Consider the following 144,179-nt stretch of genomic DNA (forward strand, 5'->3'; position numbering starts at 1 on the left):
AGAGTAAACACTTGATCACTGTCAAAGTGGGCATATATCGACCATTGTAGAAGATGGCATAGCACTGCAAACGTTTATGGCGAGAAGACGGGGAAAAAGAAAAGAGTTTCCTTTGTAAAATGAGTCAAAACTCAACGCAAACTGCAAGCCAAAAAACTATAGATAACTGCCAGAGTGGGAGTAAACTCCACCACTAAACCATTAGAGAGTAAATTGCAAATACGCATACACCAAACTGAGCAAAAACTCAAAAAAGCTCACCAAATCGCATAAAGATAGACACCCAGTGTATCAGTAAACAGATCCACAAAATGGTCTACATACACTGAAAAGCTTGGCAAAACAGCTCATTCCTGACTGAGTGGTTCTATGGACGCACTTGTAAGCCTGCGAACTTGCTACCTGCAAGCTATGCCGAGCTCAAGCTGTATCCACAAATGCGTACATAGCATGAAACTGCAGAAAACCATGCCAAAAAGCTCTATGGAATGCTCCACACAATCGTACATGAGCACTACATGTGCCGCATCAGCTTTGCTGGAAAGACTGTGCAATCTATGAGCATAACTGATGGGAATCTAGCACACACTACCTCATCAGTCTATAAACTTGTCGATTGAAAACATTGTCTAAGAGCTGAGCGTGCTCGAGGGGAAAACCGCTCCGAAATGGGCCGTCGAAGTCGTATGTGTCGTTGTGTGCCGTCGAAGCCGAAAACTAGAGAATTGTCAAAGCCAAAATGTCGTGGAGAGTACGTCAAAGTCTGGCCCCTCCAGACGGGGGCTAGAGGAGAGCCAATGCCGCTCTTGCTCTTCAGTCTCCTGCAATGTCGAGGTCAGGAAGTCGGGATGTCGTCAAAGCCGAAACCGCTCCGAAATGAGCGCATGGGAGGGAGACCGATGGCAAGGCTACGTCGGAGGAGAGCCAAACCACTCTCGCTCGCTCTCGCTAACTCGAAGCCACGGAAAACGCTCAATGTCGCCTTCCGCCGGTCGGACGGAAGCGCCGATGCCGTAGCCGCTTGTGGTCGAGGCCAAAGCCGAGAAGAAATCACTAATGCGAAGCCAAGAAGAGTGCCGAAAATGCTGAGGTCAAAGTTGTATATGAGGCTGAGCTATTGTAGGGAGTCGGTTCGATGCTGGTGTAGACTCGGGATTACTCGCCCATGAGCTAGCCAAAAATGCTATCGTGTCGCTCTCTACGATCAAGAGAGGTTGCAAACTCTCTCTGTTTCTCAAGCTTTCTCAATGCCTCTCAAATCGAGGAGGTCGAGGGGTATGGTGGGACCAGGGGGCCAAGTTGTCGAGTACTCGAGCCAATGGCTCTTGTGGGAGTGGCCCCTTGCACACACTAAAGGAATTTTTTTATTAAAAAAATTTCATTCTTTGCAAGACTGTCGAACTGCCTACAGACATACTATCGTCTGATGCTGTCGGGAGGGGGGGGGGGGGGGGGGGGGGGGGGGGAGTGTAGATGACATATGCATCCTTCCTTGATCCTTCTTCCCTTTTGGCAAGCCTTGGAACGCACTCACTCAAACTCTTGCTCGGGTTCGATTCATTGCTCCCTACTCGAGTTCTCAAACTCAATTGCTTGCTTTTGAGTTGAGGAGTGCGCTGCAAAATGTCCCCAAGGTCTGCACTACTCTCTCACGGGCTGTTTTCCCCTTATTACTCCCAGCGCTGACCAATTTGCCAGCGTGTCTATGTGTGTGTGCACACACCACACCACACTTTTGCTAAGTGTTCACAGTCGACTCACTGTCCGTGTTGGCTGCCCAATTTGCCTCGATTTTGCACTGCTTATGGTAAGCCTTGCGAATTTCCCCGATACACAGGTCTTCAAGGTCTTGGTGATGACTGCAAGCTTTGTCGTTGATGCCTCTACCCTCGATTCCTCCAATCTACACTGAGCTGTTGATTGACTCTCTTGCAAGCCCCCAATTTTCCAAGCTCACAAGCTCAACCTGCTTTGCTTTCATTAAGCTCACGACTCTTGCTCTATTAATTCTTTGTTGCAATCAACTGAGCTCTCCAACACTCTCAAGCTTGCATTTGCTCTCGATTCCGGCTCTGCACACTCGACTCTTTTGTAGATGCTTGGTTCAAGCTCAAACTTGAGCCTTAGCCCGATTCTGTTTGTTGGCGAGCTCCCACACACCCTGCTACTCTATTTCATGAGCTCCTACTTGCAATCAATTACCTTTGGACTCCTGCTCTCCAATTCTCTACACTCAGTGCCTAGAAGCTCCCATGCTATGTTTTTTGCAAAGATCCATAATTCTCTCAAAGATTCCTCGCATGCTCGAGAGGGGCTCCACGCACCAGTGTGCCAAGATCTACCCGATCTCCTCTGAGTGCAGCCAAAGCTCACCAAATTCGTGCCGATTCGATGCTGTCAAGCAAGTTCCGTCTGAGCTCTGTCGTGATTGAGGGATCGCCGCCACCGCCAAGTCGTAGCTCTGATACCACTTGTGAGGGCGCGTGTGCGTGGATGAGTGCGTGTGTGGTGCGTGCGGGAAAGGGGAGGAGCACGAGAGTGTGGGTGGAGCAACCTCATGAAGTGTTATGAGTGAGGAGCTCCTTATTCATATGTATATAATAAATAAGGATACGTACACAATGTGGGTGGGCGGGTAGGACACTGGACGTCCGGCCCCGAGCAAAGGCGCATAGGTCTATTGCTCTCAACTAAAGCATCGGTGCCCTATTACTATGATGTCAATAGCTTACAAATTTGACTCACTATATTCCTTGTATGTCTCTTCTTGTGAAAGATAACTCTATTTATGTAGCCGAGGTGCCTTCTGCTAAGATGTGACATAGCTGGCTTGGTTATATGAGTCAAAAAGGAATAAAATACTTACAACATTTTGGCTATATCCGTGTGTTAAACTACTCTGATTTTAGTTTGTGTGAGCATTGCATATACGGGAAATAGATTACGCTTACCATTTTGCCATTGGATCGAAAATTAGGAAATCCTCTAGATATGGTTCATAGTGATCTATGTGGGCCTACTGTATAAGTCTCAGGGGGGGCAATATATTTCCTAACTTTCATAGATAACTTTACTCGAAAGGTGTGGCTCTACCTCTTGAAGGGGAAAGACAAATTCTTTAGTGCCTTCTAGAAGTTCCTAGCTATGGTTGAGAACCACTCAGGCAAGAAGTTGAAAGCTTTGCGAGCTGATAATGGGGGAGAGTATGTCTCCATTGAGTTTAAGGACTTCCATAGAAAATGAGGCATTAGGAGGCAGTTCACTATGCCATACACACCTGCTCAAAATGGAGTTGCTGAGCACATGAATAGACATATTTAGGAGAGAGTCACTTCCATGCTATATATGAAAAATTTACCTCAAGAGTTTTGGGGAGAGGCTATTATGACAACAATTCATATAATCAATAAGTCGCCTAGTACACCGTTGAACTACAAGCTTCCGTAGGAGATGTAGACTCACAAAAAGCCCAAATATGATAGATTACATGCATTTGGGTGTGAGGCATTCTCACGTGTGCCTAAAAATCTTAGAAAGAACCTGGACCCCAAGTCACATACATGCATCTTCATTGGCTATGGTGCAAATGGAGAGATGGGTTATCTTCTGTGGCACTCAAAATCTTGGAGAGTTATTTGCAGCTCACAAGTGATCTTTAATGAATTAAGACAGCCCATGAAAGAGTTTGAATATTGCAAAGTGAGATACAAAGATATAGCCTCAACTCCAGTTGCACAAATAACTCGGACTACTAGCGATGTACATACCACTAGCAGTGCTCCAAAGAGAGCTAGTGATGCTCTTGAGAGAGCAGAGTCTAGCAATCAGGAATTGAGGAGATCTACACGTGTTTCTCGTGCCCCTGAGCGTTTTTATCCAGGGTTAGATTATTTGTTGGCCATTGACTACAAAGAGCCGACCTACTACCAAGAGGCTATTGAGATGGAAGATAGTGTGAAATGGGAGCAGGCAATACAGTCTGAGTATAACTTGATTATGGCAAATGAAACTTGGGAATTGACAGAGTTGCCAGAGGGAAAACAAGCCTTGCCTTGCAAATGGGTGTATAAGAAGTAGTACATGGAAGAAAATCTTGAGCCTAAGTACAAGGCTAAATTGGTTGCTAAGGTTTTTTTTTAAAAAAAAGGCATGGATTTTGATGAGATTTTCTCTCCAATAGTCAAGATGACTACATTGCATCTTTTGCTTAGACTAGCAACCACTAAGGACATGGAACTTGTCCCAATAGGAGTGAAGACTTTCTTGATGAGATTTTCTCTCCAATAGTCAAGATGACTACATTGCATCTTTTGCTTAGACTAGCAACCACTAAGGACATGGAACTTGTCCCAATAGGAGTGAAGACTTTCTTTCACCGGGATCTTGATGAGGATGTCTACATGAAGCAGTCAAAGGGTTTTGAAGTCAAACCTGAGAAGCCTACGAGGGTAGAGCTAGTGTGCATATTGCATAAGGCATTGTATGGCCTAAAACAAGGCTCAAGGTAGTGGTACATGAAGTTTGACAAGTACATGCAATCACAAGATTATGAAAGGAGCCAGGAAGATCAATACTTGCATACCAAGAAGTTGAACAATGGTTGATTTATCATCTTGATACTCTATGTTGATTATATGCTCATTGTTGGGAAGCCTAAAGATGAAATTGCCATCTTGAAGAGTCACTCAGTACGTAATTTTTAATGAAGGATTTGGGAGATGCAAGCCACTTTCTTGTGTATCAAGAGCGATAGAAAACGTAAAATATTGGAGTTATCATAGGAAACATATATCTAAAAGGTCTTGCAACGTTTCAATATGGGGGGGGGTAAGGCTACATTGAATACCCCAATGTAGGCATATGAAAAACTTAGTAAGATTGATGCTTCTAAAATTGATGTTGAGAAAGCAAAAATGGCCAAGGTGCCATATTCTTTAGTAGTTGGCGGCCTTATGTATCTCATGGTAGCCAGGAGACTAGACCTTGCTTTTGCACTGGGACTCGCAAACAAATTATGGCAAATCCTTGTAGAAAGAATTGGGAAGTGGTGAAGCACATTTTGAGATACCTAAAGGGTACAATAGACAAGTGCTTGCACTTTGGGAACAATGATGCATCCATTATCGATTACATTGATGCAAATTATGGGGGTTGTGTAGATAGTCAGAGCTCCACATCTAGCTATGTTTTTTTGTTTGCTGGAGTAGCTATGTCATGGATATCATGTTTCTAAAGCTGTATGGTTAGCTTTCCTAGTGGGGGATCTTGGCATTACTCAGACTCCAATGTTGCATTGTGATAGTCAGAGTGCAATTGCGTTAACAAAGAACCCCATGTTTCACTCCAAGTCATAACACATAGAAGTCCATTATCATGTGATATGTGACATATTGTCTAACAGTGCATTGAGCTAGTCAAGGTTCATACATATGACAACCCTGCAGATGCTCTCCCCTGCAGATGCTCTCACAGAAGGCCTACCCTCCGAGCGGTTTGCACATTGCATGGAGATAATGGGTGTAGGGTGAAGCCACTTGGATGCTTCACCATTGTATAGATGTACATACATAGGCCGCTTGGGGCGGCCATGTTGGCCTCAAGTGGGAGAATGTAAGGGTTTAGGCCAACTGGCCGGACATCCATCACACTGACTGTACTAACCTTATCTATTCTTTTGATCATATAGAACATTTTAACACCCTTCTATTTTAAGATTCCACAATTCCAAAATAAACATCACATTGGGAGTATTACTAGAAGGTTACTTTTCTAGACCACACCAGCAAGCTGTATCCATAATTGACCTTCGCTTCAGCATGGTAACCCATATTTATGTGGTACATTCACGCAATAAACATGCATTGAACTATAAGCTAGCATACTATCACCATAAGCCTAGATACCTAGAAATCATATGAATGCTATAGCCCACATCAAGATGTTGGCAAGTCATATGGAAAAAATGTGCAACAACCTAAAACTCGCCTATCATATTCCTTATGTTATATTTGCCCATTTAAATATTTTCTTTGTATGTATGCCTTCAATTTTTTTTGTTGATATTGTGTTAAACCAAGAAAGGGTTCCAAATACCGTATTGTATCCAAGACTAGGTTTTTTATTAAATTCAACCATTGCAACATAATTGAAACAACTTTCATATATGAAAATTGACAAAAATAAGTTAGCAAGTAAATACTTCATGAATCTCTAAAGTGCCAATGTTGTGCCATCACATGTCAAGGAGAATCAAAGAGGTTGTAAGGACACTAACATAAGCTTTGGCAACTTAATGACTGTACAATGATGCTCGAACTTAAGAATGCTAGTACAATTCAAAATGAAATAAGTAGACGTCTAGGCTAATAAGCAAAAAATTTATAGCAAAATGATTTGATAGATAACTTGAAAGCCAAGAATAGCTAACCTCATCATCATGCATAGCTAGAGGCATTTGCAAGACAGAAGTTTTCCACATAGTTGTGGTTTGACCATTCACCGATGCTACGATGTACTCATTGTACACTTAGTCTTTGGCAACTTTATTTTTTTGGCCAACAAGTAGCTTAAAATTTGTGGGCTACCATATCGTCAACAAAATTGTGACTCTACAGCCACAACCAGGGCCATATAGAAAATTTCGCTCATGTGTTCCCACCCCATATAGATTGTATTCCTACGTAGGGATGCAACTTATCCAAATGATCAAGAGTTACCTCAATAAACTTTGCAAAACAAAGAGGCAAGCACTTGATTGTGTGCTTTGGCAAGGGGATTTCCCTTCTACTTTGCATTTCTAGGCCCATTACCATCTATTAACATTCACTCAGCCTTAGTGTACCCAATTTTGTTGCAACTAAAGGTGCAATTTTTCTTTTGCATTTTTTAATTGCTTTTAGGTCTTCACCTTACTTTTCTCTCTTGGTGGTTGCGGTTTTTGTAATAAACACACACCTTACCTCAAGACCTCCCATGATCTTCTTCTTTCTACGTTGTTTTTTAGGACCAGAATTCTTCTTAGGGGAGGACATATGTCTCAAGCCGTTCAAGCTCCAAGGTCACTTCGGGCCCGTAGCTGCAACAATGGACTATCTTACTCCTTGAGCACATGATTTAGTCACTTGAAGGATTGTCGGATAGAAAATGCTTTCTTTGAAGTGCATGGTGACTAGAATAGGCATAGCAATTGGAAATTGTGCAACAAAGGAAGGGGCTGGAGGATATGAGGGTTAAGCTTGTCCAACCAATTGAAGGTGAGAAACTACCAATAGTTACCCCTGATAGATATGTGACTCTCTTTTCAAGAACTTGATTGAGTGTGTCGAATTCCCCCCCCCCCCCCCCCCCCCCCCCCCAATACTCAAAACATATTCTTCACTCTTCATCAATACCTTAGGCACCCTCTTTCTTTTTGAATGGGATTGTGAATGATGCATTTGACCAGTCCTATTGGTCAATACTTTCCTTCAAAGGATGTTAATAATCTCTCTCTCTTTCTCTCTCTACGTCTCTCTCTCTCTCTCATCATGGCATGATACCCAAATTGGATTGTAAATGATGTACCTAACCTATCCTATAGGTCAAAAGTGGCCTTCAAAGGACTTTAATAAATTTTCTCTCTCATTATCTCTCACAAACTCTTTTATCTCTCTATAAAGGTCTTCATGTTCTATCTTGTACTCTTAAAATAAGCTCAAATTGGCATCAAAAGAGATTAATTGCATAAAGAAAAATGAGCGGAAAGCTTCAATGAATCAAATAGTATGCAGAAAATTCCTCCTTTTAAATCTGTGGCGAGAGAAACTGCTACAAATTTACTTGTTTCGGACAATCTTAGGCATTTATGATTTGTTATACCACATATATAAATTCATTCGATTCTCGCAAACGATTGAAATAGCGTAATTATGTGAAAGTGCAAATAGCAACTACTATCGTTTTACTCACTCATGAATGCTTCATTTGCTTTATCCACCCTAACCTTGTCTCATGAGCCTCTAAAATCCTTGTCAACACCTATGCTTATAATTATACATATCCATTGGTTTTTCTCCTCAACTTTGTATTCCCTAGAGATGAGGGAGTTTTGCACCTTTGGTTGGATCTTGTTATGTTGCTTTAAAGTCGTACCTTGTATGATTGGTAAAGTTTCCATCTCTTTTGTAACATTTTTGTAATACCAAAGAGCACGAGAGAGAGAGAGAGAGAGAGAGAGAGAGAGAGAGAGAGAGAGAGAGAGAGAGAGAGAGAGGTGCCCGCATGTCAATTCACTTGACAAGTAACAACAACATACACACACTACTGGAAAGTCTGTGCCCACAAATGCTCTACAAGATTGCCTTTTGTGAGCAACAATAAAGTTGTAGTGAGATTTGTGTGTTGGTACAATGGAGGGAGAGATCTCTTTGAAGTGCGATTCCCAAACTACTAGCCCAAGCAGACTGTTCCTTAATGAAAAATGGAATCTTCTTCTAGGCAAAAAACAACATGCTTTAAAATTCAAGGCTAGCTTGGGTACTAATATACACCCTCAAAAGTCCTTATAAAACCTTACAGTAAGGCGTGTGGACAATTGCTAAAGCTTTTGCAATAGCGCTCAAGTCTGGCTTAGGCTTATGTAAGAGATGTCAATCTAGAACAAAAGATGTCATTCACTATTGAACCCACTCACGACAACCAAATGGATTCACATGTGGTCAAAGCCATGGCTCATGTCAAAATGCGTGGCCTCTATTGGATGTATGTGGAATATATGATTAAGTTGTAATGCATTAATTTTTATCCCTTAGCGCCAATCGATAAACAATGAGCTCACAATATAAGAACAAAAGCATTTGCGAAGGAAGACACCTCTCTTATGACGCTTATATTGACCCTGTAGAGCGTTGGAAAGTATGAGGAGGTCGAGTTGCAATGGATGGCGTCGGTATTCCATCAAAGGATTATGCCATTGAAAATTAATTGCAACTACATATTTTGTTTTGTGATTATTTTTTGCTGATCATAGACTTACGCGATCGATACCCTAGAATTCTTCGTTCACAGCTGAGTGTAAAATAAGATTCGAACCCGCGTAGAGCGCGATTTTCCAAGAAACCAAGCTCCTGTTGTCAGGGCTTGCATCCCTAATCAGAGAGAGAGAGAGAGAGAGAGAGAGAGAGGAGGCGTGCCGCTGCCATCAACACACAAGGGTTATAGCAGAGCTGCGCTTTGCCGGACTTGGGCTGCTTTCCCTGGTACGAACACTGATTTGTGTATTCGCAATGATTTCTAGCAAAATTCATGGGTTGAGGGTAAACCGTGTCTGCTGAATGAGGTACAAACACAGGATTATGAATGTATTTGTAGGCCAGTAGGCATTTGCCTCTGAATTTCTGCTTGAACATCGTGCCGTGTTTGCTTGACTTGTTTTGAAATTCACTTTTTTTGAAGAGTGTTTCATTTTTTCTGTTTATTTCACCATGCCTTTTGTCGTCTGGGCTATGCGATCCTTTGTTGGAGCAGTCGGTGTTGAAGCAATTCTATCCGGTACAGTGGAGAGTAGACCCATCTTTTGTAACTTTGCATCACTAATAGTTTTTCCTCTATGGTTTGTAATCATTGAATATTGCAAGGGTTTTTTCACCATCATATTCGTTATGCTTGTATGCCTATGGGCTCGTAATTTTGAAGGGTACCAAGCCCCACTTCTTTTGAGAGAGAGAGAGAGAGAGAGAGAGAGAGAGAGAGAGAGAGAGAGAGAGAGAGAAATGAAATGATATATTAACGTCTCCAAAAGGCCAAAATGACCTATGAGACCAACTGATTACAATGATGAGTCTAGTACCAAGTCTGGGTACAAACAAAGAAAACTTCAAACAAGGAAACTGATAGGAGTGCTACCGACTCCTATGGGTGGTTGGTAGGCTGATCAATGGTATCATGCCATAAAGGTACAAAGTGGGGATAACAATATAACAGTAGCATGAAGCCTATCCTGATGGACACTCTGGGTGTCGTGCTAGAATCCTGTGGATCCTCTGCCGCAATCTCCGTCGGTGCTGCGTGGCTCCCCTCCTCATCAGTCGTGGTCGTCTCGATCTCCCTAACTCTATAGCTCGATCATTTCATTTCATTCTTTTGAGTTTGAGAGAGAGAGAGAGAGAGAGAGAGAGAGAGAGAGAGAGAGAGAGAGAGAGAGAGAGAGAGAGAGAGAGAGAGAGAGAGAGAGAGAGATGAATGAAATGAAATGATATATTAACGTCTCCAAAATGACCTTTGAGACCAACAAGTTACAAACTGTTGAATTCGATACAAAGTCTGTGTGCTGAAGACTACATTCATCCTTGCGCGCTCGCTACTGCTGTGCCCCCCTCTCGCCATCGCTCACCGGCCCCCTTCGCGCTGCCCCATGCCGACGCCCCCCCCCCCCCCCCCCCCCCCCCCCCCACCCTCCAGCACGCAGCCCCCCCCCCCCCCCCCCCCCCCTTCCCGTTTATTCTTCTCGTAGCCCCTCCCTCTCTTTCGCACTAACGTCCCCCCCCCCGAATGGCCTGGGTTTCTGCTGACGCCTCGACTTTGATGGCTTGACCTTCACCGTCGAAGCTTTCTCGGAAACCGTCGTCGTCTGGTCCTCTTCATCCGCAACATCCACAGCAGTAGACACAGATAGAGGCTCATGCTCCGTCCCAGAGGGACTCTCCAGAAGCCCCCTCGCCCAACCTTGTAGAGCCCACCATCCGACTCTCTTCCGTCGACAGAGCAAGCGAGCCTACCCGCAAAGGTGGAGCGCCTCTAAGCGACCTCTCATCTGCAAGATCATTGGCCCTTGACCTAGCACAGGAGAGGTGCGTGATCTCCTCTAGGCTCGCCTTAGCAGAGGTGGGCAAGAACCTCGATGTTCAGCTTCTCAGGCGTGGCTACTACTAGATAGAGTTTGAGACCCCCAAGATGGCGTCCAAGGTCATTGCGATGAGCTACCTGGCCATCCTAGTAGTTCGAGCTCATTTTCGACAGTGGAGCCATAGTTTCGGCCCAGCTACCGACGTTCTTGTCGAGGAGGCAGTGTCACGAGGACGTGGCAACTGCTAACCTTAGTTGTTGGTTTCTTCTCCAATGATTTTTGTTTAATTTTTGAGACCCTCTTTTTGAAGTTTCAAATGGTCGTCGGACATTGTATGGCAAATGTGAACGGTAGTTTCACCCGCAGACGGGAAGTTGGTCGGCACTGGAACTCGTAAAGTAAAAGGATGTCTAGGCTCAATTCAAGATCATGTAGGTACCCCTGTCGCACTTAGCAAGTTGGTGGATACTAGGAAGAGAACTCAATAAAGGCACAATGTCTAGGTGGGGTCACCAAAGGAAAGTATTCGATAGTTGGGCCACATTGCACTTTTGGATGCGGTCCCAATGAGGATAGATGGTCAGAAGACCAGTGGGAGCCCAACGAAAGCATCTCCTAAAAATTAGGGAATTGCTATGTTGAACCGTGAAATCTGTTCATGTCATTAGCTTCAGAATGACAAGGGGAACATTTTATTACTCTGTTGCATTGCAAAGTCAACTGATGCACCTGTTGAGAGATTTTTAAGCGGAAAGCCCAATGCGGGGAAATTGCATGTATGAGCGGCAAGTGACACTTTTTGGTCAATTTACAAGTCTGGGAGAGCAGAATGCGTAACTGACCTTTTGGAGCAGTTTTGGAGGCTGATAATTCTGATTTTCAGCCATTTCTCTGCATTTTTGAGCTTCCCATGACTTTACCTAGGTCCAAGGAGCTCATTTTCAGCATTGGAAGGCATCATATGCATGTTTACAGGGCTGTTTTGCTGCGTTTTCAGCGATACTCAGGTTTTGGCAGCCATGGAAATCTTCCTCTTTTGCATTTGTTTGTTCACAAATGCATTACAGGTCAAGGGCAGAAGAGGGGACGCTTGATTTATGCTGGGGGGATGCTTCATTGAGAACCTATCACAGGTTTAGAGCTATGGAGTACTTGCTTTCCTCTCTTTGTACAGTGTGGTGCTAGGAGTGATGACCTGCACACTACACACTGCTCTCTCTCTCGTGCAGTTATGTGATGCCCCACAAGAGGGCTCTTCATTTGATTGATGTACAGCTGTGGTTTCATGCTTTTGTGCCGAAGCAAGAGTCTCCTTGAGCAAGAACAAGAGTAGCTAATTGCTACTCCAAAGCAGGCACCGATGAGGGTCATAACCTCACCAAGCAGGTTGTTTTCAGCGCTGTGTACGCGCTGTTTTTGGACCGTATTGCAGGCGCCATGATGCCAGAATCATTGGGAACCAGTGCCCCACTGTTAGACGACAGTTCGAGGGCTGTTTAGGGCTGAAAACAGATGAAAAACCAGTAAATACAGCGTGCTGAATTTACTGTTTTTGGGCAGGAATCAGAGGGTTTATGCCAGTGGAAGTGAATTCTAGTAGGGGAATTGGTTTCGCGCAAGTTTTGGGGTTGTTATGTTGTCGAAATTTGGCCAAAATTGGTGGTATCTAGTTGGATACAGGTAAAGAATTCCCAGGACTCTACTTTGTAATTTACCCTCTCAAAGAATAAAGAAATACCGAAAGGGGCGCCAATTTTGGGGCCTACAGGTTGTCGGCGTCTGTTCGGAGCATTTTAGCTTCCGAGCTGTGTGTGTGCATAAGTGTTAATTCCCATCGCAAGTTACCTTTGCAAAGTGCTCTGTGTGTGTTTAAAGTAAAGAATTTTGGGTGAAAGCCAAAGTCCACCGCCCCGCGGACGGTTTCAGCCATACCTTCCTATCTCAGTCTGCTTCCCCGGCGTGAGGAGGGAGTACCCTCCACTCTTGTCCAGGATAGGCTCACCATCCTGGAGACACCTCGCACGGCATCCTTTGTAGCTGCCAAGGCAATTGGCATTCCAATTTTCCACATACGTGTTTTGGTATGCGACAACCACACCCTCTCGAAGGTCATTCTACTACCTCGGGTGAGTGGTGGTTGGCTTCGCTAGAGCGTGGAGTATTCAGGCCTTCCGTATCAAAGCTTCATTTGTCGACAAACGGGCCATCTTGCAAAGGCCTGTTCACGGACGAGGCTCCGACCTTCACCTCAGGCTTAGCCCCAGCCTCCTAGGGCTGGCCAATAGCAGCAGACAGAGTCACAGGGTACTTCGACAGACTCATCCTCCGAGCCTGTGGCTCAGGCAGAGGAGGGTTGGTAGCAGGTTTGCGGTCGGCGTCAACAGGTGTCACAAGGTTGGCGCCACGAGCCAATAGAAAAGAGCAGACTGAACAAACTTTTAGCACTTCAATAACAACTGAATTGAAAGAGAGAAACGACATGCGACCCGGAGTGGCGAGATTCCACCCCAGAGAGTATTGGCCCCAAACCTTGGCGCCCCTTTCGGTATTTCTTTATATTGCATCATCAAAGTACAAGCTGGTACTCCAGACTCTGCACCTTCTCCAGGAAGCATGCCAAAGAATGAGCCCTAGCCTCATATTTAAAGGCCCTTGGCCTGAAAAGCAGTTACAGTAAAAAGCCTTTAAAACTCAAAAGCTTCTCGTTCAAAAGCAAAGCCAAAAAGTTGCCAGCGTAAATCACGGAAATACGTACAGCTTGCCACGTCATCAACCAACGCAAAACGCGAAAATCTCCTTGCTGCCCTTAGGGTTAGGGTTAGGGTTTCTGTAGTTTTAGGGTCTCTAGCAGCAGAATTAGAGTTTGCAGGTTTTAGGGTTAGGGTTTCCAGAATTAGGGTTTCAGTAGTTAGGGTTTTTGGCAAAAATTAGGGTTAGGGTTTCTGCTCTCGGCAGCCATGTTATCAGTTTGTGACAGTTTAGGCTCCTCGGCCACATCTGTAAGTTGGCTCCATTCTTTAGGCTTTGACACGTCAGTAGTTTGTTACATCTCCCCTTCTTGAAAGAGAGGAATCGTCCGTGATTACAACATATCTGCAAAACAACTCAAGTTAGCTCAAAAATTTCTGAGGGACATTCCGAGGGACAATCAGTTTGCTCTTTTTATTAAGGAGTTAGCTTCTCCTTTTTGCTCTTTTGATCAAGGAGTTAGCTTCTCCTTTCGGCTGTTTTGATCAAGGAATTAGCTTCTCCTTTCATCCAGATCGGAACTCTTGATATTCCGGCGTAGTTAAATTAGCCATCACACCCAGACCGTACTGATCTTCCACGGGTGTCTTGATGCACTAAAAAATTACATACCCAGGCAATCTCATCCTATTAGGAATATTCAGTGGTTGGCACATCACAATGCAACACAAATGCTCACATATGTATGTTACAAGACATAGAAACATAAAGTCGCCGATGAACACTCCCCCCGCAAATAACCAGCCAGGTCTGGACCATGAGCAGTACGATGACTCCCTCATTACTCCTCCTGCAAATAACCTAAAAGGTCCGGGCCATGAGATATAGAGGCCTTTTACAACCAAACGCCCCCCCAGACCGCAGCCTACGTCGTTTGGAGTTGCTGAGAGTAACCACTGCTCAGACTTCTTAATACTCCTCCCGCATAACCATCCAGGTCCGGGCCATGAGTAACAACAACAATACTCCCCCCGTAAATAACCACAAGGATCCGGGCCATGAGTAAAAAAAACAACACTTTTCAATCATTCAATACTCCCCCCGCAAATAACCACAAGGGTCCGGGCCATGAGTAAAAATAGCACTTTTCAATCATTCAATACTCCCCCCGCAAATAACCACAAGGGTCTGGGCCATGAGTATGAACAAGCATTCTCAAACATCATTTCTCACTTCTCCACCCAGGAATAAAATCACCGATCATTGAAACCAGCATCAAATTAGAGTCAAACAATTCAAATCGGCACCAAAACAGGTTCAAAACAGATACCATCCATTTCAAACAAATTCAAAACAGGACCACCAAACAAGATCAAACAGAACTCAAACTTAAAAGCAATCTCGACATTAGTCGAGCTCGAAAAGTCGACTGACTTTCCATCTTGAAACCTGCACCAAAAATTAGGGTTAGGTTTCTTCCATGAGGTCGTAGCCGAGCACATCATGGTTCATTAGCTCTTGGACAGACAATGTTTCTTTGGCGGCGATGGTAGTCCCAAGAGATAGCAATCACACCGAACCTCCAAGGTCATCTGCTCGTGAAGAGACATCTACTAAGAGATGTCAAGAAATTTCAAGTTATAATCTGCTAGGGTTTCTATGGCAAGCATTTCAGGATACCCCACTCTGCCAGAAGTTGCACTCCGAAGGAAGATGTCAGAAACCATATAACTTCGGGCAAAATTTTTCTTGAAAGCTTGCCAAGTACTTGGAGTATGCTGCTTGGTAGCTGTAGACATCAACATCTGCATGGCACTGCTTCTGAGAAAAAAACAGTGACTTGAAAGAAATATGGAACTGATCTGGTGAGCGCCTTACCCACTAGTGGGGGGGCCGCTAGCTCTGCTCGGATAATAGCACGTGGTACTGAAGCCTTGGCTCTAATGAGCCGCGAGATCATAGAGACGAGAGGTTTCTCCATGTCCCCCCCATCCATCAGTGCGACCCGACCTCCCGTGATGATCCAATGAAGGTCCCCATATCTCAGCTCTATGAGCAATGGAGAAGCCACCAAAGTGTCAAAGAGCCAGAGCTTCGTCCGAGGCTCCTGAAACTAAACCTGCGAACACATCTTCTTCAATCTACCCAATGCTGCATGGGGCCTAGTCAATCTGGTCTCTGTCACAAGACGGGCACCACGTGCCAATAGAAATGAACAGACTGAACAACTTTAAGCACTTCAAATAACAACTGAACTGAAAGAGAGAGACCACACGCGACACGGAGTGGCGGAAATCCACCCCAGAGAGTATTGGCCCCAAACCTTGGCGTACAAGCCGGAACTCGAGACTCTGCACCTTCTCCAAGAAGCATGCCACAGAATGAGTCCTTAGCACATATTTAAAGGCCCTTGGCCTATGAAAAGCAGTGTACATGAAAAGCCTTCAAACTCAAAAGCTTCTGGTCCAGCGTAATTTTATGGAAATCCGTACAGCTGTCACGTCAATAATCAACGCAAAACGCGGAATTCCGTACAACCTACCACGTCATCAGTCAGTGGAAAATCAAGGTTTTCCGTACACCTGCCACGTGATCCTAGATTGGTCGATGTGAACTAGGCAAAAAACTAAGCAAAAATGGGCGGCTTGTTGGGATAGCTAAATCACAAGAGATCTAGCATTGGTCGTTGGCGAATCTCATCAATTTCCTCCATGGTTAGTAGTCTGACCGGGCGTCATGCATGCCTGGCCAGCGTGCTCCGAATCTTCTGACGTAGTCTCCGTCGATGCTGTGTAGTCCTCCGCAGTCTTGGGCACCTGGATTTCCCCAATTCAATCGCTCGGTCGATCAATGTGCCTCTGGTGTGAGACGAGGGGGAGCTCTGTTGTAAGAGTGGCTCTTGCGGCTGTCCCGTGTCTGCTCTGAAGAAGTTTGTGATCCGTCTTTGGGACTGGCTAGCCTCGCCATTCATCAGGCTATCTCTATGTCTTCGCAGCTTGAGCAAGAACAAGCCCAGGCATCTCTGATCTTCGTATCCCATGACTCTTGAGAGTGGTCCAAAACCCTCTCTGAACAAGCAATGGAAGCGGCCTCGTATCTCGTAGTAGACGGGGCAGCGGCATGTATAATGGAGCTCTGTCTCAGGTTCCATTTCACACAAGGGGCATGTCCTGGCCTCTGCTAGTACTGCGCTGTATCTCCCAGTCTCAATCCGCAGCTGGTGAGAAGATGTGCGTAACTGGCCAATAGCACATCGTATCCCATGAGACAAGTGGGTATCCATGTATCTGTGTCTCGTCACAAAACCATCTTCCGTAAGCTGGAGAAGGTGGTCTCTGTAGAAAGCCATCTTCGTGCCCAATTCCTATGCTGGTTGTATCCATGTCCTCCTGGTGTCTACCTGGGTCAGGTCTTGGTGGATGAGCTTGGTGATCTCTGACTGTGTAAGAGTGAGAGATGGTGCATCCAATGAGTACTGGAATGGTGGCAGCCTGTCTATGTTGAACCCATGCGCCTGAAACCATGATGTCATCACCCCATACCAACATGTTGTATCTCCTTGTATGGCTAACTGTCGAGAGGACTCAAGTGCTATGTGAGCATATTTGTCTCTAGGAAGTTCCCATGTGCGGTTTATGAAGGAGACTGATTTGGTGAGCACCTCCACCTCAAGTGGGGGGGCCGCTAGCTCTACTCGGATAATGGCCCGTGGTACTGATGCCTTGGCTCTAATGAGCCGCGAGATCATAGAGACGAGAGGTTTCTCCATGTTTCCCCATCCGTCTGTGCGACCCGGCCTCCTGCGGTGATCCAATGAAGGTCCCCATATCTCAGCTCCATAGAGCAATGCTGAAGCCACCAAAGTGTCAAAGAGCCAAAGCTTCATCCGGGGCTCCTGAAACTGAACCTGCGAACACATCTTCTCCAATCTACCCAATGCTGCGTGGACTCTAGTCAATCTGGTCTCTGCTGCTCTTCTGAGTGAGAATGCATGTCCGCTAAAAACCACTCCTAGGTAAGTGTAAGCGTCTGTGTATTCCACAGTCTCCTGGCCGTATGTGAATGTAGGTGCCGACCTCTTGATCCACTGTGGGGTGGTATTAAACACCATAACCTTGGTTTTACCAAGGTTGACAGACAAACCACTTTCATGGACAAACTATGCAAAGCATCCAATTGACGTTGCATTCCCTCTGGGGATTTGGAGATCAACACTATATTATCAGCATATAACAAAAGTGGAATCCATGTCCGTGCCAACTGAGCACCTTTATCCCCATCGCTTGCAATGTAGTCAGAAACCTCATCCACATACATACCGAAAAGAGTAGGAGAGAGCGGGCAGCCCTGCTTCACCCCAATAGTGGAGTGAACCGGTGTAGAAAGTCCCTCCGGGGTGTGTACATGCCCTACTACTGATCTGTACAATGCCATGATCCCCCAAATGAGCTGTGTGGGTACTCCCATTTCCTGTAATCTGCGCATCAATCTATGTCACAAGGCGGGCACCACGTGCCAATAGAAAAGAACAGATTGAACAACTTTAAGCATTTCAAATAACAACTGAACTGAAATGGAGAGAGACAACACGCCACACGGAGTGGCGGAATTCCACCCCAGAGAGTATTGGCCCCAAACCTTGGCGCCCCTTTCGGTATTTCTTTATATTGCATTAACAGAGTACAAGCCGGTACTCCAGACTCTGCACCTTCGTACTGAAGCATGCCAGAGAATGAGCCCTAGCCTCATATTTAAAGGCCCTTGGCCTGAAAAGCAGTTATAGTAAAAAGCCTTTAAAACTCAAAAGCTTCTGGTTCAAAAACAAAGCTGCCAGCGTAATTTACGGACATCTGTACAGCCTGCCACGTCATCAGCCAGCGCAAAATGCGGAAATCCGTACAGCCTGCCACGTCATCATGTCAGCGCAATTTTCGGAATTTGTCTGCTGCCTTAGGGTTAGGGTTTCTGGCAGAAATTAGGGTTTGCAGGTTTTAGGGTTAGGGTTTTCAGAATTAGGGTTTGCAGGTTTCAGGGTTAGGGTTTCCAGCAGTAGGGTTTCAACAGTTAGGGTTTCTTGCAGACATTAGGGTTTAGGCCCCTCGGCCACATCTGTACGTTGACTCCATTCTTTAGGCTTTGATACGTCAGCAGTTTGTTACAATCTAGCTCTGGGTACTGTGTCAAAAGCTTTGCGGAAGTTCACAAAGCTACCATAGATCTGTCTCCCATGAGATCTGCCTTCCTCGATGATGGCCTGAGTGTCAAGATATGGTCAAGAGTAGAGAAGCCTCTCGTGAACCCTGGCTGCCCAGTTGCACGCATTCCTTCCCTCTTTGCCCATCTACTCAGCTGTTGCTCAAGAATGGATGCATACAACCGTGCCAGTGTGTGCCCAATCATAATAGTGCGATAGTTCCCAGGCTCCATGGGGTCTCCTGACTTGAAGATGGGTACGATCGTAGATAGGCTCCAAGTGTCCGGTAGGCCCTCACACATGGCATGGTTAAACATAACTGCTAGAAGCTCTGCTAGTAGGTCTTTGGCATGCATGAAATGCTCAGCGACTAAGCCATCATGATCATATGCTCTCCCAGTCCTCATCATGTCAATAGCTTTCTTCACCATCTGAGCGGTGAAAAAAACACGTGTGTGGGCATGGATATGGGGGGTTGGGGAGGGGCAGCTGTCCAGGTACTGTGTACAAAGATGATGCGTACTAATCCCAGGTCTCTGTGGAGGAAATAGCAGGGGGGGGGGGGGGGATTGCTCATGAAAGAGCCGCCACTCCTCACGCGAGTCCTGACTCAAGAATAGTTGATATAGATGTCGAGCCAAAAAAGCCCTCTTCTTCCGCCGCACCAGGCGTTGGAAGTCAATCTGTGACTGTCTGTGAGTGACGTCCCCCAAAAGCACCTCCCTTTGAAGTCTGGCTCTAGTCAGAGAGAGAGAGAGAGAGAGAGAGAGAGAGAGAGAGAGAGAGAGAGAGAGAGAGAGAGAGAGAGAGAGAGAGAGAGATGAAATGAAATGTTATATTAACGTCTTCAAAAGGCCATAATGACCTATGAGACCCGAAAGTTACAAAGTGGTGGATCTGATACAAAGTCAGAGTAACAAAATAACCTAACAACAGTACAAAACAAAGATATATACTATGGGGTCCTAAGTTGGTCGATGTGAGCCAAGCAAAAAACTAAGCAAACAAGAGATCTAGCATCGGTCGTTGGCGAATCTCATCAATTTCCTCCATGGTTAGTAGTCTGACCGGGCGTCGTGCATGCCTGGCCAGCGTGCTCCGAATTTTTTGTCGTAGCCTCCGTCGATGTTGTGTAGTTCTTCGCAGTCGCGGGCGCTTGGATTTCCCCAGTTCAATTGCTCGGTCAATCAGTGTGCCTCTGGTGTGAGACGAGGGGGAGCTCTGCTGTGGGAGTGGCTCTTGCGGCTGTCCCGTGTCTGCTCTGAAGAAGTCTGTGATCCGTCTTTGAGACTGGCTAGCCTCGCCATTCATCAGGCTATCTCTGTGTCTGCGCAGCTCGAGCAAGAACAAACCCAGACATCTCTGATCTTTGTATCCCATGACTCTTGAGAGTGGTCCAAAACCCTCTCCGAACAAGCAATGGAAGCGGCCTCGTATCTCGTAGTAGACGGGGCAGCGACATGTATAGTGTAGCTCTGTCTCAGGTTCCATGTTACACAAGGGGCATGTCTTGTCCTCTGCTGGTACTCCGCTGTATCTTCCAGTCTCAATCCGCAACTGGTGAGAAGATGTGCGTAATTGGCCAATAGCACATCGTATCCCATGAGACAAGTGGGTATCCATGTATCTGGGTCTCGCCACAAAACCATCTTCCGTAAGCTGGAGGAGGTGGTCTCTGTAGAAAGCCATCTTCGTGCCCAATTCCTGAGCTGGTTGTATCCATGTTCTCCTGGTGTCCAGCTGGGTCAAGTCTTGGCGGATGAGCTTGGTGATCTCTAACTGTGTAAGAGTGAGAGATGGTGCATCCAATGAGTAATGGAATGGTGGGTGCCGGTCTATGCTGAACCCATGTGCTTGAATCCATGATGTCATCTCCCCATACCAGCATTTTGTATCTCCTTGTATGGCTAACTGTCGAGAGGATTCAAGTGCTATGTGAGCATATCTGTCTCTAGGAAGTGCCCATGTGCGGTTTATGAAGGAGACTGATCTGGTGAGCGCCTCCACCACAAGTGGCGGGGCCGCTAGCTTTGCTCGGATAATGGCCCGTGGTACTGATGCCTTGGCTCTAATGAGCCGCGAGATCATCGAGACGAGAGGTTTCTCCATGTTCCCCCATCCGTCTGAGCGACCCGGCCTCCGGTGGTGATCCAGTGAAGGTCCCCATATCTCGGTTCCATAGAGCAATGCTGGAGCCACCAAGGTGTCAAAGAGCCACAACTTCGTCCGGGGCTTCTGAAACTGAACCTGCGAACACATCCTCTCCAATCTACCCAATGCTGCGTGGGCTCTAGTAAGTCTGGTCTCTGCTGCTCTTATGAGTGAGAATGTAGGTCCGCTAAAAACCACTCCAAGGTAAGTGTAAGCGTCTGTGTACTCCACAGTCTCCTGGCCGTATGTGAATGTAGGTGCTGACCTCCTGATCCACTGTGGGGTGGTATTAAACACCATAACCTTGGTTTTACCCATGTTGACAGACAAACCACTTTCGTGGGCAAACGTATGCAAAGCACCCAATTGACGTTGCATTCCCTTTGGGGATTCGGAGATCAACACTATGTCATCAACACTATGTCTCGATGATGGCCTTGAGTGTTAGGATATGGTCAAGAGTAGAGAAGCCTCTCTTGAATCCTGCCTGCCCAGTTGCACGTATTGCTTCCCTCTCTGCCCATCTACTCAGCTGTTGCTCCAGAATGGATGCATACAACCGTGCCAGTGTGTGCCCAATCATAATAGTGTGATAATTCCCAGGCTCCATGGGGTCTCCTGATTTGAAGATAGGCACGATCGTAGATAGGCTCCAAGTGTCCGGTAGGCCCTCACACATGGCACGGTTAAACATAACTGCTAGAAGCTTTGCTAGTAGGTCTTTGGCATGCATGAAATGCTCAGCGACTAGGCCCTCATGATCATATGCTCTCCCAGTCTTTAGCCTGTCAATAGCTTTCTTCACCATCTCAGCGGTGAAAAAGACACGTGTGTGGGCATGGGTCGGGGGGGTTGGGAAGGGGCGGCTGTCCAGGTACTGTGTACAAAGATGATGCGTACTGACCCCAGGTCTCTGTGGAGGAAATAGCGAGGGGGAGAGGGACTGCTCATGAAAGAGCCGCCACGCCTCACGCGAGTCCTGACTCAAGAATAGCTGATATAGATCCTGCTCGAGTCGAGCCAAACAAGCCCTCTTCTTCCGCCGCACCAGGCGTCGGAAGTCCATTGGTGACTGTCTGTGAGTGACGTCCCCCAACAGCACCTCCCTCTGAAGTCTGGCTCTAGTCTGGCGGCACTCCTCATCGTACCAGCTGTTCTGAGGCATGCTCCCAGATTGGCGGCTCTGCTCAGGCTGGGTGTGTGGGTATGCTTCTGCTGCTGCCTCATGTAATGTCTGTGTCAGTATAGTAGTTAGCTCCTCCAGTGGTTGCCCCGGGTCCTCAGTGCATAGGGGTCTGTAGATTCCGTCCATGTATACAGAGTCCGTCTCCTGTGTGAATGTGTAGCGAGTAGGGGCTGCTACTTGTGGCCTGTGTGCTACACTGAACTGGAAGGAGATGGTCATTGACACCAGAGCATGATCCACTGCCACCCCGACCGGTCTGGGCCCAACTGTGAGATCCTGGATACCGGAGATGAGATTCGGCTGTGCCATGATATAGTCCACTGTGCTGGCTCCATGTCTGTGTGGGAAGCATGTAAAACCTCCTGCAGTAGGAAATCTCTGTAGGCCGTTCAAGATGGCCAATCCATGTGCACTGCCCATGTCTATCATGTGTCGCCCATACTCAGTGTATTCCACATCGTGTGATAGTCTGGAAAGGCCGTCTCTACAACATCTAGCTCTCTTAGCATCTCCTCTGAAGTATCATAAAACACTGCCTGGTGATGGGCAGTCCTAGCATTGAAGTCCCCTAGAATGATAATGTCACCGTCCCTAGAGAACTCCCATATGTCATCATCCAAAATGGAGAAAGGGGACTGTCCTCTGGGTGATGCATAAACTGATGTACTCGGGGGAAAGTAGCAAATAGCTAGATAGAGGTATCTGCCTGTCTCTGCTTTCAGTCTCACCCACATGTACCTAGCCTGCTCGTCCCTGCGGGCTATATGTATCAGTGGCTGCAGATCCTCTCTAAATAATAGTGCCACTCCCCCCGAGCCCTTCCCTCTGTGCTCTGAGCGTGTCTCCTGTCTGTAGGTTGTCTCCCACCTGTATCCACTGATGTGGGGCATGGATTGCCCAGGGGCCTGGTGTGTCTCAGAGTAAAAGATTTAAAGATGATGTCCCTTCCAGTAAAGCTATCCTCAAAAGCACCCACATCAAGACGCATAGATCCATTGCAGTTCCAGACAGCTACTTTGAGTGTGGTCCCATAAGTCTCGCACCGTCATGTGGAGCGTCGCTCTAGTATTACCACTTTTCCGTCTTGGTAAAAAGCGATCTTGTCTTTTCCCCTTGCCGCTCTAATCTCCGGCATTACTTCCTGCATATGAGCGATCTGCGAGAGGGTGAGATCATCCCTGAGAAAGATGCCAGTCTCTTTAAGAGTTGGTCTTTTCTTCAAGAATGACTTCTTTGCTTCCATGGAGGGAGAACGGAGGACGAGTGCTCTTTCTTTTGAGGTTTCTCCACTGCTTCCATTTTTCTTTTTGTTGCCCACTCTCCATGCCCTTGTGTGCGTAGGCTCATGAATCCCCATCAAGGCTGTGAGTTCTTTTACTTCTTCGTCCACATTGCCTTTATCTTTAAGACGGCAAATTCTCACATGTAAAGCGCGCACCCTTCTCCTCTGCTCCTCCTCTAGTGTCTGATTAATGATGTTGGGTGTGGACGTGGGCGTTATCTCCTTGCCTTTTGCTTTCTTGGCCACCTTGATCCATTTTTCGGCTTCGTCCGCCTTCTGTTGAGTTTTGGTAAGAACATCCACCCAAGAAGTCGTCATTTCTTTGTGCTGCTCTTCTCCCTCTTTGATGGCCCGTACTTGCTCCTTGATCGTGTTGATTTCTTCGATTATTGAGGGTTGCAGTTCGCCCTCTTCCAGTGTGTTTCTTGATCGTGCTTCGGCGAGATCTTTCTTGAGTGACGCGATCTCTTCCTCTTGGGTCGTCACTCGGTCTTCCAGCGTACTTATCTTGCTCTCTTGGATCAGCACGCATCCTTTGAGCATGTTTATTGTGGGACGGTATTGCAAGGGAGGGGGAGTGATAAAGACGAGGGGGGGGGGGGGGAGGTGCTGTGGGGGGACGTCACTCACAGACAGTCACAGATGGACTTTCGACGCCTGGTGCGGCGGAAGAAGAGGGCTTTTTTGGCTCGACTCGAGCAGGATCTATATCAGCTATTCTTGAGTCAGGACTCGCGTGAGGCGTGGTGGCTCTTTCATGAGCAGTCCCCCCCCCTTCCCTTGCTATTTCCTCCACAGAGACCTGGGGTCATTATGCACAGAGAGAGAGAGAGAGAGAGAGAGAGAGAGAGAGAGAGAGAGAGAGAGAGAGAGAGAGAGAGAGAGAGAGAGAGAATTCGATAACATTCTTACTAACATTTAATTTTAAACAATGGTACCCCTTCTTATATTGGCGATTCTATCTTATGTGGGCTTCATGTTACAGTTTGGATTGCTCTAAAATTTATTATATGCTAGGCAGAACTTATCTTGTAAGCTTATATCTTGTTTTGGCAGCCAGCATGGGCGATTACTACCATGGTTTTGAAAATCGTGATATGGCACCTTCCTACAACAGTGCACATTCGTACAACACTGCGCCATTGTACAACGGTGCACCATCATACAACAGTGCGCCGCATGCACCTTCATATAGCGGTGCCCCTTCGTACGGCAATGCTCCTTCATACAGCAATGCTCCTTCCTACAGCAATACAGATTTGTACAGGAATACAGATTTGTACAGCAATACACAAATTTATGGAAATGCACCCATATTTGAAGACAGTGGGCTCAAACGAAAAGCATATGACTATCAGCAAAGTACCTTACCTGATTATTCGAACAACACATTGGAGTCAGAACCTTTGTCGGAGCCTGACTTGAAGCGGGCTAAGGTCTACGAGGAAGATGTTGCAGCAGAAATATCTGAGTCAGAAGAGGAAGAGGATATTCCAAACCCTTATGCACTTGCAAATTTCCGCATCTCAGAGGCTCTGGTGAGGCAGCTGAAAGCTAAGGGGATTGAGTCGTTGTTTCCCATACAAGCTTTAACCTTTGATGCCATATATGAGGGAAATGATCTTGTTGGAAGAGCAAAAACAGGCCAAGTAAGGACTTTCTTAATTATTTAGCAAAGGATCAGGCATTTTTGTGTGTAGGAGTCGGTAGAGTATGATTCTTATTCTTATTTATGTGGAACTATTGTGTATGTAACACTTTTCATTGTACATACTGTTGTTTCTTACATGGCTTTTCCCTTGTATCAATGTGACTGGGTAACTGTTTTGATTCCATCAAGAAGTCACCTAGTGTTGATTGAAATGAGAGTCTTTATAAAAAGAAAAGTTTGTGGTTTTTTGTTTCTGCATGCTAATTTTTTGTTCAGTTTTTGGGTCTAATTAATTGCTAAAGTGGTTTTGGTGACAATTGGTAATGAATGGGGCCTTTGAAAACTCTTACATGTGTTTACTGCGGCAGGGAAAAACTTTGGCATTTGTTCTACCGATTCTAGAATCTCTTCTAAAATCAGAGACCTTCAAGAATCAAAGACGCCTACTTGGGAAGGCGCCAAGTGTTCTGGTTCTGGCACCCACTAGAGAGCTTGCCAAACAGGTCAGAAACAGGAACATTGTCTTGTATTTCTTATTAGCAAGTTTGCTTTTGGTGACGCAATTAGTGGATGCCAATAAATAATACAGGTGCATGAAGATTTTGCGCTCTACGGGAGCGCTGTGGGTCTTAGCACTGTTTGTGTCTATGGAGGAGCTCCATATGGCCCTCAAGAGGGTGCTCTTAGAAAAGGGGTTGATGTAGTGGTTGGCACACCTGGTCGCATCAAGGTGCGTAGCAGTTCTGTAGCTAAGTGCTGTGCTTGTTAACGACCCTTCAGTTTTTTCACCGTCTTTTGTTGACAGGACCATCTTGAGAGAGGGACATTAAATCTGAAGACTCTAAGGTTCCGTGTTTTGGACGAGGCTGATGAGATGCTGAACATGGGATTTGTGGATGATGTTGAAAAAATTCTTGGTGAGATCTTGTTTTGATTGGTGTTTCATATTCTTTAACCTGCGATTTTGAAAGTAATATTTTCAATTTTATTTTGTTTAATCAGGGCATGTTGAAGATGTCGCAGCTGTCCAGACCTTATTATTCAGTGCTACAATGCCTGATTGGGTGAAGCAGGCAAGTGACCCCCCTACAAGTCGTGAAGCTTTTTGATTTATTATTTTGTGCTTTGTTTTTCAGTACTACGACTACAGTTTGTTGTCTACCTCCCAGTTTAGACATCAAGCATTGTACTTTCACTGTATTTCGACTTTGTTTCTTGAGTTAGAAATCTTACGTTGAGTAATCTATCAGTTTCCTCTGATAGATTTTGTTGGTTTGTGAATTTTCCTGTATTGCATTCTTTTAGGCTTGTTTTCTCATAGATAAGCTGTTGAGCCCAGAATGTATAGCAAACAAGACATTTTGTCTCATTGCAAATAGTGTTCATCGACTGAATATTTTATGCTTGTATACATGAATATATGTGTCTTACCTTTTGTTTGTTCCTTGATGTTCTAGATTGCCTCCAAATTTCTCAAATCTACAAAAGAAATTGTCGATCTTGTGGGTGACGAGAAGATGAAAGCATGTGCAACAGTGCGACATCTGCTTTTGCCTTGTGTCCGGTCAGCTCGACCGCAGCTTATTTCAGATGTGATCAGTTGCTACAGCAGGCATGATGTCTTTTGCTTGCTGTCTTTCATTGTCTTCATGAGTAGCAGCATCATAGCGCCCTGTTAAATGCAATGGTTTTTGATCTTTGCAGTGGTGGGCGGACCATTGTTTTTACGGAAACAAAAAATGAGGCTTCTGATTTAGCCAGTACTTTACCTGGCACAGCTCGAGCATTGCATGGGGACATTCCACAGGGACAACGTGAAGTGAGAGAATCTCAGTTTTGCTAACAGTTTTCGGTGGGTTTTTGTTTACTAACATGAGCTCGATTTTTCAAAACTGGCTTTTTGGTCACTGTATATACAGGTCACTCTTGGAGGATTTCGATCTGGAAAGTTTTCTGTCTTAGTGGCAACTGATGTGGCTGCTCGAGGGCTGGATATTACTGATGTTCAGCTCATTATTCAGGTAAAACAATTATTTAGTTTCAGTGTTCTGGCCTTGAGTTTTGCGTACTGAAAACTCTTGAGCTGAATCTTCATAAACAGTGCGAGCCACCCAGGGATGCAGAAACTTATATACATCGGTCTGGACGCACTGGTCGAGCTGGTAAATCTTGAAGCTGTCACATTTTGTGATGTCCATGTGATTCTTATTTGATTAAGTGTTCTCCTTGTTCAGGTAAAACTGGCGTATCAGTAATGTTTTATGATAGGAAGAAAGAGCGGCTGGTACCTGTCATAGAAAAGAGGTCAGGTTTCAAATTTGAGAGAATTGCTGCCCCCCAACCAGCTGATATAGCAAGAGCATCTGCAGCGAGTGCAGCAGAGAGTATAATTTGCGTGTCCGACAGGTCTGAAGGTTCTATCCAATGCTCCCTCATGCACAATGATGTGCGGATGGCTTTTATTGTGCTTTCGATGTAGATGTATTTAGGAAGCTATAGTCATGGCATTGACGTTCTCTAGGCAAAAGACGTGTGAATTATGCTTATGGAATTAGGATCATTTTAAAGGGAGTGGCAGATCATGTGTGATGCGTAGCTGATGCAACCAGAGAGTCCCATTTGCCCACGAAGTGAAATGCAATGGTCATATTGAATTCTACTGTGCATTACTCTTGAAGGTGAAGAAACTCAACAATCATGGAGTATGGTATGATGATAGACTTCATCTTGAGCGGATGTTTGGAGATAATACTCTTATCACTTGTGGTTCAGGTTGCTTGCGCCTTTGGTTGTTGATAAATTCATAGTTGAATTGTTGCAATGTTGAAGCTTTGCAATTTCAATGATCTTCTATGAGTTGCATCAATTAGAACACTTTTGTCATGTGATGTACTTGCAGACTTAAGGTGCAGAGTGCAGCAATATGAACACGTCTTGGCTATGCCAGTTGACATGGTGATGAGCATGTAAAAGGTCTCTATGGCTGTTGACAGGGATGGGTGTGATCATGCCTTTTCAAGGCTGTGTAGATTGGCTTGCGAGGTTTATCACAAGTGTCGCAATTCAGTACAGGAGCACAAAAAGCTTGCTATGGTGTGACCTTTGCTGAGTACTGTGGCAGGTAAGCAAGCTGGAAGTCTTGATTTTAGAAATAGCCGGTTAATGGAGTTTTAGGTTAGTAAAACAACGCGAATTGGTAATATTCTTTTGGAGGATTCACTTTTGTCTATTAGAAGCTCTTCTAGAAACAAGGGTTTCTGCCCGTGCATGTCAGCAATGTGTTAGCTGACTCGTGCTCTCTTTGCCAAACTTATTGTTGTCTTTGATGACTTATCAGCTCTCTTTTCTCTCTTTCGTGTTCTTGTGCTTGCTCCTGAGGAAGAGAGGGGGAGAGTGATTCAGCCTGAGCCTGACCATGATGCAGTTTGTTAAATGCGGAATCCGGGGGATAGGTGTTGTTATGCAGGTCATAATACAGTTTCTTCTCTCTTAATGATTCCGTTAGATAGCTGGAGATAGGCTCATTAGGCATGTTTTATAGGTCATTTGACTTGTTTTGTAGGTCAGTATAAAATTTCTCTCTATAGCCATTTACTTTGCAATTTGTCACGTCCAGCCCTAAGTTTTGAAGCTTGTGTGAATAGAGGGGTCTTTTACTGTCTAGTACAGTGTTGTCAGGCACAACGGACTCCGGAGGATAAAAGTGACAGAGACTCAGATATCACAAAACTCCAATTCTTTCTCGGTTGTTCTGATACTTAGTTTCTTTGGTTCTTTGTGAAGAATGTTCCTTGACCCTTACGATGAGACGGACGAAGTCATAGAGAAAGATGAAGGTTTTTAGAGAGAGAGAGAGAGAGAGAGAGAGAGAGAGAGAGAGAGAGAGAGAGAGAGAGAGAGAGAGAGAGAGAGAGAGAGAGAGAGAGAGAGAGAGAGAGAGAGAGAGAGAGAGAGAGAGAGATGATGAAATGAAATGTTATATTAACGTCTTCAAAAGGCCCAAATGACCTATGAGACCAAAAAGTTACAATTGGTGAATCTGATACCATGTCTGAGTACGGAAATTACAGAGTTACAAAGAACTAAATTTAAATCTAAATCTAAAACACTAAGGAGAAAGGAAATAAGGGGGGGAGTTTGTGGGTTCAGATGAAATCTCTCATCGGTCGTTGTCGGATCTCATCGACCTCGTCCATGGTCAGTACTCTGGTTGTGCGTCTTGCATGTCGAGCTAGAGTGATCTGTATCTTTTGTTGCAGCCTTCGTCGGTAGCGGGAGAACCCCCGAGGTCGTGGACGTCTGGATCGGCCAAGCTCCGTGGCTCGATCAAGCAGTGTACCTCTAGTATGAGTAGGCTCTGAGATCTGCTGTAATGACTGCTCTGTTGGCTCTTCTCTGGCTGGTGTAGAGAAATCTGTGATTCGTCTCTGAGACTGTCTTTCCTCTGATGTCCTCAGCAAGCTCTCCCTAAGTCTGTGCAGCTCTAGTAGGAACAATCCGAGACACCTTTGATCCTTGTATCTCATGACTCTAGAAAAAGGTCCGAACCCTTCTCTGAACAGGCAGTGGAAGCGGCCGTGTATCTCATAGTATGCCGGGCAGTGACATGTGTAGTGCAATTCTGCCTCTGGCTCTAAGTTACATAGGTGACATATCCTAGCTCCTGCCGGCACCCCTCGAAATCGGCCAGTCTCGATTTGGAGCTGATGTGAGGATGTGCGTATCTATCCAATAGCGCATCTTATCCCATGAGATAAGTGTGTGTCCATGTATGCAGGCCTAGTCACAAAGCCGTCCTCCGTGAGTTGGAGAAGATGCTCTCTGTAGAAGGCCATCTTCGTGCCTAGCTCCTGTGTTGGCTGTATCCATGAGAGAGAGAGAGAGAGAGAGAGAGAGAGAGAGAGAGAGAGAGAGAGAGAGAGAGAGAGAGAGAGAGAGAGAGAGAGAGAGAGAGAGAGAGAGAGAGAGAGAGAGAGAGAGAGAGATTATTAAATGAAATGAAATGTTATATTAACGTCTTCAAAAGGCCAAAGTGACCTATGAGACCAGAAAGTTAAAATGTGGTGGATCTGATACAAAGTCAGAGTAACAAGAATAACGACAATAACTATATAACAAAACAAAATAAAAATACTATGGAAAGTTGAAACTTAAGCCGCTCGATGTGAACCAAGCAGTTGGCTGGGATAGCTAAATAGCTAAATCACAGGAGATCGAGCATCAGTTGCTGGCGGATCTCATCAATCTCCTCCATGGTCAGTAGTTTGACCGAGCGTCGTGCATCCCTAGCCAAAGTGATCCGAATCTTTTGATGCAACCTCCATCGATGTTGTGTAGTCCTCCGCAGTCGTGGGCGTCTGGATCTGCCCAGCTCAAACGCTCGGTCGATCAGCGTGCCTCTGGTGTGAGACAAATGTGAGCTCAGTCGTGGTAGTAACTCCTCCGGCTGGCCAGTGTCTATTCTAAAGAAATCTGTGATCCGTCTCTGAGACTGGCTAGCCTGTCCTCTCATCAGGCTCTCCCTGTGTCTGCGCAGCTCGAGCAAAAACAAACCGAGGAATCTCTGATCCTCGTACCCCATGACTCTGGAGAGTGGTCCAACAAGCAATGGAAGCGGCCTCGTATCTCGTGATAGACGGGGCAGTGGCATGTGTAGTGCAACTTTGTCTCAGGCTCCATATCACACAAGGGGCATGTTCTGGCCTCTGCTAGTACTCCGTTGTATCTCCCGGTGTCAATTTGCAGTTGTGTGAAGATGCGCGTATCTGGCCAATAGCACATCGTATCCCATGAGACAGGTGGGTGTCCATGTATCTGGGTCTTGTCACAAAACTGTTCTTCGTAAGCTGGAGAAGATGCTCTCTGTAGAAAGCCATCTTTGTGCCTAGCTCATGTGCCGGTTGTATCCATGTCCTCCTGGTGTCTAGCTGAGTCAAGTCTTGGCGGGTGAGCCCGGTGATCTCGGACTGTGTAAGAGTGAGAGATGGTGCATCTAGTGAGTACTGGAAGGGTGGCAATCTGTCTATGCTGAACCCATGCATTTGAAACCATGATGCCATCTCCCCATACCAGCATGCTGTATCTCCGTGCATGGCTAACTGTCGAGAGGACTCAAGCGCAAGGCGGGCATATCTGCCTCTAGGAAGTTCCCATATGCGGTGTATGAAGGAGATTGATCTGGTGAGCGCCTCAACCATAAGTCGAGGGGGCAGCTTGCTCTGCTCGGATAATGGCACGTGGTACTGAAGCCTTGGCTCTAATGAGCCACGAGATCATAGAGACCAGAGGTTTCTCTATGTCTCCCCATCCATTAGTGCGACCCAACCTCCTTGATGATCCAAAGAAAGTCCCCATATCTCAGCTCCATAAAGCAACGCAGAAGCCACCAAAGTTTCAAAGAGCCAGAGCTTCGTCCAAGGCTCCTGAAACTGAACCTGGGAACACATCCTCTCCAATCTACCCAATGCTGCATGGGCTCTAGTCAATCCGGTCTCTGTTGCCCTCCTTAATGAAAGTGCTGGTCCGCTAAAAACCACTCCAAGGTAAGTGTAAGCATTGTATACTCCACTGTCTCCTGGCCGTATGTGAATGTAGGTGCTGACCTCTTGATCCACTGTGGGGTGGTATTAAACACCATAACTGTCACAAACTGCTGACGTGTCAAAGCCCTGAAGAATGGAGCCAACTTATAGATGCTGGTCGAGGGGCCTAAACCCTAAGAAGAACACGTAACAGAAGAAGAAGTCCTACCAACTTATGGGGACCTCGTCCGAGGGGGTCCCAATGACATAAAGGAATTAAAGTAAAGCAGGATCCATGCAAAAGTTGTTGACGTGGCAGCTATACGGACGCTCCGGATTTTCCTTTGACATGATGACGTGGCACTGTACGGATTTCCGCGGTTTGCACTGACTGTTGACGTGGCAGTTGTATGGAATTCTTTGATTTACGCTGGCAGCTTTTTGACATTTTGCTTTTGGACCAAAAGCTTTTGAGTTTTGAAGGCTTTTCACTGTAACGGCTTTTCAGGCCAAGGGCCTTTAAATATGAGGTTTGTCACGTGATACATCCAACGCTATGTGTTAGTGGACAAGCTACAGCACGATCAGGGTTCAGTTCAGTCAAGTTAGTCTAGAATAGGAAGTGATTTGGCACTTTTGTGAGTCTGTTCGCAGACCGTGCATGACCAGTCACTTAGTGTAGATGCATATCCTCTGGTTGCACACAGCATGATCATAAGCATTCCCATCAGAATCCATCAGAATCCTTCAGGGGAACTTTCCAGTGTATTTAGCCTATTTTCCCTATTATTGACATTTTTCACTTATTATTTCTAAGTGACGTTTGTTGGAAAGTAGGTAGGGCAATTTTGCTAAGTTGCTAGCACTTTCTGGCAGAAGAGGCAGTAGGAGCACTCGCTCAACAGGCAACTTCTCAGAATCCAAGAGGCCTAGCGTTTTTGCTCCACAGCGTAGACCTAGCGTTTTTGGACCAGATCAGCCGGCGTTTTTGCTCTTGCAGATCCTTGGCAACAAGAGACCTAGCGTTTTGTAGTTGCAGGCCATCCGGCGACAGCAGAGCCATTTTCAGCCCTAGCGTTTTTGATTTGCAGATCAGCCCCAGTGTTTTGCAGATTTACCGCGATGGAACATCAAGAACCACCAACGTTTTCAGTTTTCAGCCCATACACACTGCAGATCAAGTCCCGAACCTCGCAGATCTCACGTTCCCGCAGCAGTTCCTCGCTGCACGGTCAGTTTCCGCAAGGTTTACAGTTTCAGCCCGGAAAACGCAGATTTCAGCATCTGCGTTTTCAGCGCGTCGTCGTCGCATCGTCGTCATCGACATAGAGTCAGAATTCAGCAGATAAAGATTTGCAGATTTCAGCCATTAGCAGTCTTAGATTTCAGCTCGTGTCTTCGTCGTCCTCATGTCGTCGACTTCGTCGGCACGTCCAAGCATTGTAGAGATTTGTGCAATCATAAGTAGACCGCTCTCGCCATAGAGAGTGGGGCCTTCGGAGGAGGGTTTTACAACGTCTCTGGTGTCGTATTTCTCTTCTCTCTCTATCTCTCAGTCTCATACACTTGCACACATAGTGTCCACTCACTTTGTTCGTGATCATTGCACTCTCTCATTAAGAACGGAAGGCTCTACCTTCCATAAGAACGAAAAGGAACCTTGAGCACAGTTCGGAGCACTCATCTTGAGCAAAGCGCAAACATTCATATCCGCTGCACCTTACAGGTTAGGGCTCATTCTCTGGCATGCTTCTTGGAGAAGGTGCAGAGTCTGGAGTACTGTTTTGATGCAATATAAAGAAATACCAAAAGGGGCGCCAAGGTTTGGGGCCAATACTCTTTGGGGTGGAATTTCGCCACTCCATGTTGCGCGTCGTCTCTATCTCTCAGTTCAACTGTTATTGAAGTGCTAAAAGTGTGTTCAGTCTGTTCGTTTCTAGTGGTATCAGAGAATCAGATGTGTGCTTTTCTGAAAGCATACCGGTCCTACCAAGGAGCAAACAGAGCAAGATTGCACTTTCAAAAGTTCATTGTAAATTTTAGCTTCGTGCGTCGACCCCGGACTTACTAGCCACTCCCACCCTTACTTCATCGCGCATCAGGCGCGCTCCCGCCTTCACCGATCATGTCTTACAGGGCATAAGCCATTAAGATCACTTGCAAGTGAAGGATCCAAGGTTTGTTTCGAGCTGTTGTTTTTCTCAAAGGCAATGTCATGCAGATGTTGATGTCTATAGCTACCAAGCTGCACACTTCGAAAGACTTGGCAAGCTTTCAAGAAATTTTTTGCTCGAAGCTATATGGTTTCTGACATCTTGCTTCGGAGTGCAACTTCTGGCAGAGTGGGGTATGGTGAAATGCTTGCCATGGAAACCCTAGCAGATTATAACTTGAAATTTCTCGACATCTCTCAGTAGATGTCTCTTCACGAGTAGATGACCTTGGAGGTCCGGTGCGATTGCTATCTTGGGACTACCATCGCCGCCAAAGAAACGCTGTTTGTCCAAGAGTTGATGGACCATGCTGTGCTCGGCTACGACCTTATCGAATGAGCCTAACCCTAATTTTTTTTGGTGCAGGTTTTAGGATGGAAAGTCGATCGACTTTTCGAGCTCGACTGATGTCGAGATTGCTTTTTAAGTTTGAGTTCTGTTTGAGAGCTTGTTTGGTGATCCTGTTTGGAATTTGTTTGAAATGGATGGTATCTGTTTTGAACCTATCTTGGTGTTGATTTGAATTGTTTGACTCCGGTTTTAATACTGGTTTCAATGATTGGTGATTTTACTCCCGGGTGGAGTAGTAAGAAATGATGTTGGAGAATGCTTGTTCATACTCATGGCCCGGACCCTTGTGGTTATTTGCGGGGGAAGTATTGAATGATTGAAAATTGTTGTTTTTACTCATGGCCCGGACGTGCATGGTTATTTACGGGGGGAGTATTAAGAAGTTTGAGCAGTGGTTACTCTCAGCACCTCCAAACGACGTAGGCTGTGGTCTGGGGGCCGTTTGGTTGTAGAAGGCCTCTATATCTCATGGCATGCACCTCTTTAGGTTTGCAGGCCTCTTTAGGTTATTGGCGGAAGGAGTGATGAGGGAGTCGTTGAACAGCTCATGGCTCGGACGTGGATGGTTATTTGTGAGGGGAGTGTTCATCAGCGGCTTTATGTTTCTATGTCTTGTAACATGCATATGTGAGCACTTGTGTTGCATTGTGATGTGCCAACCACTGAATATTCCTAATTGGATGAGATTGCCTGGGTATGTATATTTAGTGCATCAAGACACCCGTGGAAGATCAGTGTGGTCTGGGTGTGATGGCTAATTTTACTACGCTAGAATATCAAGAGTTCCGATCTGGACGAAAGGAGACGCCAACTCCTTGATCAAAAGAGCCGAAAGGAGAGGCTAACTCCTTCACAAAACGAGCAAACTGATTTTCCCTCAGAATGTCCCTCGGAATGACCCTCGGAAATTTTTGAGCTAACTTGAGTTGTTTTGCAGGTATGCTGTAATCGCAAACGATCACTCTCTTTCAAGAAGGGATGTCACAAACTGCTGACGTGTCAAAAGGCTTGAAGAATGGCGCCAACTTACAGATGCTGGTCGAGGGGCCTAAACCCTAAGAAGAACAAGTAACAGAAGAAGAAGAAGTCCTACCAACTTATGGGGATACCAACTTATGGGGACCCCGTACGATGGGGCCCCAGTGACAAAGGAATTAAAATAAAGTAGGATCCATGCAAAAGCTGATGACGTGGCAACCGTATGGCTCCGAATTTTCCGCTGACATGATGACGTGGCACTGTACGGATTTTTGTGTTTTGCGTTGATTGTTGATGTGGCAGTTTTACAGAATTCCGCGATTTACGTTGACAGCTTTTTGGCATGGCTTTTGGACCAGAAGCTTTTGAGTTTTGAAGGCTTTTCACTATAATTGCTTTTCAAGCCAAGGGCTTTTAAATATGAAATTAGGGCTCATTCTCTGGCATGCTTCCTAGAGAAGGTGCAGAGTGTGGAGTACCGGCTTATACTATGTTAATGCAACATAAAGAAATACCGAAAGGGGCGCCAAGGTTTGGGGCCAATACTCTCTAGGGTGGAATTCCGCCACACCGTGTCGCTCGTTGTCTCTCTCTCTTTCTCTCTCTCTCTCTCTCTCAGTTCAGTTGTTATTGAAGTGGTAAAAGTCTGTTCAGTCTGTTCTTTTCTATTGGCACGTGGTGCCCGTTTTGTGACAATAACCTTGGTTTTACCAAGGTTGACAGACAAACCACTTTCGTGGGCAAACCTATGCAAAGCATCCAAGTGACGTTGCATCCCCTCCGGGGAGTCAGAGATCAACACAATATCATCAGCATATAGCAATAGTGGAATCCATGTCCTTGCCAGCTGTGCACGTATCACCATCGCTCTCAATGTAGTCAACAACCTCATCCACATACATACCAAATAGAGTAGGAGAGAGCGGGCAACCCTGCTTCACCCCAATAGTGGAGTGAACCGGTGTAGATAGACCCTTTGAGGTGCGTACATGCTCGACTACTGACCTGTATAATGCCATGATCCCCCAAATGAGCTCTGTGGGTACTCCCATCTCCTGTAGTTTGCGTATCAATCTAGGTCTGGGTACTTGTGTCAAATGCTTTAGGGAAGTCCACAAAGCCACAATAGATCCTTCTCCCGTGTGATCTGCCCTCCTCAATGATGGTTCTGAGTGTCAAGATATGGTCAAAAGTAGAAGAGCCTCTTTTGAACCCTGCCTGCCCGGCTGTGCGTACCCTCTCCCTCTTTGCCCATCTATTGAGGTGCTGCTCAAGAATGGATGGGTACAACTGTGCCAATGTGTGTCCAATCATGATAGTGTGGTAATTCCCGGGCTCCATAGGGTCTCCTGACTTGAAGATAGGTACAATAGTAGATAGGCTCCAAGTATTAGGCAAGCCTTCACACATGGATCGATTAAACATAACTGCCAGAAGCTCTGCTAGTAGATCTCTAGCATGCATGAAATGCTCAACCACTAAGCCATCATGGTCATATGCTCTCCCAGTCCTCATCCTGTCAATTGCCTTCTTCACCATCTCAGCGGTGAAAAAAGCACATGCTTGTGGGCATGGATCGGGAGGGTTGGGAAGGGGCGGCTGTCCACGAACTGTGTACAAAGATGAAGCGTACTAACTTGAGGCCTTTGTAGATGTAATGGCAGAGAGAGGGGGGGGGGGGGGGGGAGAGTGCTCATGAAAGAGCCGCCATGGCTCTCGTGAGTTCCGACTCACGAATAGCTGGTATAGATTGCTCTAGTTGAGCCAAAAAAGCCCTCTTTCTCCGCCGCACTACGCATCTGAAGTCAGTCTGTGACTGTCTGTGAGTGATGTCTCCCAAAAGCACCTCCCTCTGAAGGCTGGCTCTACTCTCGTGGCATTCCGCATCATACCAACTGTTCTGCGGCATGCTCCCAGAATGGGGTCTCTGCTCAGGCTGAGTGTGTGGATATGCCTCTGTTGCTGCCTCATATAATGTATGTGTCAGTACAGTAGTAAGCTCCTCCAGAGGTTGCCTTGGCTCCTCAGTGCACAGCCGTCTGTAGATCTGTCACAAAGTGATGACGTGGTGGACAACAAAAACCCTAATTTTTGCCAAAAACCCTAAAATTCCTGCCAAAAACCCTAATTTCCGGAAATCGCGGAGGTTGTTTTTTTTTTTTTTTTGAATGATGAGCGACGTGAATTTTGTTTTTTTTTATAAAAAAAGAGAAAAAGACTTTCTAAGATAGAGAGAACTGATGCTTTTTATTTTAAAAGCTTTTGGGGCTCTGCTTTTGAGCATCCCTTGTAATCTTTAAATTAGTGGTGAGGGCCTCACTTCTCAGAGCATCTGGACGTAGAGTCTGAGAGTGAAACCCTAGCCACACTCTTGTACTTTGATCTGATTAATATAAAAAGAAATACCGAAAGGGGCGCCAGTCTTTGGGGCCAATATCTCTAGGCACGGAACGCCGCCGGGCCAGTGCAAATCTATTGTGATCTGTGAATTGTTTTGAAGTGGTTATTTGGTGCTGTCGTGGTTGATTCTTGACTTGGAGTGTCCAAGTCTGTTACAATGGTATCAGAGCACGGTCGATTTCTCTTCTACGGGAAATCCGATCCCCAATTTTTTTTTCCGTGGTACCTATGGCTTCAGGCAATGATCAGTCGACTCCCTCTGCATCTGGAGATGCGGGTTGGGATCACAACGAAGATTCAGACAGAGAGTATGGCCCGCCTTGGCCTACTCAAGCGGAGCAAAGAGAGATGGAGCGTCGTCAATTGATTGGCGATGCAACAAAGATGAAGCTCAATTTTGCCAAGGACCCGAAGATGGCAAAATATATGAACCAGACCTCTTTGGAAGAGGTACAGATGGAGTGGGAAAGAACCACAACACTACTCCCGAAACCCTCTCTCAAGAAACCTTCTGCCTCCAAGAAATATACGGAGAAGGAATTGGAGAACGTGGTTGATGCACGGATTGTTCAGCTTTTCGACGTGCAAAAGAAAGACAAAAAGCACGGAAAAAAGCAGAAGAAAGGCACTGTCTTCCCGGGATATTTGGGTCGTCGGTCGACATTTGACAAGGCAAAGAAATTGAAGAAGCGCGTCAAGTTTGAAGACCTACCCAGTTCTTCTTCTTCTTCTTCTTCTGACAGTTCTTCTAGCTCTTCAGACTCGAGCGAGGAAGACAGGAAAAGCAAAAAGCGATGCAAGAAACAAAGCTTCGGAAAGGGCAAGAAAAAGGCAAAGAAGGCTACATCTCGCCTAGAGATTGACAGTTCTATTGAGGACTCGTCTATAGACAACGATCATTCCGATGAGGGAAACTTTTATGCGAACAAGAAGAATTTTTACAAAGCCAACCAGTATGACTTTCTCGAAGATAAAAGCAAGAAAGTCCGAGAGTTTAAGGAAGGTGGCCACTTGATCAAGTTTGATACTTTCTCAGGATACTCAGATGCTTCGAAGGCTTTGTCTTTTATACAGCAATTTGACATCGCTTTCGCGGGGGGACGCTATTCAGAGCACTCCAAGATTCGGAGAGTTGTCTCTTATTTTAAGGGGAATGCTCGCACTTGGTGGTCCACGCTTCTATTAAGCAAGACTGTGCCAGTTACATCGCTGAAATTCAAGAGGCTTTTTATTTCTTCTTGGTTGACTCAAAAGTTTGATCGAGATATACGAGCTGCTTGGAACCATCTCCGGATGACCAAGAGCGATACAGTGAGTTCTTACTGTGAAAGATTCTGGAACTCTTTTCTACCTGCCTCTTCATTCAAGAAGATCTCATTCAGAGAACAGATTGAGCGGTTTACATTGGGTCTACCTACAGAGATCCGAGACCAGTGCTTGGAACAGAAGTCAGCTTCTATTCAGGAGTTGATGAGTCATGCGAAGTGGGGCTTTGCAATTCACTCTGGCAGTCTGACCTACCCCACAGATGAGGTCACGACACAACGAACCGGACAGACTTCTGGGAATGAAAGTAGAAAAAGAAAGAGCAACCCAGAGAAAAAGGATGCACGACCCAGACTTACTCCTCAGGAGTGGACTCGCTACATCAGGGAGGAGAAGTGCTTTGGATGCGAGGAAATTGGACATATCTCCGTGAAGTGCCCTAAAAAGGCACAGAAAGAACAGAATGACAAGGACGACGAAAGGCCTGAGAGTTCGAGAGCAGCTGAGGACCGTGTACGAAAAGGCAAGATGAAAACAGGACTGGTTCCAGATTGTGTGGGTACTGATCCCGACACCATGGATGAGAGTACAGACCTTTGTCGAGCTTGGGGCAAAGTGAAAGATCAAGAGGCCTTGATTTTCTTTGATGGAGGAGCCAAGGCCAACTTCATTTCACCGGAATTGGCGGCGCGGCTCGAGATTACTCCAGATCGGATGGGACCACTTGCAAAGGCAGTTCTAGCGGCACCTGGCAGGGACGTAGCCATTACACCTATCATTGGCAAACTTCGGTTGCATTGTCAGGGGTATTTGGGGCATGAGGACTTCTTCATAATGCCTTTGGAGGGTTGTGATGTTCTCTTAGGGATTCCCTGGTACCACAAGAACAACGCCGTGGTCGATTATCGGGCGAGAAAAGCGACTTTGACTACAGAAAAGGGCAGAACAATTGTACTTGATATTAAACTAAAGGGCGAGTTTGTCCCGATTGTATCGGCTTCGGCCATTTCAAAATTAATGAAATCCAGTCTGTTTGTTTACTCGATCTTTATGAAAGAGTTAAGTGATGATGATAGGACAAATATGTCTAAACTTGATAAAGAACGCCAAGATTTTCTACACTCTCACGCCAATTGCTTCTTAGAAGGCCTGTCGGGAGAGTTACCACCTGCTCGTCTTGAAGATCATACCATTGATCTGATACTTGGTAGTATACCACCGAACCGGCCACCCTACCGTGTGAGCCGAGCACAGAATGAAGAGATTATGAACCAAGTGAAAGACCTCTTGGAAAAGGGTCTTGTCCAGCCTAGTACTTCATCGTATTGCTCTCTAGTGTTGTTGGTTTTGAAGAAAGACGGATCTTGGAGAATGTGCATCGATTATAGCACTCTCAACGAAATCACCATTAAGAACAGATTTCCAATTCTTAGGATCGATGATATACTCGACAGGTTACAGGGATCCTCGTGCTTTCGCAGGATTGACTTGAAGAGTGGATATCATCAGATCAGGATAGCGCCAGGAGATGTCTACAAGACTGCTTTTCGGACGACTTTTGGGTTATTTGAGTTTTTGGTGATGCCTTTTGGCTTAACCAATGCTCCTGCGACATTTAACCGGATGATGGACAGGATTTTCTGAGAGTACAGGCTATTTGTTGGCACTTTCTTTGACGACATCTTTGTTTTCTCCAAGAATGAGGCAGAACATAGAGATCATCTGCTTCAAGTCTTTCAAGCATTACGAGATCACAAGTTAGTGATTAATGCAAAGAAAAGTGAATTTTTCCTACCAGAGATACACTTTTTGGGACACAGTGTGTCAGCACAGCAGGAGTGCAAATGGACCCGGCCAAGATAGAGACTATCCGTGATTGGCCCGATTTGAGGAATGTCCATGAAGTTAGAAGCTTCTTGGGATTGTGTGCGTACTACAGGCGGTTCATACGAAAGTTTGCAGAGGTTGCTTCCCCTTTGCATATCTTGACACAGAATGGAGTACCTTTCTCGTGGGGACCCCCAGAGGTGACTACCTTTTAGACATTGAAAGAGAAATTGACTACAGGACCAGATTTGACTTTGTCGGACTTGCAGAAGTCATTTGAAGTATTTTGTGATGCTTGTGGTCGTAGTTTGGGTGCGCAAGAAGGCCATGTCATTGCTTACGAGAGCCGATTGTTCTCTAGGCCGGAGATGACAGCACAGATATATGAGAAGGAACTTTTGGCAGTGATCCATGCTCTTACTCAGTGGCGGCATTACCTACTCGGAGCGGATTTTACTGTTTTTACAGACCATCAGAGTTTGCGCTACTTCTTGTCACAGAAGCAGCTTTCGGAACAGCAGATGCGGTGGGCGAACCATCTTGTCACAGTTTCACTTCCAAATTGTCCATGTTATCGGACAGAAGAATGTGGTGGTAGATGCTTTGTCTCGGAAGCCGTTGGTTCTGGCTATTTCTGCGATACATCATAGGAGCTTCGAGAATATGGTCGACCAGTATGCCACAGATACAGATTTTGCATATATTTTCACACGGATACGGGATGGGGAGACGGTAGCGGGATACTCCATTCGGGAGGGCTACTTGATGAAAAAGACTATGTTGTGCGTTACACAGCCGTTGAGGGAAAAGGTTATGACTGAATGCCATTGTCCACCTTTTACTGGTCACCGAGGCATTGCTACCACCATGAAAGGGGTAGAGAGATACTTCTTTTGGCCGTGACTCAAAAAGGACGTGGAAGAGTTGTGCGCAGTTGCTTGGTATGCCAGAAGGTCAAGTTTGACAGGAATAAGGCACAGGGATTGTTACAGCCTTTACCCTTACCCACCCACCCCTGGGAAAGTATTGAAATGGATTTCATTTTTTTGATCTCCCGAGAACACAGAATGATCACGATGATTTTATGATTACATGGCACGTCTGAGACGATTGTCTCCGATAGAGACCCCAGATTTATGAGTTTGTTTTGGAAGGCAATTTCGGAGAACATTGGCACGCGGTTGCAGTTCTCGTCATCGTTCCACTTGCAGACTGACGGGCAATTTGAGATTGCCAATTCAGTGATTTTAGATTTATTGAAGTCTTGTATCTCGGATCAGAAGACTCAATGAGAAAAGAACTTACCTTTGGTGGAATTTGCCTACAATAACACGATACACTCTTCGACGGGGAAGACGCCATGTGAGATTGTTGAAAGTGCTGCGAAGGTTCCATCCTTCCTGAGCACGAAAGATCAGATATTTGAAGCGGATGAATATTCGCGAGATTTGGATACGGCTTTTGCCAAGGTTCGCGAGACTTTGCAGGAGTCTCAAGAACGACATAAAAAGGCAGCGGATCGCCATCGTCGCGACTTGAAATTGAAGGAGGATGATTGGGTGCTCTTACTTTTGAGAAGGCACGCCTACGAAAGAAAGAGGGAAAGGAGAGGCTTTTTCCAAAGCTTAGTATGCGATACTACGGACCTTTCCAGATCACTGACAAGATAAATGATGTCTCCTTTCGATTGAAACTGCCAGATACTTGGAGGATTCATAATGCATTGCATGTGAGTGTCTTGAACCCTGTTAAGGGTGATGTGCTTGATGATGGGGAACCTGATAAGCAACCCGAAGTGGAAGAAAACGAGGAGATCCTTGTTCCTGAACAGATTTTGGCACATAACGATACGAAGAAAGGTAAAGTCCGAAGGCGGTTCTTGGTTTAGTTCAAGAACTTTTCTGCATTTGATGCGAAGTGGATGGAGGAGGAGGACCTAGCAAATACTCCTCGGATTGTGAAACTTTACCTCGATGTTTTGGTTTAGCATAGTCTACTCCAAACGGAACCCAGAAACTGAGCTTGGCCGAAGATCCGGTGCAGTGGGATACACAAGAGGGGAGTTACTCCGCTCCTTTGTCAACAGATGCCTCGATTTTGGTACTAATGTCACTGATGTCTCTTTGAGCTTTAGGGATACTGAGAGCTGACAGTATTCTGCTGGATAACTTTTTGAAATGGAATTCCTGATAATGATACTGATTTGTTCTTGACTTCTTGTGAGTGCAGCAACTGATAGACGAAATGACTGCAGCATTTTGGTCTACTTGATCTCGAATAGACATGGTTGCAATAGGGTTTAGTCAATCGGACATCGATGAGGTTTCGATTGGACCTAGATGTGATTGCTAGCTACATTGCCGATAAATCATGGTCTAAGATCCGAATGAATGTTAAATGTCATATGATGTCTTGTGATGTCGTGTGATGTGACTGTCGATTTTGTACATGTGCTAGATGTGTGTTCCTAGTACGTAGGTACTAACAGTCAGTGTCTGCTAAGACGGTTTATGGCTTTTGTAGGTTTTGCAGGCCTAATCGCGGTCGTTTGCGATGCTTTCAAGAGGGAGGTATGTCACAAAGTGATGACGTGGCGGACAACAGAAACCCTAATTTCTGCCAAAAACCCTAATTTCCGGAAATCGCTGAGGTTGATTTTTTTTTTTTTGAATGATGAGCGACGCGAATTTTGCTTTTTTTTAAAGAAAAAAAGAGAAAAAGACTCTCTAAGAGAGAGAGAGAACCGATGCTTTTTATTTTAAAAGCTTTTGGGGCTCTGCTTTTGAGCATCCCTTGTAATCTTTAAATTAGTGGTGAGGGCTTCACTTCTCAGAGCATCTGGATGCAGAGTCTATGTCACGAGGACGTGGCAGTTATTAACCATGTCACAGAGATGTGGCAACTGCTAACCTTGGTTGTTGGTTTCTTTCCAATGGGGTTTATTTTATTTGTTTTGAGACCCTCTTTTTGAAGTAGCAAACGGTCGGACATTGTATGGCCAATGTGAACGGTAGATTCACCCGCAGACGGGAAGTGGTCGGCACTGGAATTCGTATGATAAGAGGATGTCTAGACTCAGAGCAAGATCATATAGGTCCCCCCGTCGCACTTAGCAAGTTGGTGGATACTAGGAAGTGAACTCAATTAAGGCGTAAAGTCAAGGTGGGACTACCAACCAAAAGTATCCGACAGTTGGGCCACATTGCATTTTTGGATGCGGTCCCAATGAGGATAGATGGTCAGAAGACCAGTGGGAGCCCAACGGAAGCATCTCCTAAAATTTAGGGAACTGCTATTTTGGGCCACGAAATGTGTTCGCGTCATTACCTTCGGTATGACTAGGGGAACACTTTACAACTCTGCCGCGAAGTCAACTGACGCACCAGTTGAGATATTTTTAGCAGGGAAAGCCCAAACTCGGAAACTGGGCGACGTGTCAGCTTGTGAGCGATTCTGCCACTCTGGGAGGCAAAAACGAGCTGCATATCATCAAAGGGGGCGCCATTTTCAGCCACAGGCGGATTGCAACAGGTACAAAAGCTATGGAATGCTTACCTTGCCCTCTATGCACAGTATGGTGACGGGAGTGATGCCCCGCACGCTACATACTGCTCTCTTTCTCCCCTACGTGCAGTTATGTGATGCCCCACAAGAGGGCTACTCATTTGACTGATGTACAGTTGTGTGGGTTCATGCTTTTGTGCTGAGGCAAGAGCCTCCTTGAGCAGGAACAGGGGTAGCTAACTGTTGCTCCAAAGCAGGCACTGGTGAGGGTCATAACCTCACCGTACAGGTGCAAATTCAGCGCTGTGTATGCGCTGTAATTTGACTGTTTTTCAGCCATACGGACGCCAGGATCATTGGGAATCGTGCCCCACTGGCAAAGGACAGTTAGGGGACTGTTTGGGGCTGAAAACAGGGCAAAAACCAGTAAATACAGCGTGCTGAATTTACTGTATTTGGACAGGAATCAGAGGGTATACGACAGTGCAAGCGAGTTCCAGCAGGGGAATGGGTTTCGCGCAAGTTTTGGGGCTGTTATGCTGCCGAAATTTGGCCAAATCAAATGGTATCTAGGTGGATACACGTGAAGGATTCCCAGGACCTTACCTTGTAATTTACCCTCCTAAAGAATAAAGAAATACCGAAAGGGGCGCCAATTTTGGGGCCTACAGGTTGTCGGCGTCTGCTCGGAGCATTCTAGCTTCCGAGCCGTGTGTGCGATTAAGTGTTAATTCCCATTACAGGTTCTCTTTGCAAAGTGCTCTGTGTGTGTGTATAAAGTAAAGAATTTCGGGTGAAAGCCAACGCCTACCGCCCTACGGGCCGGTTTCATGGTTCCATTGCCGGGACATCAATCACTTTTTGCTCAAAGAGTGAGCCTGGATTGTTCAGGGTAAAGACACACAGTTCAAGAACGCGGGGATTACACTATGGCCGACAAGGGGAAGGGAATTATGGAAGAGGGTTCCTCTCCAAAGGACAGGCAGGAGATTCCTATGGTTTTTGAGATTGGCGAGAGCTCACGGCCACGTCAGTCTGTACCTCCTGTCAACGTGAATGTCCCTCCAGTAGTACAGGGCTTTATGACAGGGCAACTCGAGGATGATGTGTTTAAGACTCAGTTAGTTGCCGCGGTGAATGTCTTTTCGCAGCTGGTGCAGAATCCGAGGTTTATGGAATTCTTGCAAGCGCCACCAGTGCAACATCAAAATAGGCAACCTACTCCGCGTACGGAGCTTGTTGAAGCTCAAGCCCAGGTACTTCATGAGGCGCAGGAGGAAAGGGAACACTCGCATGTTGCGGAGTCGGGGGCTCCAAAGCAAGTTCCTCCCGTGCTTGAACAGGTGGCTAGAACGCCTATTCCACAGGTTATGCCAGTTCAGCCCGCCACCTGTCAGAGCCAGCATGCTGTCTTGAATGGACAGGGAGCTGGATACCAGGCTATGCACTCAGTTTTTCCACCACCCACGGTACATCCTGGGTATTTCGGGGATGGATCAGTGTTCCAAAGTATGGCTGGTTATGCGTCTGGAAGTCAGCCGTACATGCCAGGAATAGTGTTCGGGGGTATGCAAGGCATCATGCCAAACCCCATGTATGGTACTATCGGCATGCAGCAAGGTTTCCACGGCAACCAGGGCCAGTTTGGGGTGCCACAGGGTCATTTTGGCATGGCTGGTTTTTCTGGACAGCAGCCAGATATCGCACCTCTGACGCAAAATGTGAATGGCCAACACGTGCCAATCATGCCTAGTACAGTGCCCATGTTGCAGACCATTCCGTATGACAATTTGGGGGCACTAGAGAAGCCGAAGGCTTACAAAGAAGGTGGTGCAGCAGTAAAGTTCAGTACTTTTAGTGGTTTCGAGGACAAGACAAAGGCACTCACTTTCCTCCAGCAGTTTGATACAGCTTATGCGGGAGGGAATTTTACAGAGGCCTCGAAGGTTAGGAAAGCTGCCACTTTCTTAAAGGACAATGCGCTGACATGGTGGACGACATTGTTAATGCAAGGACAGGCACCCGCCACTTGGGTTTACTTCAAGCAAATGTTTGCATCTGCTTGGCTATCAAATGAATTTGAAGCCGATGTCTTGACAGATTGGCACCAGCTTACGGCAGCTTCGTGCAAGAGCTTGCTGGAGTACAATAGGAGGTTTTGTAAAGCATTACTCTCAGTGACCTCCTACAGATTTGTGCCACTGACAGAGCAGATAGAGAAGTATTGTTGTGGGTTGCCTAAAGGGCTTCGCGATTACTGTACAAAGAATAGAGTGGCTACCCTTACTCAGCTTATGGAAGTTGCGAACACTGGTCTTGCCCTGTTGAAAGGAGAGGACAATGGATTTCCGAGCAATGATAAAGGAGGGCAGCAAAAGAAAAATTCAGCGAAGAAGCCCTTTGTGAAAACGGCTCCTGATGCGTCACAGGGGTCAGAACAGGCCACCAAAGACAAGGATTCAGCTGGGACTTCTGGAGCGCAGGCAAAGAAACAGAAAAGGAAGCCTTTTGTGCGCAAGTCGCTCGAGGAAAAGAAGGTCCTAATGGCTGAGAACAAATGCTTTATATGCGAGCAGCCTGGTCACTTTTCTATCAATTGTCCACAAAGGAAAAGGCCAGCTGACTCAGAGGATAAAGAAGACCAGAAAGGCAAGAAGCCTAAACCCACGGCAGGTTTAGTGCCAGACATGGTGGGTGACAGGCCCAGCACAGATGCCAGTGAGTCATGCAGGGCATGGGGTAAAGTTAGAGATCAGACGGCACTCATCTTCTTTGATCCAGGTGCCAAAGCCAACTTTATCTCACCAGAGTTAGCTATGAAGCTCGGCATCAAAGCTGAAGAGATGGGGTACACAGCAGAGGCAGGGTTGGCATGTCCTGGCCACTCAGAGTGTGTTACTCCCATCATTGGAAAACTGCGTCTGCATATTCAGTCGTATGTGGACACTGAAGAGTTTTACATCATGCCGCTGGAAGGTTGTGACGCCTTGTTGGGGATCCCGTGGATGTTCCGAGTGCATGGAGTCTTGGATGCCTACAACAAAAAGATCACTGTACAGCATAGGGGCAAAACTCACATCTTGGATGTAAAGCTTAAAGGAGAGTCAGTCCCTATTGTATCTGCTTCTGCTATCACTTCTGTAATAAAGAATCATCTTTCTGTGTACTTGATTTTTGCACGTGATGTCTCAGATAGTGATCAGTCAAATTTATCTGTGTTAGATAAAGAAAGGTCAGCATTTTTGCAAAAGTTTAGTGACTGTTTTTCTGATTCATTACCGTCGCAATTGCCGCCAGAGAGACCTGAGGACCATCGGATAGATTTGGTGCCAGGGTGTAGCCCACCAAATAGACCTCCCTACAGGGTTAGTGCGGCACAGCAGAAAGAGATTATGGGCCAGGTTGAGGAGTTATTAGAGAAGGGGCTGATTCAGCCTAGTTCTTCACCCTTTTGCTCCCCAGTGCTCCTAGTGCAGAAGAAGGATGGCTCATGGCGCATGTGTATTGATTACCGTGCGTTGAATAAGAATACCATCAAGAATAGGTTTCCTATTCCTCGCATTGATGATATTCTCGATCGTTTAGAGGGTGCTGCAATTTTCAGCGGGATAGACCTGAAGAGTGGGTACCATCAGATTCGTATAAGCCCAGAGGATGTGCACAAGACTGCGTTTAGAACGACATTTGGTCTTTATGAGTTTCTAGTGATGCCGTTTGGGCTAACAAATGCTCCAGCCACGTTCAACAGAATGATGGACCGGATTTTCCGCTCGCATCAACAGTTTGTTGGAACATTCTTCGATGACATGATTGTGTATTCGAAGAATGAAGAGGAGCATAGGCGTCACTTGACCATTGTGTTCGAAGAGCTGCGCAGTCACAGGTTACTTGTCAATCCTAAGAAAAGTGAATTCTTCCTGGAAGAGATCCACTTTCTGGGCCACATAGTCTCAAAGGATGGTGTTAGAATGGATCCCGCAAAGGTCGAAGCTATCAAGACATGGCCAGGCTTGAAGACTGTGCACGATGTCAGAAGCTTCTTGGGATTGTGTTCCTACTATAGAAGGTTTATCAGAAATTTTGCCGAGATAGCATCGCCTCTTCACGCATTGCAAAAGAAAGAGGTCACTTTCAGATGGACCCAAAAAGAGATTTCAGCTTTTAGTCTCTTAAAGGAAATGTTGACTTCAGATCCAGTTATTGTTTTGCCAGATCTCAGGAAGTCATTTGTGGTCCAATGTGACGCGTGTGGCAGTAGCATCGGAGCAGTGCTAATGCAAGATGGACGGGTAGTAGCCTATGAAAGCCGAATTTTGCAAGGGCCAGAGAGGACTATGCAAGTCTATGAGAAAGAGCTCTTGGCCGTGATTCATGCGCTTTCTAGCTGGAAGCACTACCTCTTAGGTGCTGATTTTGTTGTCCAAACAGATCACCAGACCTTGCGATACTTCTTGACACAGTCAAAGTTATCCGAAAAGCATATGCAATGGGCAAACATTCTTTCCATGTTCCACTTCGAGATTATGCATGTGGAAGGCAAGAAGAATGTTGTGGCTGATGCGTTATCAAGAAAGCCACAAATTTCAGCTGTGTCAATTCCTTATCATCATGAGATAGATGACATGGAGGAACAGTATACTGCTGATGAAGATTTTGCAAGGATCTTTGAACAGTTACAAGAGGGGCAACATCACGAGCACTACCTCCTCAGAGATGGTTTTATGATGATGCATGGCAGACTTTGTGTCACTAGGCCACTGCGACATAAGGTCATGGAAGAGAGTCATGTCCCACCGTATGCAGGGCATTGTGGCATTGATGCAACAGTTAAAGCGGTAGAGACGTTCTTCTATTGGCCTACCTTGAGGAGAGATGTTGATGCCTTTGTGCGAGCATGCATAGTTTGCCAAAAGGTCAAGTTTGACAGGCAAAAGGCACCAGGGTTGTTACAACCACTGCCGATTCCGGATAAGCCATGGGAAAGCATTGCTATGGACTTTATCTTTGATCTTCCAAGGACGCCAACAGGGAATGATGGTATATGGACCATTATCTGCAGGTTCAGCAAGCAGGCCCATTTTATCCCTGTCAGGAAGAAGATAAAATCTGATCAGATGGCACGCTTGTTCATGTACAATGTGTTTCAGTACCATGGTATGCCACAATCGATTATCAGTGATCGTGATCCTCGCATGACCAGTTTGTTCTGGAGAGGATTGTTTGAGAACATGGGTACTACGTTCAAGTTCTCGTCTTCGTTTCATCCACAAACTGATGGACAGTTAGAAGAGGCCAATTCTACTGTCTTAGATCTGCTGAAATGCTATGTGTCAGATAATAAGGGCAAGTGGGAACAGTATTTGCCTATGCTTGAGTATGCGTACAATAATACGGTGCATTCGTCTACTGGCAAAGCACCTTTTGAGATTGTTGAAGGCGGCAAAAAGGTTCCTCCCATTTTGCACACCAAGGACAGGATCTTTGAGGCAGATCGATATGTTGAGAACATGGATGAGATGTATAAGAAGATTAAAGTTGCCTTGGAGAAGACTCAGGCCAAACAGAAAAAGGCTGCTGATCGTCACCGTCATGAATTGCTACTATCACCTGGTGATTGGGTTCTCTTAAGGTTCGAAAAGGCAAGGTTAAAGAAGATGAAGGGCAAGGAACGACTGTTTCCTAAGCTCAACATGCGTTACTATGGGCCTTTTCAAGTGCTTGACAAGATCAGCGATGTGGCTTACAGGCTGAAATTGCTTGATGCATGGAAGATTCATAATGCGTTTCATGTGAGTCTTCTAAGACCTTTCGTGGGTGATGTGCCAGAAGATATGCCAGTTGAGGATCAGCCAGAAGTTGAAGAACTTGATGAGATCTTGGTACCTGAGCAAGTTTTGGCACATAAGGACAGAAAAGTTAAAGGACAAGTTGCAAGACGCTATTTGGTGAAGTTCAAGAACTATCCGCCTATGGATGCAAAGTGGATGGAAGAGCATGAACTGTCAGAGTCACCAAATGTATTGCAGCTTTACCTTGAAGCCTTTGGGTTACAGCCTACTTATGTCCCAACCCAACGTGTGCAAAGGAGGGGTAATGATAGAGCTAGTACATCAAATGTACATATGAATTCAGTGCCATAGATGGAAATGGCAAAAGTATGAAGGCCTCATTAAGTCATTTGTATCTATGTCTGTTACGACCTTTCTTGCGGATACATGCGATGATAAAAGAGTGTTAATAGCACAAGATCATCAGTGGCGTGTATTTATGGTATGCAATCGAGGACGTTTGCGATTTCAAGAGGGGGGTATGTCACGAGGACGTGGCAGTTATTAACCATGTCACAGAGATGTGGCAACTGCTAACCTTGGTTGTTGGTTTCTTTCCAATGGGGTTTATTTTATTTGTTTTGAGACCCTCTTTTTGAAGTAGCAAACGGTCGGACATTGTATGGCCAATGTGAACGGTAGATTCACCCGCAGACGGGAAGTGGTCGGCACTGGAATTCGTATGATAAGAGGATGTCTAGGCTCAGAGCAAGATCATATAGGTCCCCCCGTCGCACTTAGCAAGTTGGTGGATACTAGGAAGTGAACTCAATTAAGGCGTAAAGTCAAGGTGGGACTACCAACCAAAAGTATCCGACAGTTGGGCCACATTGCATTTTTGGATGCGGTCCCAATGAGGATAGATGGTCAGAAGACCAGTGGGAGCCCAACGGAAGCATCTCCTAAAATTTAGGGAACTGCTATTTTGGGCCACGAAATGTGTTCGCGTCATTACCTTCGGTATGACTAGGGGAACACTTTACAACTCTGCCGCGAAGTCAACTGACGCACCAGTTGAGATATTTTTAGCAGGGAAAGCCCAAACTCGGAAACTGGGCGACGTGTCAGCTTGTGAGCGATTCTGCCAGTCTGGGAGGCAAAAACGAGCTGCATATCATCAAAGGGGGCGCCATTTTCAGCCACATGCGGATTGCAACAGGTACAGAAGCTATGGAATGCTTACCTTGCCCTCTATGCACAGTATGGTGACGGGAGTGATGCCCCGCACGCTACATACTGCTCTCTTTCTCCCCTACGTGCAGTTATGTGATGCCCCACAAGAGGGCTACTCATTTGACTGATGTACAGTTGTGTGGGTTCATGCTTTTGTGCTGAGGCAAGAGCCTCCTTGAGCAGGAACAGGGGTAGCTAACTGCTGCTCCAAAGCAAGCACTGGTGAGGGTCATAACCTCACCGTACAGGTGCAAAATCAGCGCTGTGTATGCGCTGTAATTTGACTGTTTTTCAGCCATACGGACGCCAGGATCATTGGGAATCGTGCCCCACTGGCAAAGGACAGTTAGGGGACTGTTTGGGGCTGAAAACAGGGCAAAAACCAGTAAATACAGCGTGCTGAATTTACTGTATTTGGACAGGAATCAGAGGGTATACGACAGTGCAAGCGAGTTCCAGCAGGGGAATGGGTTTCGCGCAAGTTTTGGGGCTGTTATGCTGCCGAAATTTGGCCAAATCAAATGGTATCTGGGTGGATACACGTGAAGGATTCCCAGGACCTTACCTTGTAATTTACCCTCCTAAAGAATAAAGAAATACCGAAAGGGGCGCCAATTTTGGGGCCTACAGGTTGTCGGCGTCTGCTCGGAGCATTCTAGCTTCCGAGCCGTGTGTGCGATTAAGTGTTAATTCCCATTACAGGTTCTCTTTGCAAAGTGCTCTGTGTGTGTGTATAAAGTAAAGAATTTCGGGTGAAAGCCAACGCCTACCGCCCTACGGGCCGGTTTCAGTCTGAGAGTGAAACTCTAGCCACACTCTTGTACTTTGATCTGATTAATATAAAAAGAAATACCGAAAGGGGCGCCAGTCTTTGGGGCCAATATCTCTAGGCACGGAACTCCGCCGGGCCAGTGCAAATCTATTGTGATCTGTGAATTGTTTTGAAGTGGTTATTTGGTGCTGTCGCGGTTGATTCTTGACTTGGAGTGTCCAAGTCTGTTACAAGATCCCATCTATATATACAGAGTCCTTGTCCCGCGTGAAGGTGTAGCGAGTAGGTGATGTTCCCCGTGGACTGTGTGCTACATTAAACTGAACAGAGATGGTCATCGTCAGAAGGGCATGATCCACCGCTACCCCAACAGGTCTGGTCCAACCGTGAGATCTTGGATACTAGAGATGATGCTCGGCTATGCCATGAAATAATCCACTGTGCTGGCTCTATGTCTGTGTGGAAAGCATGTAAAACCTCGCGGAGCGGGAAATTTCTGTAGTCCATTCAAGATGGCCAGTCGATGTGCAGCTCCCATGTCTATCCCATGTCTGTGATAGTCTGGACAGGCCCGTCTCTACAGCATCCAGCTCTCTCAGCATCTCCTTTGAAGTATCATAGAAGACTGTCTGGTGATGGGCAGTCCTAGCATTGAAGTCCCCTAGAATGATAATGTCACCATCTCTAGAGAACTCCCATATGTCATCATCCAAAATAGAAAAGGGGGACTGCCTTTGGGTGATGCATAGACTGACGTACTCGAGGGAAAGTAGAAATTAGCGATGTAAAGATATCTGCCTGTCTCCACTCTCTTGATGGGAGAAACCATAATACAAAGCCTTTTGGAGGGGGGACCGGCTCCATGCAAATCTCAATCTCACCCACATGTACCTAGCCTGCTCATCCGTGCGGGCTATATGTATCAATGGCTGCAACTACTCTCTGATTAACACTGCCACTCCTCGTGAGCCCCGCCCTCTGTGCTCTGATCCCTTCTCCTATCTCCCATCTGTATCCACTGATGTGAGGCATATATTGCCCAAGGACTTGATGTGTCTCTGAGTAGAAGATGTCTCTGCTAGTAAAACTATCCTTAAAAGCACCCACATCAAGGCGCATAGATCCATTACAATTCCAGGCGGCAACTTTGAGTGTGGTCCCATAGGTCTCGCACTGTCATGTGGCGCGTCGCTCCAGTATTACCACTCTTCCATCTCAGTAAAAGGCAATCTTGCCTTTTTCCCTTGCCGCTTTAATCTCCGGCATTACCTTCTGCATATGAGCGATCTGCGAGAGGGTAAGATCATCCCCGAGAAAGATGCCCGTCTTCTTAAGAGTTGGCCTTTTCTTCAAAAAGTCGTCCTTCGCTTCCACGGAGGGAAAACGAAGAATGAGTGCCCTTTCTTTCGAGGTTTCCCCATTGCTTCCATTTTTCTTGTTGCCCACTCTCCAAGCTGTTGTGTGCATCGGTTCATGAACCCCCATCAAGGCTATGAGTTCTTTTACCTCTTCGTCCACATTATCTTTGTCTTTAAGGCCGCAAATTCTCACATGTGAAGCATGCACACGTCTTCTTTGCTCCTCCTCTAGTGTCAGATTAATAATAGTGGGTGTGGACGTGGACGTGGACGCTATTTTCTTGCCTTTTTCTTTCTTGGCAACCTCGATCCGTTTCTCGTATTCATTCTCCTTTAGTTGAGCCTTTGTAATAACATCCACCCAAGAAGTCGTCATTTCTTTGTGCTACTGTTCTCCCTCTTTGATGGCCCGTACTTGCTCCTTGATTGTGTTTAGTTCTTGTATTACTGAGGGTTGCAATTCTCCCTCTTCAAGTGTGTTTCTTGATCGTGCTTTAGCGAGCTCCTTCTTGAGTGACGCAATTTCTTTATCTTGAGCCGTCACACGATCTTCCAGTGCATTTATCTTGCTTTCTTGGATCAACACGCGTCCTTTGAGCATTTTTATTATGCCCAATTGGCTGCGGTTCATCTTGCTAATGGTTTTCGTCATTTCTTCTTTGCAGTTTTGAATGGCATCCTAACGGGTCGGCCTTATCATTCTCCTTCCTCATGCTTAATCGCCGCCAGTAGGAGCCACACTATGCCACACTATGCGCACATATGTTTCCACATTATGCACATTTGGTTTTTTTTTTCCTTCCCTCTCTCTCTACGCGCGCAAGTTTTCATCTCTCTACTCAGGCATAATTTCTCTCTCTACGCGTTCCCTCCCTGCACTTTCTCTCTCTACGCTTTTTAACTCTCTCTCTCTCTCTCTCTCCGCTTAAATTTCCTCCCACTTCTCTCTCTATGTACGGGCCCTCTCTCTCTTTACGCTTAATTTCCCTTCCAAATCTCTCTCTACGCACGAGGCAGCAGGGGGACGAGGGGTTGGGGTTGCTGGGGGTGCAAAGAGAGCGCGAGAGGGGCGGGGTTGCCGGGGGGGGGGAGAGCGAGAGAGCGCCGGGGGGGGGGGGGCAAGAGCAGAGGCGGGGTGAGCGCGAGGGGGGCTGGGGATGCAGAGGGAGCGCGAGGGGAGCGGGGGCAGCAGAAGGGGGAGAGCGTGTCACCAGCGTGTGACTACTATCTATCCTTTTTGTTGATTTCTTTCTTATTATCTATTTACTTTCACTTTTTGGAAACACCCCTCGGGAAATCTAACTACCCTGCATTGCATAGCTAGTGTGGAACTGTCCAGAGGGAGTCCAGGCCTGAGGGCAAGAGAGCACTAAGGTTGGACAAGGACTATGGTTAGCCAAAGTGGGGTCATTGACTAGCCAAAGCGGAATCCTTTGCTACAGAGGCTACATTTCAATTCTGGGTGTGGCTGTAGTGTACAAAGAGGGTCGGATGACCTAGAAAGATACAATGGCAGCATCTCCTAAAATTTAGGGAATTGCTATTTTGGGACCTGAAAATATGTTTGCGTCATTACCTCCGGAATGACAAGGAGAACATTTTCTTACTCTGTCGTGAAGTCAACTAGGCAACCGGTTGGGAGATTTTTAGGCGGCAACCCCGAAACGGGAAAATGCTTGTAAATGTGCCAAGTGGCACATTTTGGTGCACTTTCCTCATGCAAGAGAAGGTGGCGCTGAATTTTAAGCTGGGAGAGGCTCATTTTCAGATTTTGTCACAGGTTAAGAGCTATATGGAGTGCTTGCTTTCCCTCCTATGTACAATGCGGTGCCAAGAGTGATGCCTTGCACGCTACGCACTGCCCTCTCTCTCCTCTATGGCAGTATGTTATGCCCCTCTAGTGGGCTTTTCAATTGACCAATGTACACTTGTGTGGGTTCATGCGCGATTGCCGAGGCAAGAGCCTCTTGCACAGGTACTGGATTAGCTAGCGGCTAATCCCCCGCAGGTACAGGTGAATTCGGAGAGGTTTCACGCCAGAAATCTCGTCCGATTCAAAGGGCAAGTAGCCCTACAGGTGCGGGAGCTCGAGGACTTGCTACGGATGCGACCGGCACGCGAAACGGAGCCCGAAACAGTAAATTACAGCCTGCTGTGTATTTTGTAGGTTTAGGGTTTTGGCCCTAAACGGTCCCTAATACCCCCAGGAGGTTCGGGGACGCGAGGGGACCGTTGTACAGGTGATTTGGTGCATTTTCGGGGCTGAAAACAGAGAATTCAACGTGCTGCAGATTCTCGCCAGGTCATGCAAAGTGCCCGTATGCATCGGGAAAGTCATTCCATGCGTGGGAATACTGATTGTGAAGGGTCCTAGTACAGTTATGCTACCGAAATCGGGCTGGAACAGTTGAAATTCAGCCAAGCTTGTGCGGGGCAGCTTGTAGGGAACCACAACGTTTATTCCCTCTTGTTAACAATAAAGAAATACCAAAAGGGGCGCCTAAGTTAGGGGCCAATCTGGTGTCGGTCTACTCATACAAGTGCAATCTAGCAGCCTGTATCCCTCTCCCCTTTGTTGTGTCTTGAAAGTACAGGTAGAATAGACGACTAATAATGGGTGAAAGCTAAATCAAGGTTGAAGTAAAGTCTACCGCCCTTTTTGGATTGTACAGGCCGGTTTCAGAGCGAGGGGGGCAGGGACAACATGCAAGCGAGTAGAGAGAGAGAGAGAGAGAGAGAGAGAGAGAGAGAGAGAGAGAGAGAGAGAGAGAGAGAGAGAGAGAGAGAGAGAGAGAGAGAGAGAGAAGAAGAAGAAGAAGAAGAAGAAGAAGAAGAAGAAGAAGAAGAGTATTTTAATGTCGTAGGAAACTATAACAAGAGACCTTAAAAATCTATCCGACAAGGAGAGTTGAACTTAAAGGTCTGTGATGAGAGAGAGAGAGAGAGAGAGAGAGAGAGAGAGAGAGAGAGAGAGAGAGAGAGAGAGAGAGAGAGAGAGAGAGAGAGAAGAAGAAGAAGAGTATTTTAACGTCGTAGGAAACTATAACAAGAGACCTTAAAAATCTATCCGACAAGGAGAGTTGAACTCAAAGGTCCGTGATGAGAGAGAGAGAGAGAGAGAGAGAGAGAGAGAGAGAGAGAGAGAGAGAGAGAGAGAGAGAGAGAGAGAGAGAGAGAGAGAGAGAGAGAGAGATTAACGTCTTCAAAAGGCCAAGGTGACCTATGAGACCAGAATGTTACAATGTGGTGAATGTGATACAAAGTCAGAGTAACAAAATTACAAAATAAAAATACTATGGAATCCTAAACTGGTAGGTGTGAACTAAGCAGTTAGCTGGGATAGCTAAATCACAAGAGATCCAGCATCGGTCGCTGGCGGATCTCATCAATCTCCTCCATGGTCAGCAATCTGATCGGGCGTTGTGCATGTCGGGCCAAAGTGATCCGAATCCTCTGATGTAGCCTCCGTCGTTGCTCTCTGCAGTCGTGGACGTATGGATCTCCCCAGCTTAGTCTCTCGGTCGATCAGTGTGCCTCTGGTGTGAGGCAACAAGCTCTGCTATGGTAGTAGGTCCTCCGGGTGTCCAATGTTTTCTATAAAGAAGTCTGTGATTTGTCTCAGAGACCGGCTAGCCTCTCCTCTCATCAGGCTCTCTCTATGTTTGCGCAGCTCGAGCAGAAACAAACCCAGGCATCTGTGATCCTCGTACCTCATGACTTTGGAGAGTGGTCCAAAGCCCTCTTTGAACAAGCAGTGGAAGCGGCCTTGTATCTCGTAGTAGACGGGGTAGTGGCATGTGTAGTGCAACTCTGTCTCAGGCTCCATGTCACACAGGTTCTCCATTGTATCTCCCAGTCTCGATCTGCAGCTGTTGTAAAGATGTGCGTATCTGGCCAATAGCACATTGTATCCCATGAGACAGGTGGGTGTCCATGTATCTGGGCCTCGTCACAAAACCGTTCTCCGTGAGCTGGAGAAGCTGAGTCAGGTCATGGCGATTGAGCTCGGTGACCTCAGACTGTGTAAGAGTCAGAGAGGGTGCATCCAGTGAGTACTGGAAGGGGGGCAATCTGTCTATGCTGAACCCATGCGTTTGAAACCATGATGCCATCTCCTCATACCCGCATGCTGTATCTCCGTGCATGGCTAACTGTCGAGAGGACTCAAGTGCAAGGCGGGCATATCTGTCTCTAGGAAGTTCCCATATGTGGTGTATGAAGGAGAGAGATCTGGTGAGCGCCTCAACCACAAGTGGGGGGGGGGGGGGGGGGGGGGGGGGACAGCTGGCTCTGCACGGATAATGGCACGTGGTACTGAAGCCTTGGCTGTGATGATCCGCGAGATCATAGAGGCTAGAGGCTTCTCCATGTCCCCCATCCATCAGTGCGACCTGTCCTCCCGTGATGATCCAATGCAGGCCCCCATATCTCAACTCCATAGAGCAATGCAGAAGCCACCAGAGTGTCAAAGAGCCAGAGCCAAAGCGTCGTCCGAGGCTCCTGAAACTGAACCTGCGGACACATCCTCTCCAGTCTACCCAATGTTGCATGGGCTCCAGTCAATCTGGTCTCTGCTGCCCTGCTTAATGAAAATGGTGGTCCACTAAAAACCACTCCAAGGTAAGTGTAAGCATCTGTATACTCCACTATCTCCTAGCCGTATGTGAATGCAAACGTTGACCTCGTGATCCATTGTGGGGTGGTATTAAATACCATGACCTTGGTTTTACCAAGGTTGACAGACAAACCACTTTCATGGGCAAACCTATACAAAGCATCCAAGCGATGTTGCATCCCCTCCGGAGAGTCGCAGATCAACACAATATCATCAGCATATAACAATAGCGGAATCCATGTCCCTGCCAGCGGTGCACCTCTATCACCATCTCTCTCAATGTAGTTAGAAACCTCATCCACATACATACCAAATAGAGTAGGAGAGAGCGGGCAGCCTTGCTTCACCCCAATAGTGGAGTGAACCAGTGTAGATAGACCCTCTGAGGTGCGTACATTCCCTACTACTGATCTGTACAATGCCATGATCCCCCAAATGAGCTCTGTGGGTACTCCCATCTCTTGTAATCTGCACATCAATCTAGCTCTGGGTACTGTGTCAAATGCTTTGGGGAAGTCCACAAAGCTACAATAGATCCGTCTCCCATGGGATCTGCCCTCCTCAATGATGGCCCTGAGTGTCAAGATATGGTCAAGAGTAGAAAAACCTCTCCTGAACCCTGCCTGCCCAGTTGCATGCACTCCCTCCCTCTCTGCCCATCTACTCAACTGTTGCTCACGAATGGATGCGTACAACCGTGCCAATGTGTGTCCAATCATGATAGTGCGATGATTCCCACGCTCCATAGGGTCTCCCGACTTGAAGATAGGTACAATCGTAGATAGGCTCGAAGTATGAGGCAAGCCCTCACAAAATGGCACGGTTAAACATAACTGCTAGAAACTCTGCTAGTAGATCTCTGGCATGCATGAAATGCTCAGCCACTAAGCCGTCATGATCATATGCTCTCGCAGTCCTCATCCTGTCAATGGCCTTCTTCACCATCTCAGCGGTGAAAAAAGCACATGTGTGTGGGCATGGATCGGGGGGGTCGAGAAGGGATGGCTGTCCAGGAACTGTGTACAAACATGATGCGTACTGAGCCCAGGTCTCTGTAGAGGTAATGGCGGGGGGGGGGTTGCTCATGAAAGAGCCGCCATGCGTCACGCGAGTCCTGACTCAAGAGTAGCTGGTATAGATCCTGCTGTAGTCGAGCCAAAAATGCCCTCTTCTTCTGCCGCACTAGGCGTCGAAAGTGAATCTTTGACTGTCTGTGAGTGATGTCCCCCAAAAGCACCCCCCTCTGAAGTCTAGCTCTAGTCTGGCGGCATTCCTCATCATACCAGGTGTTGGGGAGAGAGAGAGAGAGAGCGAAATGAAATGAAATGAAATGTTATATTAACGTCTTCGAAGGCCAAAATGACCTATGAGACCAAAAGGTAACATCTATGTGTGACTCTAGTACAATGACAGGGGAACATAAAATAAATCAGGGTACCTAGGGTGGGTAGGTATGTAAGTCTAACCTACATCCTCATCATCATCAATGTTCCGATCACATAATACATCAACTCAAAACCTATGGGGAGGGGTTTTGTTGTATCACCCATCTTTTGTAACTTTGCATCACTGGTAGTTTTTTCCCTATGGTTTGTAATCATTGAATATCTCAGAGGTTTTTTCACTATCGGATCTGTTATGGGTGTATGCCTACGTGTTGATGTTATTGGAAATAGGGTTGCAAGGAAACGCACACAGCTTGGAGAAGACAAAGGAAGCTCAAGGCACACACTTAGCTCAAGAAATCTCCTAGTGAGGGAAAAAATTCCTTGACGATCCTAAGTGTGTTCACCTACATCACTACTACATGTATATGGTAACAAATCCCCGTGGGGAGTGATGCGGTGAACGAGAACTGGCACATAGAGTATAGGGAAATGCCATGCCCTGAGGACATGATCAGTCCACAAAGGGGAGTAAGCCCAAAGCTTTGCAGAAAGCTTCAAACTTCTCCATGCCTTTTTGAAAAGATCTGCGAGGTTGTCCTGTGTTGGCACATAAGCCAAGCTGATCTCTCCTGCTGAGAGTCTCTCCCTGACATAATGATAATGCACCTCAATGTGCTTTGTGTGAGCATGAAGAACTGGGTTCCTCGCAACTGCCAATGCGCTCTGACTGTCAGTGTAGATGATATTGGCAATTTCCTGTCCAACACCCAAATCAGCCATAAGGCGTCTGAGCCATACACACTCAACCGTAGTTGTGAAGACTGCCATGCACTTAGCCTCACAATTAGAAATGGCCACAGTAGGTTGCTTCTTGCTCAACCATGATATGCATCAAGTGCCGAGCATGAAACAAAAACCAGTCGTGGACACTCGTGTCATAACAACCAGCCCAATTTGAGTCCGAAAAAGCATGTAAATCTGGCGGCAATGCCCCTCTTGGGATAAAACAACCCAAGATGTAAAGTGCCAATCAAGTAGCGAAAAATCCGCTTGGCAACCTGCCAATGCTTAGGCCCCGGGCTATGCATAAATTTGTTGACCTATGAGATTGCAAACTGACCAGCCGGCCTCGTGTTGCATACATAAATAAGGCATCCAATAGCAATATGGTAAAGAGTGACATTGTGTAACAAACTTGGACACTCCAAGTCAAGAATCTACCGCCACAGCACGAAATAACCACTTCAAAACATTTCACAGTTCACAATTTATTCGACACTGACTCGGCGGAGTTCCGTGCCTAGAGATATTGGCCCCAAAGACTGGCGCCCCTTTCGGTATTTCTCTTTATATTAATCCGAGTTCAAAGTACAAGAGTGCAGGCAGGCGCTCACACTCAGACTCTGCGTCCAGATGCTGTGAGTTGTTAGTGGCCTACCCTCTTATTTAAAGAGTACAAGGGATGCCAAAAGCAAAGCCCCAAAAGTTGAAAATCAAAAGCTTTTAAACTAAATCAGTAAGCTTTCTCTCACAAGCTCTCTCTCTTGAGCCTTCAAAATAAAGCAAAAGGAGTTCTTTCTTCTCTTTCCTAGGCTTTAATAAAACAAAGCAAGCCCAAAAGCAAAAGCTCCAAAAGCTGCCGCAATCTACTGCTTGTCCGTGAAACGCGTTGCAAATCGCGGAAGGGCCGTACAAGCTGCCACGTGTCAGGTTGGACGCCATGTCAGTAGTGCCACGTGTCACTCTGCCCGCAATATCCGGGACTTACGCTGCAGCCAACCACCATTTCAACGTGTGTGTCTAGTGGGTAGCCAGCCACGTCACGAGTTTGTGACATACCCCCCTCATGAAAGCATTGTAATCGCCCTGGATTACGCCTGCAAAATAGATAGAAGCCATAAACTATCTTAGCAGACGCTGACTTTTAGTACCTACGCACTAGGAACACACATCTAGCACACGTACCAATCGACAGTCACATCACAGGACATCATTAGACATCATAGGACATCACATGACAAATCACATTCAACATTCATTCGGATCTTAGACCATGATTTATCGACAATGCAGTTAGCAATCGCATCTAGATCCACTCAGGAATCTCATAGATGCTTGATTGACTAACCCCTATTGCAACCATGTCTATTTGAGATCAATTAGACCAAAATGTTGTAGTCATTTCGTCTATCAGTTCCTGCACTTAAAAACAAGTCAAGAACAAATCAGTTTCATATTCCGGAATTCCATTTCATAAAGTCATCCAGCAGAATACTGTCAGCTCTCAGTATCCCTGAAGCTCAAAGAGACATCAGTGACTCTAGTATTCGAAAATCGAGGCATCTGTTGACAAAGGAGCGGAGTTACTCCCCTCTTGTGCAAACCCACCTTCGCCCAAGCTAATTTCTGGGTTCCATTTGGAATAGACTATGCTAAACCAAAAGCTCCAAGGTAAAGATTGACATTCCGAGGAATTTCTGCTAGGTCTTCCTCCTCCATTCGCTTTGCATCCATTGGAAGTAGGTCTTGAATTTAACCAAGAACCGTCAGCTCGCTTTACCTTCTTTCTTTCTTTCTGTGCCAAATTCTATTCTGGAACGAGTATCTTCTCGTTTTTGTCCAATTCAGGTTGCATATCTAGCTTCCCATCTTCGGGCACATCGCCTTCAAAAGGCTTTGAGAGACTCACATGAAAAACATTGTGAATACTTGCACATGAAAAACATTGTGAATCCCGCAAGTATTCTGGCAGCTTCAGTCCAAAGGAGATATCGTTTATCTTTTCGAAAAATCTGGAAAGGTCCACACTATCTCATGCTAAGCTTTCAAAGAAGCCGCTCCTTTCTCTTTTTTTTTTTCTTTCTCGGGAGTGCCTTCCCATAATGTAAGAGCACCCAATCATTCTCCTTCAATTTCAAATCGCGACAATGGCGATCTGTTGTCTTTTTCTGTCTTTCCTGAAATTTCTGCAAAGCCTTCCAGACCAAGTCCCTCGTGAACTGGTCGGCTTCAAAGAAAAAATCTTATCTTTCGTGCTAAGGAAGGATGGAATCTTCGTAGCAAATTCAAGAATCTCAAATGGCACCTTCCCCATCAAAGAGTTAATCGTGTTTCTATAGGCATATTTCACCAAAGGTAAAAACCTTTCCAAAGTAGTCTTCTAATCCAACAAAGAAGACTTCAACAAATCCAGTACCATTGAATTAGCAATCTCTAATTGCCTGTCAGTCTGCGTGGAATGAGAACTGTAACCGCGTGCCTATGTTCTCCCAAATAGCCGTCCAAAACAAACTCATGAACCTGGGGTCTTGTCGGAGACAATCGTCTCAGGCATGCCATGTAATTTGAAGACTTGGGCAATAAACAGTCGTGCCCACGCGGTGTTCTCGGGAGATGAAATCCATTGCAATACTTTCCCAGGGGCGGGTGGGTATGGGTAAAAAGGCTGTAACAATCCCTATGCTTTATGCCTGTCAAACTTGACCTTCTGGCATACCAAGCAACTGCGCACAAACTCATTCACATCCTTCTTGAGTCTTGGCTAAAAGAAGTATCTCTCTACCCCTTTCAAGGTGGTAGCCATGCCGCAGTGACTCGTAAAATGCTGACAGTGGCATTATGTTAGAACCTTTTCCCTTAACGGTTGTGTAACGCACAACATGGTTTTCTTCATCAAGTAGCTATCCCAAATGGAATAGTCCGCTACCATCTCCTCTTTCTATATTCAACTGAATACATCTGCAAAATCTGTATTTGTGGCGTACTAATCGACAATATCCCTGAAGTTTCTATGATGTATCGCGGAAATAGCCAGAACCAACGGCTTTCGGGACAAAGTATTTGCCACCAATTTCTTCTGTCCCTACACATGGAGAATCCGGAAGTAAATCGTGACTAAATGTTTGCCCACCGCATCTGCTTTTTTCGATAGCTGCTTCCGTGACAAGAAGTAGCGTAAACTCCCATCATGTGTGAAAACCGTAAAATTGGTTCGAGTAGGTAATGTCGTCACTGAATAAGAGCATGGATAGCTGCCAAAAGCTCTTTGTCACAAATTTGTGCTGTCAATTCCGGCCTCGAGAACAATCGGCTCTCGTAGGCAATGACATTGGCCTTCTTGCATTAAGACCGCATCCAAACTACGACCACAAGTATCACAATATACTTCAAACGACTTCTGCAAGTCTGGCAAAGTCAAAATTGGTCCCGTAGTCAGTTTCTCTTTCAAAGTCTGAAAGGCAGTCACCTCTGTGGGTCCCCACGAGAAAGGGACTGCTTTTTGTGTCAAGATATGCAAAGGAAAAGCAACCTCTGCAAACTTTCGAATGAACCGCCTGTAATACGAATACAACCCAAGAAGCTTCGAACTTCATGGACATTCTTCAAATCGGGCCAATCACGGATAGTCTCTATCTTGGCCGAATCCATTTGCACTCCTGCTACTGACACAATGTGTCTTAAAATGTGTATCTTTGGTAGGAAAAAGTCACTTTTCTTTGCATTAATCACCAACTTGTGATCTCGCAATGCCTGAAAGACCTAAAGCAGATGATCGCTGTGTTCTGCCTCATTCTTGGAGAAAACAATGATATCGTCAAAGAAAGTGCCAACAAATAGCTCGTACTCTCGAAAAATCTTGTCCATCATCCGATTAAATGTCGCAGGAGCATTGGTTAAGCCAAAAGGCATCACCCAAAACTCAAATAACCCAATAGTCGTCCGAAAGGTTGTCTTGTAGACGTCTCCCGGCGCGATTCGGATCTGATGGTATCCACTCTTCAAATCAATCCTGCTAAAACACGAGGATCCCTGTTATCTATCGAGTATATCATTGATCCTAGGAATCGGAAATCTGTTCTTGATGGTGATTTTGTTGAGAGCTCTATAATCGATGCACATTCTCTGGTGCTCATTCTCCAAGATCCGTCTTTTTGCAAAACCAACAACACAAGAGAGCAATACGGTGAAGTATTAGGCTGGACAAGACCCTTTTCCAAGAGGTCTTTCACTTGGTTCATAATCTCTTTGTTCTAGGCTCAGCTCACACGGTAAGGTGGCCGGTTCGGTGGTGTGCTTCTTGGTATCAGATCAATATATGATCTTCAAGATGAGCGGGTGGTAACTCGACTGGCGGCCCTCTGAAAAGCAATCGGCATGAGTGTGGAGAAAATCTTGGCGTTCTTTTGTTCAAGTCAAAAACCTATTCGACCTTTATCCATCGTTTAGTTCTCTCCCAAAAAGTGAGTAAAGAAACTGAAGTTCATCAAGTACAATCTCTGAGCCCTTCATTTGTCAAAGTCGCTTTCTCGGCCCCGTAGTCAACCACGGCGTTGTTGTTGTGGTACCAAGGGATTTCGAGTAGAACGTCACAACCTTCCAAGGCAAATACGTAAAACTCCTCGTGCCCTAAACACCCCTGTCATTGCAAACGAAGTTTGCCAATGCTCGGTGTAATGGCTACATCCCGTTCTGGTGCCACTCGAACTACCTCTGCCTGTGGTCTCAGCCTATCGGACGTAATTCCAAATCGAGCCGCCAATTCAAAAGAAGTTGGCCTTGGCTCCTTCAAAAGAGCTTCCTGTTCTCTCCTTTTGCCCAAAAAGCGGCAAATCTTGTACTTTCATTCATTTGATTCGGTTTGGCCCCACGCAATGTGGTACCAGTTTTCCTTTTTATCTGCCTTTTCTTCCACGTCTCTCAGTTGCTTTGGAACTTCTAGCCTTTCTTCATCCTTCTCATTCGGTGCCTTGTTGGGGCACTTCGTGGAGATATGCCTAGTTTTCCCGCATTCAAAGCAATTCCCCTCCTTTATGTAGAGAGCCCTCTCTTGAGGAGTAAGCTTGGGTCGTGCATCGTTATCTTTCTGTTCTGGGTTGCTCTTTCTCTTTCTACTTTCGTTTTTCGAAGTCTGTTCGACTCTTTGTGTCATGATCTCATCTGTGGGGTAGGTTAGACTGCTAGAGTGAATGGCAAAACCCCGTTTTGCATGACTCATCAACTCTTAATTGGAAGCTGACTTCTGTTCCAAGCAGTGGTCTCGGATCTCTGTAGGTAGACCCAAGGTAAACTGCTCAATCTGTTCCTTGAACAAGATCTTCGTAATGAAGAGGCGGGTAGAAAAGAGCTCGAGAATCTCTCGCAATAAGCGTCCACTGTATCCTTCTTGGTCATCCGAAGATGGTTCCAAGCAGCTCGTATATCGCGTTCATACTCTCGAGTCAGCCAAGAAGAAATAAAAAGCCTCTTGAATTTCAGCCATTTAATTGACGTAGTCTTATTCACCAATTTCGAGCATTCCCCTTAAAGTAAGAGGCAGCTCTCGAAATCTTAGAGTGCTCTAAGTAACACCCTCCCGCGAAAGCGATGTCAAACTGTTGTACAAAAGACAATCCTTCGAAGCATCTCTATAACCAGAAAACGTGTCAAATTTAATTGACTGTCCACCTTCCTTAAACTCTCGAACTTTCTTGCTTTTGTCTTCCACAAAGTCATACCGGTTGGCTTTATAAAAATTCTTCTTCTTTGCATAAAAGTTGCTGTCATCAGAGTCCGAACTGTCTGTAGACGAGTCCTCAGTAGAACTTTCACTCACAGGGCGAGATTCAGACTTCTTTGCCTTTTTCTTGCCCTTTCCGAAGCGTTGCTTTTTGCTTCGCTTTTAGCTAGAAGAACTATCAGAAGAAGAAGAATTGGGCACTCCTTCAAATTGTACACGCTTCTTCTGCTTTCTTGCTTTTTCAAAAGTAGACTGACGACCCAAATACCCGAGAAGTTAGTGCCTTTCTTCTGCTTTTTGTCGTGCTTTTAGCTTTGTTCTGCGCGTCAAAAAGCTGAGCAATTCGTGCATCAACCACCTCTTCTAATTCCTTCTCTGTATACTTCTTGGGAGTAGGAGGTTTCTTGAGAGTGGGTTTTCGGGGTGGTTCTGTGGTTTTCTGCTACTGCGTGTGCACCTCTTCAAAAGAAGTCTTGCTCATATATTTAGCCAATTTCGGGTCCTTGACAAAATTAAGCATCATTTTTGTTGCATTGCCGATCAATTGTCGGCGCTCCATCTCTTGACGCTCCGCTTGAGTAGGCCGAGGCGGGCCATACTCCTTGCCTGAATCTTCGTTGTGATCCCTTCCCGCATCTCCGGATGCAGAGGGAGTCGACCGATCTTTGCTTGAAGCCATAAGTGCCGCGGAAAAAAAATAGGGATTGGATTTCTCGTAGAAGAGAAATTTGCGTGCTTTGATACCATTGTAACAGACTTGGACACTCCAAGTCAAGAATCTACCGCAACAACACCAAATAACCACTTCAAATCAATTCACACTTCACAATTTATTCGACACTGGCCCGACGGAGTTCCGTGCCTAGAGATATTGGCCCCAAAGATTGGCGCCCCTTACGGTATTTCTTGTTATATTAATCCGAGTTCAAAGTACAAGAGTGCGGGCAGGCGCTCACACTCAGACTCTGTGTCCAGATGCTCTGAGTTGTGAGTGGTCTACCCACTGAGTACAAGGGATGCCAAAAGCAGAGCCCCAAAAGCTGAAAATCAAAATGTTTAAAATAAAGCAGTAAGCTTTCTCTCTTGAGCCTTCAAAATAAAGCAAAAGGAGTTCTTTCTTCTCTTTCTTAGGCTTTAATAAAATAAAGCAAGCCGAAAAGCAAAAGCTCCAGAAGTTGTCGCAATCTGTTGCCTGCCCGTGAAATGCGCCGTAAATCGCGGAAGGTCCGTACAAGCTGCCTCGGGTTAGTACGGACGCCACGTCAACAGTGCCACGTGTCACTCTGCCCGTGATTTCCGGGACTCACATTGCAGCCAGCCACCATTTCAGCGTGTGTGTCTAGTGGGCAGCTAGCCACGTCACCAGTTTGTGACACATCGGCAGGATCACCAGCCTCATGAAGACTCAATTTCAAACCTGTATCCCTGGGAATGACAATAGGTTTGTAATCCTCAAGTTCAAATTTACAAAGCAATATCTCTATGTAACTTGTCTGACACAAGGCAATACCACCATCACACTGCTTAAAGTGTATGCCCAAGTAATGATGCAACAGGCCCAAATCTTTCATCTTGAAAGTAGCATTCAAATCAGCCTTAAATTCAGCAATATGTGCGTGATTTGGACGAGTAGTCAACAAAACATCCACATGTCATATAGAACAACTGAAACCGGCCCGTAGGGCGGTAGACTTTAGCTTTCACCCAAATCTTTACTTGATAAACTTTACGACACAAAGGAACTTCACGAATAAGCCTGTGATTGGAATTCAACACTTCAAAACAAAACATGACTTTGCAGCTAGAGCGCTTCCAAGCAGACAACGACACCTTGTTGGCCCCAAAGACTGGCGCCCCTTTTGGTATTTCTTTATTCTTATTACACTTGAGAAAAACTTGTACACTTCTACAAGCTGTTCTACTTTTATCGGGCTGAAATTCTCCTACTCTAACTCGATTTCGGCAGCATAACCACAGTAGAAGTCTCCACGGACAAAATCCCAAGTAAACAGTGACTTTCCACGCACTTTAGAGCACTTTACAAAACCTGGCGAGAAATTACAAGACTCTGAAATCTCTGTTTTTGGCCTACAATTTGCACTAAAACACCTGTTCGGTGATTTCCTGGCTTCCCCCAAGCTCTTGGAATCTGTAGGCATCAAACCTGGTCAAAACCCTAAACCTGCAAAAATTACAACAATTTGTAATTCTTTGTTTTGCGCTCCGATTCGCGTGCCGATCACTCATGTGGGTAGCCCTCGAGCTCTCGCACGTGTAGGGTCACTTGCCCTTTGAATAAGACGAGATTCCTCATGGGAAATCTCTCTAAATTGTTGTGTACAAGCACCTCAGGCTCCCCTATCGTTACCTTGCAGCTTAGATGCAAAACCCTAAACCTGCAAAAAAAACACATCAGGCTGTTATTCCCTGTTCCGCGTCATTTTGAGTGGAACAAACACGTCTACGTGTGTGTCAAGAGCTCCCGTATGCAATGGGACAGTTCCCCTATAAATCGGATGCGTTTTCACGCTAGAAAACTCTCTGTTTTCGCATTCCTGCGCGATGGAACTGTGCATACTTGAAGAGGATTAGCAATTGCAAACGCGCATAAACCCCCAGAACTGTACATGGTCATCTGAGAAGGCCAACTAGTGGGGCATTACCATATGTGCGGGGAGAGATGCGCAAGAGCAAATTGTTGTGCTACATAGAACAAGAGGGAAGGCAAGCTTTCCATTAAAGCTGTGATCACCTACACCCACTACTTACACACACACACACACTATGTAGCACAATAACTCAAAAATCAGCCCTTCATTTTTGGGTGCCCCCTCTTGGGATGAGCTTTCTGGAAGAGTGTGTGGCGTGCAGGTTGCTCTCCTAATGCCATGTGTCCAATTTGCTCCTTTTGGTTAGATTTCTAGTACCCACCAACTTAGAAAGTCCTGGCGAGGGGCCTGTATGGCTTTAACTGAGCCTAGCCACTTCTTTACTAGTCAAGTTCCATTGCCAATCGGCCCAACCATCTCGTGGCTGCCAAGCCTTGACTCCTGCAGGTGAAACTCTTAGCCAACGGTCGTTTCACATTGGCCGTGCAATGTCCGAGCATTTGTGATTTTAACAAGAGGGTCCCAAAAATTAAATAAAAATCAAGGAAAAGAAACCAACAAATATATATATTGGTTGTCACTGTCTCGTGACATACCGTCCTCTTAAAATCGCAAACGTCCTTGATTGCATGCCATATATACATGCCGTGGATGATTAGATGTGGTAAGCGCCCTTCTATCATTGCATGTATACACAAGAAAGACTATCAAACATGTGTACAAATGACTCGATGAGACCTTTATACTTTGTCACACAATGTACACTGCTATTGCACTGAATCCTTATGTACATGTGAAGTGCAAGCTCTATTATCACCCCTCTTTTGAGCACGTGCCAAGCCCTTTGACCTTTGGACTATCGAAGTGATCAGAGCTGGAGATTATGTGAATTGTAAACCAAAAGCTTCAAGGTAAAAATGCAATACATTTGATGACTCTCAGTTCACTTCCTTCCATCCACTTCTTATCCATAGGTGGATAGTCCTTGAACTTCACCAAATATCGTTGTGCAACTTTTCCTTTAACTTTTCTTTCTTTTGGCATGTCCTCAAGAAGACTCGGTTGAGTCTTTAGCCTTCTTTGCATTTTTTGACCCCCGAGAAGCTTCATGAGTAGCTTTTGCAAAGGACCTCTTTGTTGAATTTTTCTTTGACCGACCCCCTTTCACGTTGCCTTGAAATCCATTGTCTTCTCCCTTCAAGAAGGCATGATTAGTGTTGGCAACTTCCATAAGCTGAGTAAGGGTGGCCACTTTATTCTTTATGCAATACTTCCTAAGCTCTATAGGCAGCCCACAATAATACTTTTCAATTTGCTCTATCAGTGGCACAAACCTGTAGGAGGTTACTGAGAGCAACTCTTTACAGAACCTCTGATTGTACTCCTTCGGGCTCTTGCAAGTAGTCGCAGTGAGTTGGTGTCAATCTGTCAAGACATCGGCCTCAAATTCATTTGACAATCATGCAGATGCAAACATTTGCTTGAAGTAAACCCATGTGGCGGGTGCTTGCCCTTGCATCAACAAAGTCGTCCAGCATGAACGCACATTTCCTATCAAGAAAGTGGCGGCTTTCCTGACCTTGAAGGCCTCTGTAAAATTCTCCCCTTGCATAAGCCGTATCAAACTGCTGGAGGAAAGTAAGAGCTTCGTCTTGTCCTTAAATCCGTTGAAAGTGTCAAACCACCTTCTTTATATGGGTTTGGATTTTCTAGCACTGCCAAATTTTGATAGGGGATTATCTGCAACATGGGTACAGTGGTGGGGATCATCTGTGCCCCTTGGCCATTGACATTTTGGTTCCCTGGTGCCATATTTGCCTGCTGGTCGGAAAAACCAGCCATGCCAAAACTGCCTTGTGGCACCCCAAACTGGCCCAAATGGCACTGAAACCTTGCTGTATGCCAATCTTACCATACATGGGGTTTGGAATCATGCCCTGCATACCACCAAAGACTGTTCCTGGCATATATTGCTGGGTTCCAGGCGCACAACCAGCCATGCTTTTAAACACAGATCCACCTCCAAAATATCGAGCATGTATCGTGGGTGGTGGAAATACCTCATGCATAGCCTGGAAATTAGTTCCCTGTGCATTTAAACCAACATTTAAAGTCGGAAAGGTGGCTGGCTGAATTGGTATAGCCTATGGAATTGGCATCCTAATCACCTGTTCGTGGACAAAAGGAATTTGCCTTGGAGTCCCAACTGATTCCGCAACATGCGAGCGCTCCTTGCGCTGCTCGAACGCACAAGGGACTGGGGCTTGAGCCTCAACGGGCTCTCCTGCATGAGAAAGTTGCCTTCTCTGCTGTGACGCTGGTGGGGCTTGTAGAAATTCCATAAACCTAGGATTCTGCACCAATAGAGAAAATACATTCACAACATATCAACCAGCTGTGTCCTGAACGCATCCTTGTCTAGTTGCCCAGTCATAAACTCTTGACGTGGAGCATTCACATCAACAAAAGGTACAGACAGGGGTGGTCGGGAACTTTCGCTACGCTCGAACACTAGAGAATGAACAACCTGTCTGTCCTGTGAAGAGGAACCCTCTTCCCCGGCGTCATTTGTCTTGTTAGCCATAGTGCAATTCCAAGTTCCTGTGCTCTGTGTCCACCACAACCAACCAATGCTCACTCTTTCAGGAAAAAGTGATTGTGTCCCGACAATGGAACCTTAACACAGGCCCATAGGGTGGTAAGACTTTAGCTTTCACCCGAGTCTTTACTTGATAAACTTTACGACAAAAAGGAACTTCATGAATAAGTTTGTGATTGGAATTCAACACTTCAAAACAAATCATCTGTGCCCCTTGGTCATTGACATTTTGGTTCCCTGGTACCATATTTGCTTGCTGGTTAGAAAAACCAGCCATGCCAAAACTGCCCTGTGGCACCCCAAACTGACTCTGATGGCATTGAAACCCTTGCTGTATGCCAATCTTGCCATACATGGGGTTTGGTGATTCCCTAGCTTCCCCGAAGCTCCTGGGACATGTAGGCATCAAAACTGGCCAAAACCCTAAACCTGCAAAAAATTACAGCAAGCTGCAATTCTCTGTTTTCCTCTCCGATTCGCATGCCGATCACTCATGTGGGTAGCCCTTGAGCTCTCGCACCTGTAAGGTCACTTGCCCTATGAATTATACGAGATTCCTAGCGGGAAATCTCTCTAAATTGTCGTGTACAAGCACCCAAGGCTTTCCTAAAGCTCCCCTGGCATTACCTTGCAGTTTAGGTGTGCAACCCTAAACCTGCAAAATAAACACAGCAGGGTGTAATTCCTTGTCTCGCGTCATTTGAGCGTAGCAAACACGTCTACGCGTGTGTCAAGAGCTCCCGTGTGCAATGGGACAGTTCCCTTGTAAATTGGACGAGTTTTCACGCGAGAAAACTCTCCGTCTTCGCATTCCTTCGCGATGGGATTGTGCATACTTGAAGGGGATTAGCAATTAGCTAATCCGGTTTTTGTATGAAGGCACTTGCCTCGCATAAACCCCCCAGAACTGCACATGGTCATCTGAGAAGCCCAACTAGTGGGGCACTACCATATGTGCAAAGGGGTGAGAGAGATGCGCGAGAGCAAATCATAAAGCAAGGGAGAAGGCAAGCTTTTCATTAAAGCTGTGATCACTTGCACCCACTACTTAGACACATTGTGTAGCACAATGACTCAAAAATCAGCCCCTCATTTTTGGGTGCCCCCTCTTGCGATGAGCTTTCTGGAAGAGTGTGTGGCTTGCAGGTTGCTCTCCTACTGCCATGTGTCCAATTTGCTCCTTTTGTTTAAATTCCTAGTACCCACCAACTTATAAAGTCCTCGCGAGGGGCCTAAATGACTTTAATTGAGCCTAGCCACTACGTTACTAGTCAGATTTCAATGCTGATTGGCCCAACCATCTCGTGGCTGCCTGACCTTGAATCTTGCGATGAAACTCTCAGCCAAGGGTCGTTTCTGGGCTGATATGGCTGGATTCTTGGGGTCCTTCAGGGTACTGGTTGTTGTCCCCGTTTTGGATGATGATGGGTGGCCTCCTGGCTGCATTATAGGTCTGAGAATGGCCGCCTCAAATTCTGGAATTCAGCCTTTACTCAAAATGCAAATAGGAAGGTGTTCTTAGTACGCACAAAGATTGCTAGGGATGGCCGATCCTAAAGCTGCTCTTCATCGGCATAAGCACATGAGGGGTAATCTTGGGTTTTGCGTCAAATGGATGTGAAGAATCCGTTCTTGCATGGTGATATGAAGCAGCCACAACGATACGAGGATGTGAAACATCGCTAGTATGTATATAAGTTGACGAAAGAACTTTATGAATTGAAGCAAGCACCTAGAGCTTGGCATGAAAAGATAGTAGTTTATTTGATTCCAATTGGTTTTTGTATGGTTGATGTGGATCACCCCTTGTATTTGCAGGAGAATGAGACAGGTATTGTGCTCATATGCATTTATATGGATCACTTGATTGTTGATGGCTGGCTTCTTTGATGATCTAGAACGACCCCCAAAGGGATCTTTCATAGATGAGTTTTCTTGAGAATCAATAAATCCCTAATAATTATGCAAAGCCACCATCAATTAGAATGTATCCTGTGATTCCGGTTTGTCCATGACTACACCATGTGAATGTACTAGTCCTTTGTTACTTACTAACACATTCCGAATGCTTGATGATTAGTTATGCAAGGGTTGCACACAATGTGCTCAAGCTTCCTCAATGATAGCTTAAAGTGTAAGTATACAATCAAGCGTAGAGAGTCCTCTCTTGAATCCAACCTGTCCTCGCACTCGGATATTGTAACCGGGAAGGACGCCACGTGTCCTTGCATAACTCTATTATTTCTTGCAAGTGTGCGTGCATTTACCTTTACATGTAGGTGTCAAATCCTTTGGGTTGACAAAAAATAACGATCGAAATCGTCTTCAACGCTTGAAGCACTTGAATCAAGACACAGAGTGACACAGTCCCACTCCCAAATGTAATGGCCCCTTGCGGTATTTCTTTATTTAATTGCTCTTAGAGATAGAGCTGCAAGACAAGAACTCGCCCAAAACTCTGCAACCGCATGAGTGCTCCCCCAACTCGTATTTAAAGCCCCTTGGCTTGATTTGCCCGCGATTGCAATTGCAAAAAGAAAGAAATCCAATTCTTGAGTAGATGTTGACTTCTTGGCTTTACATTCTCTAGCATCCAACACAAAATCCTGTTTCATAATCACATTTTATCTCATCCTTTTCGGCCTGCTAAAAAAGGCCTTAGAGAACAAGGCATTAGGGAGAAGTTTAATCCCATCACATCCAGATGTTCGTTGATCTCTAACAGATGTCTAGATGTACTAAGTTGAAATCATTCATCAGACAAAATGCTGCAGACATTTCATCTTTCTCTACATGTCTCTAACAATACGCACATGAAAGAGAACATGTTTTCAATTCAATTAAGGAAATCTCCAATTCAGTGCACATCTGTTCATAAAGTCATTCGGCCAAAATACTGTTAGCCCTTGAGTACCCCTAAAATCTCAAAGAGAAATTAGTAATTTTATTCAATCTAGGCAATCTATGACAAGGAGTGGAGTGGCTTCCCACTTGTGCAATACACATCACACCAGATTCAACCTACTGATTTATCGGTAAGTTTTGGCATAGACACTGCTAATAACCCAAAAGCTTCACGGTACAACTCTCTTTGAAGAGAATGTGCGATCTTTTGCCCCTTTATCGAGGGCCAAAAAGTACTCTTGACCAAGTTATCTGCTTATCTTTTTGTTCTTTTCTTTGACGTGGTGGTAGCCTTGCTTGACCCCCTGTCCTTGGCACCTCAATGTGGATCTTTGGAATTCTCTGATCTACTAGTTGATTCCTTTTATGTTCTTTTCTTGTGCCTTGGGACTTGTTGCTAGCCTGACTGGCCTCCTCGTCTGTTGGCACTCAATCGCAATCGTCTCAATTCTATGAGGAACTATCCGTTGATTCCTTTGCTTTGTTAGAACCCTCAGATGCGCTATCATTTGATTCCCTTGCTTCTCCGGAATCCTCTATTGAACTTGCATTTGGTTCCCTAGGTTCGTCAATGTTAGGAAAGAAGACGTAGCTAAATAGATAATTGAGTAGATTACTTAATGGAGAGAGACAGATTTACATACACGAGATTATAGAGTAGAGGTAGAGAGAGAGAGAGAGAGAGAGAGAGAGAGAGAGAGAGAGAGAGTACACACGATATACGTGGTTCACCCAATGTGGGCTACGTCCACGGGAAAGCAGCCACTCAATGGCTTTAGTACTTCAAAACAAGAAGTAGTTTACAAAGGGATTATACCCTTAATGGAGCTCCCGCCTTGCGTCACTCTCACCACCTCACACTCACCTTGTTGCATCAACTTCACACTATGAAATGTGTAGAAATGGCCTTCTTTTATAGGCCAAAAGGGCTGCCCTCTCTTATGAGGGACAACCATGTGTAGCCGCCCTTGTGCGAATAAGTCCAAATCGGACCCTCCAATCCGCCCATGTGCCCTCTCTTATGAGAGACAACCATGTGTAGCCGCCCTTGTGCGAATAAGTCCAAATCGGACCCTCCAATCCGCCCATGTGTGGCCGCCCTTGAGAAGACAAGTCCACTTTTGAATTCGGCCACCAGCCATTGAATTCGGCCACCGGCCACCGGCCATTGACTTCCGGCCTCCGGCCACCGGCCATCGGCCACCGGCCATCGGCCATTGACTACCGGCCATCGGCCAACCGATCGGTTGTTTTCCGACCACTTTCCGGCCGTCGTCCGGCCATAATATTTCGGTGAAAAGGAATATTCCGGCGAAAAAAAAAAGTCTCAGGGGCCTTCGCCTCCGAGGCCTCTAAAGTTGCCCCTAATTCTTGTCCGTGAAAATTTTGGTTTCCGGTGAGTGATTTTCCTTCACGCACGATGGCTTCTCCTCATAATGGGGGCCTTACAAATGTGCGCTTTTACCACAGAAAATTACAAGGGTAAATCAGGCTCCATACTTAACAGTCAAAACCATCGGATGCTCTATTATCTGATTCCCTTTCTTCTCTGGAATCGTCTGATGAACTTTCATCCGGTTCCCTAAGTCATTCTGGTGATTGGAAGACTCTTGCCTTGTCTACCTAACTTGTCCGTAGGATAAGTCAATGAGTCGGCATGCATTTCAAAACCTTACTTGGCATGTCCCATAGTCTTTGAATAGAGTCAGACTTCTGTTGCAGACAATACTGTCGAATTTCCTTTGGCAAACCACAACAATACCGATCAATCTAGTCCCTCAAAAGTGACCCTCCAAAACGAGGACACTGGCGTACATGGCAACTACTAACCTTAGTTGTTGGTTTCTTTCCGATGATTTTTATTTAATTTTTGGGACCCTCTTTTTGAAGTCACAAATGACGACATTGTGTGGCAGTGTGAAACAGCCGATGATCGAGAGTTTCACCCGCAGATGGGAAAGCCTCGTCGCCACGAGTTGGTCGGGCCAACAGGCACTGGAATCCAAGCAATAAAAGGGTGTCTAGGCTCAGTTCAAAGTCATTTAGGTCCCCTCGCTACACTAATAAGTCGGTGGGTACTAGGAAATTAACTCAAAAGAGGCAAAGTGGACACTTGGCGGCTACAGATGATTTTGCCAAGTCTGCATGAAGAGGAGGCGCCCAAAATGAGAGAGGGGGCTGATTTTTTCCCATAAGTTACTATAGAGTGTGAGTGAGTAGTGGGTGTAGGTTTCACAGCTTTAATGAAAAGCTTGCCTTCTCCCTTGTCTTATGTAGCGCGATGATTCCGCTCTTGTGCATCTCTCCCCTCCTTTGAATATAGAAACCTGATGCCCCGCTTGAGGGCTTTTCATATGCATGTACAGTTGTGTGGGTTCATGCGCGAAATGGAGCCCGAAACAGCGAATTACAGCTTGCTGTGTATTTTTTCAGGTCAAGGATTTTGGCCCTAATCGATCCCGAATACCCCCAGGAGGTACGGGGAAGCGAGGTGATCGTTGTACATGTGATCTGGTGCATTCTCGCCAGGTTTGGGAAAGTGCCCGTATGCGTTGGGAAAGTCATCCAATGCATGGGGATTTTGTATGTGAAGTTTCTTAGTACGATTATGTTGCCGAAATCGGGCCAGAACAAGTTTTTTTCAGCCTGGATTGTGCGGGACTGCTCGCAGGAAATCACAGGTTTTATTCCCTCTTTGAATAGAATAAAGAAATACCGAAAGGGGCGCCAATTGTTGGGGCACCAGGTTGTCGGCGTCTGCTTGGAGTGCTCTAGCTTCTAGGCCGTGTTCATTTGAAGTGTTAATTCCAGTCACAGGTTTTTATTTGCAAAGTTTCTGTGTGTCCTAAAGTCTAAAGTAAAGTTTCGGGTGAAAGCCAAAGTCTACCGCCCTACGGACCAATTTCAGAAGTACTTAGTCATACTATACCTTTTTCCAGAAGCTCGTTGACTTGCTCCAAAATTTCCTCTTGTTGAGCAAGACTTACCTTATAAGAGGGTTGGTTTGGAGGAGAGCTACCCGGTATGAGATCAATGTGGTGATCTTTTAGACGATATGTAGGTAGCTTATCCGGAAGAGTGTCCGTGAAACAATTCTCATACCTTTAAATAAATTGAAAATGTTTAATTTTTAGACTAGAGAGCGAACCCTCGTTAGTTTTATCCCTTTTCCGTTCGAAAGTCAAGTCAGCAAAAATGCACTTATTTATTTTCTTTTTAATGGAGATATGGCTTTGAAATTGAGGGTTTATTCGGGGTATTAAATGCTCTTTAGCATCCCGTGCATCAACAAAAATTTTAATGTTCTTGTCCTTGTGCTCAAAAGCGAGGGTTTGTTCCACATAATCTGGGACCGGTTGCATATGGTAGTGCCCATGGCATACCCAAGATGATATCACATCCCTCCATGGGTGCCATTAAAAATGATTCGCGGTCCTTGTACGTGCCAATCCAGAGATTGAGCTTTCCTTGCACGGGATTTGCATTGGTAGTTAACGCCTCGAATGTTGATCCGGAAGTGATTGAAGTTCAAAGCTGAGCCGGTGCGAGGCCCAAGTGTTCTGCTGTATCAAATGAGATAAAGTTGTCCGTTGATTCAGGATCATAGGGAATCAATACCTGCTGGTTATTCACAGATCCCAAGCCTTTTAGGAGCTGACGCTTACCTTTTTCTGTTTTTTTATCCCCTTGCACATCAGGAATGGAATTCGAGCTTGGTGGAGCAGGTTTGCGATTGTTTCTTCTTCGAAGATGTTTGTTCTTGCCGTCACTGCCATATAGGTCAGTTGGTCTTCATGTGTACTTTTTCACCATAGTAGAAGCACTTTCCTTGCTCTTTGAAGGTTTGTACTTGGTTCGGCGTGAGATACTTGAGATGTTGTCCAATACCCTGTACAACGGGAAGGCACCATGTGCCAACGGAAAAGAATAGACTAAACAACTTTAAGCACTTCCAATAACAATGAACTGAAAGAGATGCATGACACACGAGACAAGCGGTGGCCGAGCTCCATCCCAAGAGGGCACTGGCCCCAAACCTTGGTGCCCCTTTTGGTATTTCTTTATATTGCTGCAACACAGTACAAGACGGTATTCTGTCCTCTACACTCCCATGCAGAGGTTGCTAGAGTATGAGCCTTTTGCACATATTTAAGGCCCTTGAGGCCATCTAAAAAAAGTACATGAAAAGCTTTCAATTCTAAAAGCATCGAGATCCAAAAAGCTCAACGTAAGTTCTACCAAAATCAACCTGCGCCAAATGCGGGGTTCAATACTGCTGCCACGTGGCAGACTGTTACCGCAAAACGCGATGTCCGTACAGCCTATTAGTGCATTTCACAAAAGTGTCCGTACAACACGTGCCATGCCATCAATTCTTCACGCAAAGGTTTTTGTCTGTTTTTGCTGCTTTATTTTAATCCTAGGGACTAGGGCCCCATTGGATGATGTCCCATAAGTTTGTGAGAACTTGTCTTTTAAAAGTAGCCCACTTGGCAAGGCTTTGCAAGTTGGTAAAACTTCTTGTGTTGCTGCTTCTCTTAGGGCTTAGGCGCCTCGGCCAGGATCTGCAGGTTGGCTCAGGTCTTCAGTGGCTTGACATGTTAGTAGTTTTTGGCACCCTCTGGGCTTCTTAGGTTGATGCGTGTCCTCTAGGAGACACTTTTTATCTTGGTGGCCATGGTCATCATGAACTGCTCTTTGCCTTGCACAGTACGTGCTATATTCCATCCGTCTGGGGAGTACCAGTGGAATGTAGATCCTCGGCAATGATTGCTTACTCCATTATCTACTGAAGGGTATTGTGGAGATACACCTTCATGCTCTTGCGAAGTAGTGATGTAAGACTTGCTTCGAATTTCCGCATCTTTTCCTTGTCGGAAATCTTCATGAAAGGCGTAACTTTCAAAAGATTTAACCAATACTTGTTAATATAAGTCGTGACTTTTCATGTTCCTTCTGGGCGAGCCAACCCCATTCCTTTTGAATGTCATTCTCGAAGTCGGGCGGAAGAAATTGTTGATAAAATTCAGATTTGAATCGAGTCCACGTTCTGGCTTCAGTACCTTCTAGAATCTTGGCTAACCAACAGTTGCTTGTTGTCTCCTTGAGATACATCTCAACATGACGCAACTTGGATTTCTCGATGAAGTTTCCGTTGGCAAAAGCAACTTCAAATTGTCTCATGAAAGACAGTGCCTTGGAGATATCTCTCCGTCCTGCGTAACTGTCAAACTTGATATCCTTGTCACCGGATTTGAAAACTTGCACCTTGTGGTGACGCTTGTGGTTATCCTTCTTGAACTTGGGGCTTCTCTTCAGTATTACGTAGGGAAGTAGTAGGAGTTCTCTTCTTTGAAGAAGGCTTATATACTGTATGAAAAGTAGTATAAATAGTATACCCAAGAGAATATGATGGAGAAAAGATAGAGACATTCTTGCTTTGGTTCAGCAGAGAGAGCTCTTGGAAGGCCGATTGTTCCCATCTGAGATCTCTTGTGCGCGTTGGCACCTCGTTTTCCTCTTGCGGGTTGTTACCACCGGCAAGATTTTCTTGACGCCCATCGGCATCTGTTTCTTCCGGATTCTTGATTCCTTCCAAAAGCTTCTGGACAGCTGGCAGCGTGAGAAGCTGTTGCAATTCCGTGAGTTGAACGCATACTTGTTGAAGTTCATCTTTAGTGGTTCTTGTCCGGTTCTTCTTGTTCTTTTCCGGAATCGTCCTTCTTTGTAGAAAAAGAGAGGCTACCGAGCTGTGATACCACTGCCACAAACGGGAGTGCACACAAATAATCAACAAGCTGAAAATAAAGAAACTTTCAACTAAAAGAGACTAGGGAGAAGATCGTTAGAGTACTGGGTACCAGATAATGGGCTGCCCCCCCCCCCCCCCAAAGAAGAGAAGCTTTATTAGGGAGAATCTTTTTACAAGCATAAGAACCGGAGAAACCCCTTTATTCTAAATTTCAGACTCGATGGTCGATTTCTTCCCGTGCGGAAAATTCCGACAGGCCAACTCTCAATTCTGTCTGCACATGGAGTGTGGAACTCCACAGACTGGAATCCTTGAGCGTAGGCTGAAGCCTCCTTGCTCTTCTCCGCGATGGAGTACCTACAAAAAGCACAAACACGAAACAACAAATCGTAGAGCGTATTCACAATTGGTACCAAGTGCAGAAAAGAGACCTTCGTATACTGGCTTCGCACCATCACTTGCAGAATCCCGACGAAAGGGCCTCTTGTAGCTAGTGTTGGCAAATCTAGGAGCAAAAGAGGGAGCGTTGGCAGCTTTTATAGCTTTTGGAAGGCGATAGGAATAGCCGGCGAGAATCTTGCAACAATAGCTGGAGCAACTAGCGTGGGAATAGTAGGAGAGGGGAGAGAGAGCTTTGGCGAGAGAGAGAGAGAGAGAGAGAGAGAGAGAGAGAGAGAGAGAGAGAGAGAGAGAGAGAGAGAGATTGCACGTCAAATTCAGCTTGAGGGTACCTCTAATTTTTTTTTAACATAATCCTTGCTATAAAATTTATTAAGTGGTTCCCCTCTTATTAAGTGGGCGACCGGTCACTAAATAAAATGTGTGAACCTGTTAAAAACTCAATAAAAACTCAATGCGTCGAAAACCGATGCTAGACAACAGTTTCCACGTGTCCCCAGATGCGGTTCTCATGCAGAGATGCTATGCAAACACAGTTTACTCGCGAGAAAGCATCTGCTTTTCTTGGAAAGCACTTAAAAATATTCCGCTTTTTAGAAAAAGCTTCTCAGAACCCATTTTTATTCTTGTGGCCGCGTCTTTCCTGGTGCGTCACATAATGGGTGATGGGAGCATCGAAAAGGGAATATTCCATTGATATGGTAGGAAATCCAAGCTTGCCAAAGAAATACGAGTAATACCCACTTCTCGGTCTCTTCCATCGAACTAACGGTACAACTCTTTTGCCATGCTTAATGTCACCCATCATACGACACATCAGAGTTGGCCGTTCTTGATGGCTTTTATCAATTCCAATAAATCTATAGTTGCTAACCTTTACAATTCAAGGGTACACTTTTAAATATCCTAATTTCAATAAATAGAAATTACTCAGAGAAATAAGAAAAGAGTTTATTTACCAAGACAGAACTCTCTGAAGATTGGGGAAATTCCGCCCCAAAGAACTCGAGAAATTCTCCGATCTCTTTTTCTTCCAAGAGTGGTTCATCTTGTTTTCAAGAGCTCTGTCGTGCTCTTTCTGCGAGTAGAGTTTCCACTTTCTTATACTCGGCTTGAGAGGAGAATCGACGGCCTCTCGCCATCTCGAGTGAGTCTCATCAATCGGGTAATTCCTCAGGTGATTCACATATTTCGGGTCTTTAGAGTACTCGATTAATCTTTTCACACATGTCAACCTACAATTGATGTTTGTACTCCGCTCAAAAAGTTTCCAAAATCTCTGTTCGTTTCTTTTGTTCTCACACTGGGACTCAACTTTTCGTGTTGTCTTTATCAGATTCTTCGCGAGAATCCATGTGTTGCAGAAAGGATCGGATCCTCCATAGAAGAAGAATCCTTCTGAGCTTTGATACCACTCATACAGGCTTGGACACTCCAAGCGAGAAATCAATAGCAACACACGAACAGAAAGTGCAAAATCACTGAACTTGACGAGAAAGAGAGAGGGAAGGAGAGCCGACATGTCACAGTAGAGTTCCGCGCCCAGATGCACCGGTCCCAAAGTTTGGTGCTCCCTTCCGGTATTTCTTTATTATTATGCTCGCAAAGTACAACTGTTCGAGGGTTCAACTTTCTACAAGACTTTGCATATAGATGCTCTCTGAGAGTGACCCTAGGGGCACTTATAAACATTACAAGGGATGCTCAAAAGCAGAGCCCAAAAGCACTTCAACCAAAAGCATTTGCTCCCAAAATCCCATGCGTAAAAACAGCAAAATCTGCCAATCCAAATTTCGGAAATTCGTACAGCCTGCCACGTGGCACTGCTAGCGCAAAACGTGGGATTTCTGTAGTCATGCCACGTTTGTAGCATGTACTTCCTTGCCACGTCAACATTCATTGCGATTTACGTCATTAAATTTGTGACATCCCCCCCTCTCTAAAGAAGAGTAATTGCCCTCGATTACGCCTACAAAACAATCAAAGGTTAGAAACTAGCTCAGTAGACACCGACTCTATGTACCCGTGCATGAGATTGCACATACCGTGCACAAGACACCAATCACTGAATAATCACATCAAACTCACATCATTATCGGTGTCGAGATCTCACATACGAATCATGATCATCATTGTAACTTATTTAGCAATCACATCCATACTGTGCTGATCTGTCCACTGATGTCTTGACTCTTGATCTACTAAATCTCATTACTGTTATATTCTCATCCCTTCTCAAATTCATGCGGACATGTCAATGACCATCTTCACAAGACAATACACTAACAAAGCATGCATCCACACTGGATGTCAGATCTACATTCACATAGTTTACACTAAACATTCATATGCAAAACAATGAAAGTACTCATCTCATCTATTCTAGAACCATTGATGCACATAGATCACTATCTAGCCATCTTATCCTTGTGAAACTTTTGATGCACTAAGATTAGTATGGCTAAATTATTTTTGTCATTTGTGAATGCGACCGTAGTGCATCAAGAGTTCTATCCCGATGAGATGGCTAGATCACATTCCAATCTCATCGATCCCTAACAGATGTCTAGATACACTAAATTCATCATATCAATCATCAATATCATCCCTCCCGGTGACTTGGACAAAATTTTGCAGACGTTTCACCTCTCGCACTCAAACGAACACATGTTTGCAAGAATACATCGATCAATCAATTCTTTAGGAATTTCCATTTCAATGTACATCTTTTCATAAAGTCATTCCACAAAATAGTGTGACCCCTGTCAACATCTCTAAAATGTGAGGAAGAAATTAGTGACTTCATTCCATCTAGGTAATGTGTCACGAGGACGTGGCAACTGGTAACCTTAGTCGTTGGTTTCTTTCCAATGATTTTTGTTTAATTTTTGAGACCCTCCTTTTGAAGTTGCAAATGGTCGAACATTGTATGGCCAATGTGAACGGTAGTTTCACCCGCAGACGGGAAGTTGGTCGGCACTGGAACTCGTAATGTAAAAGGATGTCTAGGCTCAGTTCAAGATCATGTAGGTACCCCCGTCGCACTTAGCAAGTTGGTGGATACTAGGAAGTGAACTCAATAAAGGCATAAGTCAAGGTGGGATCACCAACAGAAAGTATCCGACAGTTGGGCCACATTGCACTTTTGGATGCAGTCCCAATGAGGATAGACGGTCAGAAGACCCCAGCGGAAGCATCTCCTAAAAATTAGGGAACTGCTATTTTTGGGCCGTGAAATGTGTTCGCGTCATTACCTTCGGTATAACCAGGGGAACATTTTATTACTCTGCTGCAAAGTCAATTGATACACTAGTTGAGAGATTTTTAAGCAGGAAGCCCAATGCGGGGAAGTTGCATGCATGAGTGCCAAGTGGCACTTTTTGGTCAATTTACCAAGTTTGGGAGAACAAAACTCGTAACCGACTTTTTGGAGCAGTTTTGGAGGCCGATAACTGTGATTTTCAGCCATCTCTCTCCATTTTTTTGAGCTTCGCATGACCTTATATAGGACCAAGGAGCTCATTTTCAGCATTGAAAGGCATCAGATGCGTGTTTACAGGGCTGTTTTGCTGCGTTTTCAGCGATACGCAGGTTTTGGCAGCCATGGAAATCTTCCCCTTTTGCATCTATTTGTTCACAGATGCATTACAGGTCAAGGGTAGAAGAGGGAGCACTTGATTTATGCTGGGGGGATACTTCATTGAGAACCTGTCACAGGTAAAGAGCTATGGAGTGCTTTCTTTCCCTCTCATGTACAGTGTGGTGCTAGGAGTGACCAGCACACTACACACTGCTCTCTCTCTCCCCTACGTGCAATTATGTGATGCCCCACAAGTGGGCTCTTCATTTGACTGATGTACAGCTGTGTGGTTTCATGCTTTTGTGCTGAGGCAAGAGCCTCCTTGAGCAGGAACAGGGGTAGCTAACTGCTACTCCAAAGGAGGCACCGGTGAGGGTCATAACCTCATCGTACAGGTGCGTTTTCAACGCTGTGTATGCACTGTAAATTGACTGTTTTTCAGCCATACGGACGCCAGAACCATTGGGAATAGTGCTCCACTGGTAGAGGACAATTAGGGGACTGTTTGGGGCTGAAAACAGGACAAAAACCAGTAAATACAGTGTGCTGAATTTACTGTTTTTGGGCAGGAATCAAAGGGTTTATGCTAGTGGAAGTGAGTTCCAACAAGGGAATTGGTTTTGGGGTTGTTATGTTACCGAAATTTGGCCAAATCAAGTGGTATCTAGTTGGATATAGACAAAGGATTCCCATGACTCTACTTTGTAAATTTACCCTCTCAAAGTAAAAAGAAATACCGAAAGAGGCGCCAATTTTGGGGCCTACAGGTTGTCGGGGTCTGCCCGGGGCATTCTAGCTTCCGAGCCGTGTGTGTATTCAAGTGTTAATTCCCGTCGCAAGTTCTCTTTGCGAAGTGCTCTGTGTGTGTGTCTGTCTAAAGTAAAGAATTTCGGGTGAAAGCCAACGCCTACCGCCCCCACGGGCTGGTTTCATAATGTGTGACAAGGGAGTGGAGTGGCTCCCCTCTTGTGTAGCACACACTGCAGGAGATTCAACCGGCCGATTCAGTGATCACTTGTGGAATAGGCACAGCTAAACCAAAAGCCTCAAGGTACAACTCTAGTAACTGAGGAGAATCTGCTAAGTCCTCCTTTATCCACTTTGCATCAAGAGCTTGACCAAATATCGGTGGGCTATCATACCCTTCACTTTCCTTTCCTTGTGCGTTAGGACCTGGTGGTTGTTGCTCTTGCTCCCTGTCCACTGGCACATTACTCTGAGTCTTTAGAACTCTTTAATTTATCATTAGATGTTTTTTGAGATTCTTTGTTTGGACACTTAGCTAGAATGTGCCCAATGCCCAACCTCTCCACAACCATTGCATTTCCCTCTTTGAAGTAGTCTGCATGTTGCTCTACTGTCAATCTTGGCCATGTGGATTTCTCCTTGTGCTTCTTGCCCTTCTTCTTCTTCTTGTTAGAAGACTCTTTTTTAGATGACTTGGACGATGAGTCGTCTGTCGCATATGTCAAGAAGCTTGCGTGCATGCAGAAACCGTCTGTAGCATGCATGAGTATTTGAAGGCGCTTGGACATCTGTTTCAAACTGAAACAACAACAAAACCATTCTATTTGCGATAGAAAAGAGATCTTCCGAAAAGGAGCAATTGGCAAAAAGGTGTCCCAAAAATGTTCACTACAAGTAGCTAAATTGTCATCTTCTACCATCTTCAGATGGTTCCATGCCATAATCACATCCTATTCATATTGTTGTGTTAACCATTCCGAAGAATACAATTTCTTGATTTATCCACTTGGTCGGTAGTTTGCTATAGAGAAGAAGAATCGACCACCATGTCTGAGCATTCCCTTTTAGAAAAGATGCCTTTCGTACTTCAGAGGCTGGTGTTAAACTGCTGTATGAAAGAAAAAGCTCGATGTAAATCCTCGAGGCCTAAAAAAGTGTCAAATCTTACGGCTTGACCCTGATCCTTGAACTCTCTAGTCTTCCTTTTTCTTTTCTAGGTTGTCGTACTGAGTGGCTCGTAAGAGGTGATTCTTCATCTTACCATAAATTGTACCAAAGGTGTGGGTATCTTTGTCTAAACTGTCTGAACTGGAAGAGGTTTCCTCCTTTGAACTGCTAGATTGCTTTTTGTGCTTTCCAAAATTTTTTCTTTGATTTGCTTTTCTTGAACTTGCTTTTCTTGTTCTTTCTTCGCTTTTGACGTTTGTTCTAATCCTCGCTGGAACCAAAGGGAGAATAATTGTCAGAATTGTCAGATGACGAAGAAGAACTGGGATCGTCCTCCAAGCGAGCATACTCCTTTGATTCCTCGAAAGTAGATTTCTGGTCCAAATAGCCCGCATATTCCGTTGACATGCTGCCCTTCCGAGAGTGCTTTTTAATTTTGATCAACTCTATAACTTTTTGTTCAAGAGCTTCATCAAACTCTTTGTGTAAGTTTAACTTTTGCTTCTGTGCACTCAGCTTTACCTTGGTCTTCATTGCTGACTTGGTCGGAGTGTGGACGGCCTTCTGCCATCTGTTGTAAACCTCAGTAATCGGATGATTCTTCAGATACTTCACATAGTTTGGGTCTTTGGAGTATTTGACAAGGTTCCTTGTAGAGGTGTCAACCTGAAGCTGTTGAGTGTACTCAGATTCGTCGAGATCCCTCGTCAAAGACTTGCCATGGTCCTCTCCCGTTAGAATCTCCGTTGGTTCTTTCCGTTTCCCCACTGGGATTGGAGTGCTCTTCATTCTCCTACAAAACTATTGTAGGTCGAATGTTGTCCTCTGTGTCGGAACTTATGTGTGCCGCAAGAGTTGTATCGGATTGTCACAAGGCAGGCACCACGTGCCAATAGAAAAGAACAGACTGTACAGACTTTTAGCACTTCAATAACAACAGAACTGTGAGAGAGAGAGAGAGAGAGAGAGAGAGAGAGAGAGAGAGAGAGAGAGAGAGAGAGAGAGAGAGAGAGAGAGAGAGAGAGAGAGAGAGATGACACGTGACACGGAGTGGCGGAATTCCACCCCAGAGAGTATTGGCCCCAAACCTGGGCGCCCCTTTCGGTATTTCTTTATATTGCATCAACACAGTACAAGCCGGTACTCGAGACTCTACACCTTCGCACTGAAGCATGCCAGAGAATGAGCCCTAACCTCATATTTAAAGGCCCTTGGCCTAAAAAGCAGTTTACAGAAAAAAGCCTTCAAACTTAAAAGCTTCTGGTCCAAAAGCAAAGCCAAAAAGCTGCCAGCGTAAATCACGGAAATCGGTACAGCTTGCCACGTCATCAGCCAGCTGACATTTTTTAGGCTTTGACATGTCAGCAGTTTGTTACACGGATCCTTTGTAGGAGAAGAGTTGTTTGAGCTGCGATACCACTATAATAGGCTTGGACACCCAAGAGAGAAATCAATAGCAACACACAAACAGAAACTGCAAGAGAGTGAACTTGGGGGGGGGGAGAGAGAGAGAGAGAGAGAGAGAGAGAGAGAGAGAGAGAGAGAGAGAGAGAGAGAGAGAGAGAGAGAGAGGAAATGTTACATTAACGTCTGCAGAAGGCCAGAATGACCTATGAGACCAAAGAGTTACAATGTGGTGGATCTGATACAAAGTCAGAGTAACAAAAATGACAATGACAAAATAAAGTGACAGAATAAAATGCTATGGAATTTGAAACAGCTAGCTGGGATAGCTAAATCACAGATCACAAAAGATCCAGCTAGGTGGGATAGCTAAATCATAGATCACAAAAGATCAAGCATCGGTCGTTGGCGGATCTCATCAATCTCCTCCATGGTCAATAGCTTGACTGGGTGTCATGCATGTTGGGCCAAAGTGATCCGAATCCTCTGATGCAACCTCCGTCGATGCTGTGTAGTCCTGTGCAGTCGTGGGCGTCTGGATCTCCCTAGCTCGGTCGCTCGGTCGATCAGTGTGCCTCCGATGTGAGGTGACGAGCTCTCCTGTGGTAGTAGCTCCTCCAGGTGTCTAGTGTTTGCTCTAAAAAAGTCTGTGATCCGTCTCTGAGACTGGCTGGCCTCTCCTCTCATCAGGCTCTCTCTATGTCTACGCAGCTCGAGCAAAAACAGACCCAAGCATCTTTGATCCTCGTACGGCATGACTGTGGAGAGTGGTCCGAAGCCCTCTCTGAACAAGCAGTGGAAGCGGCCACGTATCTCGTAGTAGACGGGGCAGTGGCATGTGTAGTGCAACTCTGTCTCAAGCTCCAGGTCACATAGGAGGCATGTCCTGGCCTCTGCGGGTACTCTGCTGTCGACACAAAGTACTCTGCTGATATATATATATATATATATATATATATATATATATATATATATATATATATATATATATATATATATATATATATATATATATATATATATATATATATATATAGAGAGAGAGAGAGAGAGAGAGAGAGAGAGAGAGAGACACAAAGTGGCGGAGTTCTATTTCCAAATGCACTAGCCCCGAAGATTGGCTTTCTTTCTTTATTGATTATTGAGGGTTCGCAAAGTACAACGGCCGGAGAGCACGTCCTCTACAATCTGCATGTTGTAGATTACCAGAGAGGGCCCCCAAGGCTCATATTTAAAGGCCCAAGGCCAAAAAGATTCAGATATGAAAAGCTGGCACATACATAAAAAATCTGCCGCTAATTTCAGGATGTCTGTACAACATGCCACATCATCAATTTTTATTGAGAAAATTGGTTCTAGTCAATCTCGGCCACTTTTGGGCGCTTAGTTAAACAGGCTCTTTTAAGTTGAAATGCCACATCATCGCATTTGTGACAATCTTCTTGCCACCTTCCACAATCGCAAGGGTGCCTTTCATGTAGATAGATTGTGTTGTTATAGGCAAACTCAACCAAAGCCAACTACTTTGTCCCACTGAGACCTCTGATGGGAAACATAACACGCAGCAAATTATATCTGACCAACCATCTCTCTGGTGGTGAAAGGTGAAGAGAGGTGCCCAAGTTCTCACAAAGAGCTCGTTAAAACAAACCAATCATCTGATGAACTTCATCCCACACAATAGATGTAGGCATCCCATGATGTCTGAAAATCTGGGCAATGAACAGCTTAGCCATATGTTCAGCCTTTATTATCTGCTTTACTTGAAGAAGGTGAGACTGCTTGCTCAATCTATCTAGCAATAGTTTGTAAACCATCACGACCAGCAAGTCCAAGGCATACCATAGATAAAGTCCATAGCAATGCTGTCACATGGCCTATGTGGAATAGGCGAAGGCTGAAGCAATCAGCTTAAACCCTCTGTAACACGACCTTTTCAAAAAATGATCTTTAGTAGAATATGTTGAGATTCTCTCCATTTTGAAGCCCATCAAACAGACCGTCAAAGTTTGGATGTATAGCCTACTGCCCCCTCAGATCCTTAAACTCTTAATGGAAAATAGCAGTAACGGCTGTTCCTTGTGGCTTGTGTGAAAGCACGAGCATCTTCATTATTCTTCCCCTTAACATGAACAATGTGAAAGTCAAACAAAGAGAGAAAATTGGCCTACCTTGTCAGTTTATTTGACAGCTTGGCTAAAGCAAGCAAGCACTTCAAGCTTTTGTGATCCGTATGGCAAATAATGCTTCCAAGAACTCAAAGCCTGGATAATTGTTAAGAGTTTTTTCCCATAGATTTGTGCTGCTCTCTATGCTTTGGTGAGCAACCTGCTCTCATAGGCAACCGCATGCCATCCTGCTAAAAAACTGCTCCCAAACTGCTCTTACAAGCATTGCAATGCACTTCAAAAGACTTGTGAATCCTGAAGGTTTGGCAACACTAAACTGGTCCTGTGATAGGCTTTTCCTTCAAATGCTCATCAAAAGCTGTAATCGGTCTCCGTCACTAGCTGAAACGAATTCCTTTCTTGCTAAGCTCATGCTAAGGAGCTGCAATTTCTGCAAACATCCTGATAAGTCGTCTGTAGTAGAATCACAAGAACTCTGAGCATCATAAATATCTCATAATAGTGGCCAATCCCTGATAGCTGCAGCCTTTGTTGGGTCCATGCACGCCACCTCTGGAGAGAGGAAATCCCTCATGAAATTCTTTCCATTGATAACCAACCTGTGCCCCCCGAGAGCATTTGAACACCTGAGTCAAGTGCTCCCCATGCTCAGCTTTTATCTTTGTAATGTCATCAAAGAAGGTACCTATAAATCTTCTGAGTCATGCCTCTCACTTGTGTTCTCTTCGTGTGCTTTTTCATGGTCTTCTCTAGACTTCCTCGTGCTCTTCCTGATTATGATCAGGTACTGTCTCCATGCTGTAAATCTGCTGCAGTACCAAACGTGACTCTGCAAATCTAGGAACTTTTTTACCTCTGCCAATAGAGGGTAATGAAGCTCATGGCTGAAGTGGCCCATTGTGTTCAACCTGAAATCTAGGGGGCCTGTAGTGCAAAGAATTGGGGTACTCGAGTGACTGTAATCATTCACAAACATACTGTGTTTACTCCTTACAGGTCGTCTTCATACCCTCTTTTTGTTGTCCCTTTGTCTTTGGTCCGTCTCTTTCCCTTCCTCATCTTACATGGCTAGACCCTCTTCAGGCTAGTGCAGCCGCCTTTCCATGATGGTTCTGATGATTATGCATTTTCAAATTTGCCTGTACTATGATTATTTGTATTTTTCTAATCCACAGACCACTGCAACACAATCTTGAATATTCTTTCTTTTCTCCATCATGTTGTGTTTGGCATGATAAATCTGGAAAAAAATTGAGTCTTGGCCTGAAGAATGTAGTCTTAACATCTTTGTTTAAACGTTTTGCTGCAGTCTACTATCCATTTTTAGGCCTGCTGCAGAAGAACTTTTGCGAAGCAGCAATCTTTCACCTACAGATATAATAGCAAAGGCCATTGCTAAAGTTGCGGTAAAGTTTTCTGAGATAACTCTTTGAACAGTTTATTGTGACAACTTGCATAATGGCCCACTCAGGATAGCAGCTAAGTACAAAATTGTGCAGGTTTCGTGTGATAGGTATTTGTATCTAAATATGTCAGTTGTTGATATGCACCATTGCAAGCTTTTACAACATTAATGCATGTATATGTCCATGAAGAAGCCACCTGGCATTTGTTTTTGGTAGCAACTTGTGGCCACCCCACGAACCAGTTATGTGGGCAGAAGGTTCTACTAAATATGGACAACTTGGCTAGATGAGTACACACCGTACCAAAAGGACTCAATTCCAGTAGCAGGAGCACTTCATCCCATGTGGAGCTAGAGAGTTGTGTCATAGAGGTTGCATGTTTTGCAGCAGCTATTATGGTTCACAGAAATAGCTGCAGCAAGTTGCAACGACTGTAGGATTTTCAAGGTCGGATACTTGGATATTGGGTTAGCCTACCTAGCCATCCCATGCTGTGGCTGTGTGTGACAAATTGGAACTATAGAGACAAACAGAATCAAGCTTTCTTTAAGGACACCCTGATTGCACCTCATGGCACCATTTAGTGAAATATCATGTGTGCTAGCAGTGTGCAAAATAATCGCTATTTTGTTTCTTTACGCAAATTCTGGTCGTCTTCTGATAGACCAGAGCATCCGTATAATTGGAAGCTATTTTATTCTTGTCAGTATACTTAAATATATATTGGACTTATTAACACCCAAAAATGTGAGCAATGATGTCGCAATCACCTAAGGGAAGGTTGTGCATATCGGTTAGTTTGTTTTAGTCCAGCGCCTTGGTGTAATTGTCTAATATCTAAACATTGTTTCACACATTTGGAACAATCCCATTTGTGTTGAGTTTATTGCCAAACTACTAATGCTATTAAATTTAGTTGCTCTTCCCATGGCTGCTTCATAAATTTCATAGTTGTAGTATAATATGTTTTATTTTAATGACTTGGTGCAGGGTCACACAGAGCTTCGAAGGCGCTCCCTTATTACCGGGCAAGACACATTTGCGACAATGATGCTTCAGATTGGAAAGCCCATGTATTCGGCCACGTGAGTGCATTTATCTATGTAGCTGTTTTTGAAGATAGGCAAACTCTGAGAAGCTTAACTATAGTGAGTGCTGGGATGCAGATACGCATTTAACTGCTTACGGAGAGCTCTCTCAGAAGACACTGTAGGGAAGGTGAAGGGAATGTCTCTGACCAAGGATAACTTAGGAGCAGTCTTTGATATACCTTCTGAAATGGTTGAGGAATTACTTGCTGGTACGACAAGTTTTTAAGTGTGGCGTCTACATTTTAAGATATTTTGCTACAGCACTAATTTCTCCACTCTTGGCTTCAGCTGCATCGGGTGAGAGATTTACGGTAACCTTGTTAGACAGTTTACCTGAACTTCAAGCTCGTCCGGATAGGAATTCTCAAGGAAGAGGGTAAAAATGTTTCTCTTGCTCTTCAAGGCTTGTGATCTTTTCTATGCTGCTATGAAGTAGCTTGGGGTGCTGTCTGTGGGATGTGATTAGTTTTCCTAAGTTTTTTGTTTTATTTTGGTTTTTTTGACAGTGGGCATGGTGGCCGGGGAGGTGGTCGGGGTGGAGGGGGAAGGGGCAGCAGCTTTCCTGGTCGTGGTTCTTTTGGCTGTCCAATGAATTTGCAAGGACGAGGTGGTGGCAATTTCGGAACTTACATGCCTGGGCCTGGCTGTGGCAGCGCTCCTGGTAACCCTAATTTAAGTGGTGCTGCTAGGGGTGGATTCAGTGGTGGCCATAATAATGGTCAGATGCGGGGAGGAAGAGGAGGTCGAGGGAGAGGTCGCAGAGGGTCGTGATTAGCAGCACAGCTACAAATTATGTCTCATATCTTGACTACTTTGCCAATCCTTCTTTCATCAAGATGTAAGCTTATGCAAAATTGAAATTGAGGTTAATTCAAGGCATTATCAGAGCAATGTCTTATCTTTGCTATACCTTAACGACGCAAGAGAAATGACGACCTGTGGTTAGTATGTTGTGGGCCTGCAGAGAGAAATCAGCAAAAAATGGAGATAGTGACAGAGTTGTACCCCTTGTACTTCCCCTAATTGGAATGTGGAAGTTACAAGCTACATCAATTTCTGAATGTTGATGATTCTTTTTAGTTCTCACATTTCATAGGGCTAGGTAGTCTATTCCTTCTTCATGATTCTTAATTAAAACTGAACAGTGGGGTCCAGGAAAATTGGATCTGTTAGCTTAATATCAATGTAAGGAGTCTACCAGGAGAAAGTGTCCTGTAATTTTTTCCATCCAACCAGTTAGGTCATTGAGGAATGGTCAATTATGCTCGTGGAAGAGAGAAGACAGTCTCTAGTCATGCAATTGTGATGCAATAGTAGTCAATTTGATATAATTGCTTCAATTAATCATTGAGCTGTTGACCAGGTAGTTGCCAATCTGTTGCAGGCATCCATTACAGGACCTGGGGGTTAGAATTATCGTTGCTGTAGCTATTCAAAGATATAAAATGATGAAGCATGAACCTCCCAACACCCATGGTATAGGTTGCTCCTGCCAAATCTACAGATGCAATTTGTGCTTCAAACTCTTATGCGAAAATTAGGGATCTTTCAAATGAATAATTGCAGTTACTTTCCCCCTTGAGTCTGTCAAACTCGCTAACTATTATGCCACCAAGTCCTGTTAGTGGAGTTGCCCATGTAATTGGACAGTAGTTGCAAATGGATTCTCTGTTTTTAGATATCTTCAATACCATGGTTGAGGATAATGTAGACACCAATGATGTACAGGCTTTTATGAATCAAATGGTCTCGCTCATTCAATATAGCAATCATAGGACACACATGACCCTTTTTTTTTTCCGGTTGGGTGGGTGGGTGTGTATGTGTGAGAGAGAGAGAGGGGGAGAGGAAGCGAAATATTAAGTGTCGTCTAAAGGCCAAAATGCCTTGTGAGACCAAAGAGTTACATCATGGTGAACCTGATACAGGGTCTGGACAAAAAGAAAGTAAATACTACCTAGACTTGTAAACGGTGGGTATCAAAGAGCCTGATGGTTACATATACAGAAGGTGGGCGTGTCTCTCAAACAATATATAAGTGGTGGATATGTGTGTATCATATAGCAAATATGGCTTCCATCGTCGGTGCATGATCTTGTTGATGTCCACCATGGTGAGTCTGCATAGGGTGTCTCCCACGTCTCGCCTATCCTTTGGTACAATTTTATTTCCTGTGTCGTATCTCTCTCTTTTCTCTCGTTCTATCTCCCCATCTCGTCCTTTGCTTTTTTCTGCTGCTCCATGCCATGGCATCTCCATGGTATCATCCCCCATAGGCTAAGCCTAACATTGGTATCAGAGCTTGGTGCTTTTGGCGTTGGCAAAGTAAGGCGAGCCCAAGCGGGCATCACGAAACGTTGCAGGGTCCAAGGGAGGTGGTGGCAGTTCTACAAGCCCTAGGTCAAGGCCATAGATGACGATTTGAAACGTAGTTGCATTGTGGCGTGCATAGCAGAGCTGCAAGCGAGGAGCTTCAAACGTGCTGGGCATACCGCCTCTCAAAACGTTGTTCATAACGCAGGGAAACTCTGCAGTCGAAACAGCATATCGATACGCTCTTAAACGGGTAGGTAAAGGGGCCTTTGCGCACAACATTTGAAAACGCTCACTGGCGGGTATTTGGTAGCATTAACAATTTTTCGCATGCAAATCAAAACATTGCCAGCTTTGATTTTTCATTGTCTTCAAGTCTAGCCTTTCAAAATGCTACTACAAAGCATAGAGCTATTGAGGGTGCATTTCAAGATGTCCTTGTCAATGGCGATGGCTACAACAGGCAAGGTGGTGCTTGGCAGTAATGGTGGCATGTATTTTGCATATTAAATGGCCCTATATACGGTCTAAGAATGTTTTCAATATCTACTTTTGTCGCTTTGGTTCCTACATCAAAAGAGTATTCCAAGAAGCTAGAGTTTATCCATTGGTAGAACCAACACTTGATAGCAATTCCAAAGGGCATTACTTCATTGCCCACACATTGTATGATTTGGTAATAAAGTGTCTACACGAGAAGGAGCCATCCACAATTGTTGATGGGTACATTGGAATACTGATGCACATAGAGTATGCAACAGGTTCAAGTGTACTCGGTACATTAACACAGAGTTCAAAAACTATTTTTCTTTGTTTAAGTGTTTATGGTTTGTCTTTTGTCAACAAATTATCTTCTTCAGTCAAAGCCTCTTTTACTTTATCTGTTGTGAGTCATGCCATGATAAAAAACTTTGTACGGATTATAAACACTCCCACCAAAATAAAGTGGTAACACCTCCCAAAAACATTTGTTCTCGGCCTTTTTTTGTTGCACTTCTCGTGAGGTTACTGGGTACACCCTAAACCCAAGGTTTGGTAGTGAACCAAAAACTCCATTTATTGGTAGCTAATTTTTTAACCTACACCCCATCTGTTCAAGGGGGGGTTTATTATCATAGCACCAGGTTATGGATACAGTAAAATCCTTGGTTGTAAAAGAATCTTAAACTCACGGTTGACGAGTACAGAGGTATCATGAGAGTGGTTTGTTTAGGTCGGGCTTGAGGGGAGGGTTGTTGGGTTTCCAAGTCATCTTTAGTAGTTTGCATGGCAAAGCTCTTTTATATTGTAAGGTTTTACAAAGGAATTATAATCATACAAGCCTGCTTTTTTTATTTCCTATGTCGTATCTCTCTCTTTTCTCTCTCGTTCAATCTCCCCATCTCGTTCTCTGCTTTTTTCAACTCCTCCATGCCATGGCATCTCCAAGGTATCATCTCCCATAGGCTAAGCCTAACAATAGTCAACCTAGTCTTTGCCGCTCTCCTCATGAGAAAATTGGGGCACTAAAAAGACCCCAAGGTAAATGTACATATCCGTATACTCCTTTCGTTTCCATCCATAAGTACAACTGGGTGTTGATTGCATGGCCAATTGGTTTGTAGTATTGAATAACCATTACCTTGGTCTTCCCAAGAATAACAGAGATACCAATATCCTATGCAAATGTGTGTAAAGTATCAAGATAGCACAAATCCTAAATAAGCACAATATCATTCGCATACAACAATAGGGGTATCCATGTCCTTGCCACGTGCTCCTCGGTCACCTTTTCTTTGTATGTCGTCTGAAGTCTCATGTACATGCATGCCAAAAAGATTGGGGATAACATGCAATGCTATTTCACCCCAATGGTGGTGTGAATGAAATCCTCCTTTCTTGCCTTGAGATTCCAATCTAACTTACTTTAATGGGAGTTATGACTTGGAGCATGGTGGTCCCAAAATTATTAGCAAGGATTTGTATACCTTTTCCAAAATTTATATGGGAAAGGAGAGAGAGGGGGATGGGAAGGGGGTTAAGTTCTTAAAGTGAACTTAGTGTGGGCTAACTTCTGAAGTTCCTAAAGTAGTGTTGAACATGAAGGGTAAGTAGGTTTTCAAAAAGAAAGACCTCTGTAGCGGAAGGAAAAAACATAAATAAATTTTCCTTTGAAGTATTGTGATGTACACGAAAGACGGGAGCAAACTTGGCTTGCTCTCCACTAGTGAGGTAGCCCATTATATTGATAACGAGAAGGAGTACAACAACCTATCATTATCTTGACATCTACTTGAGGGTTCACACGAAAGCCGTCCAGCCACACACCACACCTCCCCCCTTAGGGAGAAAAAGATGGACATCTTTTTAGAATTTTGGGCTAGGAATGAACTCGGCATAAAGGGATCAACTACAACGCCTCATCTGGGGGGAGTGATCATACAATGGCTTAGGAGCTAAGGGATTGACCTTGGGAGCTAGACTCGTCATCATGCCGATCATCATCAAGGCATGGAACTCGTACATCTCGCTTATGCAAACATTAGGTCGCTATCCCAATTAATGGACAAGACAAGGAACAACTAGAGGCAAACAAAGAGATAAAATTTTTGCGATGTACATCCATCTCCATAAGGGTATTGGTGTGATCCAATAAGACAAAGACTAAGAAAAAATTACTACAAAAAAGAGACCTAAAATCTTAAACTGAATCATGGAGCTTGACTGCCACTTTCAAAAATGAAAAGACTAGGCACCTCAACACCAAAGATGCAGCAACTCATATCTTTTCCTATCTTGGAAAGCTTCAGATTGTGACTGTCAATTTATTGCCGCTCTTCGATGAATGTAGTTCCTTGGAGCCTACCGCGGTGAGTTGTCCCCTAGAGCCTATTGCGATGATGTGTTCTTTGGAGCTATCCTTCAAGAACGTGGCCATGATGATGTTTTCTTTGCATGCATGCAAAGAAATATTCAAAGAACTAGGGGTAGGATTATAAGGGCTGCAAGCAGCTGGGACTAGCTGAGTAAGAATTGAGAGGGGATGCAAGCAACTTGGACTGATGACGTACAAAACCACTAACTTACGCAAGCTGGGACTAATGATCAATAACACAAGGCCTACAAGGGAGAGGAGAGTAGTTCTTTGAATCTTGTTGAAGTTGGACGTTGCAGTATAGAAGTAGCAAAGGACAACTAAAATGACCACTAGGAACACAAGGCCCCACCCATGTTGTGGCTCTTGTGTGGAAGCAGCCCAGGAAGATTGATTGTATCCGTAACCTCCACCAATGTGATGTACACAGAAGACGGGAACAAACTCGGCTTGCTCTCCACCGGTGAGGTAGCCCATTATATTGATAACCAAAAGGAGTACAACAACCTGGCATCTACTTAAGGGTTCACACCAAGGCCATCCGGTCACACACCACAATATGAACAAATAGAAAACTTTGCAATAAAAAATGTTCTCAATTGCATGGTTATCATAGCTTTTAAGTGGCAACCACTTCAGCGCACGCGACACTGCCAAGGCCCATGACTTCCTCTTGGCCTTCATCCATCAGTTGACTGCAGGAACCCACCATGCCTCAGCTATATCTAACACGGGCATGGGAGGTGGGATTAAAGACTCCCATCAGTTTTGGGCCGACATTAGGCGTGCACCGTAGATCTTGTCGCAAAAGTAAACTCGGGTATTCTTGTAAACTCGGTTACAAGAATTACTTTTTCTCACCCCGATACTTTTGCACGTCAAAACTCCATGGAAAGGTGTGCATTCCACAGGTGACGTGTGTAGACGAAGTGGATAGGCCACATGGCCCTCAAACCCCAGGTTCTGGGTTCAATCCGGGGGGGGGGGGAGTTTACATTTTCCCGAGTTTACATTGTCCACGAAGCTCGAGATCTACGGTCCTCAATCATCCCACCGTAGATCCCATCTCCTCCCGTGCCCGTGTGACGAGGCCCACCACGCCGACTCCCGTCAAAGCATCGCCGCCATTGCCACCAATGTTGGCGACCTCGAGGATTACCTCCAGGTCGAGTTAGCTGTTGTAACTGCTGAAGAAAACCAAGACCTTATTCACGTGGATAGCGCCTTGCAACTTATAGATTATGAGAGCTAGGAAGCAGGTGCTAAAGAAGAGCTGGACAGCTCTCTGCAATAGGATGACGACCGCCAGGAAGCAGCTGAATAGGAGTGGGGCCACTTAATGTGGACATCTCCCTGTAGGACCTAGAGCAACAATAGGATCAGCTTGCAAGACCTCTTATCCCGTCCCGATGTGCGCCAGAAACCCTTGTATCCTCGGGCGCTAGGCGCCGTGATCCCTGATCAGGTGCTAGGCTTTAAAAAAAAACAAATCTCCATCCTGAGGCGCTAGGCGCCTTGAGGATCTTGAGGCACTAAGCGTGTGCCCTGTTGGCCTTGTCTATGTCCACAGTCTGACTGTCCGTGTGCATTCTGAAGCGCTAAGCACTCTATAGGCGATATGTTTGTCCTTTATTTGGCATCGCATCACCCTTTGACATTACTTGCGATGAAGTAAGTTGAAGCAACTTTGACTGACCGTGTGCATTCTGAGGTTCTAAGCGCTTTGTAGGCAGTGTTTGGGAAAGGTGTGCCTCAGCTTAGCCTTGAGCCAACTAAAAATCAAGATTAGCTAATGAGAGAGATTTCCGTTTCATTGATGTGCAGATAGATTTTGGTGCAGAACCACACGGAGAAGGATCTAATCATTCCAATGGATTGTCCATTCATGGCATAGTTGTTCCTCTAGATTCATTGCTAGGTGAGGCACAATGGGGAGGATGGTGGAAGTGAACCTTCGTCATCTATAAACCGTATGGGATTGGATTTCTTGAGATTTTTTGCTCCTTGTGTTCTCTTTTGGATTTTGGTGCAGTTGCAGGTAGAGACCTTCGTGCCATTGACAAAGATGTACCTTTGTTTGCGTTGGGCTTAATCAATTTAGCAGTGATTTTGGGAGGGCCATCTCTTGGTCTTCATGATGAGCTACTAGCCAATGTCCAGGATGATCTCTTTTGATCTCTCATGCATTTGGCATTATGCAGCAAAAATCCTCTCATCTTGTCCATAATCTGTAGTGTTGTCCTTAACTTATTCCATTACCAGTGATGTCATTTGAAGCTACAATTAGTGTTCTTTTTTCCCTCTATCATCATTAGGTTAGCACAAGGAAAACATGATGGTACCTTTTAACAACAAGACTAGTATGTGACCCGCACGTTGCTGCGGCCAAGGAAACAATGCCTCTATTCTCATAGGGCTATCTTCTCTTCCAAGTGGAACACTGTCAATACTCTTTTCCTACACGTATAGTCACGCATTTATAAAAGTGATGCATGACAGAACCTCTTAATAGATGCTGCAAAGCATTCTTTGATAGCAAGATTGAAAGTTTCTTATAGACATTATTTTTCATGAGGTGCTAGCCCTTGTTCAACAAACTTAGGAGTGCTCTAATTCTATTGGTGTGTGTGTGTGTGTGTGTATATATATATATATATATATATATATATATATATATATATATATATATATATATAGAGAGAGAGAGAGAGAGAGAGAGAGAGAGAGAGAGAGATTTCTTCATTTGGTCTACCTTGATCTAGCAATGCTACCAAGCTTGATTATATAGATTAGATAAGTTAGCATGGTGTGAAGAGATAAAATCTAAGAGAATTCAATGTAATAATAAAACTTTTTTTGTATAAATGGAGTGAGTTCTAGAATTGGTTTCAATGATAGGAATGTAATTGGATTCAATATCTCTTCTCCACTCTCTTACTTGCTTCTATCCTTGTATGTATGTATGTATACATATATATATATATATATATATCTATACATATATATATATATATATATATATATATATATATATATATATATATATATATATATATATATATATATATATATATATATATGTACACATAGTACACACACCCCCCACACACACACACACACACACACACACACACACACACACATATATATATATATATATATATGCTTAAAGCGAAGATTTTTGTCACATAGGTCTTGAGACATCATGATATGGAGACATCATGATATGTATATATATATATATATATATATATATATATATATATATATATATATATATATATATATATATATATATATGCGAAGATTTTTGTCACATAGGTCTTGAGACATCATGATATATATATATATATATATATATATATATATATATATATATATATATATATATATATATATATATATATATATATATATATATATATGTACGCATAGCGCGCGTGCACACACACATACACATACACACATATATATGCTTGAAGGAAAGATTTGTCACACACGTCTTGAGTTTGTCACATTTGTCACAGAGAGAGACATCTTGCTATTGTTCCAATACAGGAACTATGACATTCAAAGTTTCTATGCTTCCCCCCCCCCCCCCCCCCCCCCCCCCCCCCTACCCCCCCACCCTCTAGTTGAAGTGACTATCCGAGGTGGACATTTAAAAAGGAGAAGCCAACTCCTTTTTCTTATTTTTTTGAAAAGAAAAATATAGATGGCTATGATTGGTCTACCTCTCTCTCTCTCTACCATCGGATAGATATTTGAGATCTCATTGGATGTTCCTACAACATTTCAAATTCTCCTTTTATCAAGAGGTGTGTGTGTGTGTGTGTGTGTGTGTGTGTGAGAGAGAGAGAGAGAGAGAGAGAGAGAGAGAGAGAGAGAGAAGATGAAACAAAAGTAACTTTATTCTTACCCATGTTGTGAGATGTATCTTTTGGGATTGTTCTGATGGCATTAAAAATTTTCTTCTTGTTTATCTCTCTCTCTCTCTCTCTCTCTCTCTCTCTCTCTCTCCTCCCCATAGATATTCACTTTTGTTGAAAGCTTGTCTTGTAACTTTTAAAGTCACTTTAGATTGTTGCTACACGCGAGCATTTTGTTATGTCTTCCTCTCTCCTCTTGCGTCATTTGTTGGACTTTGCATTTCAACACATTAAATACGACACTTAACAATTGTCCTCTCCCCCCCCCCCCTCTGTGTGTGTGTGTGTGTGTGTGTGTCTCTCTCTCTCTCTCTCTCTCTCTCGTTGATTTTAGATTGGCGCCCTTGCTTGCCAAAATTTAAAGAATTTATAGATTTTAAAGCATGGCCCACATGTTAACTCTTAAAAATAAAAATAACAAAATATCCACGAATTGGTAAAAGGTCCATCAATTGGGAAATCTCTCTACCCATTTGGGGTGTTTTCTCTCGTTGATTTTAGATTGGCACCCTTGCCTGCCAAAATTTAAAGAATTTATAGATTTTTAAGCATGGCCCACATGTTAACTCTTAAAAATAAAAAGAACAAAATATCCAAGAATTGGTAGAAGGTCCATCAACTGGGAAATCTCTCTATCCATTTGGGGTGTTAATGTGAGGGTTGGTCTTTGTCGGGCATTTAATCCATTTTCTACGGGTGTAAAACTTTAACTATTCTTTTAAAAATACACTAATGCCAAAAAATAATATCTTGAAAATTTGGAAAGTGCGTGAGCTCAAAGGTAAAATCTTTCTTTCTCTCTCTCCCCCTCATAAATGTACATGTGTATGCACACATGCAATGTGATGCTCTCTCTCTCTCTCTCTCTCTCACACACACACACACACACACACACACACACATAAGCAATGTGGTGGTCTCTCTCTCTCTCTCTCATATGGTCTCTCTCTCTCTCTCTCTCTCTCTCTCTCTCTCACACACACACACACACACACACACACACACATAAGCAATGTGGTGGTCTCTCTCTCTCTCTCTCTCTCTCTCTCTCTCTCTCTCACACACACACACACACACACACACATACACACACACACACACACACACACACACACACACACACAAGCAATGTGGTGGTCTCTCTCTCTCTCTCTCTCTCTCTCTCTCTCTCTCTCTCTCTCTCTCTCTCTCTCTCTCTCTCTCTCTCATATGGTCAATAATGTGGATAACGATCCTTGCATTTACATGTCATGTATATCCTCAAAGCGAGACAACCCCAAGTCGACGTTAGGCGAGCTTTTTTCTTTTTCTTAAGCTCTTTAAAGAAATACATACTTCCAAATTTTTTTAAAACATATCAGTATTGTTCTTGAAAAAAACCCTTGAGAAGATAAAACCAAATATATCTTCAAAAATTACATTTCCATTAAACAAAAAAAATCACTAATTTTTTTTTTATATCTTCAAAAGGTAAATTCACATTAAGTAACAAAACCTCCACTAAAGTTATTCCCTTTTGTTATGTGCAATCAAACTTCAGCATTTATTTTATCTATACTAATAATAAAGGGGGAAGGGATTCCGGCCCCTCCCCTCGGACACGTGGCATGAGCTCCTTCCTCCGGCGAGTGTGTCCTGTTGCCCCAGCCACATAGCACGCGAGAGAGAGAGAGAGAGAGAGAGAGAGAGAGAGAGAGAGAGAGAGAGAGAGAGAGAGAGAGAGGTGTTGCCGTCATGCGAGCTTGCCTACCGCATTGTCATCATCGATGACTGAGACATTACGCACGGACTGTCATTGCTATGCAGGAGCTTCACAACGCATTCTGAAGGAGCTCTTATTACTGCGTGCGGGAAGGCACAAACTATGGTGTTCCCTTTTTGAACTTCACTCTTGGGCGTAGTTCTGACTTTGCAATTGAATGCACTCTGCACTCGAATTGCAAGCACAATGAAGGCGATTTGCACGGAGCCATCTCTTGCAGCCCAAGGGCTTAACGCCACAACCGTCAACACCACTTCTTCTCTTCAAAGTTCAGCCTTCCTTTCTCACGCGAGCCAATGTCTGTTCTTCTTAGCCTTCCTTTCTCGCGCGAGCCACATTCACACCAAAGCTCTCCTACAAGTAGAACTGTGTGATGCATTTTAATATGTGTGTGTGTGTGTGTGTGTGTGTGTGTGTGTGTGTGTGTGTGTGTGTGTGAGAGAGAGAGAGAGAGAGAGAGAGAGAGAGAGAGAGAGAGAGAGAGAGAGAGAGAGATTCTTTTCTGTTGTGTGTGCAGGCCTCGCAGGTTGTTTAGGGACTCGGCTGAGAGAGAGAGAGAGAGAGGTGGTTCTTTTCTGTTGTGAGGAGGCTTCGCAGGTCGTTTAGGGACTCGGCTGGACACTTTTAGATCAGCCCATTTGAGCTGATGACAGAGAATGGCTTGAGAGGAAGATTTATGAGGTAGGTGGGTGGCATGTGTAGGTGCTTGTCTTGAATGCTGAGAGCACGGCTTGGTCCAGAGTGTGAGAGATACAAGCTTGAAGCTTTCAGATCTCTCAAATTGCATCTTGAACGACTTCTTACTCTCTCTATCTCTCTCTCTCTCTCTCTCTCTCTCTCTCTCTCCACAGAGGTGTCTAAGATGTGTGCATGGAGCTTGAAGAGTCGTAAACTCTAAAGAATATTGTTAATTCTCTCTCTCTCTCTCTCTCTCTCTCTCTCTCTCTCTCATCCAGGTGTCTAAGCGTGCATGTAGCTTGAAGGTGTCTAAGCGTGCATGCAGCTTGAAGAGCTGTAAATCTCTAAAGACTACTGGTTATGGCTCTCTACACAGCAATGAGATGTTTGCTCAACTTAATGACGTCTAAGCAGTGGGGCAGGCAGGCGGCGCAGGCCAAATGAAGAATGTTGTGGAGGCTTCGGGGACTGCTTGGTGTGGTTGCACACAAAGGAGCAGCCTTGGCCAGATGACGATGTCATTACTTACTGAATGCATGGACGTATGCTAGCAATGCTACAAGGATGGGATTGTGCACTTACTGCACGAGAGCGAGAGAGAGAGAGAGAGAGAGAGGAAACCAAAAACAAGATTCTTTACGAGGTGGTGGCAACATGCGCACTACTCCCATGCTCCGTTCTCTTCTCCAATCAAGCTCCCGACATTGACAAATCGAAGCAGCAAGACACCAACAAGGACAAGATGAGGCCATGGCCCGAACTCCCTATCTGTCTTTCACTTACCTTGGTAGACATTGAAGGTCACCAGTGGCACAGAAGGGGAGGGTTGCAGTTAAGGAGCACGGGCAATACAAAATTGCTCAAGGAGTGTAGTCGAAAAAGGTTGGGAGTTCCCAAGCTGGCAACGGACACAGTGCAGTAGGAGAGGTGGGAAAGCGAGGCGAGTTTATGCTACGGCCGGGGCAGGCCTGTGGGGTCAAAGGGTGCAACAGCATAAGGTCAGCAATGGTTGGCTTGCAAGGTCAAAGGGTGCAACATCGTCAGGTCCACAGGCGGATGAGGGTGGCAGGGACTCGGGAGGGACAAGGGTAGCAACAATTGAGAGCAGCGCAATTGGAGATTGATAGGTACAAAGCGAGCGCGAGTTAATAGGGGCAGACCTGTGGGCCAATGAAAGAAGCAAAAGGGTACACATGAAGATGATGGCAGTGACCGAGAAGGTATCAAACGGTGCAGGGCGGAGTCGCCCCAGGCATTCGTGAACATTTTGCAAAGAGAAAGAGAGGAGGAATTTTAAAGCCGTAACAATCCATAAAGCCTTCAAAGAAGTGGTCAATCACATGGGGCATGTTTGAAGGTTAGGAAAATGGATTTTTTGGAGCCATGTGGCAAACTCCTCAATAACAGCTTCAAGGGTGCTGTGTGTGTGTGTGTGTGAGAGCATAGTGACTCCCTTGACCTATCTGTACAAGAGCCATGGAAACTCCAAGGTCTCTCTCTCTTTCTATCACCCAAGTGTGGTAGATTGCTTATGCCATTTCCCTCTTGAATAACATGTCTTAAATCAATGATAGAAGAGGTCCGCGGCTATAATTAGAGTTATAAAATGAAGGCAACACACTTGGTGGTGATGAAGGATAGGAGATCATAGACTAGATTTGAGTGGGGAGGTGCTTGCAAGCAAAATGGAAGACCTCATAAAGTTGACATGAAGATAGAGATATAGAAAATAAGTGATCATACATTAAATAAAGTCGAAAGGTCAATATGTGCATCTTGATAATACGATACATTTATACATAATATGATTATGTTGAAATTATATAGGATGCAGGAAACAAACTAACGTTAAAAGAGATGGAAAAATCATCCACTTCCACTTCGAAAAGTTAAAGTTAGCCAAGAAGAAAGCTATTTCATCTACATAAAAATTTTACTTGATTACACATAGTTGGGAGGGCCTCTTCTCTTGCAGGTTCCCATTCCTCTCTCTCTCTCTCTCCAAAGGCTAAGTTGTACACCAATGAGCTATGGTTTAGAAGCTCTCAACCCAAATATCACTTTATAAATACCATGTGTGTCATGGTAAGAGCGATTGTTTGTACTCAATATTATATTGATCTCACACGTGTGTCGTCTTGACAAATACATACTAAAATTTCCAACATTTGCAAGCTTTTTCACCTTCAATTTTATAAAAAAAAGGTGGATTTAAAGTTATCAAGGTGGGATTACACTCAACCAATACTTTTCTTGATCCGCCTTTATGAAATATGTCAAGAGCAAGGGGTTTGAGGGTAAGAGGGGCCATGCCGCCTTCGGGCGCCGTCGTTTTACTAGTGTGGAATAGAAAGTCTCTTGATTTTACATTTGAAAAGACTTGTCACTTCTTACATTTTGAAAAGGAAAAGGCTTGTCACTTCTTACATTTACATTATGAAAAAGCTCTCATTTCTTCTAATCTTATCCTTTACTTTTGCATTTTAGATTAGATGTTTTGTAAGGTGTTTTTTGAAATGAACCAGGGAGTGACACGTGGATGCCCTCTCCTTCCTTCAAAATTTTAAGCTCCATTATAAAGAGTATTTACTATATATGAAGCAGCTTAAATTTTTCAAGCAAGGAGAAAGCATCCACGTATCACTCCTAGGTTCACTTCAAAGGAAACTTTGCAAAATGTTTCATTTCTTTGAACCATTTCATCTTTCAAACTGACAAGTTTAAAAAAAGGGATTGACTTTAATTTTTCTTTTAAGGCAGACTTTACTTATCCTTCTGAAAGAGAATTTTAGGTGGCTCAACTTTGCTTTTCAAAGGCCAATGGCCATAAAAATTAAAAATTTCACATTAAGTAACAAAACCTCCACTAAAGTTATCCCCTTTTGTTATATGCAATCAAACTTCAGCATTTATTTTATGTGGAATAGAAAGTCTCTTGATTTTACATTTGAAAAGACTTGTCACTTCTTACATTTTGAAAAGAAAAAGGCTTGTCACTTCTTACATTTACATTCTGAAAAGGCTCTCATTTCTTATAATCTTACCCTTTACTTTTGCATTTTAGATTAGATGTTTTGTAAGGTGTTTTTTGAAATGAACCAGGGAGTTACACGTGGATGCCCTCTCCTTCCTTCAAAATTTTAAGCTCCATTCTAAAGAGTATAGAAGTAGCCATGGAGTCATTAGTGAGCTTCTATAGCAACCCACTTTTATGTCTGAGTTGTATGTGAACTTTGATTGTAACATTCTTTGCAGCAACTTATATGAGGAGCTAGGAAGTTTACTCTGTAAGAGTGCTTTCCTTGTCAATTGTCTTGGCAAGTGTTGGGATATTTGACTTCCATGGTATGAGCTTGGACATCGCAATGCACATTTTTTTGGAGACCTTTTGCTTACCTAGAGAGGCACATAAGATTCAGAGGGTTTTAGGCTTTTGCAGCAAGGTACCATCAACAATGTCCTCACATTCTCGCAGACAAGGATGCAGCTTTTGTACTTGAATATTCAGTCATCTTGCTCAATACTGACCAACACAACTCTCCCGTGAAGAGGAAGATGAGTGAAGAAGACTTTATAAGGAACAATCAAAGTATCAATGGTGGTCGATCTTGGCAAGTGGTGTTGGATCCTATTTGCCCATGCCATGAGCAACACACACAATTGAATCTAGCTCCGTTTGGATCGTTGTAGCTCCAAGAGTCAGCACCTATGGACAAATGTAGCTGATTTCAAAGAAAATGTGCATTCCTTTCATTTGCGACAAGCGACGAGTGGTCCCCTTGGAGAAAGAAGAAGATAAATTGCATGTTTCCAGAGTGTTGAGTAGGCATGTTTAGTGTCAAATTGGTCGGATTCCTAGAACCCTCAAATTGTTGGTCGAAGAGGGACACTTGCAGTGCGTTTCAGACGGACTAGAGTAAGGTTGTGTGGGCCTATGAAAAGACGATCTTGGAAAGTGGTGTTGGATCCCATCTACCCATGCCATGAGCAACACACACCATTGATCTCTCTCCGTTTGGATCTCCGTAGCTCCATGAGTCGGCGGCAACGGAAAAACGCAGTGGATTTCAAAGAAAATGTGCATTCCTCTCATTGGCGAGCGACAAGTGGTTCCCTTGGCAAAGGAAGCACATGAATTGCATACTTCCAAAGTATTAAGTAGGCATGTTTAGTGCCAAGTTGGTCAGACACCTAGAACCCTTAGATGTTGGTCAAAGAGGGACACTTGTAGTGCATTTTGGAGGGAGTAAAGTGAGGTTGCATCGGCCTTTAAGGAAAGCCGATCTTGGCAAGTGGTTTTGGATCCTGTCTAACCATGCCATGAGCACCACACACTGTTGATTCGACTCCATTAGGATCACCGTAGCTCTAAGAGTCAACGACCACGAAACAACGCAGCGGATTTTAGAGAAAATGTGCATTCCTCTCATTCGTGAGCGACAAGTGGTTCCCTTAGCAAACAAAGCACATGTATTGCATGTTTCCACAGTTCTGAGTAGGCATGCTTAGTGTCAAGTCGGTCGAAGAACGCCTAGAACCCTCAGATGTTGGCCAAAGAGGGACACTGGCAGTGTGTTTCGGAGGGAGTAGAGTGAGGTTGCGTTGGCCTATAAGGGTCGATCCTAGAAAGTGGTGTTGGATACCGTCTACCAATATCATGAGCAACACACACCATTCATTTGGCTGAGTGTGGATCACTGTAGCTCCAATAGTCAACGACAACAAAAAAAACGCTACAGATTTTAGAGAAAATTTGCATTCCTTCCATTGGCCAGCGACATGTGGTTTCCTTGGCGAACGAAGCACATGACTTGCATGTTTCTAGAATTTTCAGTAGGCATGAGCATCATACACTACTAATCTCACTTTGTTTCGATTGACGTAGCTCCAAGTGTTGGCAGCGACAAAAAAACGCAGCGAATTTCAGAGAAAATGTGTATTCCTCTGACAATAGAGCGACGAATGGTTCCCTTGGCAAATGAAGCACATGAATTGTATGTTTTCAGAGTGTTGATTATTCATGTTTGGTTCCAAGGTGGTCGGTCGCCTAGAACACTCAGATATTGGGCAAAGATGAAAAGATACAGTGCATCTCAGAGAGAGTACAGTGAGGTTGAGTCAGCCTATAAGGAAAGGCGATGTTAGAAAGTGGTTTTGGATCCTATCTACCCATGGCGTGGGTAACATGCACCATTGATCTGGCTCCGTTTGGATTTTCGTAGCTCCAAGGGTCGGCGGTAATAGAAAAACGCAGCGGATTTTAAGAAAATGGGCATTCCTCTCATTGGCGAGCGACGAGTGGTTCCCTTGGTGAACGAAGCACATGGAGTGTATGTTTCCAAAATGTTTATTAGGCATGTTTGGTGTCAAGGATGCCTAGAACCCTCAAATGTTGGGCAAAGAGGAAAAGATGCAGTGCGTTTCAGAGGGAGTAGAGTGAGGTTGCGTCGGCCTATAAGAAAAGCCGATCTTGGCAAGTGGGTTGGATCATGTCTACCCATGGCATGAGTAGCACACACCGTTGGTCTAGATTCATTTGGATTTCCATAGCTCTAAGAGACGGCAGCAACAAAAAACACAACTGATTTCAAGAAAAATGAGCAGTGCTCTCATTGGCGAGCGATGAGTGATTCCACTGGCAAACAAGGTACATGAATAGCATGTTTCTAGAGTGTTGAGGAGGCATGTTCAGTGTCAAGGTGATCGGATGTGTGGAACCCTAAGATGTTGGGAAAAGAGGAAAAAATGCAGTGCGTTTCAGAGGGAGTAGAGTGATGTTGCATCTGCCCATAAGGAAAGTTGATCTTGATAAGTGGTGTTTGATCCCGTCTACCCATGGCATAAGCAACACACACCATTGATTTGGCTCCACGAGTCAGTGGTGAGGAGTCTCATTGGCGAGCGATGAGTGGTTTCCTTGGTGAATGAAGCACATGACTTGCATGTTTCTAGAGTTTTGAGTAGGCATGAGCAACATACACTGTTGATTTGGCTTTGTTTGGATCATCGTAGCTCCAAGAGTCGGGGATGACAAAACAACGCAACAATTTTCAGAGAAAATTGCATTCCTCTCACCATAGAGCGACGAGTGGTTCCCTTGGAAAAGGTGCATGTTTCCAGAGTGCTGATTAAGCATGTTTGGTGCCAAGGTGGTAGGACACCTAGGACCCTCTGATGTTGGGAAAAGAGGGAAAGATACAGTGCACTCAGAGAGAGTAGAGTGAGGCAGAGTCAGTCTATAAGGAAACACGATCTTAGTAAGTGGTGTTGGATCTTGTCTACCCATGGTGTGAGCAACACACACCATTGATTTGGCTCCGTTTGGATTGTCGTAGCTCCGAGAGTCAGTGACAATAGAAAAAAAACGCAACGGATTTTAGAGAAAATGGGCATTCCTCTGATTGGCGAGCAACAACCGGCTACCTCGGCGGCTGAAGCACATGGATTGCATGTTTACAAAGTGTTGATTAGGCATGTTTGGTGTCAAGGACATCTAGAACCCTCAGATGTTGGGCAAAGAGGAAAAGATGCATTGCGTTTTAGAGGGAGTAGAGTGAGTTTGTGTCGGCCTATAAGAAAAGCCAATCTTGGCAAGTGGGTTGGATCATGTCCACCCATGCCATGAGTAGCACATACCATTGATCTGGCTCTACATCTGGCTCTTTTTGGATGGCCATAGCTCCAAGAGATGGCGGCAACAAAAAACACAGCGGATTTTTGGAAAAATCGACATTGCTCTCATTGGCAAGTGATGAGCGATTCCATTGGCAAACAAGGCACATGAATTGTATGTTTCTAGAGTGTTGAGGAGGCATGTTCAATGTCAAGGTGATCAGACGCTTGGAACCCTAAGATGTTCGGCAAAGAGGAAAAAATGTAGTGCGTTTCAGAGGGAGTAGAGTGAGGTTGCATTGGACTATAAGGAAAGCCGATCTTGACAAGTGGTATTTGATCCCATCTACCCATGGTTTGAGCAGCACACACCATTGATCTGGCTCCGCTTGGATCGTCGTAGCTCCAAGAGTCGACGGTGACGAAAAAACGCGGACTTCAGAGAAAATGGGCTTGGCGAGCAATGAGTGGTTCCCTTCGCGAACGTGCATTGCATCCTCTCTCTCTCTCTCTCTCTCTCTCTCTCTCTCTTCAAAATTTCTTAGTGATCTCTTTTGGTGAAAAAAGCTCGCTCCGTGGACAAAAAACTCACTCAAAAAGCTAGCTAAGCGAGCCATTTTTGTGAAGCCATAGAAAGAAGCTCGCTCTATGGACAAAAAGCTCACTCAAAAAGCTCCCTCCGTATCCTTTCCCAGTTTTGGCTAGGTTGTGCATGAGCGTCCACAGAGGCTACCCTTGTTTGAGTGCCTTCAACTTGAACTTAACAACAATGCATGCCTCAACAGGTGCATGGTCAAACTGATGCACACCTCATCCGTGGAAATTTAATAAAAAAATATTGTTACTATTTGTATGGGTTATGGCATCAATTTGCTATTAATTTTTATTCTTATCATTTGCAAAGTGATTCTTTATTGGAATAGTTATTTGGCATCACTTGGTGTGGTTGCTTTGTCCTTTAAAAGTTCTTTTTGCGTGCTCATTCATATGTGTGTGTGTGTGTGTGTGTGTGTGTGTGTGTGTGTGTGTGTGTGAAGTCTCTTGGATTTTCCCTATAACATTCCAAAAATATTTGCTAGTGGGGCACGTTGCCTAAAGCAAGACATATTGTTGAAGGTCACCCAAGAGACTTTTCATGCAAAGGGATGTAAAAGTGCGTTTTTAAAATTTCCAGTGTGAGAGCAGTAATGTGAGGTCCCCAAACCCGCCGATACCAAAAAACGGAATGGGATCCTTGACAGGTCTCTACGCCTAATAAAATTTGAGTCCCTAAACAAAAAGAATCTAAGAAATTCACCCTTACCATTAATAATGGTTTAGGTTTATAGCCCTAGAAGGCAACCTAGTCATGTCTCGCTACGGAAACGGAACAACTAGTTGAAATTAAAAAAAAAAAAACTATTCCGGCCCTATAACTTCCATCATTTGGATTAAGGTTTCCTTAGCCAACGCTTTTTTCCCCCTAACATATGTGAGGGCACAACCGCTGGTGGAATCCTCTCCAATTGGAGAAGTTTCTAAACGTTTTTTGTACACGGGAATGGATAGTTACCTGACTAATCAGGTCCACCCCTCCATGATTGACAACCTTAGTCAATCCCCACTTACCACCCCACACTCACACATGTTTCCTTTGTTGTTTAATTACTACCACATTCTTCTCACAATTAAAATAATGTTTTCTTTTAACTTTCATAACTGAATTTCATTAAGACAGCCCTTGAAAACAGTATTGAAAACATTCTTTTAGTAAACAAACATCTTTAGACTTAAGACAAGGTACTGTCATTCTGGAGTATCTCTGACCAATACTGGCTTGTCTCAAGACCACCTATACAAGGGTGAAAAAACGGCACCCATTCCTTATTTATAAAAACCGGGGTGAAAAAAGCCATCACCCATAGTCCAGGCGTCCATACGCCAACCGGTTGCCCATACAACCGGACGGTTCCTCTAGGATAAACTCGATATCCTAAGTAATATCCGCAAGCACAAATAAGCACGGGATAAAGACTCCACGCGCATTGAGAAAATTGACTCATCCATGGCAGAATCGCCATCATTACTCATTACCTGGAGTAAAATATTCAAAGGAATCAGAGGTGTCTTGAAACAAGCTGTCTTAAGGATAATCAAACATTTTTTTCCTAGGTCAATCAGTCGTAACCCAGTCATTTTTTTCATATTTACAACCATTGCTCGTTGGTTTCTTGGAAGTTACCTTCCGTTTACGGTAAGTTAATCCTTCCTAACCCTTACGTATGCAATGTTAATTTAAAAATGAACTTTAATCGAATTAAAGACTTAAGTGAACAAAATGAAAATCCACCTGTGATGACTGGTCAGCCATGTACTGCTACGTTGGTGCCTGCAGACTTTCCTTCGTAGGCCTATGACTAGGCCCAGCCTCATGGTCATGAGTGGCTTTATTTCTTTTGTTGATAGTATCCTCTTCATCGGAAGGAGGGTTTCCTGTGGTTCTCTTTGGAGCTATATTGACAGCCTTTATAAAAGGACTTAATCGATTAGAGAACTAAATGAATAATCTCTTTTTTTCTTTTTTATCCAAAAATAAGGATTTTTGGAATAAATAGGTATCCTTGTTAATTATTGGATTAGATATTTCTCCTGTAACTTCCTTGTACTATTAGTATTCTCCCATAATTATCGTATAATTATTGGAGCTATTTTATTGGATTTCTCCTTAGTTTATATTCCAAAAATATCCTATTTTTGGCCTCAGGAAATTAGGAGTCACCTATCTGCTAGTGGGTTATGTACCCTAGATGGAATTTGATATGTTATATCTCTAAGAATTTTCTGACTAACTCATAAAATTGATTTATAACTTTTCCCTTCTCTATTTATGGTCTAATTTAGGCAATATTAGCCGACAGTAATTTGTTAAACTAATTATTTGGGCTAAGGTAATTTTCCCAACCTTCAAGAGTGATTCTGACTTCTGGTAATTATTGGGTAGTTATGTAAATTCATTTACTAATTTCCTTTCCCCGATTTATACACAAAATCGGTTATTTTTAGTGAAAATAAGTAGCTAAATTAATTCTTTGAGGTTAAGATATTTATCATGGGTTCCTCAAGATGTATTTTACCTCTAATAATTATCTCAAAGGTTTTTGGATTAATTTGCTATTTTTCCCCTTTTATTTTCTCTTAAAAACAATGTTTTTCTACTGAGAACATCAATTAAACTAACTATCTGATGTTAAGATAATTAACACGAATTTCTTAAGATGAGTTTTACCTCTAATAATTATCTCAAAGCTTTTTGAATTAGTTTGCTATTTTTCCCTTGAAAACAGTGTTTTTCTGTTGAGATAATTAGTTAAACTAATCATCTAAGGATAAGATAATTATCACGGGTTTCATAAGATCTTTTTTTGCTCTGATATTTACCTCAAAGCTTTTTGGATATATGTGGCGTGAACAAATTTAGGACCGTCGAGGCACTTTGTCCCTCAGAAAGAGGCTTTTTCCCTCGTGCATTGTTCATACGCCCATCACTCTAGAGCTAACTTATCTTTCTATTTGCACAATAAGCAATGCACTCTCTATTGTGTGCCTTGAGCTTCTTCATCTTCTCCATGTTGTGTGTGCGTGAACACATTTAGGACCGTCGAGGCACTTTTTCCCTCAGTAGGAAGCTTTTTCCCTCGTGCATCGTTTCTACGACCATCACTCTAGAGCTAAATTATTTTTCTATTTGCACACTAAGCAATGCACTCTCTATTGTGTGCCTTGAGCTTCTTCATCTTCTCCATGTTGTGTGTGCGTCCTTGCAACCCTAATTTCAACAAAACCCATCCCATAAATACTCAATGATAAAATTCATGACCATAAATCATCAACAGACTACCAAGGTAAATGCTTTATATATGTTTCAAAAATATATTATACAGAGACATTGGAAAAACAAACCATTTGAGTATGCTATCTACCCACAAACTGCTAGCCATTCTAGCGCATTAAAAATACCTAATGATGCATGGTTTTTAGGACCCCTTCTGAAGATGCAATAAAGGCACAGTCAGTTGTTGGGGAGATGAGGATACTCTAGTCCAAGGGATCTCGAAAGAGAAGAAAAATCTACTTCACAAGCACCAAAGAGTAAAAAGTGCCATGGACAGAAGATACGTGGGAATGAGCTCTTATGCATATGCGCCTACAACCTATATCTTACAGAATAGCCCATTCTAGGTGTGAATTTCTAGTGAAATTTACACGAGGATGTTCGTGTGGACTCACAGCACAGCATACTCCGTTTTCACTTTTTTACCGACAATAAATATTTTTTACCATAGTAAATATTTTTTACCTACAGTAAATATTTTTCACCTACATGGTAAATACAAATCACTTTTTACCTACAGTAACTTTTTTTACCCATGGTAAATATTTTTTACTGCACCATAAGTATTTGGTAGGTAACAGTTCACTGTTACTAGAGGCAGTGATTGGGCATCAACAATGCAGTTACAGGAGGAGAAAAGGGGAAAATCTTATGGTAAAGGTGAGTCAACAGGGATAAAGACTTTTGAGTTGAAAAGAGACATGCTGATTTTTTCAAAGAACACATGTCAAAAGAAGCCATGGTTGAGGATTTTTTGTGAATTTGATATTCAGGAGGACCCAGCAGGTCCCCCCCAGACATGTGCAGAACCTCCAGTTTCAACAGCCACCTAACCTGCTCTTAAATGCTGGTCAAGGCCTTATCCCCATGTGTCACAATCAAAAAAATCAGCATTTACCCTCCCCTCTCACATCACTCTAGAGAATATCTTGATGGTGACATATCAGGTGACCTCAATCTGTTGACCACCCTAAGCAAAAAGTAACCCCAATCAGCGGATTTAAGCATGTTTATCCCTAATCCTAAACCCTCTCAAAAACCTATATAAGGAGGCCTTCTCTCACTCAAAGCCAACACTTCACCCACTTCACCAAGCAATGAAGCTATGACGACATTGCTCACAACGAGGAGCTATGGAGGGAGCTCTACTCTCTCTCCCTCTCTCTCTCTCTCCCTCTAGTATGCTACATTACTAGCCCTAAAACCTAAATAAGGAGTCTTCTCTCATGCTCCATGGCCACCATCCTCGCCATCATTCTCTAAGGTATTGATGTGTTGCTAGTAGGATCATACCTACTTGCTGGGTTGATTGTTTTTTACAAGGGATTATGCCATCCTTGGCTTGCTTCTCTATACCCTTGTTATGTATGATCAGATGCCGTTGTATTGTTAAGCTGATGTCTTGTGTATATATATGCTACATAAGGTCCCTAAGCTTCGTTTCTGTGTGTTTTGCCATATGTTTTGATGCCATTATAATGCTAGAAGTCACACTTGCCTATGTGCACTATGTGTGAGGTCCCTAAACCTCTTAATTTAGGGTGGTGCCCCCTTTGTTTTGTTCTTTGCTTGTTTGCATGAGGCGTGGTTTGTGGAGTGTGCACGAGTACAGAGGCCACCCGATTGCACTGCTCTTTTTCCCGCTATCATTTTGGTGCCCCCACGGAGGAGGGCTACACAGACCTTCAGTCCACAAGCAATGAAGATGTGCAATCTACAACATGGACGAATGGCGTGAGGAGTTTGCAAATTGGAGAACAGAAGAGGAGGAGGCTTTAGAGGCCTTAAAAGCTTTCATCGAGGTCTTGTTATTAGGTTGCAGTGTCATTGAAATTCAAGAAGTAAGTTCTTCTACATGCCTTGTTCGTGATCGTCGCCAACGAAGGAGAGTGAGAAGAAGAGCTTGATATACCTCTCCTCTCAACCTATGAGTGCTCCAGAAACCTCCAACGCACACGAACTTGAAATATTCTACATCAACATACACGAAGGTACTGTGACACACATTAAGGGAAGAGAAAGCATCACCAGACCTCTCTTTCCTGAGGAGCCGACTAAGAGGAGGAAGATCACCTCTACACCTAAGTGGACCAAGGCCACAGCGCGTGCTCAAGCATAAGGTAACATTTGGCTTAATCTCATTAATAAGGGATTACATGACCACTACAGGCAAGAAAAAGGCTAGTGAGCAACCAACTTCAACCTCCAACTTGCAACCACGACTCTCACCCCTAAATCCTCCTGAAGCAAAGAGGCGAAGGCTTGCCTAAAAGATTGCCGCCCGTCTGCGAGTGCTCCTAGTGCACTTTGTGAATCTAGACACCACCAATCCCAAGCCAACCTCCTGTCCGCGTGAAGATCACTTTGGATATTGTCCAAAGTGCTTTGGAGACCGGGTGAAAAGCCTCCCTGCCCTACCTTTGCTGCTAATTTTCAAGAAGTTATCTCAATATAAGGAAACTATCTTAGTTGATGATGTGATGCACATTAATGGTGTCACTTTCATTCGTCATGCTGATTATGGTAATAGCATCCAATTGTTGCTTGCTAAAAGGCTCAGCATTGTACAAAGTGTTGCCATCACGCCTTACGTCTTCACAGATGCATCAGAAAGAGTCCAAGTGATCCGAGGTGCTGACCTTCTGTGGCTGATCAGGCTCATTGGTCCCAAGAAGGTGCAACTAAGCTAGGCTCTTGTGTGTAAGTATGGATGCCAATAATGAGAATGATGATCCCCGCATGTTTCCTTTCCATTTTGTGCATCATATCCGTGTGAATATTTGTATTGATAGAAAAATCTTTTATTAGCAAAGAATAGCCCTGTTGTTTGGAGCCGAGAGACTTGGGGAAATCTTGCGCTCTCCTCATCCTGTCATTCTACCCTTACTAAACTATTACCATTCCTTTGATGTGTCGATCTTCATCCTATTTTGAGCTAAGTTGTGCTAAAGCTCCAAATTGTAATTACCATACTCTATTTTAAAATAAATTGGAGCTGTTTGTGTAATTGTTTACTATCTCACTTATGGCCTTCCCTAATTTTTATGGTAAGCCTGGGGAGGTTGCTCCAGACTTTTTGGATAATTTGGAAATGGCCTTTCTGGTATCGGGAAGGGATGACGAAGCTACTAAGTTAAGGGCCTTTCCTTTGGTCTTGAGGGAAGGTGCAAAATTATGGTATCAAACTTTGGCACCTGAAGAAAGAAGAGACTGGGAGTCCTTAAAGATGGCCTTCATCGAAGAATTTCGCCGCCATGAGCCTCCAGAGGAGATATGGAGACAGCTCTTAGGGCTACGCCAAACATCACCCAATGACTATAGAAGCTATGAAGGAAAGTTTTCCAACCTGTGGGAGAAATGGTGTGCATCACTAGGTGAAGGAGAAAGGGCGCCAGAATGCCTAAAGAAGGACTGTTTCCTGGCAGGGCTTTACCCCATCCTTCGAGAAAAGGTAAAAGATAAATTCCCAGATACCTTTGATAAAGCTATGACTTATGCAAGGGAGAAGGATAGGAAGTTAAAATTCCAAGCTCAACTACAAGGGGGAATGGAGCCTCCACCGCTAGCTCAACCTACGGCAAGGGTAGTAGCAAGGACAGGAGCAACAGACCAAGAGTCCTCTCAACAAGAATTACTTCAACAAATCACCAATCAACTAGAGAGCCTGTCCATCAATCTGGTTCAAGGTGTAAGGGCTCCCCAGCCAGGAAATGAACAAAATAGACAAGAAGGACAAAGGCAAGCACGTGAGTACATTTGCTACAACTGTGGAGAGGTAGGTCACGGCATGTATTATTGCCCCCATCCACGACGCTATCAAGGAAATGGTAATCAAAGACGGCCTCCTCGCCAGCAAGTCACTACTCCTCGAGCTAGGCCACTAAATGGACAAAATGCACACGTGGATCCACCAATCCAAATATTGAGACCCCCTCCTCCACCACCACAAGCACCAGCAGAGATCCCTCCACTACCATTGGGAGGGGAGGACAGGGCTGTCTCTGTCATAAGTCTTGACAATGGTAAGGATAAAGGGAAAGAAAAAATGGAGGAAGTTGTTGCCATGCCAATAAAGAGAGTTAGGAGACAAAGAACTGATGAAATGGAAGCTTCAGAGCCGGATAAAGGGAATGAGGGTTCCTCCCAAGTGATAGGAGACAAGAAAAGGAAGAGTAGGTCAAGGAGGCACATAGGAGTAAAAGACTTTCCACTTGGGGTAGGATCCATACCTTACGACCTGGTAGCAGATGTGAGTAAGCAAGGACCAAAGATTTCATGGTAGCAACTCCTCCACCTTTCCCCAAAGATGCGTAGAGCCTGGTCTAAGATGGTCAGGACCAGGAGGGCTAAGGCAAAGTCAGTTGGGTCTATTAGTGCAAGAGGCATGAAGGATATCGTGCCAGTCATTGATGCAGAGATTAAGAGTCAGCGAGTCTCCAATGTGTATGTAGATGGTGGAGCCGAGATTTGTGTTATGACAGAGAAATTAATGCACAGGTTGGGTTTGGAAGTAAATGAGCAAACTTCCTTACAAGCTAAGATGGCAAATAATGTAAGAGTGGCTTGTGTGGGAAAGGTTAATGGAGTGAAGGTTTCAGCTTTTGGTGTGGAAATCTCAATTGATGCTTATGTGATCCCAACTAAGGGGGAGGGCTATCCGCTAATCCTTGGAAGACCTTGGCTTATGGCTATGAAAGCTAGGCAAGATTGGGAGACAGGTTCCCTTGAGTTGCGACCAAATCATAAGGTAGGTGGCAAGCAACAAAAAATTGTGTATGACATGAAGCAGGGTAGACAACAAGACCTAGAGATGGAGACTTCTATGGATGAATGGAGTACAAGAAGCTGCTCTTCATCTGAGGATGAGTCATCTGAGGAGGATGCTAGCTCTTTGGAAGTCATGGGTATAATACTGCGAAACCCAGAAGGAGAAGGTGGTCAAGACTCTCTAAACAAGGAAGAAGCCACAGGCTTAGAGGAGATGCTAGCTAAGGACCTACTAGAAGAAGAGAGAGAACCCTATTTGCAGGTACTAAAGAAGCATGCTGGCCTCTTTATAACTGATTACGAGCACATTAAAGGAGTGACGGTAACCCAACACCATATCCAATTAAAGGAAGGTGCCAAACCAGTGGTGCAAAGGCTAAGGAGATTAGGGCTAGTGCAACAAGATGCACTCTTAAAAGAAGTAAAAAGATTACTCAAGGCAGGATTTATCTACCCAGTGGAAGATTCTGAGTGGGTGTCTCCATTTGTGGTAGCACCAAAGAAAAATGGGAAGTGGAGGGTACGTGTGGATTACAAGCCTCTAAACGCAGCCACAAAAAGGGACCATTTTCCTTTGCCTTTTCAAGATGAAATACTAAATGAAGTGGCTGGTCATGAAAGGTACACAGTGTGTGATGGGTACTCAAGCTACTTCCAAATCAGAATTGCAGATGAAGACCAAAGAAAGACTACCTTCATAACACCTTGGGGGTGTTTTGATTATAGAGTTATGCCTTTTGGTTTAACTAATGCCCCAGCTACTTTCCAGAGGTTTATGAACTTGGTGTTTCAACCTTACTTTGGTAAGTCCATACGAGTATTCATTGATGATTTTTGCATTTACAACTCTAGGGAAGTACATCTGTCCAAGGTTGATGAAGGTTTCACCCGTCTGGCCCAATTGGGTGGGCAATTGAATAAAGACAAGTGCCACATAGGTGAGAGCAAGGTCACTCTACTAGGCCATGTTGTGTCTCAAGATGGTATTGAGGCTGACCCTGAAAAGGTAAAGACATTGTTAGCTTTACCTACTCCTTCAAACGTGAAGCAACTAATCTCCTTCATTCAAAAGGTTCGCTACATGGGACGATTCATACATCTCCTTTCTCAGGCAATCTATCCTTTGCAGTAGCTCACTAAACACACTACATTGACATGGAGTGAGGAGGGTGAAAGGTGCTTTCAAGAAGTTAAAACCATTTTGAGCTCATTGCTTGTCGTCCTACAACCCACATGGGGTGAATTATTCTATGTAAATCCTAGTGTAGGTCCAAAAGCTCTAGGAGCTGTCTTGATGCAAACAGACCCAAAGACATCTCTCATGAGACCAGTCTACTTCTCTAGTAGAGTGATGACAGCTGCTAAAAAGGGTTTCAGCGCAACTGAGCAATTGGTGCTAGCTCTTAAGTTTGCAGTGGAGAAGTTTCGGGCTTACTTACTTCCGAGACAATTTGTGGTGATCACAACTGAGGAGGTTTTTCCATATGCCCTACAACACATGGAATTGTCTCAAAGAATAGCAAAGTGGGGTGATGCAACTTCAAGAGTTTGACTACACACTACAAGTAGAGGATTCCACCCGTGCTTGTTTGGCAGATGTCCTCACACAAAGGTGTTATGAGAAGGCCAAGAAAGAGGCACCTAGTAAGGTACCGCCTATCCTGGAGCCTGAAGTTCTACTGGGAGCACACAGTCTGTATTTTGATGGGGCTTACAAGAGGACCAAAGACAAGGCATCAGCAGGCATAGTAATATTAGGTCCAGAGAAGGAGAAGATCTTTGCAAAAGGGTTTCATCTAAAAGAGGTTCATTCTAACAATGAGGCAGAGTACCATGCCCTTGTTTTAGGGTTGCAATGTTGTCTTTCTCAGGGCATCACAAAGCTAAATGTTTTTGGTGACTCCATGTTGATTGTTAAGCAAATGGTTGGTGTATGGGCCTGTAAAAATGACAAATTGTCTGTTAAGATGAGGGAAGCAAAGGCCTTGTTGAAGGGTTTTAAAGAAGTTCGAGTGCACTTTGTACCTAGAGATCAAAATCGAGAAGCGGATGCCTTAGCAGGTGAAGAACTACAAACTCTCATAGTAGGTGCTATCCTTGTGAAAAGTCCTTTATACCAGGGAAAGGAGGAGCTGCATGATTAACTTTACTTTCTTGAGCATTGTGAAGCACCCTCTGGTATGAGTAAAAGTGAACGTAGGTGGTTGGCAAAAAGGCTACCAGCTATAGCTTGTGAATGAGGACTTGTATTGTAGAGGGAAAGATGCTGTCTTGAGGAGAGTTCCTGCATCCCAAGAGATAAAGGATATTTTGTTTAGTTGTCATGAAGGTGTGTGTGGTGGCCACTTTGCACAAGAGATTACTAGCAGAAAGATTTTACAAGCAGGGTTCACGTGGCCAAGCCTTCATCGAGATGTACAACATTGGTGCCGCACATGTGAGGTTTGCCAAAAAGCTGGACCAAGGCGTCTTATCCATGAAAATCAGCATCCAATCAAAACCTATGGGCCATTTGAAAAATGGGGGATAGATGCAATAGGGCCACTACCTTGCACTCAATCAGGGAAGGAATACATCATTATGGGGGTGGAGTACATGACCAGATGGGCAGAAGCTCGTTCCACAAAGCGCATCACAACCAAGGACGTGAGTGATTTCATTTTTGAATGCCTTTGTTGCCGTTTTGGCACACCTTTGGAGATTCTCTCGGATAGGGGACCAGGATTTCGAGCTGATTTAGTCGGGCAATTGATGAGCAAGTTAAAAATCAAGCGCAGGCACTCTACACCATACTACCCTCAGTGCAATGGTCTTGTGGAAAAGGTAAATGGTCTTATATGTAAAATCATCACTAAGCAAGTGCATTTACATCCTAAGGCATGGGACAAACACCTAGATGCAGCACTTTGGGCCTACAGAACATCCTTTAAAACATCCTTGGGGTATACACCTTTTCACTTGGTTTACGGGCAAGAGGCACTATTGCCTATAGAAGTGGAGCTAGCGAGCCTCCGAGTTCTAAAAGCACATCAAGAGGATAGTCAAGAGAAGCAGGTGGAAGGAAGAATCATCGATTTGGAGAGGTTAGGGCTAGATCGAGAGTCAGCAGTGAAGTACTATGCAGCCCAGGCAGAGAAGAAACGAAAGAAGTTCAATCGCAACCTTGTCAAGAAAGGTATCGAGGAAGGTTCTTTAGTGCTCAGATACGACAATCGCTTTGATCGCAGGAAGGATGGTAAGTTCTTGCTTAAGTGGGAAGGCCCTTTTGTAGTGATACAGAGGTTCTCAAATGGTAGTTACCAACTAGGTGACCTAGATGGTAAGGTACATCAGACCCCGGTAAATGGTTGGCGATTGAAGGCCTACCAATGTCGTCTTTCACAGCCATATGCTGGTGAAATCAATGCTAAGGATGGTTCAGAGGAGAGCTCATCATATTCGAGCTCCAACTAAGGTAACAATCATGTACATAGTCGTTTCAAAAAAAAACAAAAAAACAAAAAAAAGGAAAAAAAGAGAAGAAAAAAAGAAAAAAAAAGAGAATGCTACCAGTGAAAGCGGATATTGACAATGGATGGGGTATGGCTTTCAAGGGTCTAGGAGACCAGTTGTTAGTGATGGATGGATACAATTATTCATCAGAAAGGACTAAACAGGGTGCATCAACCAAGAAAGCAGTAACATGGCAAATTCAATTGGTACCAGGTGGGTAAGTATTCAAGAGAACCCTATTGTAGCACAACCTACAGCTAGAGGCATCAAATACCTCTAGCTTAAGGGGGAGGGCTATATGATGCATGGTTTTTAGGACCCCTTCTGAAAATGCAATAAAGGCACAGTCAGTTGTTGGGGAGATGAGGATACTCTAGTCCAAGGGATCTCGAAAGAGAAGAAAAATCTACTTCACAAGCACCAAAGAGTAAAAAGTGCCATGGACAGAAGATACGTGGGAACGAGCTCTTATGCATATGCGCCTACAACCTATATCTTACAGAATAGCCCATTCTAGGTGTGAATTTCTAGTGAAATTTACACGAGGATGTTCGTGTGGACTCATAGCACAGCATACTCCGTTTTCACTTTTTTACTGACAGTAAATATTTTTTACCTAAAGTAAATATTTTTCACCTACATGGTAAATACAAATCACTTTTTACCTACAGTTTTTTTTTTTACCCATGGTAAATATTTTTTACTGCACCATAAGTATTTGGTAGGTAACAGTTCACTGTTACTAGAGGCAGTGATTGGGCATCAACAATGCAGTTACAGGAGGAGAAAAGGGAAAAATCTTATGGTAAAGGTGAGTCAACAGGGATAAAGACTTTTGAGTTGAAAAGAGACATGCTGATTTTTTCAAAGAACACATGTCAAAAGAAGCCATGGTTGAGGATTTTTTGAGAATTTGATATTCAGGAGGACCCAACAGGTCTCCCCCTGACATGTGCAGAACCTCCAGTTTCAACAGCCACCTAACCTGCTCTTAAATGCTGGTCAAGGCCTTATCCCCATGTGTCACAATCAGAAAAATTAGCATTTACCCTCCCCTCTCACATTACTCTAGAGAATATCTTGATGGTGACATATCAGGTGACCTCAATCTATTGACCACCCTAAGCAAAAAGTAACCCCAATCAGCGGATTTAAGCATGTTTATCCCTAATCCTAAACCCTCTCAGAAACCTATATAAGGAGGCCTTCTCTCACTCAAAACCAACACTTCACCCACTTCACCAAGCAATGAAGCTATGACGACATTGCTCACAACGAGGAGCTATGGAGGGAGCTCTACTCTCTCTCCCTCTCTCTCTCTCTCCCTCTAGTATGCTACATTACTAGCCCTAAAACCTAAATAAGGAGTCTTCTCTCATGCTCCATGGCCACCATCCTCGCCATCATTCTCTAAGGTATTGATGTGTTGCTAGTAGGATCATACCTACTTGCTGGGTTAATTGTTTTTGACAAGGGATTATGCCATCCTTGGCTTGCTTCTCTATACCCTTGTTATGTATGATCAGATGCCATTGTATTGTTAAGCTGATGTCTCGTGTATATATATGCTACATAAGGTCCATAAGCTTCGTTTCTATGTGTTTTGCCATATGTTTTGATGCCATTATAATGCCAGAAGTCACACTTGCCTATGTGCACTATGTGTGAGGTCCCTAAACCTCTTAATTTAGGGTGGTGCCCCCTTTGTTTTGTTCTTTGCTTGTTTGCATGAGGCGTGGTTTGTGGAGTGTGCACGAGTACAGAGACCACCCGATTGCACTGCTCTTTTTCCCGCTATCACCTAACCAGTACTACCAATATCCAAAAAATAAAAATAACAAGAGGGTCAAACCTTCAAACAAATCATACAAAACTTTGACCAAAACAATGTACTCAACCAAGGAGGTTAAGACTTGGGAAGAGGAAGTGGCTTGATCCAACTCTATTTTGGAAAAGAGAATCCCCATAGTTTACCATCCCACTTAAGCTCCTTCAAATGTAATGACAAGGTGAAAGTGCATAGTTTTGAACCAATAGTGTAATGGCAAGAATCTATATGTGCTAGCATCTGCACTTTCAGCGGCAAAGTCAAAAACCTTGGTGCTAGTTTTTCCTCAACCAACTAAGGGAAACATAAAGAGGAGACAAAGCACAATAAGCATATACCCAAGGTATGAGAAGTGAAAGTGATTAAAGTTAAAATCAACAGGGCGAGAATCACAAATCATTGTATTAAATCATTCAAGGAGAAGGAAGAAGTACATCATTACAACAACAATCCATCAAATATTTTAAGCTTCATACACAGGTCTAAAGTTAAGCACCTATACCAAGGACCATGAGAATTTGATTATGAAAGCTTCCAAACTGACAAGGGTAAACCATTAACATAACAAAAATTGAACTGATGTAAGTTCAATCCATTGGGAATATCATAGTTTTGCAATGGAGAATAGGGTACATTAGGTCAGAGAAAGACACCTAATAGTACCTTTGTGTGTGTGTGTGTGTGTGTGTGTGTGTGTGTGAGAGAGAGAGAGAGAGAGAGAGAGAGAGAGAGAGTAGCAAAATAGAATGTCATTTTATCACCCAAGTGTGGGAAATTAGTTATCCATTTTTATCTTGAATAAGAGGCCTTAAATTCAAGAATTGGTAGATTTTGAAGTCTCTTGGGATTGTCCATAGGATGTTAAGAAACCGTCTTTCCTTTTGTTTGTGTGTGTGTGTGTGTGTGTGTGTGTGTGTGAGAGAGAGAGAGAGAGAGAGAGAGAGAGAGAGAGAGAGAGAAATCCCCTCAAATCTGAACTATATAAGTAGCATTGTATCATATAACACATCAAGCATTAATATATTGGAATGGAAAAAAAAATAAAAGCACTTTTTTGTTCAATAATCATACTTTCAAGCCTTGGATATACCGATTACAAGAAAATGTACAATTTGTTATATTTCAAGACAACAATATTAGAGTATCACTTCCATATCTATGGCTATCTTTGTGCAGGTTTCTATAGGCCCTAAAGATAGCGAGAGAGTGTAGCTTCTTACCTACCACCACCACAAAAAAACAAAAATTTAGAATTTAACATGGTTTTGGTGGGAATACATGTGTCAATACCAGACCTTGATTGTCATCCCTGTCACACTACTCTAGAATCTAGCAAATACAATATCCTTGGGGCTAGATGTATAATATACAATAGCTTTGTGTAGGAGTAAATATTTGGCAGCATCTTGTTTATATTTTGGATTATTTCTAAATAATTCCTTATTTTTCTAGCTCTGTTGAGACCCTCCATGGGAGATTTAAGGCACCCAAGCATATAAAAACCAAGAGTGACGTACTTGATTCTCTAAAAAGGTATCATTTTGTAATGTATCTCAACATTATGTTTATCACAATGATAACACAATCAAGTGATACTACCATCGAAACTATATCTCTATTGTTTCAAGTCAAAAACGAGGGAAAATTTACTATAAACCATATCTCTAGTATTCTAAGTGAAGTGTAGAAATTTACTTCAAAGCTCATATAAAAAACCTACTTTTTGCACATTTGCATATATATTTGCTACCGATTTCAATCATCCTGTATGAATCAAGGACTCAAATGGTCTTCCTCCTTTCATTCTTCAATAAAATTGGATCCTTTTTTATGGTATGTATGCAGAGAAGATGAGCTTTTTGACTCAAGCTGTACTTTGCTAGCCAAATATCATGATCATGGGACATAATTCCCTTCCTTGGAAACTACTAGAGAAGCAACCAAGCAAGCATACCCTATAGTGTAGAAGCCTAAGTGGACATAATTGCAAACATTTAAAGCTTTGTTTGGAGAATTCAAACATCCACATCTACCAATGTGTGCCCACAAGCTGCTTCAACTTTTGCATGACAATCATTGTACTTCATAATTGAAAAAACCAAACTTCTTACATCCCAATTTGATGGATCTACCCATGAAGAAACTTTTAGGCACACATCTACCATGTGTGCCTACAAGTTGCTTCATAATTTTGCATGACAATCAATGTACTATTAAATTTACCATGGCACGAGGTGGGTCAAAGGGCTATAACTTGATTGTAATGGTTGTGAATAGGAACCCCGTATAACGGTTTTGTCCAATCTACTCGACACTTGTCAACCTAAATAGGAAGTACCAATGCGTTGGGTCTATTTAGAGACCTAAGACAAAAAGTATTCTAGAGACAGTGTGTCTGCCTACCAAGTTTCCTAAGAAGTCCTTGTATTTGTGTGTGTTGTTATGTTGATTATAAAACGTAGACACAAAAGAACACTATGTTCAAAAGATATCTAGCTCTAGACAACAAGAAAATATTTGCACAAAAAAATGTATGTAGTCGAATCATTTATATTAGGCCATACATTCCAATTATCCTATACATTAGGACAAAAAATGAGTTTATGGATGAACTAGGTCTTCATCTTCATGGTAGATTGCAACTAAAATAGACGGGCCTTTAAGTAAGGATAGAATTCTTACTTGCATCCATATAAACAAGACAACCCATTCTATTAGCCTTTGTTTTGTTTTACAAGTGTTAAAAGACTCAATAGTTGTTACCCAGGTCACACTTAAAGATTATCAGTAGCTATTGTCCACACAAAAAAGGTGATATAACTAGCATTTTTCGAGTTTAAACATATTATGGAGTCCCAAAGAGACAATGACTTCCTCAAAGGGTCCTAGTGTAATGTTTCAACATTAATTTATTTTCAATAATTATAGTAAAACACAAATTTAACTCTTGATCTCCATCTAAAGGCCATCACTCATTTTGATAAGAATGGCAATCACTGTCTTCTTCTTTAAAAAAGCTACTTTTAACCAAATACATTTAATAAATTTTCTAATTTTCTTTTTTGGAGCTTTTACAAATCAATGAGTAAGAACGTTAGGAGAGTTAACATCCTATTGCATCATCTTTTGAAGTAATCGTCTTTTCCTTTGTGTGTGCGTGTGAAAAATACCCTCAAATCTAAACCATACAGGTTGTTAGAATGATAGAAAAATAAAAGCACTTTCTTATTCAATAACCATACTCTCTAGCCTTGGATCTACCAATTACAAGAAAATGTACAATTTTTTATTTTTCAACACAACACTATTAGAGTAACACTTCCCTATGTATAGCTATCTTTGTGGAGGGTTTCTATAGATCCTAGAAATAGTGAGAGAGTCCAGCTTCTTACCTTCCACCATCCACAAAAAAAAACAAAGTTAGAACTTAACATGACTTTGGTAGGAAGACAGGTGTCAACACCAAACTCTAGTTGTCATCCCTGCTATCACACCACTCTAGAGTCTAACATTTACCCTATCCTTGGAATTAGATGTATATTATATAGTAACTTTGAGTGAGAGTAGTGATCCGAGAACGTCTTGTTTGTATTACCGTGATGATTTTTTTAAAAATATGTATTTTGCAATCTTCATTGAGACCCTCGACGGAAGGTTTAGGAACTCAAGTGTATAAAAATTTCATGTGGTTGTTGATCACGCTATATGATTGTTTTAGATCCTTTTTTTTTTCCTTTTGAAAATAAAAGAAGGTATAAAATAGTTGTTTTTTTCCACTGTGCTAACCTATCTCTAAAATTTATATACCCATACTTATTATTGCCACTAAATGCGTCTTTTAGTAGATTTCTTTGGGTCTTTACATGCATAGATAGCCATTGAGAATGCCAAAAGCATTAAAAAAACTTCCACCTGTGAGGATGGTGGGCATATCAAGAAAGTACTAAAACAACACACATGAAAAAATTGGGTTTCACATCATGGTCTTTACAATCCATTTAAAAAACCCCAATATAAAGGTAAGTCTAAAAGGTGTGGTTGGACATTTATGTAAGGTACAAAGTTAATATGATTTTCCTATCAAAATATCAATGTAAAAAAGGAAGGTATCTTTTCCAACTCAAAATGACTCTGATTCAAGTTGAGTCCAAAAACTCGACCATGGCTGTATTGTTATCTACATATAGTATTAGGTGCCCCAAAACTCCGGAAGAAGAGATATGGTATGGAATTCACATACACAATCAAACTTGCCTTTGGATTTCATTAGAATGACAAAAAAAATATCGAAAGACCATATTTTGCCCACCAAAAACAACATTAATAATTTTTCATAAATAGATTGTAACTTTCAATGTGAACCTTTTCTTCTCCTTAAAAACATTAAATCAGGTTGAGAACTATTAAGGCTAGTCATGTAGCAATTTAAACCTCACCTAGAGGACTTTTAGTGTAGTATGGTTGCAAAAAATAAAAAATTGGCAAAAACAACACACTTTTTTTTGGCACAATTGAGGTTGAGGAGGAGAGATTTCTTTCATTGTTGCCAATTGAGTATCTTCCAATCCTTCTTTATAATTAAGATCTATATCTAGCCAAGCATCCTTAGCCATAACAAATAAATGTATGAATCCACTCAACATAACATTGTGTGGTCTCTCTTGGATAAAGAGTCATAGATGCTATGTTTGTGTGTTAGTTAAGAGTAAATGAGACGGAGAGAGTGCTCCTCCCCTATTTCTATAAATAATGAAAGTGGCTAATGTGAAAAAGTATGAAAGTATGTTTACTCAGTTACTTATGAAAGCATTTTAAACGTATTGTAAGTGGACATTTAAGGATTGTAAGTGTGTGTGTGTGTGTGTGTGTGTGTGTGTGTGTGTTTACTCAATGACTTATGAAAGCATTTTTAACGTATTGTAAGTGGGCATCTAAGGATTTTTTGTGTGTGTGTGTATGTTGTTTGTAGAATCATACACAAAAGAACATAACAGTTCAAAAGACGACTGGCTTTAGACAAATGACTATGATTAGTACAAAAAAACATAGTTTTTTATTCATTTTTGTACATCATAGTAAGAATGAGGTATCATTCTAGTGCTTTGTACATAGGATAGTCAAGAACAACTTATTCTAAAGTGAAAGAGGCCAGGCTCAACAGTGATGGACAACAGCTTAGCCATACTCAACTCCTTGCTTTTGAACATTTTTGGGCCAAATTGTCAAATTCTAGATTTAAAATAGCAAAATCACTAGACGCATGTGATTTGCTACTCATAGAAGAACCTTGAGAAGTGATTACATTACTATTACCACTCCCTATTTGACTAGGGAAAAAAAGCATGTTCAACTGCACACTATTTAGCCCTATGATTTCTTGAAAATAACTCCTGTAATAGCAACGTGCACAATGCATCAACCTTGGGTCATAAGTTTTCATGTAAAAGTAATAGTGCGCTTCACAGATAATGCAATCAATGCATGAGCTTGTGCATCTCTTACATCCCAATGAGATTGCTCAACCATAGGCAAAATAACTCCAGTAATAATAGATCTGCTAGAACCTGCAACATTCTCAATAACATATATCCATAGAAGATGGGCGTACAACAATGCCCCTGCACAACATTCTAGATGCCCTTTGATAAAAGAACATGTGTCCATGTAAGCCCACATTTGGTAGTTATCCTTGTGTAATTTGTCCTCAGCAATAGCAAACATCTTGAAAACATCTATGTCGCTGTCGTCCATGGCGAGTGATTGCAATAGATATGAAAACCACCCAAAAAGAGGAAAAATAAAGTAGGACTAACACATGCTATATAGATCAACCCAAAGAGGACTATAAGAGACCTATTTTGCACAAAAAAAAATGCACTGACAAAAATCTTGAAATGATCTTGAATGAATAATCTAAGCACACTTAGCTCTATGAGCTGTCCCAGGGTATTATTCAACCTGCTGATGCTCGCTAAATCTCACAAAAATTGGAGAAAGTAAGTGGTGTTGGTGACAATACTACGAGGATGTGACTTGCTTTGATATGAATTATTGAAATTAGGGTGTCAAGGACGCACACATAGCTTGGAGAAGATGAAGAAGCTCAAAGCACACAACATAGAGTGTATTTCTTATTGCAAAAATAGAAAGATAAATTAGCCCTAGAGTGATGGACATATATACAATGCATGGCGGGGGGGCCCGGGGGGGGGGGGGGGGGGGGGGGGGGGGGGACTCCTAGTGAGGGAAAAAGTGCCATGGAAATCCTAAGTGTGTTCATAAACATCGCTACCACATATAGGGTAATATGTGTTTTTTTGTTGTTTTTGGGCATTGACAACATGTGATGGCCGGTGTAAATGTCTCATACCTTGAATACTTGTGAACTTTGTAGTAAGGAAAATTCATCTACCTTACTTTGTTGGTCTAAACATATGGCAAAGAAACTAACTCTTTTTACTAAATAAGGTTTTTATTTTCAATCACTCCAGTAACTTTCATGATGTTCTTTACTTATTTTACTGATTTATAAAAGCTTCAAAAAAGAGCTGATGTACTTTGTGAAAGTGGCCATATTCTTGGTTTAAAAATTAAAATAATTATTTAATCTAAAAGAAATTTGCCATTCCCATCAGAAGCGGTGATGGCCTCTTGATGGAAATCAAGAATCAAGAACTTCTTTTACTATAACTTTTGGAAATAAATTAATGTTGAAACATTGTACTAGGACCCTTAGAGGAATTCCTTGCCTCTCTAGGACTCCATGATTTTTTTTAAACTGAAAAAAACGTGAGCTATATCACCAAAAAATAAATAAATTAGGACAATAGTTAATCTAAAACATTTTAAGTGTGACATGATTAACAACTAATAGGTTTCTTAACACCTATAAAATGTATCAAAGGGTAATAGAATTTGTTGTCTTGTTTATGTGGATACAAGTGAGAATTCTAAAGAGGTTAAGTTTAGCTGCAACTTGACCTTGAAGATGAAGACCTAGTTCATCCATTGACTCATTTTCTATCGTGATGCATATGATAATTGGAATGTAACTTCGTTTCGACTATATTGCACAAAAGTGATTTGAATGCAAAAAGGTTTATGTGCAAATATTTTACTTTTGTCTGGAGCCAAATGTCTTTTGAACATAGTGTGCTTTTCTGTTTAAGTATTATGACTAATATAGCAATGTACATAGCTACAAGGTCTTCCCAAGCAACTAGGTAGGCTAGGACACTAGCTATGGAATACTTTTTGCCTTATGTCTCTAGACAGACCCACCATTGGTACTTCCTATATAGATTGATAGGTGTCAAGAGAACTAGACAAAGATCTTATATGGGGCTTCTATTCCCATTCATTATAGTCAAGTTACTCTGAAAGGACTGCTCAAATGAGAGTCATCTACGACCCAAAAAAAAAACCAAAATCATGGAGGACGTTCTAGAAGCCTTAAATGATCCACCTATATGAAAAAAATTCTTTCTCTAGATCTAGGCCCTTTTCCTAGAGCAAAAAGCAAAAGGCAAAAGAAATGTAGACTCTAAATAAATGATAAGACTTAAAGCTAATCTTCAACTTTTTGGATGTATGACAAGATTTGGCTCTCTCTCAAGGCTTCGAGTTAGCTTATGAGACCACCACATTTGAGTGTTGCCCAATAATCTCTCTTTGCCCCTATTCTTAGTGCAACTTGGGTTTTTCAAGCTAATTTACCTACTACCCACTGTTTAAGAAAAGGAGAACTCATCAAGGTCCCTTTCAATTTGAACTTTTTGGATCCTTCCAAACGTCCCTCCAATGCTAGATTATTATTATTTTTTTAAAGGTGTCATGAACTTTGCCAAGTAATCTAGATTATTATACAAAATTTGTATGGGCCATACCTAAAATTTGTCAACAAGTTTTAGACCCAAAGTAACTTTTGAATTTAGCATCATGTGGTTTGACCATGTTGTTTACTATATTCTTAATCACTTGGAGTTCCTATTTTTAGACAACCTTATCAGTTTTCATGTTTCCCTCTTTTGCTCTCTTGGTTTGGTGGTGAAGCTCAATCCCAGGTGATTGCCCATATAGATTTCAACAACTTCAAAAGCCTAATGCTGGACATTCTTGAAGAATCAAACTTTGATGGGCTTTCTTTTACTTATTTTGGTTTGTAGAGCACTACAACCTATGTGTTATAGATGCATTGGATCCTTCATTTTGAAAGAGTAGTTTGGTGGGTCACTTAAAGATGGATTGAGAATTTGAAAATCTTGAAAATGACGTGCTTCAAACGAATCTTTTAAACCTAGTTTGAGGTCAATAACACCTTTTTGTTTGCTAGAAGACTTTTGTACTCTTTTAACGAGATCGGAATTTGCATTTGTAGTGGACTCATCAAGTGTGTTTAGTTATATTCCAATTTGCTGCCAAGTCATGCAGTACAGCTAATACTATGTATGTAGTTTTTCACAATGTAGCACTATTTCCACCTGTGTTTAGGTGTAGGACTTGCATCACGTTTCAGCCACTCTTTGACTATTTCCACCCGTGTTTAGGTGTAGGACATTGCATCACATTTGAGCCACTCTTGGACTGGCTATGGACTCTACCATGTGCTATGTTGGATGGGTGAGTTACTAAAATAGTCCTCCCCTGAGGATGTCAAGTCATTTGCAAGGCGAGAGTTGGAGGAGAGTTTGGGGTGGTTGCATCCTATCCTTTACACGTTTCTTCATCCTTGCATATGCTTGTTCTGGTTGTGCAATCTTCCTGTTGAGAGTCATAAATCTTTTAAGACATCTTTGAAGACTCCTTCTTTTGGAAAATCTTGTTGCTACCACTCCATTCTTGCCTTCTTCTTTATGTTAGCGAGACCATTCTTGAGATTTCTTTAGGTTCCATATGTTGTGATGACAAGTGAGACTATGGGTTGATCACTTAGTGAATTGGCTTGAAGGAATGTTGAGTTGATTACATCGGTAGCGATGAACTTTGGAGTTTCCATGGCATTTATTTCATCGATGCCTTGACAAAAGCATCCATCAAGTCTTCCACTAGAGAAATCATTTGTTGTTGGTGGTGTTGGTTAACCTTGTGCTGGTGGTGGTGGCAGTACTAGTGTTGTCTTTTGCAACAAAGATGGCTTTGAGAAAAAGAAAGGTGACCATGGCATGTAGAATTTCACATTTGCAAGAGATTCTAGTTGTACCATGATTTTAAACACTCCCAGACATTGAATTGAAAGTGTGAAGCTTAGAGGCCAAAACTCACGTGCTAAAGGCCATCACATTTTCTCTATAGCAATGTGTGATGTTGCAATAAAGCATGATTGCATGGCACCATTTGCAAGTCTTATCGTTTAAACGATGTCCTTTGTAATGCACTATTCCAGCATTTTTGAGATAGTCCTTGGGTCAAACAAGGATGGTACACTACAAGAGGTACTTCAGATTAGTGACGCTCGCACTGCGACGCTCAAAAGTGAAAATGCACAGCGTCGCTATTTCCTTTGTTGCATAGCGACGCCGACAAGGGTAAAAAATAAATTGAGAGCGCCCAAAACTCATATCTCAGATCTGAGTTTCAACGCTCAAGCGAAAGAGGCAAACCCGCGCTCTCCCTCTCTCTCTCTCTCTCTCTCTCTTTCCCCCCCCCCCCCCCCCCCCCCCCCCCCCCCCCCACACACACACACACACGAGGAGAGGAAAGAGAGCCAGGTATGCTCCTTCCCTCTCCTCTCTCTCATGTTTTCTTCCCCTCTTTCTCTCTCTCTCTCTCTCTCTCTCTCTCTCTCACACACACACACACACACACACACACACACACACACACACACACACACACACACACACATTGTGTCTTTGAGAGAGAGAGAGAGAGAGAGAGAGATAAATCAAAGAGAAAGAGAGAGGAGAAAACAAAGAGAGAGAGAGAGAGAGAGAGAGAGAGAGAGAGATAGATAGATAGATAGATAGTTCTATTATCGTCCTCGCAGGTCAAATATGACCTATGGGACCAAATGAACATGTCACATGGTGTGAGTGGAGGTCATAAGTGACTCTCGATGCTCAAAAATGGCTAAAATGAGCGTCGCAATAGAGAGTCCACATCGTGGTTGGGAGAGGAAGGTATGTAGGGAGAGCTCATGGCTGAATATCTGGGGAAAAGAGGACCTAATGTGGTCAAAAGCTGAGCACTCAAGTAGTGTGTGGTACTCACTCTCTCGCACTTGACGAGGGCATAAGGTGCAAAGTCGATGAGACTCCTCGCCAGTGCCCCAACGTCCTATCTCGTAGCATAGAGAATGGGAGCTAAGGCGAATGGAGGCAATGGTGCAGATCGCACTCAATGGGATGGGCTCAAGGATGTAGGAATGGGTTCGGTTACCGCGCTTGGAGAAGAAGAGAGATTTGTAGTTTGGGGCAATGTGTGTGGTGTAATGCCTGAAGCGAGAACCTCCGGATTTCTCCCAAGCCGTGATACATTGGTGTTGTAAGAAGGCCTCATGAACTTGGGAGTCAATCATCACATCCTTGACCAAGTGACATGCATCCCATCTTCCAAACCATTTCTTGATGTCAAGCATCCACCCCGAACTTAGTATTTTGCTCTTACATGTCTTTTGGACCTTTTGACTTGCTTCATATGCGATTCTAGGAAGTCGATACAAAGAGCTACATTGTGTCTTAAGCATATACTCCACAACCCTTTGCATGTCCAAGACCTCAATGGGAAGCGATCCGGACTCAAGAAGTAAGAGCATGTAGGGTGTTTGTGTCTTGACTTGGAGAAAGTTGGTGAGAAAACGCTTTTGGACATTCTCAAACTCTTTCCAAGTAGACTTCCCAATGCTACCACCTCACACCTCCTCTTCATAAAGAAGCACCGATGTCACCAATGTGTCAAAGAGGTACTTTTTGAGAGCCCAACGCTTGATCTCTCCAGCATTGCACATGTTCTCGAATGCGTAATAAGCCCTCTTTTCGGCTTCCAAGCGACGCATTGCGCAATCCTTCCATCTATGATTGGATGGAACCTCAAGGCCAAGGTACTTGAAGCTATCTACCACTTCAAGTTGCTCATTGTTGTATACAATGCATGGATTTTCATCATCGAGGGTCTTTACAAGCATAACCTTGGTTTTGGATCCATTCACAATCAGCCCGCTATGTAGGCAAAAGCGTTCCAAGACACTCATAAGCTTTTGTGCATCTTCTAAGGTATGTGCCAAGAGCACTACATCATCGGCATAAAGCAAAAGCATGATCACCGCATTTCTGATCTTAACCTCTTCTATGCCTTCTTGTTGCATAAAATCAAGAACCATGCATTCCAATTCATCAATGAGTAGCCCAAAGAGGGTTAGGAAAAGTGGGCATCCTTCACCAATAGTGCTTGCAGCTCAGAATCACCATGTGTTCAATTAAGCTAGATTTAAGATTAGATTTTGGATTTAGTTTTTATATTAAAGTCTACCTTCGGGATTACGAAAAAAAATTAGAGTTAGGCGAACGGTAATCCCTCTCTTCCTCTCTACGGGTACGACCTTGAGTTGGAAAGCTTTCAACGGTTGATACTCAGATTGGAGGCCAACATGTAATGTGCTAAGTAATCCCTCAAACAAGGATCTGCTGTGAAGAGATGTTAAGATGCTGTGAATTGCTACAGCTAGAGAAGAGGCAAAGGGATTTTGTCCACTACATGCACTATCATGTAGACGTGGGTGTGTGGATTTCTCATACCCACAAATATAGGCATTGACCAATAAAGACAAGATTATAACCCGGTGGTTCTGATCTCCGTGCACCTCTAGACCGAGGTGTGCGGGGATCAGACATGACTAGAGAATGTGAGGTAGTTTACAATGTGAACAAAGAGAGAGAGAGAGAGAGAGAGAGAGAGAGAGAGAGAGAGAGAGAGATATAAAAGACGGAGGATGCCAATAGAAGATTAAATTTATGTCCAAGTTATAATATTTTTACATTCATTATGAGTAGTGACGAGGATGTGGGGCCGTCCAACCAAAACACCTATCTCTTAACAAGGATCTTATGTCCTTGTAATCAACGCAAGCATGATGTGTGACGGACAAGACGCGTTTCTTTGCAGCAGGTTCGTGAATTTGGCGAGTTTGATCCATCTATTATAGATCGAGTTGTTGCCAGTTATAACTCGTCGGACTCTGACGCTAGCCAACAGGCAGCAATATTACAACCCAATAGACGTGCTCGCAAGCGCTTTGGTCAAGCAGCATACGTGAGGCCACAAGATGTAGCCTCAACTCGGAGGATGATCATGCAGACCACATTCTCAACGAGGCAATGTTTGAGCCCGAGATTGATAATGATCGAGATGATCATGGATTCAGAAAGGCCTTATCTATGATGATATGAAAAGTGAAGCCGATACGCCATTGTATGATGGAGCACGTGTGTCTAGATTGAAGGCACTCCTGGTTCTTCTCAACATGCAGGCAAAGTTTCGATGAAGTGATACTAGAATCACAACACTTTTTAAGTGATCTATTACAATGTGTTTACTTCAATAAAAAACTGTATATGTATAATGATCTGATAGATTACTTACACAAGTGTACCGTTTTTTTTTTTTTGGTGTAGATTGCTTAAAGAGCACATACTGTCAGCTGATAATGTGATGCCAGATTCTAGAGAGGAAGCAAGAAAGATCTTGCAAAACTTGGGGATGGATTACAATTCGATTCATGCTTGTCCTAACGACTGCATTCTTTTCAGAGGGGAATACATAGACATGGAGAAGTGTCCGAAATGTGATTCCGAGAGATATCGAGTAGAGCTTCACGGATAAAAAATTCCACAAAAGGTTTTGCAAAATTTTCCTCTGCTTCCTCGCATCAAGCATTTCTTCGAATGTAAGTCCATGGCCGCCCTAGCATCGTGGAACGAGGAGAATAGATCTTCATATGGTGTGCTACGGATTCTGCAAATTGTGCAGCCTGGAAACATATAGACGATACATGGCCGGATTTTGCCAGGGAAGCATGAAATTTGTGCATAGGCCTCGCTATGGATGACATAAATCCATTTGATTAGAGATCAACATCTTACAGTATATGGCCCGTTGTCATCGTCAACTACAACATTCCCTCGTGGTTGACTACCAAGAAGGGGCACCTATTGTGCCGGGGCGGTATAAAGTGAAGAATATGGATGTGTATCTTTGTTCACTATTGGAAGAGCTACAACAATTGTGGATTGGCATAGAAGTGGTGGATGTGAGCCGACACACAGGTCGACAGAATGCTTTGATCAAAGGGCATTCTAATGTGGACCATGCATGACTATCCTGGACTAACAGCTTAGATGATTTACACTCAAACTCAAACACTATAAGTCTTGGTTTTTCTCAAGATTATCTATTGTCATGTGTATACATGCAGGGCTTCGAACAAGCGGATACAGAGCATGTGTCACATGTGGACCTAGACTTAATGTACGTCGAGCGCCCTCATTTGAAGAAGCAATCTATAAAGGTCATCAAGTGTATCTTCCAGAGAATCATGAGTTACGCGACGGATTTTTGGGAAGAGAGCCACCAAGGATGTCTGCACAAGCATGGTTAGAGCAGAAGGAGATGTGTGATGACGGTTTACCTCAGGGATGAAGAGACTCTCTCTATGGTACGAGTTACCATATTGGCCCAGACTCATGATCAATCACTTGCTCGATCCATTGCATATTCAAGAATGTGGGTAATCTGTTGTGGGACCATTTGACCGGCAAGAAAGATACTTTGGGAGCGAGGATTGACCTTAGAAATGTGGATCGTATGGAGCAATATTGGCTGTAAAACAAACAGCACTCGATGGATCAATAAAACTCCCTAAAGCGCCATGGATTTTGACAGGAGCCCAAGAACACAAAGTAAAAGAGACCATTTAATCTGTGCGGACCCCCACTTGCGTAATGCACTCGCTCCGAACGTGTTTCACTAAAGAAGGGAAGCTTACAGGTTCGAAGTCACACGACTGGCATAAAATGTGTCAAGTATGTTTGAAGTGGAATATATCATAGTGGAGGTTGGGTAACAAATTTGTGTGTGGACTTAATATCATTGCTTGACGTGTTTTGCAGTTTCTTTTACCGGTTTCCATTGAGGGATGTTTGTCTCCTGACGTTCATAACACAATCTACAAACTTGTGAAGTTGGTGCAATGGATCTCATAAAAGGAGATCAATGTAGACTCCATACCATTCGCCAAACTAAACACTGCGGATGTTGTGTGCATGTTTGAGAAACACTTTCCTACTACCATGCTAACCATTCAGGTGCATCTTCTTGTTCACATAGTTAATGAGGTGGAAATAGCTGGCACAGTACATTTCAAATGGATGTTCTTTTTAGAACGTTTCATGAAAATGCTCAAGGGATATGTGCATCAGAAGGCACGTCCAGAGGGTAGCATGGCAGAAGGTTGGCTGGTATCAGAGTCCCTAGTTTACATTGGAGAGTGGCTAGATGGATTTGATAAAGCCCGGGACACGCTATAGCGAACCATAGATAATGAGCGCATATATGGGATTGTCATGTGCAATCTCGGTGTTGAGAAGGAGATGACGGAAGATCTAGAGGCTAAAATCAACCGATTTTACATGCTTCACAATCCAGTGATGCAAAAGTGGATTTCACAATACGAGGATGCAAAGCAAGAGCGACAAAGGGCACGAATCGAGTAGAGACGGGGAAGACGACCGCCGATACATTATCCGACGGGTCTGAGAGCCTACCAACATTCATGAGCTTAAGATGGTTGCACAACCAATTGAAAAGTGCACAACACTGTGGTGAAGAAGTGACTGAGGAGAAGTGGGAGTACTCTCGAGGTTGCTCGACCAAGGTAAGTTTGCAACGTACGACTAGCGACTTTCTAGATCTTTGAACGGCCACTCATAATCTTTGTTGGTTGTAGTATAAGTCATACACAGCAGCATGGTGTAAAGGTCGACATTTTAGGGTGGAACGGATCGACAAAAAGCGTTTTACTCAAGATTGTGGAATCATGGTAAAATTTGAACAGTCTAGTTAACGACGGTCCTCTGATGCAGATCTTGTGGTGGCGGAACCCACTTACTTCGGCATGCTACAAGAGATTTTGAGGATGGATTATAGAGGATTTTTTGTCGACTTGTTCGATGTGCAATGGTTCAAGATAAACATTGAGGGTCGCAGCGCTACTGTGCGCAGAGGAGAGTCTGGTTTCCTTGAGGTGGATTCAACTAAAAAATGGACCAACCTAAGAGATACTTTCGTACTACCCGAGCATTGTGAACAAGTAAGTCTGTAAATAGTTAACATCCAATTTTAGAAGTTATGTGCTTGGAAGCTCTCATGTAAGTTATGTGGCTGTGGCAGGTGATATTTCATCCTACAAAGTCTGCATCAAACTGGTGGTATGTCATAGAGGTAGCCCCTCGTAGTGCACGGACGGATAATGTGCCAATCACAGTGGCATCAATTGAGGAGATCAAAGAAGATGCTCAGTCAAAAGCCGCTGAGGTGGTGCCAGACGAGCATCAAGTTGCTACTCTCTATGGGATGCATGCAGAGGATCTACAAAATGAAACGGAGGACGTCTGCCTAAACGAAGAGCTCTATATAGATATAGGGAGTTATGCTGAGCTGTGCGAGGATGAGAGAGAGACCTCTTAAAGCCATAAATATTGTATTTGAACAATTTTGGTCCGCTTTATAATTTATATCATATTCACGTGGCTCTCTGTCCATTCCTGTCCATATGCTATACTTGAGAAATTTAAATTGTGTTTAATCATCATTGCGTCCACTCCAGGTATGCTCTAGGTATGTTCTCACAAGAAGGGACACTCCTCGGTGTGTCGTGAAAGTCTAATATGCTGATACAACACTGCGCTCCGAGTGCGATGGAGACTGAGGCTGCAATTGCGAAGGAGGTGATCCGTCTCTACTCATAGATGTTTCTTGTCCCTCCACTAGATCTAGTTGATCGGGTGAAAGAGACGCTAAGAAGCACTACTACTAGGGCAGAGTAGTGCTTCTTAGTGTCTCTTTCACCCGATCAACTAGATCTAGTGGAGGGACAAGCAACATCTATGAGTAGAGATGGATCACCTCCTTCGTGATTGCAACCTCAATCTCCATCGCACTCGGAGCGCAGTGCTTTTACAAGATACGTAGAATGCACACGGGAGACAAATTCACAAGAACTTCACAGGAATCTCTCTACACAAGAATCCCTCCCCCTTTATGAGTCCTCTCTCTCTCTCTCTCTCTCTCTCTCTCTCTCTCTCTCTCTCTCTCTCCACATATTATCTATAGTATAGGTTATAACTTGTCCATGTTTTCTTCTACATTCAATATTAAGATTAAATGTTCGTGTGTTTAATGCAGATATGGATGATGATGAGTTTCTTTCTTCTTTGTCACCCCAGCAGAGGAGGTGGTACAAGGAGCGTCATCGCTCTAGAGCACCATAACGTCGCTCCACGTCTTCAACGTCTCCCTCTGTTTTGGAGCATTCAGCACGCTCCGAAGCTGTGGTGTGTCGATGAGACGATCTTCACACTCGTCTAGGCATCAATGCTCTAGTGGTGGCGGCGGCGGTTGTTGTGGGGATGCTACCGCTGATGCCTCGACACCACCTCGTGTTCGACGAGGTTCCTTACCTTCCTCTTCTTTGTCCGCCCCCACACCAACCACTGCATCGCCATCTATGCCAGGTTTTGTGCAACTATCGGCCGTTCCTGGCTACACACCACTAGCTACTCCTCCAAGAGTCACCCCAATCGACACTCCTCGCTTCAGGGTCCAGACTCCAGTAGAGAAAACTGACGTCTGTACCCCCATTGAGACGCCACTAGAGACCCCTGCAGAGACACCCCGGTTCACACGTCACAGGCGAGAGGGCTTGTCGTCCTCAGTCGACATCAGGCGAGAGGTCTTGTCGTCCTCAGTCGACATCAGCGGTGGCATCATCATGGATGACGAAGACAAGAAGGTGATCTCGTGCATGTGCGATCTTTGCTCTCAGGTGTTTAGACACTACATACTAAACACCTGGAGTGAAGTGCCAAATGAATTAAAAGACAAAGTCATCAGCATGATGCATGACGAGTCTCTCGTGTCAAGTCAGGATGAGTGCGCATTTCAATGAAGACCTGATGAAGGTTCGAATGCGCGAATGCTGCAAGCACAAGTGTTCTGAAGTACAAAAAGCAATAAAGCATGGGTGAAACATACCAGATTGGCTGGCCAAAGAAGATTGGAAGAATGCAAAGTGAGCAGCATGCAAGAATCCTGACAAGTGGAAGCAACAAAAGGAGGCAGCCAAAGCGCGAGTAGAGGCAGAGAGCTCGCACCACTTGCGAAGCGGTAGGTGGACATCATTTGACGCCGATTTTGTAAGTGATGTTGCATTGCTCTTTAGGTTTGGTAGTTACGTCTATTTGTACTTTTAAATTCTAACATAATGGATTCTTTCTATGTTTTGAACAGTGGTCGATGATAGGATGTGACCCCATACAGTACGAGCGCGAGTACACAGGCAGAAAGGGCTTAAACGCTCTGATGGACATTATGAGTTCTCACGGTCGCATGGTTAGTATTTCACTTTACTTTTTTACATTTGTTGTATTTTAATGATAAAAGAGATTGTTTTGTAATTATATGTTTATACTTATGAAAAGTACATCTTTTTTTTTATGCAAAATCCGATAGATACGCCGCTTGGACACAATGAGACGTTTGATTAGACGACGTCAGTCTAGCCGTAGCCAAATAGCATTAGTTTCCTTTTGTCATAGCATGTATAATGAGATGACGTGTATACATCTTTTTGTAACTATTGGAAAACCATGTATTTTCTCAATAATGATAATTGCGTTGTAACTATTACATTTGCAAAGCTTAACAATCAAGTGATTTTGCCTATGATGTGAATAAATGTCATTGATTTACTTTCGTCAATTTACTTTCATCCAATTACTTTTGTCAGTTTTGTATCTTTATTCTATAAATTACAATACTATGCATGATGCAGTTAATGGTTATATTGTCTTGTGGGTGACTACTTTGGGTCTATACCTTGCACTTTTTTTCAAAGGTGAATTTGGGCTTATCTTGGATTCATTTAGGTTTACTCTATTCTGGAAACATTCAATATGGTTGATGGGTGTGCCCTGCCATCCAAAAAATTTTACTCTCGGGCGTTGCTATAACCGTCTCTATATAAGGTTCTGTTACGTACCTATAAGCGTCACTACAAAAGGACTATAACCGTCGCTATAATCATCATTATATGCATCGCTATAGTGACGTATATAGCGATGGTTATAGAGACGCTCATAGTAACGTTCTCATAGCGACATTTTTAGCGACGGTCTTAGCGACGCCGGGGAGTAGTATAAAAACCCAATGTATTTCCGTCGCTAAAAACGTCACAAGTGAACATAACCTCTTGTAGTGGTACTACTTCATTCAACTTATTATTTTAGGTTGTGGTCACAATCGAAATCCATTAGAACCATTTTTTTACGAGACAAACATGTTGCTTGGACATCTCTTGCTTGCATCAAAAAGCAAATAGGCAATATGCTTTAATGGTGGTCACTCTTGTGTCAAGTAGTCTCTTGCATGATTGTTCTATATTCAAGACCTTGATTGGGCGCTAAAATTGAACATGCTATCGTATTTACAATCTTTCTTGTCTCATTGTTCAGCTAGTTGTATTTGTTAGTTCTCCATACAAATGCATTGTTTCTTGAATATGGTACAATTGCTAGGATTTGCACCTACTCCATGCCTTGATGCATTGTTGGCGGCAAGGACAACAATTGTAAGATGGTGCTTGTATAATCAATTTTCTAGTGCATACTTCAAATCATCTTTTCACTTTGTAATTATGATGTAGAATTGGTCCTTCATTAAATGTAAGTTAATGCAAATGACAATTCCCAAACATATTTGTAAGGATTTGGTCACTAAAAGCACAAGCTTGAAGTTGATTGTAGCTGAGGTTTTTCTAAGTTGTCCCATTTTTTACGGGACAATCCCTAGATCCAATATTCTTGGGTACTTTTTCCATAAATTCTTCCAATGAATGTGACTGACATTACTTACCTCACGAAGGATTACCTCCTGCACTTGCGTTTTGACCTACTTTGTGAGTATGGTCTCCACTTCGGCCTTTGTTTTATTGAGCTTGACTTCCATCTCTTCTTTCTTGCAGTTTTCCATCGCGGCCAGCCACGTCTCGATGGCAGCAAGTCTTTGCTTCAGCTCCTCATTCTCTTTGCAAAGCTTTTTGACTTCATTTCGAAGACCGACAATGTTGTTTTGCTTCGGGGGTGTTGCTACAACCGCTGCGAAAGTAAGCTTGCCAACGGGATGAAGCTTGAGTACCCATGATTGTTGTTTAGAAGACCCAAGGGGTGGGAAAGGCCTCTTAGTGGTTTAATCGTTGACTGTGTAAGCTTGAAAGTATGGAAAATGGAAACCGCAGAGGACACGGTGACGAGGGGGCGGATCGTGACGAGGCCTGTCGTGGCAAGAACGAGTATGGGGGGAGCTCGTGAGGGGATGTAGAAACTGGAGCAGGGTGGTGCAAGAGTGTCGGAGCCGGCGGCGCTACTAGAGCCACAACGTGACAGGTGCTGAGCAGGGAGAATAAGACTGGGGCAGGGCGGTGCTAGCTGTAGTCAGACCCCCCCACAGGACAGCCCCTCGCCCAGGGGGAGGTCGATGAAGCAAAGGAGGGGGGAGCTTACTACCGCTAGGGTTTCCTGTCACTAGAGAGAGAGAGAGAGAGAGAGAGAGAGAGAGAGAGAGAGAGAGAGAGAGAGAGAGAGAGAGAGAGAGAGAGAGAGAGAGAGAGAGAGAGAGAGAGAGAGAGAGAGAGAGAGGGGGGGGGGGGGGGGGGGGGGGGGGGGGGGGGGAGGGGAGGGGAGATATAGAGAAATAGAGAGATAAATAGAGAAAGAGGGAGAGAGATAGAGAAACAGAGAGAGAGAGAGAGAGAGAGAGAGAGAGAGAGAGAGAGAGAGAGAGATAAATAGAGAAAGAGGGAGAGAGATAGAGAAAGAGAGGGAAAGAGGGAAAGAGAGAGAGAGAGAGAGAGAGAGAGAGAGAGGGAAAGAGAGGGAAAGAGAGAGAGAGAGGGAAAGAAAAAGAGAGAGAGAGGGAGAGAGAGGGGGGGAGAGATAGATAGATAGATAGAGAGAGAGAGAGAGAGAGAGGGAAAGAGGGAGAGAAAGAGAGATATCCATTGGGACAAAGAGATAGATAAAGAGAGGAAGATAAAGAGATAGGGAGATAAAGAGCAATGGTTGTAGGCAGAGCAACCATTTTGTGGTGTGCGCAGTGCACGTATGCACCTGCTTTTGTAGAGTGCTATGAAAAAGACCTTCTTTACGTGAAGTCGATAGACCCTCAAAAATTACTTTCTACTCTCTTCTCCTTAGCTTCTCTATCTTTCTCTCTCTCTCTCTCTCTCTCTCTCTCTCTCTCTCTCTCTCTCTCTCTCTCTCTCTTTCTAGGCATTAGGTTGGACAATTTTTCACGATACCGTACCTCAGAATGGAGGCAGACATGCAATGTGCACAGTAATCCCTCAAAAAAGGA

General features: G+C 44.0%; 1 protein-coding gene across 2 annotated transcripts; it reads left to right on the top strand.

The window, feature by feature from the left end:
- The first annotated feature begins 8,900 nt into the window (after positions 1-8,900).
- LOC147466160 (DEAD-box ATP-dependent RNA helicase 7-like) lies at positions 8,901-92,534 on the top strand. Of its 2 annotated transcripts, none has more exons than XM_086524452.1 (16): positions 8,901-9,236; positions 24,380-24,972; positions 25,343-25,477; positions 25,564-25,704; positions 25,780-25,891; positions 25,977-26,047; positions 26,432-26,586; positions 26,679-26,793; positions 26,894-26,995; positions 27,076-27,136; positions 27,209-27,380; positions 90,264-90,360; positions 91,351-91,445; positions 91,527-91,660; positions 91,740-91,827; positions 91,958-92,534. In XM_086524452.1, exons 2-16 carry the CDS (start codon positions 24,385-24,387, stop codon positions 92,220-92,222), a joined length of 2,331 nt encoding a protein of 776 aa, XP_086380578.1. In that variant the 5' UTR covers positions 8,901-9,236; positions 24,380-24,384; the 3' UTR covers positions 92,223-92,534. The 2 variants fall into 2 exon arrangements, with proteins under 2 accessions (XP_086380578.1, XP_086380584.1); XM_086524458.1 differs by having other exon boundaries at positions 24,384-24,972.
- The last annotated feature ends 51,645 nt before the right edge of the window (positions 92,535-144,179 follow it).

The sequence above is a fragment of the Adiantum capillus-veneris genome, chromosome 1 (assembly GCF_014529385.1).
Source record: "Adiantum capillus-veneris isolate H3 chromosome 1, ASM1452938v2, whole genome shotgun sequence".
NCBI classification, from domain to species: domain Eukaryota; kingdom Viridiplantae; phylum Streptophyta; class Polypodiopsida; order Polypodiales; family Pteridaceae; genus Adiantum; species Adiantum capillus-veneris.

Excerpts from the sequence above, each read along its gene's own strand:
- LOC147466160 (XM_086524452.1), top strand. The coding sequence starts at position 24,385 with ATGGGCGATTACTACCATGGTTTTGAAAATCGTGATATGGCACCTTCC. Across the intron at positions 26,587-26,678 it reads GTGATCAGTTGCTACAGCAG|TGGTGGGCGGACCATTGTTT; the intron begins GCATGATGTCTT and ends TGATCTTTGCAG. Across the intron at positions 91,446-91,526 it reads AAGCCCATGTATTCGGCCAC|ATACGCATTTAACTGCTTAC; the intron begins GTGAGTGCATTT and ends GCTGGGATGCAG.